A 135,922-nucleotide genomic window follows, 5' to 3' on the forward strand; every position below is an offset into this window, starting at 1 on the left:
GCACACATCTTTTTGACGTGATATTAATTTTGACAACTTTAAAAGTTTTATGAGCTGCACTAACTCAACACTAACAGTCACTTTGGGATCAAGCTCATCCTTCCTCTTGTAAGCTTTTGCATTAGGCATACACGTTTTTTGACTATGCGAACAATGTGGCTTGTTCCCAGTCAATAACGTACACCCCAATTTTGCACTAGTCCTATACGCAATTTTCATCATATAGTCCTATATGAAGATCACAAAACAATTTTCCTCTACTAAAAGGTAGTCTTTGTATGAAACACAACCACAAGGTAAAAGTGTAAAACGACCTAGGGAATCAGGCATGTGAGAGTTGGAGAAAACCACATGATCAAAGACAAACAATGAAGCACATAATGCCCTCATTGCATTAAAGCAAGACCGTACCTTTGAACATTTCATGGGGTCACATCAATCACTAGAGGAAAGAAGGTTCACTCATTCGATCACCGCATGCATATACATGCTGATCATCATATGCCCTACATGGAGGTGAGCCAGTAATCAGAAACTTGAGCTGTCAGGCTCTGATTGGTTGGAATGAGACATTCAAGAATATTGGGGAGCACGAATTTGTATGGAAGATGAATTGTAAGGTTTGGTGAGCTTATTCTTTTTGCCAAGCAGATCTGACTCAGACAATAACTTTGCTTTCTATACCTAAAGAAGGTATTCCCTCTAATATTCTAATTCTAGTCCATGAGCAGCTCAAGCTTACATTGCTTTACTGTTAATATATATACAACAGTGCCTTCATTTACATTACAATTCATGTGTCCATTCTCTGCTTGTTCAGTTTTGAAGCAAAGTTTTCACTATGGATGATGATTATCCTGAGAAGGAAACCGTCATCCCAAAGCAGCTGCCATATTTTTCAGGAATGGCAACTAGTACTGGATCAATCTTTCTCGGTGATCCGGCCGGTCGGGAAATCGGTGGACTAAAATCATCAGTGTCACCAGAGTCTAGCACATCTTCATCAGCAGATGAGGTTTCTGGTAACTCCACTTTGATGAGTAACACATATCAATTTGTACCTGTGAATTTCCTTGAAACGTTTCCTAAAGCTCATGTTTCTGATCAGTCATCTACATCTCCAGCTTCCATGCCTTCAAAGCCATCAAAACTCCCAAATTTAACTCTACTTTTGCAGGAACCAACAACCCTTTTAGATCCATCATCAACCAAAAAGTGTGATGAGTCCATGTTGTCCTCTTTAACCCCTTCATTTCCTATACCTCACCTTGAGCATTGTCAACAAGGGTTTGATCAGTGGCTCAAAATCAGTCAAACTCTAGCAAATAATCCATCTAAAGGCTTCAATGATTACTGGCTACACGCGACGAAAACACAGCCAATGAAAAACAGTGGAAGATCAAGATTTCAGAATCAACAACGGAAGGAGGCATCAGCACCAATCCCATCATCAAAAGGAAAGCTATATAGAGGAGTGAGGCAACGGCATTGGGGAAAATGGGTGGCTGAAATTAGATTACCGAGAAACAGAACAAGGGTTTGGTTGGGGACCTTCGACACAGCTGAGGAGGCTGCAAGCGCTTATGACACTGCTGCTTACATGCTCCGCGGCGAGTATGCTCATTTGAACTTTCCAGATTCAAAACATCAACTCAAGGCCAATGCTTTGGATGGTAGTACACGCACCACAGCTGCCCTGCTTGAAGCCAAGTTACAATTAGCAATATCACAACAGGCAAATAAGAAGTCATCGTCTTCATCGTCACCACCATCACCAAAAAAGAAGAAGCACTTATCAGCCGATGATCGTGATCAGAAGAGCTCAATTAGTAATTTGACTACCCAAAACCCAAATACAAGAAAAGAGTGGCAGTTTGGAACTGATCAGGTAATATTTGAAAACAAGAAGACCCAGGATGTAATATCATCATCAGATTTGGACGCTGTTCAGTTAAGTAGAATGCCCTCGTTGGACATGGACATGATATGGGAAGCTCTTCTGGTATCTGATTAATATTTAACCATACATGATGTGCTTATTTCTCAAAAAGACGATTCATTTATGTTCTTTACTTTCTTTGTGTTTGATTCTGTTGCTCAAAATATTGTCCTTATGGAGGTAACATTTTTCTTTTTTGTTCATATATATATGAACCTTTTAATTTAGTTTCTCATTAAGAACTGTTCTCTTTTGCATTTTGAAGGTCTGCCTATGTTTTTAGGGCTAAAATATAAATCAGAAAGTACAAAATTTGTTCAATAATAATTGAACCAAAACATCATTCTAAATAGTGTAAATGTTGAGATATAAATTTCACATCGGGTAATGAGACATAATTTTACAAGGATTTAGATCACTGCATTCATTGACAATTAGTTTTTTACAAGGGTTTAGATCACTGCATTCATTGACAATTAGTTTTAGACGTGAGTCACATATCAGTTTATCACGTAATTAATTCACCTTATTTGGAAGTTGAATGGTAGAACAAGGATTGTATTAGATGATTAGCAATACTAAGGTTGGACTGGGACAATGGCTGTGTTTGGTACAACTGAGCTTATTAAAAAAGCTGGCTTATACTTATTTTTTAGAATAAGTGGCTGATAAGTAAAGTAGTTGAGTGTTTGGTAAACTGGCTTTTATAAGTGGCTGTGCGTAGTAAAAGTCATGACAATGTGTTTGATAAACTCAATTTGGCTTATACTTTTAATTTGTTAAATGACCAATTTAGACATTTAAGATAATTTTGTATGAATTGTTTGGTAATATAATTTACTCAAGTATATTATTTCCGTATCATTTTTTTTTTGAACTTTCTTAAAAACATTATGATTAGTATGCGACATTTCAAAATAAACATATACGTATTAGACCAGCAAGTACAAGTAATTGCTAACAATTTATAGTCAAGAAATAAAAAAGGCAATGAATAATTTATGATATTAATTCAAAACATCTTCTTGAATATGAATAGATGTATACTATATAATGTAGGATATATAAATATTGAATACATCTATTCAATACATTGACCGAAACAACAATTTTGGTTTATCTTTTACCCTCATAGTAATAATAGAGTGTAATCATTGTGACTATAATCAACGATAGTTACTTGAGGTCTTAGAACATCTTCAATAAAGATGTTAAAAGTTGTTGTCAATTTAAATTTTGGCATCTGACATGGCACATATAGCATTTGCTATTTTGACTAATCTTAATTTCCAATAGAGATTTCTAATTTGAATATTATTTTAATATATACCGTTCATTTCTCTTGTTTTTTTTGATCTTGTATCGTGTTAAATCTATAGTGTGTCATATCCGAACTGTAGCAACATTGTTGCAAATTTATAACCAATATGACACGAGATACAACAACATAAAAAACTACTTCAAAATTGTACCAATCCTGAAGAGAAACCACTGTTCATTTTATATGAACACAAACAAACACATTATGTTCTAAATATTACATTGCGTGGATAACAAAAAGAAACTTCATACGTAATTAAAAATTAAACAACAATTAAAAATATTCAAAAGAAAATTGGAGATAGAAATCTTCAACTGTCACCTTGCAAAATTTTCATTTGCGGTTTGGAATAAGCTTCAAGGAGATGTATCCAAAATTTTCATAGTAGATGTATCCATATCCATAATTTTCATCACAACCTCCATCTTTAAAAAGGAGGGAGAAGTAGCATACCAAGCTTGAAGGACTCTAATTAAGCACCAAAGAGTTAATCAATTCAGCCTTGTACTTCAAAATTTGTACAACTATACCAATACCAAGCCTTGTACTCCAGTCCTATGAAAAAGGGATAAAACTTGTACAGAAGTAACATAGCAAAATACGATAGCAAGTTTACAGAAACATTGAAAAGAAACAGAACAACAAGAAAAACTAAAATGGAAGCAACAAGGAAAACTAAAATAGAACAACAATAGAAATAGAAGCAATGAAGATGAGTAAGGATATCACAATAATTACTTCTTGACAAACTGCAAAGAGAAGTTCTTGTCCATCATTCTGGGTGTCCTTATCAATCTCACAACTGGTTTAAATTATTAGTATGAAGTTTCACTAGCATTAAAGTTCCTATATTGATCCAAATAGTGAAAAAATAAAAGATAATTACATTAACACAATATTAGTCAATGTTGATATTATTATATAATTAAAGTAATGTAAATTTCCAGAAGATATTATCAACTGAGTTTGTATGATTGGTAATGAAAAATTTGTCAATCAATTCAACTATGATGTTTTAATCCAATCAACTGACTTGACTGTTATACAAAATTTTCTCCTGTCTCAAACACAACAAAAAAATCCACATTGATCTTTGAATTGATTAATTGCAGAGAGTCAGAAACATTCTTATCACTTGATCTCCTTGATATCCTCCTCCTTTAACAATATCAATATCAAGACCTTGTTCCTCTGCAATTAAAAAGAAACCAGATCGTAACCTGGGAGCATTAGCCTTAATACTCTCTCAGTTCTCTGTTTAGATTGCAATGAAGAGACACACAGCTCAAGCATTCGTCCTTTTTTATAAATAGTTTAGCATTTTTCAATGGCAACAGATACAAATTTACATCTTTCAATACTTAATCATAATAATCAAAGCTAAACCATAGCAATAGTCCATATGTAAACATCCAAAAAAAAGGAGCATCAAGAAATATAGCAGATGGCGTACCTCTAGAAGATTTAACTGTCATAATCATATACTCTTAAATATAGATGAGCATACCTCTAGAAAATATAATTGTCATGATCACGTACTCTTAGTATGCAAAGGTTCTTTAAATCTCCATCTTACTGCATATGATCACATATCACATACTCTTAGATACAGATTTTTCTAATGCAATGTTGGACAATTGGAATTAATTTATGTTGTAATTCAAAAAATTGAATTAATCCAAGTCCATAATCAAATACAATGCAATTGATATAATAAATGGAATTAATTCTTAAAAAGGTGAGTATCACAATAGTCATACATAAGATTTTAGCGAAGTATATACTTCATGCTTTGCTAAAATCTAATGTATAAGTTCAACCATTGGGTGATTAATCATGATTTTCGCGGTACCCTGGACAGCTGTACATATGGTACGAATGTAAATCTACCTCCATACTTCTGCTGGCTTCAATGCAGAAGCCTAGTGAGACAAGAATTACTCAAATAATTACATACTTACATGACTCAAACTAACTAGCTAGATTACATTACTCAAACTACATATATAGCCCTTGAATCTTGTTCGAAATCAAAGATCAATTTATATTATTGCATGGATCTCTACACACAATAGTTTTAACATCAGCACATAGAATCCAATATCACCAAAAGAGCAACAAATCCTTATATAACACATCTAAACTGAATGTGCAAAAACTAACTAACACCCAAGAATCTAAATTAAATTCATAACAAAAACAATGCCACAATCATTTGAACATAGAGATCAGCTTTAGAACTTACAATTCTGCATTATAAATAGACCACTAACAAGTTTATGTTCTATATGCAGTTAAGAATACAACGATGCCACAACCCTATTCAAGTACCTATCACATTGTCAACTGGGTACCCTGAATCACAACAACTTCCAGGCTCATCACGTGATTCCAGAAAATATTAATCACAACATAACGATCGAGATGCTAAATACCAAGTATGTTGAACTTGCACCTACATAATTCCATCACTTCGTTCACACACACTTACTCTTTATTCAAATTGACCAAGCTTAATGAATTAACAAGGTACAAAATATCACCAATCAGATACTCAATTAGGTGTTGACAAGTATTCATAGAATTGATTGAAAAAGGGAACTAACCAACCAGATAATTTTGGGGTGATTATTGCAGCATCGGTCATTGAGGATGAGCACAAACCCAGAACGAACTGATCTCAAATATTCATCTGATTCAAAAAAAAATTGAAACTGAAATAGATAAAGAACTAACCCTGAAGCAAATTTTCCAACGAACCCTTGCTTCTCTTCGATTAGGAACCAAGAATCGTAATGAGGTAAATGGTGATGCAGCTTCAGATGGAGAAATTGTGCGTTTGTGATGAGAAGCAGCTATGCTTGTAATTGACGACAAGGGTTTTATGGCAAGTGAGTGTAATTTATTTGATGAACTGAGGATAGAAAACGGTATTATCGAAATTTCATTAAACTACAGTAAGTAGCACCACAGTAATCTTCAGCGCTTCTCTTCTAAAAGGAGGGGTGAGGCAGCTTCGGCTTTTAGACGAAAAAAACCGTTGCTTCTGGAAGCCGCATGCAAGACGTTGAGTTACCAAACACAATAATAGACTTAACTTATAATCACCGGAGCCGATAAGCACTACCAAACGCAGCCAATATCAGTATAATGGTCGGCGAACGCTTGTTCCTCTATAACAACAAGAGCAAACCAGACCTCGCCGCAATCATCAACTCGAAAGGACCAAACCTGCATCATATCACCTACCTTAATATTATTCTCACACTTCGCACAAATAGCTTTCCAACCACTGTTGAAGATATAAGAAGTGCTAGAAGGCCACTTCCTTAAATACAAGGTTCTTTCTTCTAGGCATGGTTGTATCACTCGCACCTCTAAACCAGATGCAAGCTTTGCTCGCTCTTGTTCATTGACAACCTCCATGGTTAGTGTAGAATTAGAATCTGAAAACAAATTAGAGTCCAGAAACGTGTACAAATAAAATGTAATTTATTGATAATCGAGCGTGAGGTTACAATCTATGTGAACTCCTCTGATTCTATCTTCGTATGTAACTTGACTCAAGGGTGACGTGCACTTGATCTTGATAATTTGAGTTTGGATTTGATTTGATGAAGAACGAACAATTTGATAGCTTGATGATTCTTCGTGGACTTGAGTTTGAATTTGAATTTGATGAAGAACGAGCGATTTGGTATCTTGATGATTCTTCATGGACTTGAGTTTGGATTTAGATTTGAATTTGATGAAGAACGGGCGATTTTGTAGCTTGATGATTCTTCGTGGACTTGGGAGACTTCGGGATTTCTCGAGAGTGATCTTGCTCAAGTGATTTTCTCTCTTCTTCTCAAGTCTCATTCTCTTCATGTTGGAAGGGGTATTTATAGTGTCAAGGCTTCTATTTTATAGAATATTTTAATGATACTAAAATAATAATTTTTTCTTTAATTGTATAATTAAATTAATATGTATTTTCTGATTAATTTAAAATTAGTTATTCTCATAACTAAATTAAACAGAAAATAATTGATTTAATTATAACCGTTAAAGAATTTCTTAATTTAATCAAATGTCTGATTACCATTTCGAATCGTCAATGACATTCAATTTCCAATTTAAGTCGGAATGACGTAGCTTCGATTACGATCATCTATTTATGTGCTGACACGAGCTTTATTCGGATCCGCACTAACTTTGTTGACTTTTGGGTCACGTGTGCAATTTTGTCGGATTCTTGGTCGATTTAATCATTTAACGAAGATAATTTACTTCATTAAATTTCATGTGTCTACAAATACCCCCACTTCAAGTCGTGCTGCAGACATGTCGTTGTCACGTGCCGAAAGCGCGGCTTGAAGTATGCACTTTGATTTGGAGAATTTACGGAGCTAGTTTCTGAGGCTCCGCAAATTTGGTAGTAATATTTCCATCATAATTTTAATCAGATGAATTTAATTTTAAAAATCTTCCCATCCGAATTCATCATTTAATTTTGAAAGTTTTTGCACTTGACTAGCTCACTTGCACAATCAATCATACTATACTTTAAGTTCACCTCCACTATCTCCTCAATCATAACTCTACTTTCTAGTAGACGCGAAGGCTCTTCATGTCTTCCTGATCTCCTGTCTTCATAAAGGCTCCTTGCCCTTTGCAATCATATTATGGTTCGTATACACCTTTGAAAGCACTGGATACTGCTTGGAAGAAAGTCTATTCCAGGTTTTCACCATCCTATCAAAGACTGCCTCTGCTTCTTCAATGTTATTCAGCTTTCCCCAAGCTTCAATTGCAGCCATGCATTCTTCAACCCTAGGATTTGATGCACAAGCATTCCAAACCCTCCGCACTTCATCAACATGTCCCATCTCTGCATACAGGGGAAACAAAGTTCGGCAAGCCTAGAGGTTCTCCTTTAAATCATCAAAGTTCCCCGGATGAGCACAATCGCCTCAAAGCTGTCCCAATGCGCATGTGGCCGCTAACAAAACTTTGTCTGATGACAAATTACCAGCTGCTAATGCAGTATGGTTACTGAACTCTTCATTACTATAATCATTATGAATAATTTTCTGGTAAACTTTATTTGCCATCTCAAAGCTCTGTCTAGCATGCAAGAGCTCTCCAAAAAATAAAGCAGTACTACCGGTAAATTCTTCAACTTCCTCAACATTTCTGTCAACTTCTCGAATGAAAAGTTCACCTTTAGCAACATCTTTACTTCAGATTGCCATGAACAAGCTCAACAAGTCCTTTTACTGCTACAGCTCGAGTATATCCCTCGGAATCACTAGCTTCAAGTTCATCATTTTTCATTGCAAGTTCCCCGGATGAGCACAATCGCCTCAAAGCTCAAGCTTTTCAGCAACCAGTGCTCCATTTGCAAAAAAGGAATCTGCTTTACAACAACATTTGCAGATTGAAGAAGAAGAAGAAGAAGTACAAAACCAGTGAGACCCTTTAGTTCAATGTGAACAAGGGTGTGAAGAGAACTCTTCACAAGTAAGAAGTGATCTAAGTGATGAAAGCATCCTTCATTTACGATGAAAAATGGACCCTTTTCTTTCCTTCTTTTTCTTTCTTTTTTTGTTTTGGGTGCAGAGAGAGAGTAAAGAAGCCCAGTGAACTCGGCAGAGGCAATATTAATAGCTGGAGCACTAAGAATCTGCAACACACATTTCTGGGTGTTGTGCCATTTGAACGTTTATAGTTTATTAAGCAAAGTGGGAAAATAGCTTTTTGAGAAACTCATCTGCTATAGTGATCGGCTCGTGCTAATTGCGGATTCTTTAGGGAAAGGCATGTAAGAAAACATGCTGTCATGATGTCTTTCTAAAGGCTCGGCTCCATTTCGGCTCAAATCCAGACCGGCTCGGCTCTAGATCGGCTCGGCTCGGCTCGGCTCTAGATCAGCTCGGCTCCTATTCGGGTATGCGATCTTTTTTTGTAGGATATAGACAACAATTTGAGAGTCGCGGTCGATCTAGCCATTTGACTGCTTTCAAAACGCGTTGATTTATGGCGGATTTGAAGAACGTAAACGACCTAATCGCTTGACTGCTCTCATTTCATAGACTTGACAGCATTCAATAAAAGAGTTTTAGGCTTTACACATCATATTCACCACGGTGGCTTTCAAGAGTTTGAAGAACGTAAATGACATAATCGCTTGACTGCTGTCAATTCATAGACTTGACAACACTCAATAAAAGCTTTTTAAGCTTTACGCATCACATTCACCATAGCGGCTTTCAAGAGTTTGAAGAACGTAAACAACCTAATCGCTTGACTGCTCTCAATTCATAGACTTGACAGCACTCAATAAAAGCGTTTTAGGCTTTACGCATCACATTCACCATGACGACTTTCAGGAGTTTCAAGGACGTAAACGATCTAATCGTGTAACTGCTCTTAATTCATAGACTTGACATCACTCAATAAAAGCGTTTTAGGCTTTACACATTACATTCAGCATGACGGCTTTCAGGAGTTTGAAGAACGAGACAATCACTATCCTCGACGATGTTGAAGATGAGCAATATGAAGGCATCACCTTAACTGTATATCCCTCTTTTACTAGGCCATTCGCTTTTAAAGCTACATTATATGACAGCTCAACTCCAGTCTCGCAGTGGACTTACGCAGTGAATCGCCAAGTACCCAGCTTCCAACCACCCAAGTCAGGCAACGAGGAGCTAAGTTCAAACGTTTGTAGCTGGGTGTGATAGCTGACTTGAATGATCAAGATTTTTTTTTTTCAATCAAACCCTTATATTTTTTTTTATTTTGATGTGACTGAACTCAAGGTTGTTATTCTCAAGCTGCCTGCGTATCCTTCTAAAAAATGAATCAAGTCATCACGTAGTTCAAGGATTTTTTGTGTGCCTTGTGCAGTTTAAGCTCATGCAGGCTTGGAGCGTTTTTTTTTGTTTTTTTTTTGTTTTTGTTTTTTGTTTTTGTTTTTGGTCTTGTGCAATTTAGGCTCATGCAGACTTAGAACATACTTTAGCGTTTTCAAGCATGGTACTTCTTCAAGAATTTGCCGTTGATGGGACCGATCCTCAAACCGTCTTCCGCCACAATTTTGTAAGCTCCATTGGTGTATACTTCTCTGACGACGTAAGGAGCATCCTACTTTGACTTGAATTTGGAGCCAGTCTTGTGCGTCATAATGATGGGTCTTCGAACAGTAAGAACTAAGTCATCAACTTGAAATGACCGTGGTCGAACACCTTTGTTGAAGGCGTGTGGCATCCGAACTTGGTAGCATTCAAAGTGTTGTTGTGCATCAAGGCTCTTCTCGTCCAAAGCTTCTAATTCTTGAAGGCGCAACTTGACATTCTCCTCATTTGTGAGACCTTCTTGCAACACGATTTTCAATGACGGAATTTCTTTCTCTAATGGTAACACGGCTTCGACACCATAGATGAGAGAATAAGGTGTAGCATTTGTGGTTGTCTGATACGTCGTTTTATAAGCCCAGAGAGCTTGGCCCAATTTCTCATGCCAATCCCTCTGCTTCTTGCTGATAATTTTCTTCAGAATGTTACAAAGCGTTTTATTGAATGCTTCTACCAAACCATTTGCTAGAGTGTTGTACAGCGAAGAGAAGTGAAGCTTGAAATGGAATTTCTTGCTCAACTTTTCTGTTACGGTATTCGAGAAGTACTTGGTGTTGTCTGTGATGATTCATCGCGGTATACCATAGCGTTGTATAATGCTTCCTGTAATGAAATCAACAACATTTTCTTTCTTTATTTCTTTGAGTGGTATCGCCTCTGTCCACTTTGAGAAGGAATCCGTGGCTGCCAGAATGTACATATGACCAGCCGATGATTTCAGAGTGATGGGTCTGATTGCATCCATTCCTCATACATAGAATGGGTGCGAAGCAATTGTCGGATGCAACGGCTCAGGTGGCTGATGAATGAAGTTGGCATGAAACTGACAAGCTTGGTATTTTTGTGTATACTACATACAATCCTTGACCATGATGGACCAATAATACCCTAGTCGTCTTACTTGAAAATGTAACTTTGGTCTTGACTAATATGCTCCACACACTCCAGAATGAACCTTTTCCATGGCTTTGATCGGTTCATCTTTTCTCAAGCTTCGAAGGAGTACTCCGTCAAATGACCTCCGATATAAAGTTTCTTTGTAGTAGAGGAAGCGCGGTGCTTGCCACTTGATGCTCCACCTTTACTTCGAATCTTCGGGAAGCTTGTTGTGCTCAAGATAGTCGATAAAAGGATGTCTCCAATCTTCAACATCAATGGTGTAAACTGACACTGTATGAGAACTGACACACTTGAATGAAGGCTTTATTGTCACGACCCACCTTTGGCAAATTGAGATGTCCAAAATTCCGTCTCCAGACAATGCCAAAGTCGCCGCCAAGTTTGCCAATGCGTTTGCCATTTTATTTTCTTTATGTGGCACATGTGAGGGGTTGACTGAACCTCTTGACTCTTCTCTTCAACTATCTCGACACTGATATGTTGCACATTGGCTCCCTCCACCCTTCTTCTTCCTGAAATTCTGATTGGCTTGCTTGAAGTGAAACTGAGAGCAGCTTTAGAATAATCAACTCTTGTCCCTTGCTCTCTTAACTTCTTATGTGGCTCATGCACCATATTTGCTGCAGCTTGGTCGTCTTTTTTGCTTGATAAACCAAAGTCATATCAAGCCTTTTCTAACATCTTGTATGGATTAGGATAGAACCCTTCACTTGTTCTTTTCTTAGGCAGTAATCCATGTTCCGTCTTACCTTGAATTGGTTTGACGAACCCCTTTAGTGGCTGTTTTATAGGATTTCAGTTGCTCACCTTTATTAATGGCAATGTTGACTCCTCCCTCAACAATTTCACATCATCCTCTTCTAATTTTCATGGACACTCTTGTGACTTTGTCCCCACAAATGGAGACTCCCCCTCCCTTCGTCTAGACTTTAGAACATAGTGAAGGACCGGAAAGGCATGGCTGGCTTTCCTTTCCGGAGACGATGTCGCCGCTTCAGATGAGACTTTTTTGTGACACTTCATCATGAAGCTCAATGTCTTTGGACTTGACATCATTCTCCCTAACTTTAGCGGCTTTCCCCGTAGAGGGTACTCCAACTGGAAGGACTTCTTTCACTAACTCCTCATCTGTGTTGAATTTAGAATCCACAAAGTATGATTCAGCCTCTGTGAATGGTTTCGTATCTCCTACCATGGTTTTCACACCTCCGCGATAGAACTTGACGCATTGGTGTAAAGTGGATGACACGATGTCATTTTCATGTACCCATGGTCGTCCCAACAACAAGTTGTATGAGATCTTTGCATCGATGACATGAAACAAGGTGTTTGATTTTAACTCTTTGATGTCCATGTCTAGTCTGATCATCCCTATCGCTCTTTGTCCTCCTTGGTTGAAACCTTAGATCATGAGACGACTCCTTGAAAACTCATCAACGTTGATGCCGAGTTGAGACATGGTTGACTTGGGCATGATATTTAATGCTGACCCTCCGTCTATGAGCATGTGATTCAACTTCCGCTCTCGCATGTACCCTGTCACAAAAAGAGGCCGATTATGTGGCTTAGAGCCCAATTAAAGATCATCATCTGTGAAGTGAATGGTATTACAATATGCATCACATGCACCACATTCTTTCATGCTTGTGGAGTGTTTTCATACGTCGATAAGCGACTCCACAAGTGCGTATCTCGTTGATTTTGGCAATTGCATCAAGTCAGATAGGCTAAGTTGGAAATGTAGACTCTCTAATTGTTTCAACACCTCAATTTTCTTTAACACTTAACTTGCACTTATTTCTCTTGATTCAGGCTTTTCATCTTCTTTGGAGCTGACTTCACAACTAGTGGCAATTGAAGTGACATTCGGTTGTTTTGTAGGCAAGTGCTCTATTGACAAGTTCCGGCAAGAAGGCTTCCACAAATATGGAACGACTTTCATCTCAAAACGTCCTCGTCCGTTCTCCTCCCGTCGTGGAGGGGATTTCTTATGAATTGGTCGGGCAACCGGTGAGTTTGACATCATACCTTTATGAGTTCTTCTCCGGGTGACCAATATTCATCCTTCATCATCGGCATTAGGGGCAACTTGGAAGATAGGCGTGGAAGCATGACATTCTTTAACTTCTTTGGTCTTCTTATGTTCGCGTGCCTCCTTTGTGAAATGGAACGGTGCTTCCACTGGGCGAGAAGGGAATGGAACTGGCTCGAACGACCCAAATGTTACGGTAGTGCAATTGACTTCGGCAACGTCGTCAACGTCTAGCTCAATCTTTCCTTGCTTGGCGAGTTTCATTATCAAATCCTTGAGGACAAAGCACTTCTCTATAGGATGACTAATGAGACAATGATATTTGCAATACTTCGGATAGTTAACACGATGCATTTATTCTGAACACTTGCACTCCGGAAAATCTATTATCTTGTTTTCGAGCAGATCCTCTAACATGCCCGCCACATCAGAGTCTGGGAACGGGACGTCTTTCGCTCCATCTCCTTCAACGTGTGTTTATTCCTATCGTAGGTTCGCGAAGGCTCCACCTTATTGAACTCCTTCTTATCCCGCGTAGAGATCTTAACCGGTGCAGTATTGATGACCATTGATTCTCTGAAAGGCTTATTCACAACCTTGTCAAATCTGCTTCCGAAGACTTTATCTTTTTGTTGGTCAACCAGGGACTCATTCTTTTCCTTATGACTTGCTAAACTTAGCCTCAATGTCGTGGGCTTGAGTAGCCAACTCTTCGAAAGAATGAAGCTTGATTCCTTGCAAGATGTATAGCAAATCAAAGTGCATGCCTTGGATGCACATTTCAACGGCTGACACCTCTGATAGTCGGTCATTGTAATCAAGGGTAAGTAAGCGCCATCTATTGATGTAGTCGACCGCGGGTTCATCTTTCCGTTGCTTTGTGCTAGTTAGCTCCATCATGCTCACCGTCCGCTTTGTACTATAGAATCGATTGAGGAACTCGCGCTCCATCTGGTCTCAACTGTCAACATACTCCGGCTCTAGGTCTGTATACCACTCAAGGGAATTTCTCTTCAACGATCGAACATACTGCTTAACAAGGTAATCGCCTTCTGTCCCGACGTTACTGCAAGTCTCCACAAAGTGAGCGACATGTTGCTTTGGGTTCCCTTTATCTTTAAATTGTTGGAACTTTGGTGGCTGATACCCCGGCGGCATCCTTAAGCTGTTGATCCTCTTACTGTAAGGTTTGGGGTAAGTAAGGGAGTCATGAGAAGGACCTCCATATTGAGTCCGGATTTAGTTGGTGATGATGTCCTGCAATTGCTGGAGTGACAAGGAACTAAGCGAGTCGTCATTGTTCTTGGACGCTTCTCCTTTTTCATTTACTTTTCTCCTGCCAGGCGACCCTTTTCATCATAATCTTCCAACTTGCTATAGAGCTCAGCAATTTGCATGTCATTTTGTTCAACCCTTTGGGTGAGCTTTTTAACCATCTACAACAGATTGGAGAGTTGCTCCTCGATTGTGGATGTCCCCGTCACCAAGACATGCGCATTGTCAGAAGAGGACTCATGCACCATAGAATGAAAGTTATCGCCATCTTCTTTGGGACTTCCATGGTATGATGTCGTGCTCGATTTGTCATCAGAGAAAACGTCTTCCAGGATAGGGCCATCGCCATGAACGGATAGAGAAAATTGCTCCTTTGGCTCCTTCTCCTTTGACACTTGCTTTTTCTCACTCTCAGAGGCATGCTCTATTGCTCCCAAGCTCTCCAAGGTGATGACTGGTTGATGAGGCTTACTAGCAAGTGTCATAAATGTCGTGGGTTGAGCTCTAGCCACGCTCCGGGTGACAAGAGCAATCAGTTCACTCTTTGATTTGGAGAATGTTTGTTTGGATTTCTTGACCGGCTCGGCCTCTCCGCTTAACCTCGCGGTTGTGGACTTGGATTTCGTCGATGGAACGGCTTGGTTGTTGTTGGAAGCCATCGCACAAACGAATTTGAAGATTTCTTCGGAGAAGGAGATGAGAGGTCAAAAATGTCCCACTGGGCGTGCCAATTTGTAGAACGAGAATCTGAAAACAAATGAGAGTGCAGACACGTGTACAAATAAAATGTAATTTATTGATAATTAAGCGTGAGGTTACAATTTTTGTGAACTCCTCTGAATTTATCTCCGTATGTAGCTTGGCTTAAGGGTGACGTGCACTTGATCTTGATAATTTGAGTTTGGATTTGATTTGATGAAGAACGAGCAATTTGATAGCTTGATGATTCTTCGTGGACTTGAGTTTGGATTTGAATTTGATGAAGAACGACTGATTTAGTAGCTTGATGATTCTTCGTAGACTTGAGTTTGGATTTGGATTTGATGAATAACGAGCAATTTGGTAACTTGATGATTCTTCGTGGACTTGAGTTTAGATTTGGATTTGATGAAGAATGAGCGATTTGGTAGCTTGATGATTTTTCGTGGACTTGGGAGATTTCGGGATTTCTCGAGAGTGATTTTGCTCAATTGATTTTCTCTCTTCTGCTCAAGTCCTCTTCTCTTCATGTTGGAAGAGGTATTTATAGTGTTAAGGCTTCTATTTTATAGAATATTTTAATAATACTAAAATAATAATTTTTCTTTAATTGTATAATTAAATCAATATGTATTTTCTAATTAATTTAAAATTAGCTATTCTCATAACTAAATTAAACAGAAAATAATTGATTTAATTATAACCGTTAAAGAATTTATTAATTTAATCAAATGTCCGATTACCATTTTGAATCGTCAATGATATTCAATTTCTGATTTAAGTCGGAATGACGTAGCTTCGATTACGATCATTTATTTATGTGCTGACACGAGCTTTATTGGAATCAGCACTAACTTTGTTGATATTTGGACCACGTGTGCAATTTTGTCGGGTTCTTGGTCGATTTAATCATTTAACGAAGATAATTTATTTCATTAAATTTCATGTGTCTACAATTAGCACTTGTCTCAGCGGCATATTCAACCGATCATGATGGTCGCTTATATCGGTGTAAGAAATCTTCTTCTATATTACCAGTTTGGCCTCGGAACCATGCAAAGCTTCAATCTTGTTTCTGAACTCCATAGGCAACTCCGGTGGTGGACCATCAAATGCTAAAGCTCCTGGCTTCGTTACCTTCTTCTTCTTCTTCTTCTTCTCCGCCTCCATCAAATTCATCATATTACCAGCTTCACCTGCATTGTTATAATAAAATTCGTGTCGATCTTTGGTCCTTTGGCGCTTCCTTTTCGTCCTTGCAGACAACTAAAAAGGAGAAGAAGGTTCTTTGCGCTCACTGAAACATTCATCTCGATCTTCACTACATCCGATGAGGAGCCGGCATTAGGACTTTGCTTCCTTTTCATCTGCTGATCATTCCATGCAGAAGGAGTTTCTTCATTCTCGTTATTGCGAAGAACCGGATCTTCTTTTATATCACTGCATGGCTTGGTAAAGAGGAGTTTCATCTTCCAAATCTTCTCCTGGGGAGGATCGATATTCGCCGAACTATCTCCTTCTCTCGTGGATTTTCTACAACACAAATCATGCACAATCCAATTTCTCAAAATTTCAAGTTCTTCCTCCGGCTCTGTTGCAAATTCTTTGGCTTTTGCCTTAAGTTCATCAAAAGACTTACTGTAATCTCTCTTTTTCAAATCTTCAAGGCTGATCCCCATCGATCTTCACCTCTATCTTTGGATTTAAAGTCAGAAAAACCAAGTAGTACTACTCAACACCTCAGATGATAACCAACGATGCTGCTTGAATCGAGGTACTGAGGATCTCTTTTTTAGTTTTATCTTGTGATAGAAGTAATAAAGCTATAGGAAACCAGTCTTTCTCCTCATTCGTTAAGTAGGAGTGACCGTTTACTATGGGAAATTCTACTATGGAGACACTAAATAGTGTTTGTACAAAAATAAATTGACTTCAAAATGTAATAAGGACCACTAGATTTTAGAAATTTGGATTTAAATAGTGAAGATTTTAAGCTACATACAATGAAGTGCTCCACCATAGATAAATCCGTTTACTAAACCTACAATGATTTGGACAACTAAGGATATGAATCTACTATACATCCGATGTATGCTATACATCTTATTTCCAATGGACAATCTGACCTCACTCACAAAATAATATCAACCGTTGGATATGAGATATATAACATGCATCAAAATATACTAAAATTTTCCAATTATGAGACCTTTTGGGTTAAACATTTAATGTTTGAGCTTTTCATCTAGGCCCGCTATATTACAAGTGAACTTAGTTTCAAAGTAGTCTATCAATGCATATAGTTAGTCTATTCTGAATCAACCTAACAAAGTTCCTCAAAAACAAAAAACCCAATTTACTTAAAGTATTGATATATTAAAAACCACAAACGAACATTTGAAAAACAAAATAGAGGAGTGTTAATTTTTTTTTTAAAAATAGAGGACTTGTGCGGCTACCCTCAATTCTTAATAAATGAAACTGTCGAATACAAGTGAGGAAGTAAAGACTTAACCTCTGATTACAAATATTTGAAATAATATCAGAAATCTCTACAAACAAGTATTCAACAAGGCACTAACTAGCAAAGAATGCGATGATAACTACTCTATTTGCTTTAATATAGCTGATATACCGGAAAGACAACTTGACTACTGCGAAACATAATTACCAATTGAACAGCTTTTCCACTACGTTTCCGCCGGAAAGTAGATCCGACGAAGAACCATAATTTATTGTTTGTTTCTAATTCTTTGAGAATGTAAAATAGGCGTCTCAGCATCACCTGACTGGACCGGCCACACTGCCTCATCACCTCAACGACATCAACCGATTAAGCCGAAGGGGGGAGATATGGAATTTCGACTTGAGAAAGATGTTGAGGTCCGGATGTGGGTGAAACTCCAAAGGAAAGTCCCCTTTGAAATGTTCACTTTTCTTCGAGCAATGATCATTATTTAACTAGTCATTGTAAAGTCTTCTTTTCCACCCAACGACATTGCATATGAAATTTCCTCAGATTACTCCTGTTCTTCCGAAGTAACTACTAACTAGACTTTTAAACAATAACGCGGATGAGGGTCAAGTAGCGTATACGAAGTTACTAATCATTTACATGGAAAACTGACAGAAAACCAACATATAAAACAAGTAACTCGGTCTACAAGTACATAAACCGAAAAAAGAAGTCCAAGACTTGTTCAGAGACCTTGAATATTTCACCTTCCATTATTTGCTTGATACTTCCGGTCCATAGAACCAACTCTTGAGGTCTCACAGCATTGTCTTGCTCTGTTCAGACTTCAGACTTCTGCAGCAACCACATAACATGGCAGATAGGTAAGTAAAGTTTCTTTCCCATATCAAGGATTTATAATCTGCTGTTTCGTTTAGATTTTAAGCTCTAGAGGAGAGTTGCGTTCGAGGAACGTCAATTCCCCTAAGAACGACCTCATTGCTTTACAGATGAGATCCTACGATTGATTCATAATAATCTAATTCTCTCATGAAAGACAGAGAACTTGCAAGCCACTGGATATACCAAAGGGAGGGATTTATAAGAGCAGACTACCCAACTCACTGCAGTTATGGACCAGTAAACCTTGAAGACCCTTTCAAATGGCAAGGTGTTATCATGGGGCCTCCAGGTTCTCCTTATGAAGATGGTGTCTTCTATCTTTCCATTGATCTACCTGACAACTATCCAACAAGGCCTCCCATCATCAAATTCTTAACTAAGGTACATATTTACACATTTTCCATTTCACAGTAAAACGTATGTTCTTGATTCTAGAAGAAGTGGAAAAGGGTAATGGATTAACTTTCAGCAAACATCACATGATATCAATGAGATAGAACCCAGGTTGTGAGCCAACAGAATAAGTTTGATTTGTATGATATACTAAAGTTCATAAATTTATATTACTCATAGTTTTAAAAGGTGCAAGGCGTAAGCTAAAAGACCTTAACCTTAGTTGTTTAGGCACCGAGGCGCAAAAGGCGCACACTAAGACGCGGCATTTCAAAACCTGTTTTGAGGCGCGAAAGGCGAAGGTCTCAAAAAAAAATTAGTTCAAGATTTTTTTTAATAGACAATTTTTTTATTTAAAAAGCTTTTTTTTGTTTTACTGAGTCTTTTAGGTTTTGAGATTGAGACTTTAGAAAGACCACCTCTACCAATGTCCTCTGCCAAACCATGTTGGTGTTGGAGATAATGTTGTTGGAGGTGTTGATGTTGGAGGTGATGTTGTTGGAGGTGATGTTGTTGGAGGTGTTGATGATGATGACATTTAGATGATGATTTAAATGGTGATATTTTAATTGATGAAGATGACGATTTTGAAGCTTGAAGCTAATCCAAACATTGTTCTTGTTTTTTTTTTCAAGACTAGTTAGTACTTTAATATATGGATTTATGTTATGCAAGGTGATTTGATTAATTGCATGGTTTTGATAAGTATTTGTTATGAAGAAATAACCGTTTATCATGTTTATTTTGGTTACAAATCATGTTATATGTAAGACTACATATAAGACTAATCAATGCACAAGTATATGAATTCATACATAAGGCTTACGCTTTATGCCTCAAGACTTACGCTTTATACCTCAAGACTTACGCTTTGGTGAGGCTCTTCCGAAAACGCCTTAGCCTTTTAAAACATTGATATTAATGCATTTTATCCACCTTAAAGTTGATCATCCGCAAAAGTTGATAAATTTATATTACTGCATTTTATCCACTTTAAAGTTGATCATCCGCAAATCTAGTGTATGCTATTTGGAAAAAGGAACAAAAACAACATAAAAGCAGAGGTAAAATTTGCAGCTCGACTTTTGGAAGAACACTACTCACTAATTGTCAATAATTGATTGCATCAAAGAAAGCATAGTAGATCTATTACTTTTTCATTTTCATATCAGCATACAAACCCTTCTATAACCAGTCAAGATCTGCTTCTAAGTAGTGTCTCATTCTGCATGGACTACTACACTTGCCCTACTTACGTTCAACAGCCTAACCTTACCATTATAATTATTGCAACCAGTTCCTTCTCTAACAACTAATTTTACGGATCTGATGCTGTCTACGTTGGTCGTATGCAGGTTTATCATCCAAACATTGATAATGATGGCAATATTTACATGGACATTTTAGAAGAAGATCAATGGAACCCAATCCAGAATATTGAGAGCCTTTTGCTCTCCATATGCTCACTTCTTGATGATCCGAATCCAGTGGACCCTCTCAATCCAAGCAGCAATCTCTTCAAGACAAACATACAGGAATTCATCAAAATGGCGAGAGAATGGACTAAGAACTATGCTAGTGATGTGTGCATTTACTCTTTTAATCCCAAAGAATGTGTGTAAATGGCTTCCCTTTCCTTTTATTGACATCTCATCACAGACATGGTCCCTTAGACCATAGATTAGTTAAATCTTAGAGAGCACACTAAATGATATGTTTGCTACTTGAAAGAAAGAAAGGTTTATCAAATGTTTTCTTTCACCTGAATCTGAACTCTAACACAATGAATGAGTCTTATTTTCTAGACTTTTAGATTCAATCACACACTAGTCCAAAAGTAACATGAAATATATGGAAAAATCATCCCATTCATGTCAGGAATCGATATGCTCACCTCCCTCCTAGGCTCTCCACATTAGAGTATGAGCTTCCAATTGCTTCAGAGACCAGCTGTTAAACACTGCACAAACCCTTCTGTCATCAATGTTCTATACATCTAAATTTTCCTCCACAACCTAGGAAGCAAAACAGGTGAAACTTGTTAATTAGCAAATACTAGTAAGATTATTGGCATCAGTACTGTGTCCATGATGAAACTAATTGATCTACATGATGCCTGCTATCAGGTGAACTCAATACTAAGTCAACTAGACCACTAACTATAGTCTTTGTAATTGTTAAACAACTCCTAAGCTGTCATTCTGCTTGTTCCTTGCATGCAATACTTGCATCTACGGCTAGCTGGTTCCTCTAGTTGTCTGAGAAAGCAAACGATTGGGTTGATTTCTTTTCACTTCTTTACTTCAGACAGACAAAAATATATTTCCAGAATGCATACCTTTAAAAGATCAACATATAGGTGCAAAGACTGAGGAAATTAACAGACGCAGTTATCCTACTCTACTGTCCAGAAAAAAGTATTGAGGCGCTTTCCCTTCATTTTCGGAATTGAGGAGAATAGAGAAAACAAAGATTGTGTATGAAATTTACACTTGAGTCTTGAAATCAAATCAAGTAATTTTAATACTTGCAAGTTAGATAGTATGACAATTACTTGAGACCATATTTCATTTTCTCCCTATTCTTCGGCAGACATACAAATGCCTAACAAAATATAAGATGTTAAGAAAAGCACAAAAATCCGTAATCAATTGAAAGAACAACTCACAAACTGAGACATAAGCAAAGCATCTGAAACCCACAATCAGGTGAACTCGTCTGGCACCAAGAGACAACAAACTATGACTAACAGCCTTACACACAATCAGCTCCATGAAATGAATTACTATTCACATCCTAACCTATTGAACCCCTCAGTTACTGAGGATGCATACTCTACACACATTGCACAACAGAACGGCCCCATAACAGAACTGTTTGCAATATCAGAAACAGAGAGAGTGCATAGACTATAATTGACAGGCCCAAATTAAGAAAACGCATTGGGACACATACAACAATATCAATACAAAAAGGTATCAGCCATATTTTTCCTTGAATGGGTTTCAAAGGAACTTAGTAAATTAGCATAAAGATATGAACTTTTTGTAGATAAGAGAAGAAAGGAAACCTCTTTGTGATTGTACTGGTCTACTGAAAACTGGGGGTCTGATAATCCAATCATGCATATGGGTACCATTGCCCACATAGTGGCCCAAATTAAGAAAACGCATTGGGACACATACAACAATATCAATACAAAAAGGTATCAGCCATATTTTTCCTTGAATGGGTTTCAAAGGAACTTAGTAAATTAGCATAAAGATATGAACTTTTTGTAGATAAGAGAAGAAAGGAAACCTCTTTGTGATTGTACTGGTCTACTGAAAACTGGGGGTCTGATAATCCAATCATGCATATGGGTACCATTGCCCACATAGTAACAGTGAACCTGAGTTTGGGTTTGAAGAAGATCCACCAAGGAACAAGAACAACCGAACAAGTTTGGGCATCAATTATCAAAGCCCAGTTCTCCAGAACGTAACATGTTTATAGATATGAAGTTGAATGTAGCGGCCAAATAACCTGGAATAGCTTAGTTGGTTAGAGCGTGTGGCTGTTAACCGCAAGGTCGGAGGTTCGAACCCAACCCTCCTTCTAGCGCAATGTAACTCTTCGAAATGAGTGATTTCTTTTTCAAGCCCTTTTTTATTTTTTATTTTATCACTAATTCTCATTTTTTGGGAGTAGATGGCTACTGCAGGCTCGTTCCATGTTTAGAAGTTATTTGCCGATCATTCCTAGTTTGCTTACTTCATCCCAACTTCCCAAATTAATGTCACAACTCATCAACTGTAGTTTAACCATGGTGAGACTATGCAAAATATAGATTTAAGATTATAATTTCTTCTGGCTTTCATCCTTAACGCCAGATGAACAATGTAGCTAGAAAGGTTTGCAAAATTAGTAAGTTAATTAAGATGGTAAAAAACTACGACTGGATTTTGCACACTCGGGATTACAATTCACACACACTGACCCACATTATATTATGAAAATGTCATAAATAACTCTGTAATTTTTTCTCTTTAAATTGTCCCGAGTGGAACATGTTTGACATTTTCATTGTAAAAAGTGGGTTAGGGTGTACGGATTGTGATTGAAGATGTGCAAATTTAACTATCCTTCAGTCACACAGGGGCGGGCATGTGTTGGAGAAGGCATCATCATTTGGTCCGCGGAGGCCCGCAAGCTCGATGGGCTTTTACCCGGTCTGGCCCGCAAGCTCGATACTCTTTTACCCGGCCCGGCCCGCGAGAAAGCCCAACAAAGCCCGTTTCCATAGTTAGAGGGCTGAGCTTAGTTTATAGGTGTGAAACCCGACCCGGCCCGTTGGCCCGGCCCGTGAAAATAAAAATATTATACATGCATATAATATATTATACATATATCAATTATATATTTTTTGTAATAATTATACATAAAATACTATATATGTTAATAATCCTATATTTAAAATTTTATATTTCTTTATATTATAATTTTATGCTAGATTTAAAAATAAAATTGTAGTCTTATGAAACAACTATATGAAGTAAACTTCTCGGGATTCATCGACACCAGCTGATGTTATCGGTACTAATATTTAGGGATCTTATTAAAGCTTTATCTAATTCGGACCTCGTCTAACCGTCATTATGCCCTAAGGGAAGACCCATTACCACGATGCGAACGTCGAAAACCGTTTGCACATCTAAAATCACCTAATTTTTGTTATGTATCATGCGTGATCGCACTGAGGAAACCGTTTTGGCAAAGCCCCGGTCAATGGGGTTTCAATATGTCAAAACGCTTTTTTTTGTTGATCGTAAGTACGAACGGTCAAACCATGTCCAAAACAAATGAAATTATTACGGGGTCCCTAAATATATATACTGATTACATCTGCTGGTGTCGATCGACCGTATTCCGACCTGGAGTTTTCGATCGCCGAAGTGTTCACTAATATATCATAGCCTTTATATTAGGTTTATAATAAAACCATCGCATTATGAAGCGACTATATGAAGGAAAATTCTTGGAATCGATCGACACCATCTGATGTGATCGGTATATATATTTAGTGACAATTTTAAAATTTCATCCAATTCGGACCTCGTTTAACTGTCAGAATTTCCTATAAATTAAAAACACCACTAATGTGCCCTAAGGGATGACCCATTACTAAGATACGAATGTCGAAAGCTGTTTACATATTTGAAATCACATAATTTTTATCACCAATCGTGCGTGGTCGTAAAAAGGAAACTCATTTGGCAAAGCCCTGGTCAATGAGGTTTTATTATGTCAAAATGCATTTTTTTTGTTGACCGTATGTACGGACGGTCAAACCATGTTCAATGGTTGAAATTTTTACAAGGTCCCTAAATATATATATATATATATATATCGATCACATCTATCGGTGTAGATCGATAATATTTCAAAACTATAATTTATTTGTGACATTTTTTTAGAATGTTTTCTAATAATTCTTATATTGTTTCAAACTTTTAAATAAAAGTATTATGGTTTTTTTTTCGAATACAAGCCCACAAATCCCGGCCTGCAAAAGTCCGTAAGGCCCGTTTTAAGTGGGTAGGCTTGGATCTTATTACTTTTGAAAATACTCGGTCCGGCCCCGTGGGTTTTCCACATATATGCTTTTACCACGTATTAATTTACATAAGTTGGTTAGTATCTATGAAGCACGGACACGCGGCCAAGGGTCCGTATTGCGTGTCCGACACGGACACGGACACGGACACGCTCGGACACGCTTGGACACGCTCGGACACGCGAACTCAATTTGGACACGACTCGGACACGCGAGTGTCCGAATTGGACACGCGAGTATCCAAATTGGACACGCGAGTATCCAAATTGGACACGCGGACACGCACCAACTCATAATAAAATTGAAAGTGCTTATGGTGAGAATCGAACCTTGGTCATCCAAGGCACCCAACAACTCCTCAACCATTCCAACAGATTCAGTTTTTGTTATATTTATGCACACTTTAATATATATTCAAATTTTTAAATTATTTTTTTAATAAATATATATATATTAAAATAATTTTAATTGACGTGTCCACCACGTGTCCGTGTCCAAAAAAAATTTTATATGCCGTGTCTACGTATCGAATCGTGTCCAATACGGACACTCGTGTCCGTGTCCGTGCTACATAGATTAGTATACATGTCTCTATCAGTAGTGGACCCCCTACAAAATTATCCTCAAGTCCCACCACGTCTTCATCCACCTTTTATTCTCAAATACATATATTTATTACTTTTAAATTTAAAGATTGTAATATTGTATTACTAAAAGCAAAAACAAAGTCATAGTTAATTAAAACATTTCTAAACCTAAAAGGATTAGGATCTAGACGATGGTCCAGACCCCCCTCTTCCTAAATAGTCCAAATAAATTTCATTACTTATGTTAATTGTACTTTATTTCACACTAAATTTTATTGATGGAACCCTTTTAGATTAAGAAAATAGCATCTTATTACAAACGCTAATAATAAATTAACTATAAATACTTTCATTTGTAATGTATTATGGCGATTATATCACATTTGGAATGTATATTTCCTCTTTTTTCATCTCTTTGTATTTCCTAAACAAGAATAATGAAATCATCTTTCATTTTTTTCCTATTAAGTTTTGAGAAATTAGAGAAATATTTTGGACCCCCCTACATTCAAATTCTGGTTCCACCCCTGGAGTCACACCTTCCCATTGATCTTTTTTTCCAATTGAAAACAAGAAGTTTTCATCTACATTGAGGTTCTAGGTATGGCTGAAAATACTAAGCATCATGAAAATTTCGGGTTCCTAGAAAAGCCATGTAAGTCAACCTTATAGAAACATTCATTGGGTTGGAGTTTGGATGTGATGGAGGGTTTGGCGGTAAAATAAGAGCAAGGACTACTCAATTGTTGATCGAATCAATAATTTTGAGTACAATTAGTTAAAAAAGTATACACTAAATCATCGACACCATAAAAATTGTGTTAAATTTATGTATAATTTTCTTTTGGAGACTTGACATATTGTAAGAGGGTGTTTTTGCGGTGCGACTAGGCCCAAAATCGATCGAGGAAAGGATCTAAGAACGATTTTGTTGTGATTAATCTGACTTGATAGTAACAACATCAATTCACTTATAGCACCAGCAATTCACTTATAACGGCAAAGTTTTGCTTGACCGTAACAATATCTACTTTCTATGCTTAACAAGAGCAACGAAGCTTACAGAAGGGGCGTGGTGAGGGAGCTGAGTGCTTGTGAATTCAGTAGAGATGAGATTGCATGATTTGAGTGAGAATTAAGGCAACGTGGGTGATGGTTTAGGTATGAGAGATAAGACATGTTCTCTTGCTTGAAGTTACTGGGTTTTCTCTTCTGGGTTGGGATGAGATCAGATGAGTTGGAATGAATCACTGTGGGTTGAATCCTCATCTATCCCCCCTTGAAACAACAACTCCCTCTCTTTTTATAGTAGAGCCGAAGAGGGAAGGGGAACCTCAAGAACCGTTGATTCTTCTTCATCGTGTCAGAGAGTGTATAGGGCAGTGGTGATAGATGAATAGGCTGGTACTGCTTAGGCATGGCTTTTCCCCAAATCCCCTAAATCACGCTCTAAGAAATGGTAAGGGCAGGAAATCGAAGAATCTCTAGAGGATTTGCGCTCCCTAGTTTTTTGGTGTTGCCAGAAATGGCTGAGCACCAGTCTCAACAGCAAAAGGAGAGAACGTGCCTTCTGTTTGAGGAAGAAGCAGCTGTGATGGATTTGGGCCATGGGTTATGTGATGGGTTTTGGGCCGGAAATGGCCTTGGCTTATTGGGTTGAAGACCCCTTTCTCTACTAGCCCAATGTCGAAATTAAAGCTACATAATGCATGAATTTTGGTTTCCAAGCCCAAAATTTGTTTATGTATTTTATTTCGACGATGAGCCTCATAAGTTCCATTACCTTCCATACCACGACTCTCGTGTAAACCCCAAAACGTAGCTTGGGTCTACGAGAATTGCATGACGCGTTTTAATTTATGCTTGGCTTGATATTAAGCTTGGTATGATTTTAAGACCGTCGATTCGGTTATTCGCATGTCGAGCCTTGACTTTGGGCATGTGGGAAAAAAGAGCCATCAACACATATATAAGACAATTTTTTTTCTTCTGAAGTCTCCCTTGAGCTATAACATAAGTAGCCACTCAAGTGGTTAAGTCCGAGCGTGATTGTTGATTCTATATTGGAAATGTGAGTAGTTTATCTTCTATGATTGGAGCTTTTTTATGTACTTAATTAAAGAACTGCTCACTCTAGAGGCGAAAATAAGTGGCTTCGTGTCTCTTTGTGTCTCAAACTCTAAATCCAAGATTACGGGGTATTTAATAAAAGTTGTAAAAATTGATGAGAACTAGGGCTGGGACCAGTACGGTTCGGTTCGGGATTCGACCGATATCGATACCGATACTGATAATTTATTCGGTTTCGGTTTCGGTTCGGGATCGTAAATTTGAAACTTAATACCGAACTGAACCCGTACATATCAATTCGGGATGGGTTCAGTTCGGTAAAATTGTACATTTTTGCATGTATTTTTATCTATTTATAACTATTAGCTACTGTAAATTAACATTCTAAGTCTTTAAAAGTACAATATAGACCTAAAAAACTAAAAACAAAATATTGAAAATGCATATATTTAATATATTTATACATTCAATACGAATTATACATATACCGAACCGTACCGTTTATAAAATTTCGGTATTAGATTCGGTACGGGACGAAGACATTTTACCGATTCGTCCCGACCCTAAACCATTTTTTCGGTACCAACTCCCACCCCCAATGAGAACTATTCAAGACCAAAAGTAAGTTTAAGTAACCGTAAAATATTTTCCATTTTAAACAGATTGAAATAGTCCATATAATATTTACCAAAAATGGTATGCTATCAATTGCCCTACCCAAGGAACAAAATCTCTCCGATATTTCCGATATATCCTCCGATATTTCCCTTTTTCAAAAAAAGATATATCTTAGGGGTAAATATCTTATTTTTGCAAGTATATGTGATATTTCTCCGATAACTTAAAATATCTCAAATATTTCTCCGATTTTTACGATATATCCGATATATCTTCGATATTTTAAAGAAATATTTGAAAATTTTCACTTAAAAAAATTTAACTCAATTTGAGAATGTCTCAGACTCTCCTTGACCTGTATTTTTTGATTAATTAATCACCTCGAGCCTCGAGGGATATAAAAAATAAGACTAGAAGAATAGTCTTTCAATCGGCTAATTTTCAAATTTTCGTAAAAGATATCGAGAAGAGGAGTGAAAGTTCAAGTCTTAACTCTTAAAAGTCAAGCCATATCAGTGACCAGTGCTCTCATTGACCTTGAGAGAATCCAAAATAAAGGGTCACAACATAGTCTCACACTCTCATGACGATCATAAGAGAATATCCAGCATTTTAGTAATAAATGTTCTCCTCGAGGAATATATAAAGAGCAGTAATCTTTATCTCCTTGACGTCCTCTCAAAGGATATCTAGATAAGGAGTGTTCTCCTTGAGCACTATTGGAGAAAGTAAAAAAACATGAGTCATATTGTAGTCTTTGTCTCCTAGAAGTTCCCTCATACCTTCATAGATTGTTAGCAACCTGCGAACCCATCATGAAAGGATGATAATACTGAAATTTGACATGCGTATTTTAGCACAAACGGCTTCCTCTTATGCTTGTGAAAGAAAGTGGAGTACTTTTTCTCTTATTCATACAAAGAAAATGAACCGTCTTGCATATCAGAAGTTGGAAAAACTCGTATACTACTACTATAACACGAAGTTACGACTACGTGATAAACGAGCAAAGGATAATGTGATCAATGAAAACAACTATATCGATCTACTTCATGTTGCTATGAACCACTTTAGAATGACATTGATCCTCTTCATGATTGGATTATGCATGCACCTCGATGATGAAAATGGCAACCCTCCTCCACATGTCGTAGAAAAGGCAACTAATTTTGGAATTGATGTAAACAAGGTATTATCTGATGAAGTTGGAGACCCGGGAGATGATCTGATAATGCTAGTGTGTGGGGCGGTGTAACAACTCCAGATAGTTCAGATAGTGATGATGATGATGGTGGTGGTGGTGGTGGTGGTGGTAATTGTGATGGTAGTGGTGGAAGTCGAAAAGGTGGTGGAGATACAAGATTTGAATATGGACAATGTTATGTAGGTGGATAATTTGAGCAGTTTACTTGTGAAAGTAATTTTGATCATGCTACCCAAGATGAGAATCATGGATCTAGAGCAGGCGGTCATGGTGCGCAACAGAAAATTAGGTGCAGGAGGAGGACAAGATGAGTCATTGATGATCAAAATATTTCATCTAATGTTAGTTCAGTTGCCTTAAGTTTTAATTCTATCAGTTTAGGCACATAGCACAGTGGGATGTTAAACGAATCACATGAAGTCAACTATCAATCTGGTCATCCTATTTACAATTATGGTCAGTTTGGAGACGTTTATAATCAATTATCAAGTTGAGTTCATCCTTATTATCACATTCTCGGAGAAAGTATTAGTAGCTCAAAAGAGATATATGACTATCATGTTAACCATTACAATTCGTACTATATGACTCGTATGTCTTGGGCAAACTATTGTAGTTTTGTTGACCAACGTGCATCTTTTTAAGCATCTAGAGCTTCTTTCTAGTACTAGATAAAATTAATAATTGTATTTGTTTGTATGTAATTCAATAATAAATAAATAAATAATTTCGGAAGAGGAACGATATTTTTTTTCAATATCCCCGATATATCTCCGATATATCCGATATCTCCATTTTTCAAAAAAACGATATATCCCCCGATACCGATATTTTGAACCTTGGCCATACCATCTTGGTCACTTTAAAAATGCATCACCCTATATTAACCACATACTAAATGCTGCTTATCATATGACAAGTAGAAAGTTGGGTGAAGATAAAGAAAATTTTCTTCTTTATAAATAGTATGTAATTTACCAAAAGAAATAAGATAAAATGGAGTAGAAGGAAAGAAATAGGGGGTAGAGAAGTGTGATCAAATGCCTCAATAAATAACATATGAAGCTGGTGTTACGGCACCCATGTCTCACCCCAGCCCCTTGTTTTTGGCCTCTCTCTCATCTTTTCTTGGGTGTTCAAATTCAGATTGTACCGTTTTAATAGGAGAGTCAATACAACACGTATTGCTAATCTCATGACACATCTCACCCAATTGGTCAATTCCATAATTGTTGTTCTTGTTTTACACATCCATATTTGATTGGATTCATTAAATTTTGAATATTTACTTCCCTAATATAATGCAAACATATACCCAAAAATATCCCTCAAATTCTTGGTCTAGCATCACAGGCAGATAGGGGATAGAGTTGTCACTTGAGAGGTTGTGTATGTTTGTATCAGGGTTAGTCACCTTTCTTAAACTGTCACCACCCAAATTAAAAGACCCTTAAAAAAAGATGGGAAATACAAATCTGTGACCTCGATCTCCCCTTGGGTTCCTTATTTATATATTAATCTAAAGCTAGCTTCTCTCATAATTTCATATCATTTTGCATGCTCAAAACCTTCATCTCTCCACCAAATTGTTGGTAAGTTTTTATATAATTTTGTTGGTTATTTATGTGAAAGATACACTCTGGTATATTATTGCTTCCCCCATTTCTTCATCTGGGTTGTTTGCATTCTATATTCCTCAAACATATACTATTCTATATCTTATTAATCACAAGACGAGGATTATAAATTAGAATAGAAAGAGTAAAAATAATGTATAGTGCTGAGGGTAAATTCTTCTGTTTTTTAACTACTGGAAGGAGATGATATAAAATTTGAGAGGTTTCAATGTGAGGTTTTGATTGATGGGCACACTGGCACCTCTCACCTCCAAAAACCCAACACTGGTATTCATATTGATTATTGGTATTGGTATTGGGTATCTATCAAAATCTTGAAAGCCGTGTCAGATATTACAGAAAGGAGAACATGAAAAAGCCTCGGGCTTTGTTGATAGAGAAAGAAGATGCCCATTTTTCATTTGATGTGGAAATACAGAGATACACATCATATATATATATATATTTGGAATGTCAGGCAAGGCAATATAGGGTCTACAGTGATATAGGGTTTGTCAGTCTTCATCTGAGTCTTTATTGCTATTAGGCCTGAAAGGCTTTCTGTTTTTAGCCTGTGTGTTTCAAAGGCCTGAGATGGGTTCTTGCTGTTACATCCTCGATTCCCTGGAGGAATTTAAGGCTATTACAGCTATGTTGTACCTTTTGGTTTGCCTATTGGGTTTGGATTCTTCCTCTCGGAGTCATTTCATAAAAGGCCCCAGGCTTCTTTGTCATTCCGGTTTCTGCAGCAATCTGCAACACTACATGGTGATTTTTATTTTCTGGGTTCGTTGTGTTGTCATTAAAGATTGCTCCTTTACACTTATCCTTTGGAACTTTGTCTCTATCTGCCGTAGTTTTTGGTTTTCCCATCATTTGAGAGACACTCTGCATGATAGTTGTGTTTTTGGCAATGTTCAGGGTGCGCTTTCTTCAGATTTTCTGTATTTTGCATGCAGTTGGTTTCTTCGGCTCACTGCCATTGATGTTCGACTACCCTTTTTGGAACTCACTTGTATTTATGGTTATTTTGCAGTGAAGAACAAGTGAGACAGTGTGGTGTGTTTAACGGTTGAATAGGGAGGAACAGAAGAAACACTTAGATTTGGTGCGACTGTTTTCATAATAGCAGCATCAACATCTAGTGCAAGTAGGAGCCCATTACACATGGAAGCTGCAACCTGTAACTTAATTCCGTACCCAGCACCTCTAGCTACATATGAGGTGGTTGCAGCTAATCCAAAGCTGTTCATGTCAACTTTGGAAATGCTTCACGCTGCAATGGGAACCAAGTTTATGTAAGCTTTATCTTTTGATCCTCTAATTTCCTATTTTGTTACCGATATGTCTAATCTGTAATGTTAAAGATTTCTGATCTTGGAATTAAGAAACTGGGATGATGGATTTCTTTCATTTATTTGCACTTATGGGTTATGTATATGTCATTTATGATGTGTTGCTGGTTCTTCATAAGTTTCCAAGTTTGTGATCTGTTTGATCAAGTTCTCATTGTTTGGATCCCTGTTGATATAAGTGAGTACATGAGTATTTTAGTTTTAGAGGGTTTTCTTTTCTGATACAACATTGTTATCTTTTGAATCTTCTAAGACATAACATAGATTAAAGATCAAAGTTTTACTTAATTTGCACAGGGCAATTATTTTCAGGTGTTAATCATGCATGCATTCTGCAAACTTGGAAACTCAAAGAAGTTTTCCTAATTGCTTACTTATATGGTATTCTTCTACATGAGGAAATTGTTGTCGCATATTTATTTTGGACCGTTACAAAGTTATAATTTCCTTTCACATTTCCTCGAGTTCCTCACCGTTATGTCATTTTCAATTCAATCCAAAGTATTGTCTGTAAAATCTAAGTTTCTTCTTTACAGGTTGGTACTTTAGGATTTGGTTCAATATAGAAAGGTGAACTTTATGTGGCCACAATATAGGACTATCAATATCATTTAATCACAGGGTTTGATACTGTGAATAACTTGGAGATTCTTATAATTGTTTTCTCTTCCTGGTGCATTTATAAGGATTTTTGGATCAGATAACTCCTTGTGTTACTTGATACTGTACTTGTTGGACAACACTCTCACACCTTAGGATATATGCATTAGCTTAGAGCACAAGGATATGATTACTCTACATTTGCAAGGTGATGGTAAGAACGTTTTACCTTAGGGCTTTATCTGTCACAAAGCATCAAATATACAGTTTTGGCACAGCTTAGTAGTATGTTCGAAATTTTGGATTTAATAATTTGGAACAGATTGCTTTCTGCTCTTAAGATTAAGGGAGTAGACCACTAATGTCAATTAATGTGTTCCCCCATATCTCCCGAGGTAGTCGGTGTATTCAAGATTTTAGCTTTAGGCAAGGGTGAATTGAACTGAACTGGTAAGGGGTTGGCTCGCCAGTTGTACTGTTTCTTGTGTCTCGTACCGTTATGTAGTATCTTCTCACTTGAAATTTTGGTCTACCAACTCTTGCATCTAATATTTTATAGGCAGGGAGTGGTTTGTATACAGGTGCTACCATGTATTAACTGGTAGATGTAACTTGTATGGTTATGTACTTGTCTCTTCTTGTGTTTCTGTTCTTCTGTTGAGTTTCTCCTTTTTTAACTGTAGGATCCCTATAATAGGAGGAAAAGAGTTAGACTTGCATCGACTGTTTGTGGAGGTAACTTCCCGTGGTGGTATGGCAAAGGTAAGAAAAACTGTATCTGATTATTCTATCACATGGAAGGCCCAAGGTTGTCTTATGTGGTACTCAATGCATATGTGCATGTTATTTTTGCTGACACTTTCAGTATAGGTAAATGGTGTCATTTCATTCTTAGACTCTTCAATATTTTCCTTATAGATGGTGCACGCAGATATATGTATGCATAGAATAAATATGGCTTGATATCTCTTTGCACTTAATATAGCTATGTTTTGAGTAGTCTGGTAATGAATACAGAGAAAGCCTGTTTTGTGCACGCAAACAATGTCAAGTTTGTGCCGAGTAGTTTCCAAAATCTTAACTTGTACCGTTGTACGTCATACTGTTGTTTTCTGATTACCGGCCGCTCTAGTTGGTGGCTCTGTATGTTTCATAATAAGTTGGATGGGAGAAGGAATGTATTGAATGTTTCTTTTGCTCCTTACTAAAGATGAGTACTTCTTGGCTAATAATGTTCTAATTGAATGGTGTATGCAGATCGTTAGAGATAGAAGATGGAAGGAAGTTACAGCTGTATTCAACTTCCCCTCCACAGCTACAAATGCTTCTTTTGTGCTGCGAAAATATTATAATTCATTGCTTCTCCACTATGAGCAAATTTACTATTTCAAAGCTCAAGCATGGAATCCGCTCGCATCAGGTATGCCCAGAGGAAACTTGTGCTCCTATACTTATCCTGCGTGATTTCATATTTTAAAATACAACCATTTTTTCTTGCAGATATATCACAGAACCCTAACATGACACCTGGTCCAGCTCCACGGGGAGGAACCAAACGAAAATCAACTGAAGCTCAGACACCTTTGCTTCAGCAGCCACAGATCATCCCAGAGATTCCTGGAGGTATTTTTTTCAATCCAAAGGAATATCTTTGTGTTTCTTTTGTGCTTTCACAAAAGTGGTGTTGCAGTGAGGCAATGCAAAATTGGTTGATTTGGCACTTAATTGTTTAGTCTTGCTTAAATCAACATGGGCTCCATCGTAAATCATTCAGCATAATTAGATAGAATTGATATCCAGACAGTAAGTAATAAAATTGCACTGATTTTTGCCCACTTTGGAATTTATCACATTTGAATAGTAGAAATAAACTTGAGATGTTCTATCATTTTACCCGACTTACTACACAACTTGCTAGAAATTTTGATGTGCTTATCAATGCTTCAAAAATTGTTTTTTCTTAATAGTATGACCAAGAGTATGTAAGTCACTCGACTTACAAAAATTGTTGTTTGTTGGTGGATATCTGAAAAACTTATTATTCATTAGACTCTTTTTACTGCTAAGATTCAATGTAAGCAAAAACAAATTATGATTCTTCTCACGCTTTCTTTTAATAAGATCTATATTAATTGACTTACACACTCTTGGTCATGGATGACTGTGAAATGTTTATCAGCATAAGTCTGAGTTTAGTAGTTAGTACGTGTATCAGTTCTTATGTGTAACATCTCTTGTTGCAGCCGGGACACCAGCAATGCCAGACAATGATACTGTGTCAGGGACTATAGATGGGAAATTCGATAGTGGTTATCTTGTTACAGTCACTAAAGGAACACAGACGTTAAGAGGTGTACTGTATCAGATTGCAGAGAACCCAGTAATTCTGCAAGGCCCACCGAATTATAGCTTGGTGGTCAGCACAAACAACAGTGCCTCAGCTGTACCTGTTCCCCATCGTCGTCGCCGGAGGAAGAAATCTGAGATAAAAAGGAGGGATCCTGCTCACCCAAAACCGAACAGAAGTGGGTATAACTTTTTCTTTGCCGAACAGCATGCAAGGTTGAAGCCACTTCATCCGGGGAAGGATAGAGAGATAAGTAGAATGATAGGCGAACTCTGGAACAAATTGAAGGAGTCTGATAAAGGAGTAAGGACTCTGCACATTAACACATATATTTGAATTCATCACAGATAGTTTTTATGGCCAGATTACTTGAGCTGACAATTGCTTCTGTAATATGTAGGTATATCAAGAGAAAGCAGTGAAAGATAAGGAGAGGTACCGATTAGAAATGGAGGAATACCGGGAGACATTGAAGGCAGCTCAAGTCATCAGTGATGCAGTCCCACTACAGCAGAGGTATCCTGAAGCAGATGCTAGTTTGCCAGAATCAGAATCAAAGATTGAAGAAAATGAGCCTGGAGAGTCTCCAGAAACTGCAGATGAAAGTAGTGAGAGTAGTTTTAGCGAATCAGAGAAGTGATCTCCAAGGTAATCAGTGCAAGAATGATGTGGTTGTAGAGGCATCTATAGGAGTCGACTAATTTTTTTTCTGAAGATATATGCTGATGAGGGTTCATCCACCACAGTGGAGAGTATATCTGGTGGTGAAAAGAAGCCTGAGGTAGTATTCTTACAGAGGAATTTAAAAACCATTAGCTAATGAAGAAGGTTAAATGTTTGTTTTATGACAAAAGTAGGATCAGACTTTTCATTGCTTTTACAGTGTTTCTTGAGTATTGTTCTACCCTTTGTTTTTCTTCGTCTTTGAATTATCTTTCTTTTTAGTTGTAAAACTAGCTTGCTTTCTGATGGATTTTGCATAATTAAATATTCCTTGTCTATTAATTTAGTTGATGATTGCTATTTTCTGAACAATAGATCAGTTGATAATTAACAACCATTTCTTTCCATTTTGTTTGGACAACTCTCTCACCTGCTGGCATATATGCAGGTTGATTTTTGTTTTGTTTATGGGTGTGCTTTGTTCTGTTTTATTGCAATGTGTCTGCATTCAGCATTTTGAGGACATCAAGCTCTGGATGTTTATCTCAACTTTGCTGGTTCAACACCTTTTCTTTTGTATAGAAAAATGGTGGTTTTGCTCGATTTACTTCTGGTGCAAAAAATTAACATGGTAGTAGTGTTCTTCAATTTGTTTTAGTGCGAACTTTGGATTATTCTGCCAGTTTTCGAGAGTGTTGAAACAGGGGATTAGAAGCATGGCTGTGAGCCTGTGATTAAGATTTTCATTCTAGGTTTAAGAGTTAAATGTTTGTTATCACTAGAGACGGTTGTTAGCATTGTGGTTTCACTAGTAGAAATGTGAACGAACTTATTAGTCATCTATCCCGTATATTGGTGCTCAGACTAAAACAAGACACAAACTTATAATGAAAACCAACACATCTACATCAACATCCATCAACAATATTAATAATCTGTTACCTTTGATTAATATGGCTGAATGGCCGATGGTGAATTTGTTGACGTTGAGGTAGAGATTTCGGTGTGTACTTATATTTAGTGCTAAAAACTAGCTGACTACAAGGCACTTGCATCCCTTGATTCACACCTTTTCCTACTACTAAGCAATGCTAAGGACTACGTTGACCAAATGGAAACTCCTCTTTTTGTTGATCACAGATGTAAAGGTTCTCTCAAGTAAATCGCCTTCCTTCGAAATTCCAACCTCTTCTTTACTATTAGTGATATTCTCAGGGAATACTAAGGACTCCACTGACCAAATGGAAGCTCTGGCTCTTTTCATTGGTTTTGCCATAAGAAAGATGCTTCTATTTGATCAATGAGTCCTCAGTTTAGCCCTTAGAGATAGTAAGGCCATCTCCAGTAGGAGGGCCAAATTGAGATTTGTTGCCCTTTTGTTAACTTTATGGTCTCCGGCAAGTAAGTTTGAGAGGGCTAAGCAGGTGGAGTCAGGTCCAAAAGGCTAGACGGAGGGCTAAATGTAACCCTGTGGCCAGCCCTGTTGACTTTGCCTTCCGTGGGACCATCAAGAGAGAAAAGAGAAATATATAAAGAGAATAAAACCCACATAATTTGACTCTCACTTATTGGAGACCATAACAATATAGCCCTCATAATTTGAATAAACAATTATATTTTAAGGGTTAAAATTTAGTCTCGGGCCGTTTTAGCCCTCCACTACTGGAGATGGCCTAATACTTTGATCTCCTTGAATCTCTATGAATCGCTCAAATTAGTACCATCCTTTCAAGGACCCCCCACCTATTCTTTACAATTAGCGCTGTGCTGAGGGAACTACTATGGATTCCATTGACCAAATGGAAACTCTTTTTCTTTTAGTTGCTGCACGGCCGGCCCAAGCTTGAGGCAAAAGAGGCGGTCGACTTGGGCCTCATAATTAGAAGGCCTAGTATCAAAAAAAATACGCAAAAAAGAAAAAACTCAATCAGTATCAAAAAGATGGATGATGAGTAGATGATGAGTAACAATCACCTAAGACTCTGAGAGAACTTTGTCTATTTAGGATTAGAAAGAAAAAAGATTGTTTCCAATATTCCTCTATTTAATTAAGGCCCCAATCTTATAGGTTGAAATCCAAAAGCAATATTATCTTCATTCTCTACTGTAATTTCATTATGTTTAGATTATCGATTCTAAATCAGTTTTTTTTTCATATTCATACGAGTTATCGAGGTCCCCAGTGCCAAGTTTTGAGGCCAACATAAATCAGTCTATCTTGTTCTTTATCAATTCAGAATTTTGTTTCAATTTGATTGTTTTTGTTATATTAAGTATTCATATGAATGTAGATGCAAATGCAAATCCAAATGTGGAAGCAGTTTGTGTAGAAGATGTAGTTGAACTAAATGAAGAGTGTTGTACCAAAAACTTGGATAATCTAAAAACAAAACCTATTGAAAGGGTACCACAATTTCACGATTTTGGCAGAAATATTTTTAATCCTAGCCGATGGAAGAACATTGATGCAAATAACCTTAAACCTCTTTTATTTCTGGCCTTGGGCCTCACTTGGTCACAAGACGGCACTGAGTTGCTGCCTCAGCCATGAAAAAGAGGCTTCCATTTGATCAATGAGTCCTCAGTTCATCCCTCAGAGAAAGTGATCATCTGATCTCTCTAAGCCTCACCAAATCTCTGAAACTCACTCACATAGCTGGCTAGCTAAACTTTTACTTTGCATGAACTTGTTCAGAAGATAGCTCATATTTATAAGGCATTGTGCCTTTGTTGTGTTCGGCATGAACGAGGTTCAGCTTAATCTAAACTTGACTCAACTCAGAGACTTGAAAATTAAACGGACCCGTAATTTGAGTGCCTTTTGGTGCTACTTAATTACTGTTTCATGGAAATTGTGTGACAACATGCAAAATACGTTTTTGTTGCTTCCTAAGTGAGTATAACTGTTTTCTTCCCCATCATAATTAGAGTCCTCGAAAATATTCTGAGTGCATCATTATAAACAAATCTGGAGCACCTTCCAAATGAATTAAGATACAACAGAAGAGTATGAATTGTTTGAATGTTTTCTTATGTTCTATTTGGACATCGTGATTCGTGACCGAACGACAGAGGGTTTTTTTTTTGGGTAAGGGGAATGAAACGAATTCATTGGCGACAACGCCATAACGATCACAAGGATCAAGTACATGTCACTCTAAGCTACTTAACTACAAGAGAAAATAGTAGCGCACACAGTGTTTATTAAACAAACTAAGAGTCTGGAAAACGTCAAAAACAAGTAGACGTATCTAAAAAGCAAATACGAACAAAGTACAATAAAACTTCAAGGAACCATAGCTAGCTAGCTAAATGGACACTTGCTCACTTGAGATGTTTCTTCTTTCGTTCAAGGAACCAACAATTCTCATTTGAACACTAACCGAGGGCTGTGCAGAATCCACAAAGTTAATGTGTTTGACATCAACATAAATCTCAAGGGCATGTAGCTCTCTGGATCAGTAGAGTTCAACTATCAAACATATTATCTTAGCAGCAATCAGCATTCTTGATCAAGATTCAAGAAGTTCAGGTTCAAGATTATATGTACTATGTATATTTTTGGTCTTACATGTTGCTACATATAAAAATTATAAGCAAGTAGCATTAGAATTTAGAAATATTACCCAACTGAAAACTATAAAGCTAAAAGACCGTATACTGTGTTAGGGAATTAAGATCCCTCCCAACATGACTTACAGAGTATATCGATAGAAAAATAAACAAATTAGGATCTCTCCCAACATGGTTCACAGAATATATCGATAGAAAAGTAAACAAATCATAAAACAAGCAACAAGAGAACACCGAGATTAACGAGGTTCGGCATAAACCTATACCTACATCCTCTGAGAGACACCATGTTCTTCACTATGAGAAATATAATAGTACAAGCTACATTTGAGCTAAATCTCATAACCCAAAACCTATAACTTATGTACAACTACACTCATAGAATTTCCTAAGAACACACCCTCATTCAAGAGCTATCCTCACCCTTGACATCTCTGCTCTCTTACACAAGAGATATACACTCCCTTGTCGATGACTGCATCCACCTTACCGTGATGGCCATGCCCTGATGACCACATCCACGAACTAAGTCATGACAGCCACACCTTGGTTAACTCCCTGTGTCTCCTATATATAGGCACACCAATTACAATCCAATTGGTCATAGGAAAACCAAAACATTTTCATACTAGAAAAGAACATATTCCTGAAAAGAATAAACTTTGACATAAACCATGTCCAATTATGAAAAGTAACCAAGTACAACTAGGATTTACTTTCCTAATAAATTCTCATCACATCCTAACATACTGCATGTGTACATCTTTTTTGCACTCATCCGCCTTTATTGAACTTCTCAAGTGAAAACACTGTTCTTCAACATATGAAAGATTATTTCCGAAGTGGAATGACATGGTCATATACCCCGTGGAAAGAACATAATATGTACCTTCTCGATACTCATTATAATCCAGCCTTCTCCTGCATCTGATTTAGCATGTGGCTTTCGTCCAGTTTGATGACAGATTTTTTATCCCACAATGCTATGCTTCTAAGGGTTTGTTATAGGAAAACCCATGAAATGGACTTCTATGGGAAACTAGTAACGGAAAAGGGTGAGAACCATACTCGACCAGAGCAAACATTTAAAAATGTGGCTAAGGAGAAAGCTTCCTTGTAGTGTACGGAAATGAGCATAACAGCTTCCCAGCTGTCACTTGTATAATAAACAGTCCTACCTTGTTAGGTACTTCTGTGCACTCCAAGAGACAAAGTTCGCCATCGTCTTTTCTTCGACATAACCTGAAAATGCAGGTTTCATCTGTCAGTCCACTGTTCATCGATGTAGTTCAAGGTAATGACAGAAGCATGAACTTTGCACAATCAACATTTGTAATAAAATTAATTATATGAATACACATCTACTTTCTCCAGCCTTGACACTGAAAAAATTAGGTCCATAAAAAAGATGCAACTAAACAGTAAAAGGTCCATAAATTGTCTTCAAAGCCCATTCTTTCTCCAGCCTTGACTCAAATCCTTTTTTCTTCTTTTTTCAGTGTCATGCTGCATTGCCTAATTTAATTTGCAACTGAAGAAAGATTGACCGTAACCTACAGAGATACACACCTAGGAATAGTTTCCAAAAAAAAAAAACCAACCTGCAGACCAAGCTACTAAACTACATACAAAGGGCAAACACGACATCACTAGATTCAAGGACCTTGCCATCAAAATGCACTGCAGATAAAGTATACCTAGCAGATAATACATATAATTAGATAGGCCATGTAGTTAGTGAGTGGATATATAAAAGCTCTAGTATAAACCTTAGATGATGGGGGCGGCAATGCAGCCTGGCACTTGACCCTTCCAGGCTCCGTCAATTGCCGAATCTCTTGGAGTTGGCTTGCTATATCTTCTAAAAGCTTTTGCTGAACTTTATCCCTTTCTCTGTGCCCGACTGAGAAGTTGAGCCTCTCTCTTCCCTCTTGCACAATCCTCAACCTTTCTCTAAGCCATTCAACTTCATTGTCAAGTTTACATCTTTCATAATCAACTGCAGACATGGAATTTCTTCGCATGACAGAAGGTGATGGCGACGTGTCTGAACTACCTCTGTAAGATTTATTGCCCATTTTCCATCTTTCATAATCAACTGCAGTCATGGAATTTCTCCGCACATCTTTAGGTTCTGTGTCTGAACTACCTCTGTCCACTTTGTTGTCAATTTTCAATCTTTCATAATCAACTGCAGACATGGAATTCCTCCTCATGGAATTTCTCCGCATATTGTAAGGTAAAGCTTTGCCTTGAGCCCCATCCCCTATTGAAAATTCACTACCTGTGTCTGAATTAACTCCGTGCACTTTTCGCTCAATTGCCAACCCTGTCATACTCTTGTGTTTTTCAGAAATATCTAAGGTAGCATTTGCTAATAACTGTTTGCTTTTCTCTGCACTCGTCTCATTATACAAATCAGACTTCTCATCAATAACATGAACATCATGAACACAAGGCTCTGTATAAGACGTTAAGCTAGGTGGATCTTTGCTTCCCTGATCCACATTGCTACCACCTGTATCAACTTCATGTTCGTTAGGAGGAATAATTTTTTCAACCAAATTAAGCCCCTCATCCACAGACACCATTCCTTTCTCTTGAAACTTGTTGCTGATCTCATCCCTACTATCTAACATATGTGAATGGCTATCAATGCTTGGAAGCAGATGCATGTCCACCTGCTTTGAAAAGTCATGTTCGTCCAAATCTGGAACTGGTAGTTCTTTGCCCAAGGCCAGAGTGTGGTTTTGCAAGTCACTTGATGGAGCCCCATAATCTGCAGTACTATTTGCCATTTTCAACTTTGATTTATCACTAATTGTATCGCTTGTCCGCTCTAGCATTAGAAATAGCTCTTCACTTGGAAGCCGTGAAATACGCTGTGATTCTGTGGCAGCAACATCATGCATATCATCAGCAGCTTGATCATATCCAAAAAGTAGTTTCCTGTAGTACTCAACTTCCTTCTCCAAGAAATGTTTTTCCCTTTCTCTCCTGAGTACAATCTCCTTGAGAATGTTCATTTCCTCAGCATCATAAGCTGATTTTTCCTGTATCATCCTCTGGTAGTGCCTTGCCTCCATTTCAATTGATGCCTTCTCCTCTTGCAGACGCAATATCATGGCCATGGCCTCATCTGCCGCTGTAGAAGCAGCACTTCTCTCCTTCTCTAATTCATAATAGAGAGCAGTGCGAGCAGTATGCTCTTCGTCCAGTGCTTGTTCCAGTACTCGAACTGTAGTTTTATCATTATTATCATACACTGGCTTCTCTTGCTCATTGCCACCAAAATTCTCAATAGATGAAACATCATTCTCCATTGATTTGTTTTTTCCAACATGTTCATTCAACTCAAGACGCGAAACTCTTTCTGGCCTACCACTGTCTGTTGGAGCTTCCATCCCATCTAATATTACGTGAGCATCCACATATAAAGAACTATCAGCATAATTTATTCAGGCATTGATAATTATGGGAGTCTGTAAGATTTAACAGATAAACTACAAAACAAATTTCTAAAGTACATGGGACTTTTGCCTAAGCCATGAAGTACCTTGAAAATCATGCAGTCATGCTTCTTATGCACTTGGAAGAAACTGCAACTGTTTGTTATGTGCAATTATGTAACGATCTCTGTACTTAATGCTTGTAGACATGACAATGAGGTTCAATTACTACATGGGTCCTTGTCTGAATATCAAGAAAGGCCAGGAACCACAAATATGCAAGGAGTTCCCAATCTACATGCGCAATCACTTATTTTTCTTATATGGAATTGAAGTCATAAAAGTGCTAGCTTATTTTTCGGATTTCATCTCTTAAAGATTACTTATATGAAGTCTAAACAAGCAATTACATAATTTTAACAGGATTAGACAGTGTAAAAGTGCAGTACAAGAAATAAGAAATATATTAACTAACATTTAAAACCTAAATTAGCCCTAACATGACAGTAGTCAGTTGAAAAAACACCTGCCAAACTCATCTTAAAAAAATTGAAGTACAAGGTAATTCACCTGAACTGGAACGAACTTCAGTAACCTGATTCCCTACTTTACTTCTGCTGGAAGGAGGAGTAGGAATGTCTCTTGCACCGGACTGCATCACATCATATGGTGAAACCGAAAACACCTTTCCATGATCAACAGAACGCTCCTTGCGGCGGCGTTGCATACCATGACCTGGCCTTCTTGAATTGATAGGTGTAACCATGTCTTCAGAATCTGATTGTACCATATCACATGTGGAAACTGAAAACAGCTTCCCAAAATCAACAGAGGCAGCTCCCTTGCGACGGCGCCTAAGACCATGACTTGGCCTTCGAGTACCACCCTTCTTTCCCTTATGATCCAACCATTGCTCCAATTTCATCGCACCAGACTCACAACTCTGCTCATTCCCTGAAAGAGAACCTCTCCCAACCCCATTCAGCACCTTTGCATCCGAATACGAGCTGCAGGACGCATCACCTTCAAACTCAAAGTTCCCATTCTCGTGATCCGGCTTCAACTTTGAATGAAAATGTGGATCATTACTCAACATTACATCAAAAGGGAACTTGCTCCTCAGCTGCAACTGAACTCCGCCGATTTTCTCAGATGGGCCGTCCACTAACTGCTTCTGTAAGCAGTAATTGTTCTTGGGGTTCCCAAACAACCCATCAGAAGGGCATGGAAGACTCGATCCAAATAAATCCAAGAAGTTTGAAGCGAAAAATGCAACAGCAGATGCACAGAGTAGCAGATAAGCTATTGAAAGATCAAGAAATGCACCCACAAGCCCACTAAATGTCCATGAATGTATCATCTGGCATGCCATATTTCATCAACAAATCATTTACCACCCCTCTGTAAAGTCAATTACAATGAAAACATATTACCACAACAATTATCTGAGCAACAAAGATTGTATCTTTTATTTGAATCAAAATAAAGAAATCATTTTTAACACTTCCCATTTCCATATGGGTCAATAAAATGTACAACATATTTGAATCTAAAACTTAGGGAGAGGAAACGGGTGACTCACCAAGTTGAGCTTAGGATGAAATGTTTGATGTTTCTGTTTTTGATGGGTTCGGAGAGATTGAGGAGGAGAAGCAGAAGTGGGTGTCGGGGGGATAGAGGTGAGTGACAGACGGAGAGCTGTGCCGATGACGCGTCTCACTTGTAGGTTCGTCGTTGTTAGGCTTGGGGAAGGTCGTGGAATTCAAAGTTTCAAACACTGCGGGGGAGTTTCGCATTTTACTGCTGGATTTGTAACTGTAGATCCTTCTTAAGTGGTTTTTATTCTGTATTTTTTAAAGTAGGACATAATACGAAAAAAAAAATAGTTCGTAATAAATACCTTTTTTCTTTAAAAAAAGAAGAAGAAATCACCTTGTTTAATACCAGAAAAAAGAAAGTACGAAAATAATGGTCTCGGGCTAATGAATGAAAAGAGGATAATGTTAATCTAGAGGCATCCACATTGCATTGCTCCCAAACTCATTTGATCATTTCTAGGACCCAGGTTTATATATGATCTGACTAGCCCAGTTTGATCTCTAGATGCCGATGGTTTTCCTCTTCTTGTTGGATCAAGACGCGTCATGGTTACAACAATATACTTCTAGATGAAGCATTTATGTCACGCAAAGGTCCCAAAAATCCTAGAAAGTGGTTTCAAGAAAATCTAGTTTGAAGGTGGTTCTAAAGTTATTATCAATAGTGTTTGCGTCACTGAGGAATCCCGGAAAAGGAAAACAATGAAAGACATTCATTGAGTCATCATTTGAAAGTCGGGTCATATATATATATATATATATATATATATATATATATATATATTCCTTCAATTTAATCGATATTGTATCAACTATTTGCCTCCATCATATGTAGCTCAATTTCGATTATTAATTTCCATAACTCTGATTGCAGCTGGGCTCTTTAGTTTTGTAGTGTAAGTTGTAATATTTTTTTCATTATAAGCTATAATAATCCAACATGAGAATCGAAAAACAACAACTCAAACAACTAGAAGAAACTAAACTGTGAATTAGAAAACAACTTCAAAACTAATATTTGAAAAGGTGGACACTATCAAAATAGAAAGCAATTTAAGTTTTGACATTCACATGATCTTCTAGTTTCAATTCGTAGACTTCTCGAAACCAGATCTATTCAGTTAAATAAGACGAGATTTGGAGAATGAATTTTCTGATATTTATTCATCTCATACTGGAAACTCTATATAGATAATACATTGGACTACAACTCTATGTACTATGTACTACCATATACATAATAGGTAAGTACTACCTACATGATGTATATCCGTAAATTATATTATATGACTCACACTGACACTCCCCCTCAAGTGGGCGCATACACATCAACTATGCCAAACTTGCTAAGTGAGTCATAAAACACATTATTAGAAACTCATTTAGTACGTATATTTGCAAGCTGCTCTTCAGTAGGGACAAAATGGAAGCTAATGATCTTTGCATCTAGTTTCTCTTTTATGAAGTGACGATCCACCTCCATGTGTATGATCATGTTGTACTGGATTTTATGATATATCAATTGATGCTTTATTGTCACAATACAATTGCATAGTACTTTTCAACTTAACACTCAAATCACGTAGCAGATTTCTCAGCCACAACAATTCACACACTCCATGAGCCATACCTCTATACTCAGCCTCAACACTCGATCGGGTCACAACTTTTTGCTTGTTACTCTTCCATGTGACCAAATTACCTTCCACAAAGGTAAAATAACTTGATGTCTACCTCATGTCTGTAATATTTCCAGTCCAGTCTGCATATGTAAAACCACTAACCTCAATAATGTTGTTGTGTTTAGAGAACATTATTCCTCTCCCTAGAGCTGACTTCAAGTATCTCAAAATTCTTACATAGCATCCATGTGACTCTCACTTGGATTATGCATGAATTGACTCACTAAACTCACTGCATAAGCAATATCTGGTCTAGTATGGGTCAAATAAATCAAGCGCTTAATTAACCTCTAATAGCGAGCTCGATCAGTTGGTGTCTGGTCTGGATACTTTACTAGAAGATGGTTTTGCTCAATAGCAATAGGTGTGCAATCTAACATACTTGTCTATGTTAACAAATCAAGTATGTACTTCCTCTGACACAAGTAGATCTCGTCTCTCCCCCTTGCTACCTCAATCCTTAAGAAATACTTGAGATCCCCCAACTCCTTCATCTCAAACTCAGAAGACAACTGTCCCTATAGCCGATCCATCTTTACAGTATCATTGTCAGAAATCATTATGTCATCAACATATATAATCAAAGCTAATACATTCCCTTACTGGTGTTTGAGAAACAAAGTATGATATGAATTACTCTGTTTGTAACCAATCGTCCGTATAAATTGTGAGAACCTCTCAAACCAAGCACGAGGTGACTATTTGAGACCAAATAGAGACTTTCTCAATTTGCACACAAAATCACCAGAAGAAGTAGTTACGTACCCTGGAGAAAGACTCATATCACACAGTAAAATGCGATTGTAACCAAATGCGGGGGTGAACCATATGAATTCATGGAATGAATAACCTGCCTTTGCTTAAGGGGATAGCATGTCGCAAAATGGAATGCGCAAAAGAGTGAAAGCCTCTTAAGCTAACTCTCTATGAAGAAATGCATTATTGACATCAAACTATCGGAGTGGCCAATTCAAACTAGCAGCAAATGAAAGGAGAACTCGGATAGTGTTCATCTTTGCAACATGAGCAAAAGTCTCATCATAATTAATACCATATGTCTGAGTAAACCCCTTCGCAACAAGACGTGTTTTATACCTACTTATTGATCCATCCGCATTATGCTTCACAGTGAACACCCCAAAACACCCAACAACCTTCTTGCCATGTGGTGAAGGCACAAGTTTCCAAGTATCATTTTTCTGCAATGCCTCCATCTCTTCCTCCATTACTTTCCTCCGTTTTGGATCCACCAATACATCCTGCACTTTGTTAGGTACTGATACAACATATATTTGATTAACAAAAGATTCATATGACTTTAATAATCTCTTAGTGGAGATATAGTTGGCTACTAGATATTTTGATCTGGCATGTAAACTAGGTCATATCTTTTGGGGGGTTGACCTCTAGTAAACCTATTTGGTAACACATATTGCCCACTATTAGACTCACTACTAGTACAAGTGGATGGATATACCTCAGATGAGTGATCTTCTACACCAGTAAGTTGTTGGTCGGGGGTATTAGTGATGGCGGGAGGGGTAGTTGTTCTCTCAACTATTGGTTCTCCTTCTAGAACCTGGGTGTCTGATGCGTCTACCTCTGGTGGAGCTTCTACCACTGATGTTATCTGATAATCTGAAGTTTCCACCTCAGAATGAGTTTCTGCTACTGCTGGTACCTGATTATCTGAAGTTTCCACCTCATAATGAGTTTCTGCTACTGGAGTCAAAGTATCTCCAACAATGACTCTTTATGATTCCTCCCCCTCGCCATGATACAACTCTTAAAAAAATAAATTCTCCCCTTGAAGGGCTGGATCAGAGGAGGTAAAATAACTCATGTTTTCAAAGAAAATAACATCCATAGTGACATAGTACTTTCTGGTGGGTGGATGATAACACATGTATCCTTTCTGATTGCTTCCATATGCAACAAACACACACTTGATCGCCCGGTGATCCACCTTTGACTTTCTTTGGCTTTTAGGGACATGAAAAAAAGCCACATAACCAAAAACATGGGCAGATATATTGTGAAAAGAGGGAATAGATACATGAGATGCAAGAAACTGAAGAGGGAATTTTTCCTAAAGAACACTAGATGGAAGACGATTGATAAGATGAGCTGAAGCTGTTACAACATCACCCTACAGATAGTTAGACATATGAGCACTAAAAAGAATGGAACGAGCCATGTCAAAGAGATGCCGGTTTTTCTTTTCGGACACTCCATTTTGCTATGGTGTTCGTGAAAATGTGGTTTGGTGAATAATCTCATGATCTTTCAAAAACTGTTGAAAAACATGACTGACATACTCCCCCCCCCCATTATCAGAACGGAGAATCTTAATGGTACTTTTATACTGTGTTTGAACATAAGTGTGAAAAGCTTGAAAAGCAGGAAAAACCTTATTTCTGGTTTGAAGAAGAACAACCCATAACGATCTAGTGCAATCATCAATAAAAGACACATAATACCGCATACCCGTGATTGTAGGCTCTTTGGAAGGTCCCCAAACCTTAGAATGAATTAATTCAAAAGGAGTATGACTCTTAGAAAAGCTCAAAGAATAGGTAGAACGATGACTCTTAACAAGGACACATGTTTCACAACTCAAAGAAGACTCATCCACACCAATAAACAAGGAATGTATGTTTTTTTCATAACATGGAAAAGATAATGTCCCAATTAGCGATGCCACAACCAAATTTCACTTATCTGATTAGAACTTGCAGTTAAGGAAGTGCATGGATGTGCTCTTGGCTTAGCTCCTGCATATGTCGGATCCAAGTGAAACAATCTGCCCCTCAACTCCCCTGACTGAGTATCTCACTGGTGAGATGATCCTGAAAAATCACATATATGAGAAAAAATGTCACAAAACATAGAGATTCAGTATTCAATTGGAAAACAGATAACAAGTGATGTGATAAGTCAGGTACATAGAGAAAATTATGGAGTTCTAAAATAAGAGTGATCGAACTAACCCTCTCCTTAGCACAAGAAAAGTCTCACCATTAGCATTAGTGACTGTAGACACATGAAATTTAATGAAGTAAATCATCTACATTAAATGATTAAATCGACTAAGAACCCAACAAAATTGCACACGTGGCCCAAAAGTCAAACAAAGTTAGAGCGGATCCGAATAAAACTCGTGTAAGCACATAAATAGATGATCGTAATCGAAGATACGTGATTCCGACTTAAATCGAAAATTGAATGTCATTGACGATTCAAAATGGTAATCAGACATTTGATTAAATTAATAAATTTCTTAACGGTTATAATTAAATTAATTATTTTATGCTTAGTTTTGTTATGAGAATAACTCATTTTAAATTAATCAGAAAATACATATTGATTTAATTATAAAATTAAAGAAATATTATTATTTTAGTGTCATTAAAATATTCTATAAAATAGAAGCATTGACACTATAAATATCTATTGCAACATGAAGAGAAGGGACTTGAGAAAAAGAGAGAAAATCACTTGAGCAAGAGAAGAGGTACTAGAGCTCAAGAGAAGGACCCTTCGACTTCAACACAAGAGAGAGCAAGATCAGTCTCGAGAAATCCCGAAGTCTCCAAAGTCCACGAATAATCATCAAGCTACCAAATCGCTCGTTCTTCATTAAATCCAAATCCAAACTCAAGTCCATGAAGAATCATCGAGCTATCAAAATAGCTTGTTCTTCATCAAATCCAAACTCAAATTCTCAAGATCAAGTGCACGTCACCCTTGAGCGAAGTTACATATGAAGATAGAACCCGAGGAGTTCACAAAGATTGTAACCTCACGCTTGATTATCAATAAATTACACTTTATTTGTATACGTGTCTGCATTCTTATTTATTTTCAGATTCTCGTTCTACAAATTGGCACGTCCAGTGGGACATTTTTTGGTCTCTCATCTCATTCTATGAAGAAATCTTCAAATTTGTTGTGCGATGGCTTCCAAGAACAACCAAGCCGTTCCATTGATGAAATCTAAGTCCACAACCGCGAGGTCAAGCGGAGAGGCCGAACCGATCAAGAAATCCAAACAAACATTCTCCAAATGAACTGATTCCCCATGTCACTCGGAGCGTGGCTAGAGCTCAACCCACGACATTTATGGCACTGGCTAGTAAGCCTCGTCAACCAGTCATCACCTTAGAGAGCTTGGGAGCAATAGAGCATGTCTTTCAGAATGGGAAGAAGCAAGTGTCAAAAGAGAAGGAGCCAAATGAGCAATCTCCTCTATCCGTTCATGGTGATGGCCCTATCTTAGAAGACGTTTTCTCTGATGACGAATCAAGCACCGCATCATACCATGGAATTCCCAAAGAAGATGGCGATAACTTTCATTCTATGGCGCATGAGTCGTCTTCTGACAATGCGGAGGTCTTGGTGACGGGGACATCCACAATCGAGGAGCATCGTCCCATTTCACAAAAGAAGTTAAAGAATGTCCGGCTTCCACGCCTATCCTCCAAGTTGCCTCTAATGCTGATGATGAAGGATGTATATTGGTCACCCGGAGAATAACTCGCAAAGGTATGATGTCAAATTCACTGATTGCCCAACCAAGTCCTAAGAAATCACCTCTACGACAAGAGGAAAATGGACGAGGACGTTTTGAGACGAAAGTCGTTCCATATTTTTGATGATTGCTCGATTGCTCGACATCAATATTTAACCCTGAACACATCATAGTAGTATAAAGCAAGAGGGTATCGTTCACAAACCGGGGATCCAGCCAGGGCTTAGGATCACAATACTTACACGAATTCATAAAGGTTTTAAGATTTGATATAGATTTTGGATTGAGTCAATAAAACAGTAAATAAAACCTAAACTAATATATACATGTGATCAACCAACCAACACATAAACAATCACCAAAACAAATCATATAAAGAACAAAGACCATCGAATTCCCTTCTCATTCATGTTCATGCCGTAGGTATCAAGGATCCAAGCTAAGTTCGATCATGCATCAAGTTCCTACTTGGTTCCTAATACATGGATACATTCGAGCTTAACTACTTGTCTTGTTACGAAATCTAACATACCAATTCATCATGCAATTACTTATCACATAGAGAAATCAACATGTTTTAAGTACCTATCCACTGCCGAACTTAGGATCAAAAATCGGTGAAAAATCAAAGAACAATTAATCCACTACTTGTATCATAATCGTACTAACTTTGAATGATTAACATATGCAACATCAACTACTTGTCTCAATTACACATGCAATATAAGAACAAATCGAAAATTGATCAAGAACATGGAACAAGAACTCACGGCATCAAAACAGAAATCCTTGAATGAGAAATCGAAATCTTTATAACATACACAATTCGAAAGAACAACTATCTCATAGACAAGATTAAATTGAACTTTAACAAAACAAAAACAGAAATCATCCAAGAACAAGAAAACATAAAACCGAAATAAGACATGAAGATTATAGAGTTACACTTTGAAATAATCCTACGGGGTTTATTCCAAGCAAACAAAGATACTAGGCTACTTGCTTCGAATCCAAAGGGTGGAAAAGGATGAATTTCGGTTTTAGGATTTCTTGGAGGATGGAAGAGTGTTTCGGCAGAGCTATGGCTTGTATTTGTGTGTAGGCTGATGATGTTGCTGAATGGAGAGGCCGGCCTCTATATATAGAGGTTTAGGAAGCCTTCTTGCCGTGCCATAAGGAGATAGAATCCAATTGGGAAACTGAAATCCTCTTTGTTATGGATTTGATTTATGTACTCCATATCCAACTTGATGTAGGAAACCAAGTCCAATAGGGAGATCATCATTAGGCTGCACGGCAACAATCTTGATCCAACTAGGAGTAGCTAGGCCGGCCTCCTCTTCTCCTTCTTCAACTCGAATATGATTTCCTTGTTCAACTAGGAATGCAACTCGGCAACTCTTCTTTCTTTCCAAATATGATTTGTCTTTCCTGAAAAGAAATCGTCGATTAAGAAATAGGAAAGAATGAAAATAGGAAAGTAGAGTCCTAGTCGAGTAAGGAATCCTAGCTCAATAAGGAGTTCTAACACTTGGCATAATTTCATCATAAAATCATCTAAAATCGAAATAGCTCTACTTAAAACATACATATGACAAATATGAACCTAAAACAACTAAATAAGAAGTAACAAAGCATAAGAATAGGGCATATAAACATTAAGAACGTCACACTCTGTGCTACTATCAACAACCCCACACTTAGACTTTGCTAGTCCCTTAGCAAACACTAAAAAGGGAATCAAAACAGAAAACGAAAATCAAAACAACTAACATTAACAACACAACACTAATGCCTTCAACATTTTGTCTCAGAGATCTTCAAACTCATAGCATCAAGAATAACACTTAATCGGAATAGATAAGATGAATTCAATGGTTAATAAACATGAGATTTCGTTTAACAAGTAAGACATGGCAGAAACAAAGATGAAATTAAGCTCAACATGTTCAAAACAAGTTCAAATTCAACTCACATAGGATATGCACTCCAAATCTTTTCTCTCAAGAACATGGCATATGCTTAAAAGCTTTTCACACACAAGAGTTATGAACATAGTGAAAATCGAAAACCTCATGAAAGATACCAATCATATGCACAAATGAACCCAAACCATAAGCTTACTTATGAAACAAACTCCACAAATCAAGAGCTACTCATTTTAAGAATCATGCGGATCTTTAGAAAAGGGATGGCTAGGCTCGGCATGGACATTATTTTTCAGAGTAAAGGAATCACAAAGGTCATCCTCAAGAATTAGCAGAGCAAAACATCCACCTTATGTCGCCATACTCCATAAAACAAGGGCCAAATATCATCATGTTGGACCCATTCTTCACTTAAAACATTGTGAAAACGAACAAAGGCTAAAATATAACATTATTGAGCCTTCAACAAATACATCACAACTCCAAATTCACAAAAACAACATGTATGCCGAGATCTTCATTCAATCTTTCATTTTTTTTTCTTGCCGTGCATCATGAATCTTTTCTTTTCTTTTCTCACGGTATCAATACATTGTTTTATCTTTTTCATACTCTTTTCACGGCATAACATACATACAATAGCATAACCCCACACTTGAATCAAATCATCACTCCATATTACATCAAGAATCGGCTCTGCCAAGCCTCAAAGACAAGGTAGAGATATAACTATACTAAGCAAGGATATAACATGTTGGTAACGAAAGAAAAGGCTTAACGTAGGCTCAAAGGGGTTAAAACTAAGGTGTCCCAAGCAGGGCTCAAATAGGGATGTACAGCTTTTTGGCTTTAAGTGGTGGAAATCCTAAAAAGATCCAACAATCCTTTTCAAAATCAGAGTATATTATGACATAAAGCTTCGAAAGTTTCACAAAGTAAGTTCTAGCATTCTCTAGTTCATTGCAATTCTATGGCATATGAATTGATCAAAATAGATGTAATGAGGTTATAAAGCCAAGAAACGATAGAATAAACTCTCCAAAGAAAGGCACAAGTATATGGCTCGAATCTCACATAGGTTCCATGAATCAAAACAAGTAAGGAACATGCTCATTCTGTACCTAAGTTTCAAAATCCTCATCTACTACATGTTTGTACAAAATCTACACATCGATTAACCATCAAATAACAATGAAGTTCATTCCAATATCATGCTTATCCATCAACCATAAATTCAAAGATCAACTCATCCTAGACAATCAAAGGCATACCTAGGACTCAAAACAAAAACAACTTACAAAACAACTTAAAATTCGAAAAACAGAACCAAAATGACACTAAAATTCGAAAATCAAAACAACAAAATTGAAACACATAAGCATCAAACAATAGAATACAACGAATGATGTATACCCCACCCCACACTTAAAACTTACATTGCCCTCAATGTACAATATGATAAGCAACTAAAATTAGAAAGAGATAAGGGATAAGAAAATGCAAACACTCGTTGACGGCTCCTTCATTGGCTTAAGTTAGAGTCTATAGCCTAGACTATCTCCAAATCCTCACTTGCTTGCCGTAGGATCAAGGAGAGATGTCTCCTCAATCACATGATTCTCCATATTCTCCAAATAAGGCTTCAAGCGATGTCCATTGACCTGAAATTCGGTGCCTTTCACCATACTCTTTATCATGATAGCACCTGAAGAAAAGATGTTAGTAATAATGAAAGGACCTATCCATCTAGAACGTAATTTACCAGGAAACAACTTAAGTCGAGAATTAAACAAAAGAACTTTCTGCCCAACGACAAAGTGTTTCTTCCTAATCATGCGGTCATGGAATGTCTTAGTCTTCTCCTTGTAAACCATTGCCGAATCATAGGCCTCATTCCTAATCTCTTCAAGCTCATGCAATTGCAACTTCCTATGTAATCCGGCCTCATCAATGTCCATGTTAAAGTTCTTCACTGCCCACCATGCACGATGTTCAAGCTCCACGGGAAGATGGCACGCCTTGCCATAGACTAGTCGAAATGGTGACATGCCTAGGGGAGTCTTGTATGCCGTCCTATAGGCCCAAAGAGCATCATCCAATCGTTGAGACCAATCCTTGCGTGATGGTCCAACAGACTTCTCCAAAATTCGCTTGATCTCACGATTAGATAACTCCACTTGTCCACTTGTTTGGGGGTGATAAGGCGTAGCAACCTTATGCTTGATTCCATACTTCTTCAACAACGCCTCAATGGTACGGTTACAAAAGTGAGATCCTCCATCACTAATGATAACTCTCGGCATACCAAACCTAGAGAAAATGTTAGAACGAAGGAAATCTGCAACAACTCGAGAATCATTAGTCCGGGTGGCCTTTGCTTCCACCCATTTCGAAACATTAACACAAACGAGTATATACAAGAAACCATTTGAGCTAGGAAAAGGTCCCATGAAATCAATACCCCAACAATCAAAAATTTCAACATGTATAATCGGTGTCATAGGCATTTGATCTCTAGATCCTAAGTTTCCCATGCGTTGGCACCTATCACAAGTCATGCAAAAATGATATGCATCTTTAAAAATCGTAGGCCAAAAGAAACCACATTCTAACACCTTAAGAGCAGTCCTACGTGAACCAAAATGTCCTCCACAAGATTCAGAATGGCAAAAAGTAAGTATAGAATGATGTTCATGTTCAGGGACACACCTCCTAATGATTTGATCAACACAATGTTTCCACAAGTATGGTTCATCCCAAACATAATACTTAGCTAATGCCTTGAGTCTATTCTTTTGAGCATGCGATAAAGTATTCGGAAATTGCTTAGAAACAAGATAATTGACAATATCTGCATACCATGGCTCACTTACCTCAACTCGAAAGAGTTGCTCATCCGGAAAGCTCTCTTGGATGGCCAAGGGCTCGGCATCTCTTACCAAACGACTCAAATGATCTGCCACAACATTGTCACTTCCCTTCTTGTCCTTGATCTCGAGATCAAACTCTTGGAGTAGAAGAATCCATCGAATCAATCTCGGTTTGGCATCCTTCTTTGTCATTAAATACTTCAAAGCTGCATGGTCAGTGTAAACAATAACTTTAGATTGAAGTAAGTAAGAACGAAACTTATCTAGAGCAAAGATCACGGCAAGAAGTTCTTTTTCAGTTGTGGTGTAGTTTTGTTGAGCATCATTGAGTGTTCGTGAGGCATAGTAGATGGCGTAGGGCTGCTTGTCCTTCCTTTGCCCTAGCACGGCTCCAACTGCATAGTCGGAGGCATCACACATCAACTCAAATGGTAAGGACCAATCCGGCGGTGCCATGATCGGTGCTGAAGTTAGGAGCTTCTTCAAAGTCTCGAATGCATGCTTGCAATCATCATCAAAGTGGAAGGGAACGTCCTTTTGAAGCAATGAACTCATTGGTCTCGCAATCTTGGAAAAATCCTTGATAAACCTACGATAGAAACCTGCATGTCCAAGAAACGATCGAACATCCCTCACACTTGTGGGGAGGGGTAAGTGACGCACAAGATCTATTTTAGACTTATCAACCTCAATTCCTCTAGATGAAACAATATGACCTAAGACAATGCCTTGCGTGACCATAAAGTGACATTTTTCCCAATTCAAAACCAAGTTAGTTTCTTCACAACGTTTGAGCACAAGTTCAACATTTTCTAAACAAGTTTCGAAATCTTCACCATAGACAGAAAAATCATCCATGAAAACTTCAATTTTAGAACCAATATACTCGGAGAAAATGTGATACATACAACGTTGAAACGTACCTGGGGCGTTGCATAAACCAAAAGGCATGCGACGATAAGCAAACGTACCAAAAGGGCATGTGAACGTAGTTTTCTCTTGATCTTCTTCCGCAACACTTATTTGGTTGTATCCACTATATCCATCAAGGAAACAATAGAAAGAGTGACCAGCTAACCTCTCAAGCATTTGATCAATGAATGGCAATGGCATGTGATCCTTCCTTGTTGTCGCATTGAGCTTCCTATAGTCAATACATACCCTATGTCCGGTCACTGTCCTTTGAGGCACCAATTCGTTGTCCTTGTTCTTCACCACCGTGATGCCTGACTTCTTTGGCACAACTTGAATGGGAGAGATCCACCTACTATCCGAGATGGGGTAGATCACGCCACAATCGTGCAACTTAGTGATTTCATCCTTTACAACTTGCATCATTGGTGGGTGAAGGCGTCTCTGACCGTCCTTAGTTGGTTTGGCACCATCTTCTAGCAATATTCGATGCACACACATGGTAGGGCTGATCCCCTTGATGTCGGCTAAGGTCCATCCTATTGCCGTCTTGTGTCTCTTCAACACTTCAATCAATCTCTCTTCTTGCTCCTCATTTAGTGCAGATGAAATGATCACGGGCAATGTATCCTCTTCTCCTAGAAACGCATACTTCAAGTGGTCCGGAAGAACCTTAAGATCAAGCTTTGGAGCTTGCACCACAGAAGGAAGATTCTTGTTAGTAGTTAAAAGAATTGGACTAGGAGAGACAAAGCTTACCTCACGTGCAACCTCAAGAGAGGTCACGTTCTCAAGAATGAAGGATGGCACGGCATTGTTTGCTTCTAACTCCGAAATGTTAGAACCATCACTTGTAAATCCGGCCCCTTGGGCAATGGTGAGTGCCAACTCGTCACTTGTCAAGGTATCTAAATAGTTATCTGCAAGGGAATCAAGTATGTCAACTGAAAAACAATCACTTAACTCTGAAAGAGGATACCTCATAGCTTCAAAGATGTTGAAGCTAATCACTTCACCATCGAACTCAAAGGTGAGTGATCCACTAAACACATCTATTTTTGTTCTTGCAGTCCTCATGAAGGGGCGGCCTAACAAGATAGGAACCTCCTTGTCATCTGCCTCCGTTGGCTCCATGTCTATGACATAGAAGTCGGCAGGAAAGATCAAGCTCGAAACCTGCACAAGAACATCTTCAACATAGCCCAAATGGACTTTGTTGGAACAATCAGCCAATCGAATCACAACATTATCACGTTTCAAATCACCTAGACCTAGGTTCTCATAGATATAGTGCGGCATTACATTAATAGATGCACCTAAGTCTAACATTATCTTCTCAAATGTCATGTTTCCGATTGTACAAGGGATAGAAAAACTCCCTGGATCCTTAAGCTTTGGTGGTAGCTTCCTTTGGAGTACGGCAGAAACCGTCTCACTCATTGTAACAACCTCCTTCTCTCGAGTCATCCTCTTATTGGTGCACAATTCTTTCAAAAACTTAGCATACTTAGGATTTTGTTGTATGCATTCAATAAGAGGCATGTTCACTTCCACCTTCTTGAAAATGTCGAGCATGGCTTGATCAGAGTCATCCTTCTTTTGCTTTGCAAATCTACTAGGCAAGGGAACACGAGGAAGATCATTAGTTGAAACCAAACCACTAGAGTTAGGATCCTTACCTTTGTTGTGCACGGCATGATCTTCTTTTGGTAGAGGCACGGCATCATTGGCTTTAGAGGAGGCAGGATCCTTCTCTAAGTCTTTGACATTGTAATTCTCGGCCTCTTGTCCTTTAGAAGGCACGGCCTTCTTGTGTTGCTGCATTGGCACATCCAAGGTCCTCCCACTTCGTGTCACCATGGCTTTCACATTCGGATTAGGCTCAGTTTGGCTTGGCAACTTCCCTCCTTCATGGATCTTGCCCATGAAATCGATCACTTGTCCCATCTGCTTCTTAAGCTCGGTTATGTCTTTAGAATGAGCTTGTTGACCTGTAACTAAAGCTTGAGTAGCAGAGTTTAGATTTTGTTGCCCTTGAGCAAGAGACTTCAAAAGTTCATCATAATTAGGTGAAGATACATTATTCGAACCATGAACATTAGAGTTAAAGGGAGCAGAACCTTGAGGTACCTGAGGCCTCACAAACAAACCTGAAGGACAAGGTCCTTGACCTTGAGCATTGGATGGTTGAGCATTGTTGCTCCAACGAAAATTTGGATGATCTCTAAGTCCAGGGTTGTATGTGTTCGAGTATGGATCGTACCTAGGCCTTTGTTGCCCCATAAAGTTCAACTCTTCTTCAGTCATTGCACCATTTGGACAATTGTCAGTCATGTGATCCTTGAAAGAACAAAAGCCGCATGCTTGAGGGTTGATGCTCGAACCATTGAATGCCTTGACTAGCACATCAAGCTTCCTTTCTAAAGTTGCCATCTGATTCCTTGCATCAACATCATACACCCCACGGCTCTTGCTTCCTCTCTTCTCCTTGGAACTAAATTGGCGATTGTTGTCAGCCAAGTCATCAATCAAGGTGTAAGCTTCTTGACCGGTCTTGTTCATGAAGGTGCAGCCACATGCCGAGTCCACCATGCTCTTATTGGTGGTGTCGAGTCCTTCATAGAAGAATTGCACCAAGTCATCCAACGAAATACCATGGTGAGGGCACTTCCTTTGTAGTTCCTGAAATTCCTCCCAAGCCTCATAGAGTGAATCACCATCTTTTTGAGTGAAGTTCTGAATCTCCCTCCTAAGTCTTTTCGTGAGTTGAGCAGGGAAGAATTGCTTCAAGAACCTCCTAGTCATTTCGTCCCATGTAGTGATGATTCCTGCAGGCAAAGAATACAACCAACGTTTAGCATCATCCTTAAGGGTAAATGGGAACAAAAGCAACCTCAAGCCTTCTTGAGAAAGATGATGAATCGATTGGAGCTTGCAAATGTCCAAGAACTCCCTAAGGTGAACATTAGGGTCTTCCATTGAAGAACCAGAGTACTTAGGCAGCTGCCCAAGCAATTGAACAGGAATGGAGAAGTTAGCTTCGTCAGGTGGAGTGAAAGCAATGCATGAGGGTGATTCCGGGGTGGTGGGAATGAATGCATTCTTAAGTGCTTGGAGCACCAACAGGAATTATGTCACGGTCCGCAATTGTGTCTAAGTCTGAATTGAAGACGAAGGGAAAGGACAGATCTTCCTCTTCTTCTGATCTAGGTGAAGAGTTTAAGATTGAATTGCTTGGAGATGCTTCGAAATTTAAAGGTCTACTTATGAAAGAGTTGTTTAAATCTCTAAGTGCTTGAATTCGATCCTTGAGCTCTTGTGTCTTCTTAGAAAATTCGGACATGCATAGTACCTGTTTATATGAAAGGTAACGAGTTAGCATTGAAGGATACATAATGGATACATAAAATTCGCGCCTTCCCTTAGTCATACACACACACACTTATGGGGGAAGGGCACGGCAACTATGTTGTTTACAAAGAGTTAGTTCTTTACGTTTTCACAAGTTCATACAATTCACAAGTTCTTTTTGCCATTTCAATGCTTGAATGATCGATTGATTCTAAGTTGTAAATCAAGGTTGACGTGCGGCCTAAGTATGGATGCCTAGACATAAGATCAAGTCTTTGTTTCAGAAGGCCTTTAGCTCAATCAGAGATAGTGAACATGGTAGGACTCATTTGTTGAACTACGGAGAGCGAACACCCTATCGACTCCATCACCGAGATGTATGTCAGTCAGTAGTTCTCTGAGATCCAATTTTGGTCCCATGCACCAGAGTAATAAGAGAGCGTGCCCCTTACTCAGCTGGACTTAACCTCATGTGTTAGACAAATCTCCAAGTGTTAATAAAAGCCGCCCTCGACCTCATGCAAACTCGAGAGCTAGCATGAAGGGTTAAGGCTAATATTAACAAAAGGGACTTTACCTTTTCCGTTCGATTTACAACCTACAACAATCATTCACTCAAGCACCAAAACAACAACCTAAGTTACATTACTATATGTTACACGAAATAAGAATAAGAATATACAAATGTACAATATAAACAAAGAATTCGTAGTAAAAGTTAGGGATCCATCTCTAATGGATCCCCGGCAACGGCGCCATTTGATGATTGCTCGATTGCTCGACATCAATATTTAACCCTGAACACATCATAGTAGTATAAAGCAAGAGGGTATCGTTCACAAACCGGGGATCCAGCCAGGGCTTAGGATCACAATACTTACACGAATTCATAAAGGTTTTAAGATTTGATATAGATTTTGGATTGAGTCAATAAAACAGTAAATAAAACCTAAACTAATATATACATGTGATCAACCAACCAACACATAAACAATCACCAAAACAAATCATATAAAAGAACAAAGACCATAGAATTCCCTTCTCATTCATGTTCATGCCGTAGGTATCAAGGATCCAAGCTAAGTTCGATCATGCACCAAGTTCCTACTTGGTTCCTAATACATGGATACATTCGAGCTTAACTACTTGTCTTGCTACGAAATCTAACATACCAATTCATCATGCAATTACTTATCACATAGAGAAATCAACATGTTTTAAGTACCTATCCACTGCCGAACTTAGGATCAAAAATCGGTGAAAAATCAAAGAACAATTAATCCACTACTTGTATCATAATCGTACTAACTTTGAATGATTAACATATGCAACATCAACTACTTGTCTCAATTACACATGCAATATAAGAACAAATCGAAAATTGATCAAGAACATGGAACAAGAACTCACGGCATCAAAACAGAAATCCTTGAATGAGAAATCGAAATCTTTATAACATACACAATTCGAAAGAACAACTATCTCATAGACAAGATTAAATTGAACTTTAACAAAACAAAAACAGAAATCATCCAAGAACAAGAAAACATAAAACCGAAATAAGACATGAAGATTATAGAGTTACACTTTGAAATAATCCTACGGGGTTTATTCCAAGCAAACAAAGATACTAGGCTACTTGCTTCGAATCCAAAGGGTGGAAAAGGATGAATTTCGGTTTTAGGATTTCTTGGAGGATGGAAGAGTGTTTCGGCAGAGCTATGGCTTGTATTTGTGTGTAGGCTGATGATGTTGCTGAATGGAGAGGTCGGCCTCTATATATAGAGGTTTAGGAAGCCTTCTTGCCGTGCCATAAGGAGATAGAATCCAATTGGGAAACTGAAATCCTCTTTGTTATGGATTTGATTTATGTACTCCATATCCAACTTGATGTAGGAAACTAAGTCCAATAGGGAGATCATCATTAGGCTGCACGGCAACAATCTTGATCCAACTAGGAGTAGCTAGGCCGGCCTCTTCTTCTCCTTCTTCAACTCGAATATGATTTCCTTGTTCAACTAGGAATGCAACTCGGCAACTCTTCTTTCTTTCCAAATATGATTTGTCTTTCCTGAAAAGAAATCGTCGATTAAGAAATAGGAAAGAATGAAAATAGGAAAGTAGAGTCCTAGTCGAGTAAGGAATCCTAGCTCAATAAGGAGTTCTAACACTTGGCATAATTTCATCATCAAATCATCTAAAATCGAAATAGCTCTACTTAAAACATACATATGACAAATATGAACCTAAAACAACTAAATAAGAAGTAACAAAGCATAAGAATAGGGCATATAAACATTAAGAACGTCACACTCTGTGCTCCTATCAATTTTTAGAAGCCTATTCGCCGGAACTTGTCAATACTTGCCTACAAAACAACCAAAGGTCACTTCAATGGCCACAAGTTGTGAAGTTAGCTCCAAAGAAGACGAAAAGTCTGAATCAAGAGAAATAGGTGCAAGTCAAATGTTAAAGAAAAATGAGGTATTGAAATAATTGGAGAGTCTACCTTTCCAACTTAGCCTCTCTGACTTGATGCAATTGCAAAAATCAACGAGATGCACACTTGTGTGAGTTGCTCATTGACGTAGGAAAACACTCCACAAGCATGAAGGAATGTGGCTTGTGTGATGCATATTGTGATGCCATTCACTTCACATATGATGACCTTCAATTGGGCTCTAAGCCACATAATCGGCCTCCTTTTGTGATAGGGTATATGAGAGAGCGGAAGTTGAATCGCATGCTCATAGACGGAGGGTCAGCACTAAATAATATGCCCAAGTCAACCATGTCTCAACTCGGCATCAACATTGATGAGTTATCAAGGAGTCGTCTCATGATCCAAGGTTTCAACCAAGGAGGACAAAGAGCGATAGGGATGATCAGACTAGACATGGACATCAGAGAGCTAAAATCAAACACCTCGTTCCATGTCATCGATGCGAAGACCTCGTACAACTTGTTGTTGGGACGACCGTGGCGCATACAAACTGTTAGAAAACGCTGGATATGACTTTGGTTCATCAAGCAAAAAGGACGACCAAGCAGCAGCAAAGAGGGCGCATGAGCTCGATGAACCACAAAAGAAGTTAAGAGAGCAAGGGGCAACAATTGATTCTTCTAAAACTGGTCTCGGTTTCACTTCGAGCAAGCCAATCAAAATTTCAAGAATGAGAAGGGCGGAGCGAGCCAATGTGCAACATATCAGTGTCGAGGTTGTTGAAGAGAAGAGTCAAGAGGTTCAGTCAACCCCTCACATTTCGTCGTTCAATCTCAATCGTCTAGTTTCTCGAAGAGCAACATCTGAACGTATTAAAGGATCAATCACAAAGGTGTTGGTTTTTGACCATGTGAACATGACAACAAGTAGAGGTTTAGTCTTCAATCGCATCGGTAGTAAAACCACTCGGCATTCCGTATTCAAAAGGATGTCAAGTTCAGACAAAGATAAGAAAGAGTCAAACTTCATTCCGCGAAAGCCTGCATTGGAAAGGATCCAAGCACCTAAGGAACGACAAATAAGCAAAGAGGAAAACGACTTGTAGTCAAGCAGAGAGCAAAGAAATCTGATGTCTTATCCCGTCACGCATGAAGAGGCATTGTGTGGTGTAAGTGGATTCCACGGATCACCTCAAAGTGAAACAACATAACATCATATTCACTGGCCAAAAAGGAACGGGGGGGGGGGGGGGGGGGAGGAGGGGCAAGCTACTATGGACGAACTTATGGAGATTAACTTGGGAACAGAAGGAGACCCAAGACCTATTTTTGTGAGTGCGGCTTTAAGTTCTGAAAAAGAAAAAGAATATCTTGATCTGTTGCTTGAGTACAAAGATGTCTTTGCTTGGACGTTCAAAGAAATACCCGGCCTGGATCCAAAGGTAGTAGTTCATCGACTTGCTGTCAAACTTGAGGCTCGGCCAACCAAGCAAACACAAAGACGCTTTCGAACAGAACTTATTCCTCAAATTGAAGCAGAAGTTGCTAAGTTGATTGCCGCAGGTTTCATTAGAGAGGTTCAATATCCCAAGTGGATCGCAAACATTGTTCCTGTCAAGAAAAAGAACGGACAAATCCGCGTTTGTGTAGATTTTCGTGACTTAAATGAGACGTGTCCAAAAGATATTTCATACTGCTAATCATAGAGCTCATGGTGGATGCGACAACCTGGCATGAGGCTTTGTCATTCATGGACGGATCATCAGGTTACAATCAAATAAGGATGGCCTTCGAGGATGAGAAACTCACTGCATTTAAAATTCCCAAAGGAATTTATTGTTATAAGGTCATGCCATTCGGGTTAAACAAATGCCGGTGCAACGTACCAACGTGCTACGCAGAAAATTTTCGGTGACATGCTGCACAAGTATGTAGAGTGCTATGTTGAGGATTTGGTTGTTAAAACAAAGAAAAGAAGTGATCACTTGCAAGATCTACGAAGAGTGTTTGACAGGTTACGCAAGTACCAGTTAAAAATGAATCATTTGAAGTGTGCATTCGGTGTCAGTTCTGGAAAATTTCTTGGATTCATTGTGAATAACTGAGGCATCGAGGTAGACCAATCCAAAATTAAAGCCATCCAGGAGATGCCAAAGCCAAGAAATTTGCGCGAGTTGAAAAGCCTCCAAGGACGACTTGCCTTCATTAGACGGTTCATATTGAACCTGGAGGGCCGTTGCCAACCATTCAGTCGACTCATGAATACCTCAACGTGCGTGGGCACGAGTTTTGAAGGACTAAGACACCGTGGTGAATGTGATGTGTAAAGTCTAAAACACTTTTATTGAGTGCGGTCATGTCTATGAATTGAGAGCAGTCAAGCGATTAAGTCGTTTACATTCTTCAAATCCGCCAGAAATCAACGCTTTTCGAAAACAGTCAAATGGCTAGATTGACTGCGACTCTCAAATTATTTTCAAAATCCTATAAAAATATTTTTAAAAAAGGGGTTCAAAATCAGACCATGATACTCCTAAATAAAATTAAAAAAAAATCATTAAAACATGATCGCATACTGTTGAAACAAAAAAAATTAAATATGCAAAGAGAAAGAAAGATGGAATGCATGTAAGCCCACGCCACTGCACAGTCAAGCTTATCAAATAATATAGTTTGATTGTAACTCATATGTGGGGATTCTCCTGATAAGAACAACAATTCTTGTTCCGTGTCTCAAGCCATATCAAATACCCTAGAGTTTCTTTGAAACTCAATGACGTAGCATGCTGAATATATAAAGAGGCAGACCCTTGCCTCCAAGAAAGAAAAAGGGAGAAAACACAAAAGGAGGAATTCAGAATCTAATCACCTATTCATTACCATAGAGGAAGGAATTTAATCCTGAGGTTGTTAATATGGTTGATGGATGCCAAGACATGGCATGCACTGTGCTCTTTTCTCCTTTTGATCTCCTTCGGCTTGAGAGAATTGTAGGAACAACTCAAGCCAAGAGAATGATCACATGGCCACCATTCCCATTACTGGGACTGGTATAAACCCAGCTAGAAGTTTTGGAGCTGCTGTTATCTACAACAAAGACAAACTCTGGGATGACCATTGGATTTTCTGGCTTGAACCTTTCATTGGAGCTGCCATTGCTGCCTTCTACCACCAATTTGTTCTTAGAGCAGGAGCAATTAAGGCCCTAGGGTCTTTCAGGAGCAATGCTTAGTTTCACTAAAGTATGATTTTCCACCCATGCTCATGGTCTCTAATTTTAAGAGAATAATATATAGCTAAAAATTGGAGGATTTCAAGTATGTTCCTCTCATGGCTCAAAACTTGGACAAAACTGGAGGACCATGAAAAATTGTAGATAAACATTGCTTCGTTGGGCAGGGGTGTACTTGTGATCCCACATTTTCTTTCTTTTGCAAGTATGTATGTGTTGCTGTTAATTATTTCTTCTGCATGTGTATCCTTATCTTTAATTTAATTATTGTTTACACTTGTAAGTGCGTGTTGTCATGATTATGGTGATGTCATCAGATAAAGTTAATGAAATGTGGGTTGTATAAAAGTGTCATACTTTGATTGTCATTGTAAGAGGAAGAAGGGAATATAGTTGGAAAAGTTGGAGCATAAGGACTGATTGATGAAGCACAGAGATAGAGAGGGAGAGAATAAAAGTGAAGGGTTCACGTGTGGATGGGAGGAAGGTGATGATGGAGCTAGTCTTAAGGTAAATCATTGAATGCAGTGGACAAAGTCAAGAACGTGCGTGTATTATTTTCTTCTTTTTTGAGAAAGGGAAGGTCCTTCAGAGTTCCGAATCCTTTCTGAAGTTGCCCACCATTCTGAAACGAAAGGACTGACAGAATAGAACCCCATTGTTTTTGGATGTTCAAGAACGTGCGTGTACTAGCAGTTGTCGCTCGTTTATATAAACATGATTTTTTCCGATAAGGGAAAGAAGCATTGTTTCGCTATTGATATCTAATATCATTGAATTTTTCGTACATTGATGCATTTGGTGGTGGTTAAGCTCTATGCAATTAAACAAAGCAAGATATTATATGCTTTTAAGCATAAGACATGTATATGATGGATTCATGACATAAGCAAAAAAAAAAGGGCTTTTTCAAATGTTGATATCTAAGCTAAAGGAGAAAAGTCAAAGCAGTGGGCTCACAATTCAACAAAGAACAAAGCTTTATTATAAAAGAGGAGATGTAAACTTTTTTTTTTGGCATTGTGACCTACCCAATCAATACCAAATCAAATAAATCGACAGAGAGGTGAATAATTTCCCTTCGTGTCAAACTAAATCTTGGAAGTCATAAGGAAATATTACTACAAAATTTGCGGAGCCTCGGAAGTTAGCTCCACAAAATTTTCAAATCAAAGTGCACACTTTAAGCTGCGCTTTCGGCACGTGACGACGACATGTCTACAACACGACTTGAAGTGGGGGCATTTGTAGACACATGAAATTTAATGAAGTAAATCATCTTCATTAAATGATTAAATCGACCAAGAACCCGACAAAATTGCACACGTGGCCCAAAAGTCAAACAAAGTTAGTGCGGATCCGAATAAAACTCGTGTAAGCACATAAATGGATGATCGTAATCGAAGATACGTGATTCCGACTTAACTCGGAAATTGAATGTCATTGACGATTCAAAATGGTAATCGAACATTTGATTAAATTAATAAATTCCTTAACAATTATAATTAAATCAATTATTTTCTGCTTAATTTAGTTATGAGGATAACTAATTTTAAATTAATCAGAAAATACATATTGATTTAATTATACAATTAAAGAAATATTATTATTTTAGTGTCATTAAAATATTCTATAAAATAGAAGCATTGACACTATAAATACCCATTCCAACATGAAGAGAAGGGGACTTGAGAAAAAGAGAGAAAATCACTTGAGTAAGAGAAGAGGTACTAGAGCTCAAGAGAAGGACCCCTACTTCGACTTCAACACAAGAGAGAGAGCAAGATCACTCTCGTGAAATCCCGAAGTCTCCCAAGTCCACGAAGAATAATCAAGCTACCAAATCGCTCGTTCTTCATCAAATCCAAATCTAAACTCAAGTCCACGAAGAATTATCGAGCTATCAAAATCGCTTGTTCTTCATCAAATCCAAATCCAAACTCAAATTCTCAAGATCAAGTGCATGTCACCCTTGAGCCAAGTTACATACGGAGATAGAATCAGAGGAGTTCACAAAGATTATAACCTCACGCTTGATTATCAATAAATTACATTTTATTTGTATACATGTCTAAATTTTTATTTGTTTTCAGATTCTCGTTCTACAGTGACATAGGACACTGATGGAGCAGACAACTCGGTAATAAAGTAAGATTTATCATAAGTCATATGATTTGAGACAACATATTCAATAATCTAAGTATCAGAACCAACAGAGTTAGAAACTTTCAAAGCCATACCAACCTTACTACCAGCTCGAGGTTTTGTAGTTACAAAAATGTTACCGTTTGTACAGTATTGGCCTAAAGCATGTTTGGAGTCGTGCGAGAACTCAACTCTCCAACCATTCTTGCCATCCAAATCTGAAATAGCATTCTGAGCATCTCTTATGTGGACAAAATCAATGAAAGCATAACTAGGTGGTCTCCTTGAAACCATATTATGCTGATCATTCCGAAATTACTGAACTCAATGTCAAGCTCTCGTTCTGAAACCCAAGAATCCAAATTACCAACATACAGATGAGACATTTTAAAAAAATGATATGAACATGACTTAGGTGAACCCTCACTGACGGTGCGCTTGCACTAACCAAAAGGAGAAACTGGGTCAGGCCAAACAACGAAATGGGCTGACAAATGTGGGTTGAAAAACAGTTGACGGACGAAGAGACCCAACGATCTAATCGATCGAGCAATTAGGTGTGACGATAGTGAGATCTGATGACGATGAGGAGTAGAGCGGTTGGAAATTGGTCTGGGTTTGAAGAAGACAGCGGTGCTGATAGGTAAGGACCAATAATAGTGAGATGCAGATGCCGGATCTTGTTGATTTTTGTAGGACAAAACTGAAGAACACTGACGCCATACTGACAACACTGACGCGGGTCTGGATTGACGGCACCGGACTGGGGATGCTAGAGAAGATGCGGCATAAAAACTCAATCTGGTCCTTGTCTCCATGAAGAATCGGACTGATTGGGTGCCCAAATTAGACTTTGGGTGCTTAAAGTGAATCTCGACGATGACTGGTTAGAATCTGACGATGACGACAAGAGAGGAAAAAACCCTAACAATGAGGTTTAATTCCACAAATCAATTGTAGTGGAAAAACAAAAAGACAAAGTTCTTTCAAATCTTTGCTCTGTTACCAAGTCAAATAAGACGAGATTTAGAGAATGAATTTTCTGATATCTATTATTCTCACACTGGAGGCTATATATAGAGAATACATTGTACTACAACTCTATGTACTACGTACTACTATATAGAGAATAAGTAAGTACTAATTATATGATGTACATCCCGAAATTACATTCTATGACTCACATTGACATATTCAAATAGACTTCATGTCTGTCTAAAACTCATTGACTGATCGGTTTAATTACTTGACATCAATATTAACCATGTAAGCATCATAAGTAGTATAAACCAAGAGGGTATCGTTCATAAAGCAGAAATCCACCCAGGGCAAAGAATCACAAACATTTAACAACAAATTCACCAAGAGTTTAAGAGATTTTGGGATATAAGTTTCAGATCAAACAAAAAATATAAAACCTAAACTAATATATACATGTGATCAACCAACCAACACACAATACATCACCAAAACAAATCATATAAAGCTAACAAAAATCAACTTGCATTCTTCCTAAGGTTCATGCCGAAACAAGTCAAAACCAACTAAGGTTGGATCTTGCAAACTAGGCTCCTACCAGGCTACCCATAGCATAGACACTTAGCACATTCAACTATTGCTACCCGCCATTAATTGAAATCTAACATATTTATCATACTACGCAATTCCAAGTCCACGCATATTGAATTCATTAAGTATGTCACCTACTTAACCAACAATCATGCAATTTCAAAAATCACATAGAAAAGATAAACATGTTCATAACACAAGTCTTTAACCCAAGAACCTAAATATCATGCTACTACCCGCATACATAACATATAAGTATCGAAATTATCCAAGAACAAGTTCAGCAGAAAACCAAATATCTAGAACAAAAACCAAAATCAGCATCTTCATATAACTTGAAATCAATAAGCAACTTCATAGACAAAGTCGAAATAAATTAACAAAACAAAATACACAATCATCCAAGAACAGAAACTAAAACATGAAATCAAATCTAGAAGGGTCATGGTTACACTTTATGATGTCCTACTCGGTGTCACAAAAGAGAAAATAAGTCTTCTAGGTGAATGGATCTTCAAGCCGAATCCGCACTTGAAGGCAAAGGACGGTGAAAGTATGATGAAATCGGTTTTAGGATTTTCTGGATTGATGAGTATGAAATTCAGTAGAGCTTTGGCTAGTATATGTGCAAGGTTGATGATGATTGAACAATGAGGCTGTGCCTTTATATATAGGATTCAAAAACATAGCCTTGCCGTCCCAATAAGGAGATAGAATCGGATTGAGAAGCTGAAATCTTCTTTGATATGGACTTTGATTCTTGAACTCTAAATCCAACTTGATGTAGGAAACCAAATCCAAATGGGAGACAACTAAGGGCTGCACGGCAACTCTCCATCTTGGACTAGGAAATGTTAGGCCGGCCTTTCTTCTCTCCTTATCCAACTCAGACATGATCTCCTTGTCCAACTAGGAATACATCACAGCTCCACTACTCCTTGTCCATCTAGGATTTATCTTTCCTGAAAAGAAATCGACAATTAAGGAATAAGAAAGAATGAAAATAGGAAAGTAAAATCCTAGTCGAGTAAGGAATCATAGCTCAATAAAGATTTCTAACACTTCGCACAATTTCATCATCAAAACATCCAAATTCGGCATAGCTCTACCTAACATACGAAATGACAAACATGAACCTAAAACAACTAAATAAGAAGTAACAAAGCATAATAATAGGGCATATATACATTAAGAACGTCACACTTTGTACTCATATCATTGACATACTTTTTTTTAAGACAACCACTTGGTTTATTAAAGAACAAAGGCCATAATAGCCATTGCATACCCCTCCGCTATCATGTTACGGATAGACAAGAGGTCATGAGAGAGCCCATAATTGGTATATAACATAGGTTTATTCATTACTACATAAAGTTTTGATTGAAAAAAGAACATGTCTATTCTATGATTAACAAAGCATAGAAATAGACATGTATACTAAATCTAAATCTTTTCATTGCCCTTAGCAGTAGGGCTAACTAGTGGACCAAAAAATTGCAAATTAGGAGTTATCATTGTTCCTTTTACCTTCTTCGCCTTGGGAGATCTCATGTTCGTAGAACAATCAAAACCCCTTCCCAAACTGTACAAGCTTCTTCCTGTTGACGACCCTTTCTCTTCATCGTATTCACCAATGTCCGGAGTGAATAGACCATCCGCAATGTCACGACCCCAAAATTTCGATCATGAAACTCAAATTTCGAAGTCATGAAAATCATTAAAACAATCTCAATGAATCGAAATTATTTTAAATGCTACAGCGGATCATCTCTGAGTTCAAAATACAACTCAGTCAAACCGATTATTACAAAACTAATGTATAATTCAACATTATAACAAATGGAAATGTATAAATCCTCACATAATCCACACAAATATCCTCACAAGGAAATCAACACAAAGTCCTCACCACAATATGGAAAATAAACGACTTCAAATCTTCAGAGTTGTCATTCGATTTCCACTAATCGACACCTGCGGAATTATCCCATACACTATCGAATAGGTGCACCGGGATTGTAAACACAAACTCGGTAAGCTTTACAACTCGTATGAGTAAAATAACAAATACCACTCGCATATCAATATATACGAAAATCCACAAATCAACAAGTATAAATGCACTCATGACAAATTAGACGGCCCATCTGGTTGTCTAATAATGTGAAAATATATGTACTCATGAGAATTCGGCAACCCCTCTATTTACCCAAATGCATTTATAATACGGGTACTCATGAGCGCTGGTACACCTCTGTTACCTCTCATTTAGTACGCCGCCGACATTGGACAACCATATGTTATCCAATGTCAAAAATATATGGGTACTCATAAGCCGATAACCCATATGTTACCTCATATGCAGTACCCCGGCAGACAGACTAGAGATCTAGCGGTATCGTAACTTTCGTCCGGGCAAAGGCTAGGTTCCGACATGCCAAACACGTTTGAAGACTGGTCCGAAGACATAAACTCGTCCGAAGACAAAAACACGTCCGAAGACATAAAACTTGTCCGAAGACATAAAACACGTCCGAAGACATAAACACATTTGAACAAAACTCAATGTTAAAACCACGTACAATAAGCATCACGTTATATTGTACAATCAAATCAAAATGCTCAATATATATATCTCATCATCAAAATGATCTTATTCACAATGAAATCCTAACAGTATACAATATAGCAAACTATATATATGTATCTATTTACCATTTATACAAATATATATTCCACTATATCATATACATGTCATATTTCGTTCTTTAAAATTCTGCATAAACTTGAATCTTGCAAGGGTAGATTCGTAAATGTGAGATTTTACTCACCTTATAATCTCGAGCGTAATTCCACGATTCCGAAAGTGATTCATTTACTTGAATTATTGATCATGTTGAAAAGATAAGAGAAGAATTTAGAATCGTTACATAAACCTTAAATGCCGAAACAGCAATATTATTTAACTGTTCAGCTATTTCTGGTTTTATGAATTTACTGTTCACGGAGTTACTATTCACGTATTTACTATTCATGTATTACTGTACAAATACATATTAAGTACATATTTCTGTACAAATATATATTAATTTCATATTTCTGTACGCGTATATACTATTTACGTATTTCTATACGTATGAATACTATTCAAAAGTAAATACTGTTTCAGTAAATAATAATTACCGATTTATCATTCTGAAATTACTTTTACATTTACTGAAAGTAAGTTACATTTATATTTACCATATGTAAAATAAATTTACATTTACCGTACGTAAATCACTTTTACATTTACCGCACATAAAAATAAATTTACAAATTTACTGTTTCAGAAACACGTAGCACTCCACTGCCACCCCATTTCTCCTCCTTTCTTCCCCCTCTTCCTCCCCTCGGCCTCACGCCGCCTCCTACCCCCTTCACGCACCCACACGCGCTGCCTAAGGTGGCGGTAACCTCCCTCTCTCCACCTCCTCCGATCTTCCTCCAATCAAGCCAAAATCCAACAACAATCACACACAATCCATCAATTACATCAAACCATACCTTGATTGAAGCTACAAACTCCGATTTAGCACTGGAGAAGCTCGGATCGCCGGCGGTGTTTTATCCCTCGGGATGAACTTGAATCGATGCGATTTGGCACCCAATCTGATGGTAGAGGGTATGAAGGGTGAGGATCGGCGTCGAGGTGCTCTCCTCTGAGCCCTTGCGTCGCCGGAGACGGTGGTTCGAGCGGCGGCGAGTTGCAGGAGCTTGGTATCCTCGGAGGAGCTTCGGTGTAGCGAACCGCGGCTTGTCGCGTCCAGGGGTGGTTGCAGGGATGGGTGGTTAGACTCACGGCGGCTGGTGCGGTGAGATCGCCGGTGAGGCAGTGAGGGAGGGAGAGAGAGAGAGAGAGAGAGCGAACTCGGGGAGAGAGAGAGAGGATGGAGGCGCGGGGTGAGGGTTTCCAGAAATGGAAACCCTAACTCCAATAATTTCCTTTTTATACCCGTTTCCAAAATCAGAAACTACTTTCATCATTAATAACTTTCACGTACGACGTTCGATTAGAACGCGTGACATGTCCACAAACTCGTATTGACGAGCTCTACAACTTTCATGAAGGAAGTTTTCGCAAACGAGCGACGGAATAAAAGTCGATATTCATGTCGCGGAAACGTAATGTTTTCCTAAATAAACGTTCCGATAACATTTATGTTTTTGATTTACCACTTCGCTAAGCAAACAAAAGCCGTTTAAATGAATTTCACTAATTTATAAACTTAAAAACAATCAAATAATAGTTCCGAAAAATCGGGTTATTACACGCAACCTCCAAAACCCCTAGAGCATTGGCATCAAAATAAGCAAAAGATATCCAGTTTCAGTCTTTCCTACTCTCACTAGAAAATTTAATAGACTCCCGAATCGAGACTTTTTTTTTAACTTGTAGACCCAAATCCGATGCCATCGGACACATGGTTTTAATTAAAGAAAAAGGGCAAAAATAAAAGGGCGAAACATAAAAATATGGGCTAGGGCAAGTAAAAGTACGAATGCAAACAACAACACAATGACAACATGCTTGAGCTTAGTATCTACGCAGCAAGAATCCAAGCAGGTCGTTTTTAAGTCACAATGGCAAATCATGGATCCATTTGCCCTTGAACCTCGACTTCCGCCCTCGTAGAAGCCGGTTCAATCAGAGTGACTAGATACCAATTCAATCCTGTAGATAGAAGGGCAGAAAAGGAAAACATATTAACAAACAAGGAGACAACGATCTCAGGGAGACAACGATCTCAGGGAGACAACGATCTCAGGGAGACAACGACCTAGTAGGGACGTGAACCTCCAAGCAAAACGCAATGGCAAAGCTCACAACATCCAACCGGGAGAGGAGGGATTTGTTGGTGCAGGGGTGTGTCGGTGGAGTTTGAGAGAAAACCTTGAGTAGAGTGAAAACCTGAATGACTGTTTTTCCTTTCGTTCTTGTCCCTATCATTGAGTTTCTAATCTTCAAATCTCCAAGTAATATCTTTCATTCTTAGTAGATGTTTGTTCTTCATCTTCTCAAAACAAACACATAAATGGCATAACGTCTAGGTCTAGGCTTTAGCAATGTTTTTCCGCCCATTTCAAACTAAACACACAAACACTTGCTCATCTGAATAGCTTTCTTCTGGGATTCCTTGTGGGACTATCTAGACACAACTCCTGAGATTGAGACTTTGAGATAGAGAAAACAAACAAAAATTGCCAAAAAAGGAAAATGAATTAGGCAACCAAACTCAAATCTTTGCCAAATAAATTTGGACTACACTGTCATGCATCTCATTCACATACCTATAAACCACAACAATCCAAACCCCCCGTAATACCAAATTCAAACTCTGGGCACCATGCACATACCAGTCCACCCAATCCAACAAAACGGTCCCAATTTCATATTTTCATTGACTCTCTCCGTACCCATCATTTTCCTAAATTGATTTACACCATTACTCTAAACCATTTCATTTCACCTAATTTCATTCGGATTAAGAAATCTAGCTCGATTTAACCTCAAATTACAATTCACTGTGAAAAATCAGTTATTTATTAGGAAAATGAATCGTTTTCAATACCTTACGACAAATGCACAAAATTTATAATACAGTATACAATTTTAATCTACTTACGCTACGTACATAATATTTTCATATTGGCGGATCTAGTCTAGATAGCCGAATATTTTTCTTTCGTTCTATCTGGTTGAGAGTTGTTATGCACTAAATTAACAAGTTGTGTAATCATGTTTCAAATTGTCTGCCATGTAGGGGAAGCACTAAACTTGGTGGTGGGTACCATATCTCTTTGGGGTTTGAACGACTTAAATTTTCATAGGACTAGCACTTTATTGTGACTGGATTTCACAGCTACCCGCAAATGAATGGATTAAACTACTGAGAGTTGGGGCAGGAGTAGAGGACCCTAGTTCATTAATCCTATCGATTCAGCTGGTCCATCCCCATATACAACATGTGATCTATGGAAATCTATTGCAGCACGAAGTTATTATTTTTCTTCATGGTCATATGGTGTCCTTCATGCTACTTAAAGAAGGAATAGTAGTGTACATATATATACAGTGCAGAGAATAGTACAGTACTTATATATACACTGAAAAGAGAATAGTGGTGTTATTATAGTTGGCCTTAGATGATATAACATACGGCTTCAATTGTCGGTGATTTGTAGTATAACCGGTTAAGTAGGTTAACAGAGTAATTGTTGTTAATGAGCAATCTATGATCGATGTTGAGTCTCGTAGTTTGATGCTCAAATGAGACCATATGTGCCTAGCTATTTCAGCCAAGTAATGTCACTTCTCTTTTATAAAGTTTGTAATATATGTATTCGAACTATGATTACGATCTTTCGACGTTTTGTTAGTTGCAGTGTATATGTTCCAGTTGTTTAGAGCAATTCATACTCAAGACCACCCCAAATCCACCCAAGGATTTTTTTTTATCTACATAAAAACTGCATTTCAAAACTGATTACAATCACAATACATATCCGATATTAATTAGGTATACTAGAACAATGACAAACAACATGCAATTAAAACTTTACATCATTTTGCATATGTTATGTTGTGACTCCTGATATTTTTTCAGGATGTTTATAATATGAGGTTTAAGATTTATGTCCCCGTCCATTTGTATTATGTGGTTTCATTGACGACAATAGTGTGAGGGCTGCCATTTGAGGCTTCTAGCCCTTCTTAAATTAAAACGCAAAAAATAAAGATTTCATCCTCACTTGGAAAATATATACCTACCATCTTAATCATGCATCAAGGGCCTGATGCTTTAAAGGGCAAGTTAAATCTTCATGTTAACTCTGGTATAATTGGGACGTATATTTACACCGAATTATGATATATTTATTAATAATTACGAAATAATCTCATAATATTATGGTATACTTGCATAGAATTATAGTATGATTGCTATGATGTAATCCTATATATTTAGGATATTTTTATGATATAATTTTCTATAAAACATGGTACAATGAGAACTCGGTGAACAGTTTAAAAGAAAGGAGAAATGGAAATGTTATTGTATATGCAAAGAATCATTACTAAATCGATTCCTGCTGACATGAGAAGGAGATTTTTCACGGGGAGAAGCTTCATTGAGTGCCTTCACCACTTCTGTCTTGTTCAGTTTGCCATCACCATTTTTATCCAGAAACAAAAATACTTCAATCACAGTATCAAAAGTTGCTTCTAGCTGTGGAGAGTCTATCTTTGATGCCTGAAAGAATCCCCAATACATTAACTATGATGGCCAACATGTATTTACTTCCAAAGAAAAGATAAAACGTAAAGTTCATTGTGAATACCGTATGGGGGTCCTTTAATAGATAGATGAGACACAGAAGAACAATGAATTCATTGAATTGTATCCCTTCACTCCCATCCATGTCGCATGAATGAAAAAGATCCTCAATCTCTTCCGCTGTCAGATGGAGCTGCAGTTTCTGTAAGCATTTCTTCAGCTCCTCACGGTCTATAGTTCCATTTGAGTCCTCATCTATGTGAGAAAAGAGAGATAGAATGAGAATCAGCAAACCTTCACAATAACACATGAAACCTTAGTAAAGAGTGAGCAACAAAGTTAAAACTTACCATACAGGTCAAACACGTTTCTTATGTTCTTCAGTTCTTCTCTAAACTGAGGGAACCTCAAAATTATGCTGTCAATTGACCTAAAATTGCTTTGGCCTGAAGAACTTCTTTTAAATTCAACCATTCTCTTTTCAAGCTTTGCATCTAGACTGCTATACTTGTTTGCTGTACCACGACAACAAAGCATTCCTCCTACTTTGTCTGACAAATTCTTCACGGAACAGCAAAGTTGAGATGTGCCTTCACATAAGACACATGGAAAAATAAATTAAGCTGAACAGGATAAGATGAAACCTAGATCCTGCCATATTATCTTACGTTTAATTGTTTCATTAGTTACTAAAAGGATAAACAATTTCTTTCAGAACGACAGAACATAATAGATTCCCAATATCTCTCATTCATGGTAAGAATAAAATGGCAAATATATTTTTTATGACCGAAACAAGCATTTATCAGATCGTCAACTATCATCCGCAAATAATTGATTTTCTCAACTACTTTAATCACCCTCACCATTTATTTCTGTTGAATAAAGGCAAGGGGAGAGCAGTGTTTAATGATGCTGTGTGATACATAACATTAAATCTTCTCAGATTCTCTTCTTTCTGAAATTTAATTTCAGATAACAAAGCTATCCGGCCTTTGAGAATCTAGCAAGTCTGTGGCTGATTAGTGATGTGTGCTGCATCACCCTTGGATACAATTAAGAAAAAAAAATATTTAGGAAGAATAAAGGCAATAGCTGTGCAACTGGTAGAAAGAGGTGGTACTACCCCGTAAACGGTGGTTAATGATGAACATAGGTCAAACACTAGTAATGATCCTGGAAATAATTAATGGAGGAATAGGTGCAGTAAAATTGTTATATACTGTTCAGGCATCTGGATCAAACATAGGGAAAAGTTGGCACAAATACTTTTTAATAATGGGTAAAATGGTAGTTCAAGTTCCAAAGTTGATGTTTCCACACAAATTTGGGCATATGTGATCACAGTGGTTTCCTTGGCATTTTCCTCACAACTGAAGATGTCAATGGACATTGTCACATTGATATGCAGGTGAAATCATCTTCACCAACCCGACTATAGTTACTGCTACTGGCACCAGACCAGAAACTTAAAAGCACAGAGGCACTGCATCATGACCACCAGCTCCCTCTTTCACAGCATCACTTAGATCTCCCACTATGCTATCTCCCACCAGTCATATACTCTGTTGTATGAGTATTACGGTAAGAACTAAGAACTGAATTTCCGCTAACTAAAAAGGACACTTCTTTTTCTAAATACGAAGTAAATTTCAACAGTTTAATCTTTAGTTGGAAGTACAAGTAAGGTATCATCACCTCATTCACATTCAAACAGCCAACACTATTCACCCAACAACCACTCTATGATACAGCTTGAATTCTCAATATTCATCACCCTATAAAGATCTTACTATGCCAACGAACGAATAGATTACTAGAAAAGCTTCCTTGTTAATCAAGCTACATACATGGACTTTATGACTAAATGTTTCCGCATTTCTCATTTTCATCAAAACTGGGGAGGAATAAAACATTATAGTTTCATTGATCTGTTTCCATGACTGCTATCTAACCTTATCAGAACACACGGAAATAAACACAACTAAAACTAACAGAGATGTACAACCTAGTTTGGATTACGGTCACAGAAATACAATTCAACCACACAGTATTGAACCCAGAAAACTTTCTGGCAATACCCAATTTCAATCTCACAAAAAAAATCAAATGGGTTTCTCATATAAAATCATTAACACTGAACAGCTTAAATAAAACAGAGAAATACTCACCCCAAGCCTTCATGCGAGTTTGGGGTGTGAAACTGGAGATAGAGCTAAGTAAAACAAAGGACACAACTCAGAAAAGCAGCAGAGACAGAATGATAAGAATTGGAAGGGAAAGAGATATAAATGGGAACTAGGAAGGAAGATGGTAAAGTGGAGATGCCACTACTATGCTTTGGACAGGGAGGTATTGCTTCCTCGTTTTTTAAATATTTTTGTACGACTTAGACTTCTGTAGTACAAACAGCCTCATGATTCTTGATGCAAGACGCAAGGAATGTTGTGCTTCATTGGTGTGGTGACAAGTCACTTTTGCTTGTTGTTCCCATCTCTGCTACTCTCATCTCCAGCCTCGATTCGGCAATTTCGTCTTCATTAGGATATCCGAATTCCTTGTGTCTGCTGTTTTTGGAATTTTGGGTGAATTCCTTATGGCCTGTTCGGTAACATTTTACAAAATAGTTTTTATAAAATGAAAACGATGAATTGAATTTAGTATTTTTATAAACAAAGAATCCGTTCGGTATAATTTTTAAAGAAACTGTTTACAAGCCCACAAACATCACTGTTTGCCTAGCTCATTCTTGAAGCAGAATTTACATGCATCTTCTTAAGCAAATATATAAAACAGTAGGCGATATGTATGACACGAACACACCAAAAAAGATCAATTTGGATTGAAGATTAAACAAATGAAAGATCTAACTTTATTAGACAAAAGATTTTTTACGCTCTTCCTTAATTTGGGTTATCTTCTTTCTTCCTACTATGTCTGTAAGTAGCCTTTAACCGCTCGTGTTCGACCCGTGTTCAACTCGCTTTTAGCCCGTTTGACTCAAGTTCGTAAAGTTAAATGAGCCGAGTATGAGCTCAATATTAAGCTCGATCTTAAAAATGAGCCGAGCTTAAACAACAAGTATTTGGCTTGTTCGACACGTTTAGCTCGCGAGCTAACTCAAGCTCGTTAAAAGCTCGGCTCGTTGATTTAATAATTTTTATAATATATAAAATATAATTTTTATATGAGAAATAATATTAAAATATGTATTAGTTAGAAAGAACTAAAAAGTTCATTTTTAGCATAATTAGTTAAAGATTTTAAGTACAATAATGAGTTTGATTTGTTATTTTTATTTTATTAAAAAAAAATTTGTGTGATGCTATGACATCAGATTTTGAATTTTATTTTGAATTTCTTAATTTTAAAAGTTTAATTTCATATGATGCAAGCCGCCTCGATTCAAGTTTGAGCTCGTCTAATAAAATGAGCCGGCCCGAACCTAGCTCGAGCTTTTTCAAGTCGAGCTGAGCTTGAACATGAAGGACAAAGATCTAATTTTTGCCCGGCTCGAGCTTGATCGAATAAAAACGATTCAAACATGAACAACCTAATATTCGGCTAAACTCAGCTCATTTACACCCCTACTTTCTATAGACATCTCTCTCCCCCAAATTTTTCATTGTTTTTCACAGCAGGTATCAAAACATGAACAATCACAAATCAATAACCCAAATTAAGATTCATATTTTAAAATATGCAGTCACTAATATTATTTTCATGTTAAATAACCCGCCTAATGACCTAATTTATTTAGACCTCAGGAGCAATTATCTATCTCTCTCTCTCTACTGTGTGGGATTTTTGAATGTTCAATTCATAGCAACAAGCTACATATCGATCTAAGAGATCGAATAACCAAACAGACAAAGTTACAAGACGAGAGAACTGGAACGACACCCATAGGAGAAGAAAGGTTCTGAAGAGAGAGAACTTGATCGAGTCTATCAAACTTCATAGAATATGAGTGAGCAAGAGTTGAGTTCTTCTGTTTTTCGGTGATTATACTCAGAAAACAATGAAAATGTGTTTTTAGAAATTACACTACGAGTTTGATGGTGAAAAAGTGTACCCCACGCGCCGCCACGTGCGGCGGCTCGTGAACAGTGTTTCAGAATGGTAAAATTGTAATTTATTTTTACGTACAGTGAATGTAAAAAAGTGATTTACATACGGTAAATGTAAATTTTATTTTACATACGGTAAATGTAAATTACTTTCAGTAAATGTAAAAAGTAATTTCAGAATAGTAAATCAGTAATTGATATTTACTGAGACAGTATTTACATTGAATAGTATTTATACATAAACAGTATGTACTCGTACAAGAATACGCAATGGATGGATATTTGTACAATAATCCATGAATAGTAAATACGTGAATAGTACACAGTGAACAGTAAATTCGTAAAACCAGAAATTGCTGAACAATAACCGATTATTACTGTTTCGGCATTTAAAGGTTTACGTAACGATTCTAAATTCTTTTCTTATCTTTTCAAAGTGATCTATAAATCAAGGAAATGAATTACCTTCGGAAATTGTGGAATTACGCTCGAGTTAATAAGGTGAGTAAAATCTCACATATTTACGAATCTACCCTTGCGGAGATTCTAGATTTTGCAGAGTTTTAAAGATTGAAATACTACACGTATATGATATAGTGGAATATATATATAATTGTATAAATGGTAAATATGTACATATATATATATAGTTTGCTATATTATATACTATTATTATTTCATTGTGAATATGTTATTTTGATGACGAGATTTATATATCGAGCATGTGATTTGATTAGTACAATATGAGGTGATGATTATTGTATGTGGTTTTAACATGGAGTTTGTTAAAACGTTTTGTCTTCGGACGCGGTTATGAAATATGATATGTATATGATATAGTGGATTATATATATTGTATAAATGGTAAATAGGTACATATATATATAGTTTGTTATATAATATACTGTTATGATTTTATCTTGATTATGTCATTTCGATGACGAGATTTATATGTCGAGCATGTGATTTGATTTGTACAATATGAGGTGATGATTATTGTATGTGGTTTTAACATGGAGTTTGTTAAAACGTGTTCATGTCTTCGGACCAGTCTTCGAACGTGTTTGGCTAGTCGGAAACCTAACATTTGGCCGGGCGAAAGTTACGATACAGTTAGAGCTCTAGTCTGTCTGCCGGAGTACTGCATGTGAGGTAACAGATGAGTTATCGGCTCATGAGTATTCATATTTTTGGATGTTGGGTAGCAGGAGGTTGCCCAATATCAGCGGTGTACTACGTGAGGGGTAACAGATGTGTACCAGCGTTCATTAGTACCCGTATTATAAATGTATTTGGGTAACCAGAAGGGTTGCCCAATTTCTCATGAGCACTTTCATTTCATATATTTTTGGGACAACCAGATGGGCCGTCCATTGACTCATGAGTGCATTTATATTTGTTGATTGTGGATTTTCGTATATATTGATACGCGAGTTATATTTTCGTTTTACTCATACGAGCTATAAAGCTTACCGAGTTTGTGTTTACAATCTCGGTGCACCAATTCAATGGTGTAGGGGATAATTCCGCATGTGTTGATTAGTGGAAATCGAGGGACAACTCTGAAGACTCGAAGCTGTTCATTATCCTGCTTGTGGTGAGGTTTTTATTGTGGATTTGTGGGTGAGAACTTGTGAGTATTTATTTGTGGGTTTTGTGAGAGATTTGTGAGGATTATTACATTTCCATTTTTATGTAATGTTGGATTATAAAATTGGTTTGTAATAATTGGTTTGTTTGAGTTGTATTGTGACTCAGTAATGATCCGCTGTGGCATTTAAAATGATTTCGATTCATTGAGATTATTTTAGTGTTTCACGACTTTGAAATTTTTAGGTTTTATGCTTGACATTTTGGGATCGTTACAATAGGTATCAAAACATGAACAATCACAAATCAGTAACCCAAATTAAGATTCATATTTTAAAATCTGCAGTCACTAATTTTATTTTCATGTTAAATAACCCGCCTAATGACCTAATTTATTTAGACCTCATGAGCAATTATCTATCTCTCTCTCTCTACTGTGTGGGATTTTTGAATGTTCAATTCATAGCAACAAGCTACATATCGATCTAAGAGATCGAATAGCCAAACAGACAAAGTTACAAGACGAGAGAACTGGAACGACACCCATAGGAGAAGAAAGGTTCTGAAGAGAGAGAACTTGATCGAGTCTATCAAACTTCATAGAATATGAGTGACCAAGAGTTGAGTTCTTCTGTTTTTCGGTGATTATACTCAGAAAACAATGAAAATGTGTTTTTAGAAATTACACTGTTATTTAGAGTTGTACTATGAAAACTATTCTCCTTGTTTTCAAAGTTTGCTTCACCGAACGCAAATTACGATTGTTTTTGAATTACAAATACGGAAAACTGTATCGTGAAACATTACCGAACAGCCCTTATTCTCTGATATTTTTTGGTGAGCCAACTATTTCACTTACCAGTTTATGAGTCAAACCAACTCATAATGAAATATCAATGATTACCACATAGTTGAGAACTTCTTTGTTTTACCAATTTTTCGATCTCATATTTACGGTTCAGTTGTTTGTTGTTTAAGAGTATATATATAGGCGTTATTTGTTACGGACATCCACACCGTCCGGATTCGGCCATTTCGGCCACCGGCGACGAGAAATGACGGCCCGACCAACACAACCGCACTCCCCTCCTCCCGGCGCTCTTCTTTGTGCCAGCAGGAACTCCAGCGCCGGCCTACTCCTCCTGGAATCTGCAAATTTCTAGAAATTTCTCAAAATACTTGATTTTTCCAAAAATCTGCAGATTCCGGAAGGAATAGGGCTGGCGCTGGAGCTCCGGTCAACACAGGGAGGAGCGTCGTGAGGAGGGGAGTGCGGTTGTACTAGTCGACGTCGTCATTGCGCGCCGCTGGTGGCCAGAATGGCCGAATCCGGACGGTCCGGAGCTGAGATTTTTTGTATATATATATATATATAATAATCCTCAACTTGATGGCCCTCATAACTGGAGGCTATTGGGGATAGTAATGAGACCTCTGAAACTGCGAAGTGCTTTGGTGGTGCGAAACCTATAGCGGCGGAAAGGCTTTTACCCTCCAAACCAAAAGCGGCGGCTCTATGCCGATGGCGTGGGAATCTTTCCTCAACGAGGTCGGTGTTCTGAATGTGTTTCTCATAGGCCTCGGTTGAGGTTTTCCTCAGCTATGGGTGTTGCACATGTCACGGATCACTGAACCTGTGATTGCGTGGTGGGCTATGCAGCGGGGCTTGGTCTCCAACGCCGAAAGGATGATATGGTCTCATTGGGGCTTTTGGGAGCGACTTTCTCTCTGCTAGGGTTTTTTCCTAGCCGAAAGACTGATCGATATTTGCAAGGGATGGCAGCAGGGGGAAAGGCCAAGAATCCTAGAATTTATTTGTTTTGATTTTTCTTACATGTTTTGAATTGGCTAAAACTATTCAAGGGGTTATTTTACGTTCCATAAGCTTCAAAACCTAATCAGAATTACCTCGATTGATTGCCGGAAAAGGGAGTTCTATCCACGCCTTCAAAACGGGACAACAATACGTTTTCTTTGTTTCTAGGCTCTATACATCTTCAAATACCTCAAATCACCACCACAAATTGATGGAGGATGAACATACAATTCCAACGCAGCAAGAATCACCCAAACAGAGACCGGATGGAAGAGAAATTGCGAAAATACGATAGGTGGATAAGGGGAGCCTCCCCCCCCCCCCCCCCCCCGGGGTGAAGAACTTAAATGGGGGAGGGGATCAATTTTAATTAAGCAAGGATTCGCTGAAATTACCCAATTGCCCTTCTCACAAAAACGCTTGTAACTTCGTTAAAACTCTGTTTAACATGCCGCTTATGCATACACTCTCGTATCGTTATGCTCCACTTAACTATGCTATGAAATTAATTATAACTCAATGAAAATAATTTTCTACTATAAGTGGTTAATTTTGAATGATAACACGAATTTAAATACCAAAGTCCAAAGCTTGAAACTTAAAGGGAACCTATTTTCGGGTCCCGATTTTGCTTATGTTGCCCCTGTTAAGGGCAATGACATGACGTAGATGTTTGTTTATGTGTATTCTATATTGTTTAGTTGTAAACTACGCTTTCTTGCTTAGGTCAATGTTAGATTAGTTGTAGAATAGACATACTTGAATAAGTTGAGCTTCATGTTGAATGAGTAGATCTATGCTATCTCCCCCCCCCATCGCACAACCATCCCGCAGCCCTGAGCCCTGCACGTCCTCCTGCAGCCCCCCATGCACGGTAACACTGCAGCCTCGCCATGGCCGTGCGACCCTGCGGTGCTACTTCATTGTCCTTTGCCGACTATAGTTATTTGATCAAATATCAATGTACTTACTCTTTGGCACACATATGTTTCTCTTGTGATTTCTCTAAGTATCTATGATACTGTTATCACAATTTTTTTTGACCCTTCATATTATAATTTTTCTCTTTTCTTAGAGAATGTTTGCCTTTTCTTTTCAAAGACTAATTATGTTTTACAATTTAATTGTAGATAGCAACCGGCGAGATAGAATTCTTAGCAAATTGTGGAACAACTAACATTTTTGCGGGATAATCAACTTTCTTCACAATTTGTGCCTTACAAATCCTTTGTGACTTGTCTCATTAGGACCGATCAATTGATTTAAGGGCGTGGTAAAGCACAATTCTTGCTACCTAATGGTACCCACATGACAATCGATGATGTACTTTATGCACCAAAGGGGAACCGAATCTTGCATGCTCAGTTTTAAGGATATTCGTGCCAACAATTATCATTTGAACACCAAAGTTATTAATGGAAATGAGTATCTTTGTGTTGCCTCTTGTTGTAGACGTCATCATTGTAACCTAGAGATATTTGAGCATATTAGTAGTGGGTTGTACTTTACCACACTACGTGTAATTGAATCCAATGCAGTTAGCAAGTCTTTCTATGATTCTAATGCTTACAAGCTATGGCATAATCGTCTAGGTCATCTCAGACGTGATGTTATGATTTGTATATTAAAAACGTCACACTGTCATCCATTTTTCAAAGACAACAAGCATGTGAGAATCTCACATGCCATAGATGATGGTGGCACGGCCATAGCACTTGTGTCCAGCCATGGCTCGGCCTCACGGCCTGCCAAGGCTTTCCCACAGTCCTCCAAGGCCGTGATGGAGCCCAAGGAGTTATGCGATACTTTTTCCTTGATCTCTAATGACCATAAATATTTTTGTAAAACTTGTGCATTTGCAAAGATACAGGTAAAGCCTTCCTTTCGAGTTGATAATACATAGAACATTCCATTCTTACAAAGGATCCAAGGTGATATATGTGGACCAAATACATCTAGAGTGCGGACCATTTAGATACTTCATGGTTCTGGTAGATGCATCGACTCGCTGGTCACATGTCCATCTATTGTCACACGCAATGCTTCATTTCTGAAGTTTCACTCAAATAATTAAACTCAGGCACACCACCCTGATCATTGATCGGTTCGATTTCTCAAGATCAATATTAACCATGTAAGCATCGTTAGTAGTATAAAACAAGAGGGTATCGTTCACAAACCGAGGATCCAACCAGGGTAAAGAATCACAAACATTTAACAATGAATTCATAAGAGTTTAAAAGATTTGAGATATATTTCGGATCAAACAGAAAATATACCTAAACTAATATATACATGTGATCAACCAACCAACACATAAGCAATCACCAAACAAATTACATAAGAACAAAGGTAACGAAATCTACTCTCAATCATGTTCATACCGTAAGTATCATAGTTCATCTTAAATTCGATCATGCATCAAGTTCCTACTTGGTTCCTAATACATGGATATTATCGAGCTCAACTACTTGTCTTGCTACGAAATCTAACATACCAATTCATCATGCAATTACGTATCACAAAGAGAAATCAACATGTTTAAAGCATTTATCCAATGTCGAACTTAAGATCATAATCAGTGGAGGTACAAAGGGGACAAACAATTAATCAACTACTTGTAACAAAATTGTTTTTAACTTTGAATGATTAACATATGCGACATCAACTACTTGTATTAATCACACATGCAATATAAGAACACACCGAAAATTAATTAAGAACATAAATTGAAACTCATGGCATAAAACCTAAAATCATTGAATAAAAATCGAAAACCTTAATTCATCATGTCATTCAAAAATTACAAATATCTCATAGACAAGAATAAAAATAACTTTAACAAAACCTAAACATAAATCATCCAAGAACAAGAACATAAAAACTCGAAAACTAAACATAAAGATCATAGAGTTACACTTTATAATTCTCCTCCAAGGTTCCTTACAGAAGTAGCACGAGATCTTCAAGAGTATGATATCCTAGGCTCCCAAGCTTTGGACAGAAAATATGGTGAAGGGTGGTGAATTCGGATTCTATGATGCTTGGTGAATGAAAGTGTTTGGGCAGAGCTTTGGCAAGTCTTGTGAGCAAGGTTGATGATCATTTTATGTGGAAATGAGGTTCTATATATAGAGGAAGAAACCGAAGGGAGGATGGTCACAAAGTCCACAAAGTTGAAACCAAATTGGTTGAGGTTTCCTAGATTCGGCAGATCTGACCTTTGTCCCTTGTTGTGGCCATAACTTTCTCTAGAAAATAGATATTGAGATGATTCCAACTAGAAATTTCTACTAGACTTCCGTGGCTTTTCATCCATATATGATGCATTTTCTCAATCACTTTGAGCTGTACAGGGGAGCCCATCAAAGTTGGATGATCTGCACTGCCAGAATTCTGATTTCTATAAGGATTGCATATCTTTTGCATTAATTGCATATCTTCTTCCTCCTTTAATGCTGATTTCTTTTGCACAAATTTCTTCATTTGAATTAGGGAGGCAGCAAAAGTATTAATTGTTGCAGCCATGTTTGATTTTTCTTACCTCTCCTCATTAAATTTGCTGCATGCATTCTGTGACTTTCTTGCCTCTTCTCATTTAATTTTCTGCATGCCTTCTTTGACTTTCTTGCCTCTTCTCATTTAATTTTCTGCATGCCTTCTTTGACATTCATTGGTGCAGGGATTTATGGAGATTCTGATACATATTTGTGCTCTATATGTAGGAGAAACAAGGTCAGAAGTTTTCCTCATAGCCCTTGGATCAAAAGCAAATCAATGGCTGAGATAATTCCGCCGAGCTCACTGGACCTCCGAGTAATGATTCAATCATATCTCCCTGTAGGAATAAGATATTAATTTGATTCCAAATCCTACAGAAACTAGACTCACACAGCTTTCTATCCATATAAGGTAGGTCTTCTAACACGATCGAAGCTATCCAGGGGAGCCCGTCGAAGTTGGACTACAAATCTTGACGGCATTTTCATTCTTGCATGGATTGAGCTTTTAAGTGTATCTTCTTCTTTTTCCTTGTGGAACTAGGATTGCTTTCCTTCTCCAACATGGATTTGTATTTCCTAATAAGAATAAGTACGTTAGAAACAAAGAAATACGAAAGGATGAATCCTACTCGAATAAGGAATCATATTTCCACAAAGATTCTTAACACTTAGCACGATTTCATCATCAATTCACTCACAATCGATATAAGCTCTACCTAGACAATTATTCATACAAAAGAAACTAAAACATACTAAATAAGAGGTAACAAAGAGTAAGAATATGACATAAACGCATTAAGAACGTCACACTTTGCGCTCATATCAATCATCCAATCAAGTCTATTAGACTGGATAATGCAAGAGAATTCACTTCGAAGACATTTGATTATTATTGCATGTCAGTCGGGATAGATGTTGAGCATCTCGTACCCCACATTCATTCTCAGGATGGATTAGCATAAGCGACAATTCAGCCGTTACATCTTATAGATCGGGCTTTAGTTATGCATTGTAACTTGCCCATAACTGCTTGGGGATATGCAATCTTGTATGCAGATGTACCTATTGGTTTCAGACTCACCGCCAAACAACCCATTAGTGCATACAAGTTGGTAACTGGATATGAGCCTGACATTTTACATTTACACACATTTATGTGCCTATTATGCCTCTACTGCGTAAGAAAATGGGTGCACCAAGACGAATGACAATTTATGTTCGATACAACTCTCCAACGATTATCTACTACATTAATCCTCAGAAAGTAGATCTCTGTACTGCTAGATTTATAGATTGTCACTTCGATAAAACACATTTCCCACATTTCGGAGGAGATAATAACACATATGTTCAAGATAAATGTCAAAGAATTAACGTGGATTATCCCCACTATGTCTCATTGGGATCCCCGCACATCATCATGAGATTGAAGTGTAACGTATTTTGCAGTTACATAAGGTGTTAGATTCGATGCCTGACGCCTTTATTGATATTGCAAAATTGATGAGATCGAGTATACCTACTGCAAACTGTCATGCGAGGTTGGAAGTCTCGATTTTCGGGCAAGATGCCACCGCACCTAGTGGGGGTACGGTGATGGTTTCAGATCCTCCCAAGAAGATGGGCTAGAGTCAAGGCACAAACTGATCCACTTATCATAGACTTGGACAACCCGAGCTTTGAAATTATCTCTAATTATAGCTATGTCCATGAATCAACACTTGATGATCTGATGGACGCTTCAGATTCATTGTTGATATCAGAGAACAAAGAAAGCTCATTGACTGAGTTAAATGCTCAAGAAATCATGGATAGGAATTCCATGCGGATAGATGATGTGTTTTCTTATTCTGTCGCTTGGGAAATCATCGAAGACGACGACATGGAACCGCGCTCTGTTGAAGAATGTCAACGAATAACAGATTGACTGAAATGGAAGGACTCAATCCAGACGAAACTAGACTTTCTGAATAAAATGCAAGTTTTTGGTCCAGTTGTTGAAGTATCGCCGAATGTTAAGCTTGTTGGACATAAATGGGTCTTTTCCGTAAGCTGAATAAGAAAGGCGAAGTCCTGAGGTATAAAGCACGACTCGTTGCTCAATGATTCTCTTAGCGACTTGGTGTAGACTATGAGGAGACATATTCTCCTGTTATGGATATCATTACCTTCCGATATTTGATAAGTCTAGTGGTATCGGAAAAACTAAACATGCAACTATTAGTTGTGGTGACCACATATCTTAATGGGGATCTATATACAGAGATATATATGAAGGTTCTTGATGGACTTCAAGTACCCAAGTCAAGTAAGCCACACAGTGCCTATGTCATTAGGTTACAACGCTCACTTTATGGACTTAAACAATCCGGTAGAATGTGGTATACACGTTTGAGCGAATACTTGATTGGGAAGAGATAAAAGAACGATAAAATGTGCCCTTGCGTGTTTATCAAACGCAATAGTTCTAGTTTTGCTATAGTAACTGTCTATGTCGATGACATGAACATAATTGGATCTCTTAGTGAGATTGGTGAGACGATAAGCTACTTGAAAGCATAATTTGAGATGATAGACATGGGAAAGACTCAGTTTTCTTAGGTTTGGAAATTGAGCATAGAGTTGGTGAAATCCTTGTACACCAGTCTGCATATATCCAAAAGATTTGCAGGCACTTCTGTATGGACAAAGTTATGAACCCTTCTAGTACTCCCATGGTCATAAGAAGTTTGGATACCAAGAAATATCCATTATATCCGAAACATGACGATGAAGAGATACTTGGTCCTAAATACCCATATTTGAGTGCTATAGGAGCTTTGTTTTATCTAGCTTAATGTACTAGTCCAGACATTGCATTCTCAATGAACTTGTTGGCAATGTTTAGTGATGCACCAACTATTCGTCATTCAAGAACATCTTTAGGTACTTGAAATGTTCCATTGACATGGAGTTGTATTATCAGTATTCTGACAAGAAAAGTGTTATTCCGGTAATGATTGATGGTGATGATCGACACAACGTCGCCGCCATGGCCTCCTAGAAAGCTGGACACGGCTCTGCCGCTGCCGCCGCCGGTGCTAATTCTTAGCACTTGAATGAAAATTCCTCCTTCCCTACAACTGCTAGTGATGAGTTGGTAAGATTCTCTGATGGTGGATAACTTTCGGATCCACACAAAGGACATTCTCAAACCGGTTATGTTTTTACCATTGGGAATATGGCAGATTCTTGGAGATCAACTAAGCAAACCCTTGTTGCTACTTCCTCGAATCATTCTGAGATTATTGCATTGCATGAAGCAATCAAAGAGTGCATTTGGCTTCGAGCAATTATTACTCATATTCAAGATGCTAGTGGATTAAGTTATACTACAGTTGAACCTACATGTCTTTATGAAGATAATGCTGCTTGCATTGAGCAGATGAAGTTAGGTTACATTAAGGGTGACAATACAAAGCATATTTTGCCAAATTTCTTGTATAATCAACAACAACAAGAGATGTTGAATATCCAAGTTAATCAAATTCGTTCTAAGGATAATATGACAGATTTGTTCAATAAGTCTCTACCTAAATCTACATTTGTGAAGCATGTGAGACGCATTGGCTAGCGTCATCTATCAAAGCTCCAAGATTGAATTAATGATCAAGGGGAGAGGTTTTGTAGACATCAGAGGGAGTCTACATCACATGCATTGTCCACTTGTAGTTAGTGCATTGGACACTTTTTCTCCTTCATCCAAAACTTTTAATTTTACCCAAGAGTTTTTTGTTTTACTTAGCAAGATTTTTATAGAGGTAACATTATTGTACTATATCACATTAGGATCACGATACAAGGGGGAGTGTTGTATGAGGATTATCTCTGTAATCTCCTTGGTGTATGTTGTCCTATTTAGTATAGCCTAGCTAGTTAAGGAATGTTATCTTATTTCTGATTCATCATAATCTTTGTTGTAATGCCTATATATAAGGTCATATGTCTAACAATAAAATTACAGTTATTCTCTCGAATTCATTCTACTGCTTCATAAATAGCATTTTAAGATTTGTAAAAGTAAAATGGATGTTTATTAAATGAGGAGATCTAAATACATTTTTTGGACGTATAAATATAAGCTCCATTTCTACTATATGGTAGAGATGTAAAAAAAAGTTCCTTAGATAAGCAAGGATGTATATCCAGATGAGATAATAGTTAAATTTTTTTTATAAATGAGGATGCTATAGCAGATAACTTACAAAAATACAACATCACCCGTGATAAAAAGACATCGTCACTTCCTGTGCTCATGACTGTCGTATTATTTATGAGAGATAGATAATCACACAATAGAACAACACTGGAGGCTGGGGCTAATTCGGTAGATCGTTGATTCGACAAATTAATTATCACTTAGTCTTCATCTTTTAAAGGGAAGTAGCAGTGGGTCACATTAAGCTTTGAATGTACGAACAGTTTGCTGACGGGAGCTGATGAGTACAGCTTGATGTTATAAAGACCTCCCCCAAGATTCACCCGAGGCCTGAAATCGGTGCCCATTCTTCCTTCAACCATGTTTTTATAGAATGGAATCAGCATTTGAGCACATCACCTATAAATATATAAATAAATTCTTATTTTAGACGTTGTCATCTATATCAAAATAAATGAATATGTAGATAATATAGTAGAGAGAGAGAGAGAGAGAGAGAGAGAGAGAACCTTAAGTTCAGTACATCGTATCTAAGAAGTAGAAACACCGTGTTCAGGTTTGGTCATGGGAAAACTCCGTAAGGAGTCCATTGCTAAATCCTCAATAAAAGTGAAGAGAAAATTTGGTAAATCATTGATTCGATATGTTACTCTTGACTCAATTATGGGAATAAGCAAAAGGTACAGGGATTTCTGTTTGCATCTTATGTGAATCGACAACTCAATGACGTTGTGTCTTGCTTCCTTCATTTCTCTATAAGGTATCTAAATTAGTTGGTATTGGAGGAAAAAAAGTTTGAGCAATTTAAAAACAAACTAATATTGGCATGGACCTAGTTAATTTTGTACTAGAAGAAACAGGCTAGACTAGAAATGAGATACTTAAAAAGCTCTCTACTCGATCAACCCAAGCAACAGAGGGACAAAATGCCAGATAACAAAAATTTAGTTTTTCTTCAGACATAAAGTATTGTTTTGTACAAGCCGTAAGACGTGTGAATAATGAATATGTGAGTATGTAGCTTTAGGTCCTTATTTATAGTATTCTCTTGAACATATGTTAGCTGTCATGTTACGTAGGCGTTGTCTATATTCTTTGAACAAAACAAAATTTTCCAAAGCAATTTCATCCATATATGTATACTGTAAATTTGTAATTACTTACCCGAAACATATTCCATAAAAAAACAATTTCAATAATAAATTTTAGCTTATGATTCAATGAATTATAATGATATAATCATTCAAAATCATAATCCATGAATTTACTTAAATAGCATATATATTACTATAACAACATAGATTTATCGATTACAAATACAATCCGCGAAAAAGGCAAAAGAACAAAACTCAGGCCACCAACCTCTCGTTTCGAGTTCAACTTAATATATACAAAGAATATCATTTTCAAAAGAAAAACAAATATTACTTTGTTTTGAAAGATGGTGGCAAGCCTTATATTAATCTTTTGTGATTTAAGAATAACATTATTTTGGATAGCCTCTCGCGAACTTTGGCAAAATGAAACCATCCAAAACGAACTAACTAGATGAAAACCCTAAGATGAGAAATAAACTAGAACCAGAAACCTATTAGTAAAATTGACTTCTTAATGTCATAATCGCCGGAATCGCCGTATGCATGCGGGATCACTCCAGATGAAGTTTGTTAACACCTCCCATAAACGGGGTGATTCCTGGTCAAATCTCCTCTGATTCCGGTCGCTGGACCTGTGACTTGCAACCCGGTAACACCGGGTACCATGCCAGGTAGCGAGGCAGCTACATCTCCGATCTGAACCTCGTCATTGACGCCGCCCAAGACAACTCGCTTGAACAATAAATGCATCTTGTCTTGATCCACATTCTCATATTGAAGGAAAGACCAAGCGCTTCTCTCAATGCGTCTATAAAAGGCCACATAGATCATCTAAAAATGGTAACGTATTCTTAAGTCCTCAATATTTGACTTGACACGTGTTGTATGCAGGTCTCACTGAGCTGACACATCAGAATACAAGGCTACGAGAAGTTGGGTCTCCGGATTTAGCTCCTCTGACAAAGTTTCATCAATAGAGCAAGAAGCACCAACATGTATCATATCTAAATGATCGTACACCAACTTCTTCGAACCAAAAGACCTTTTTATAGCCCTCTTAGGTCCAGAGCTAGATCCACTCGAGCCCTCGATCTTCAGAGCTAGATCCCTCGCCTAAGGGGAGGAGGTTTTGTGCGGCAGTTATCTTTTCATTTACTTTTTTTTATGATCTTGTATATTGATTGATTTAGAAGCAAATATTACTTGTTTCGGATATGTTGGTACCCCATAAAATCAACTCTAACAACTTTCTCATATATTTCTTTTCGTATAAAAAAACAGAGAGAATATTTCTCACATTTTTTTTTTGAAGGAAAAAGTCGATCAATAACTCAATATTAACCATTATCAAGATAACATGCCCCTATCAGCTGATAGAAAAAGCTACCGCTTCTCATATATTGATTATTGTATATTTAGGGAAAAACAAGTTTATATAACTCCAACAATTCCCTACAACTATCCTTAAAATAGGGAATGTGATAAAAGAGTAATCGAAATTTCCTAAATTTACAACATTATCTAGATTTTAAGAAATATGGAGATTTAAAACCCAAAATAGTACCTAGACTTTTAAAATGCAGATCTCCTCTGTTTTGACGTTAAACTCTTCGTTAGCAGCTATATGAAAGTAGGGTACATGTCAGTTTTTAATTGACTATGGTCAGCTAGTTGTGACCAGCCCTTGTCTAGTATGTTTCTTTTATATTTATTACCCAAAATGATACTAAAACTATTATTTTGTTACCAAATGTGGTACATACTTTACACCTAAAATAGTTTTGTCCCTTGGGTTTCAAATTTAATTAGTATATCCTCCAACTCATATATGATCGACAATTTTGTCTATTCCGTCAAATTAATCTGTTATCTCATTAACGTACCAAACATTTGACATTAAAATGACTCATATGTTCCCATTAGAAATCAATTTTATTTTTTCTTATTTTTCCCATGTTATTTTTCTCTAACACTTTTATTCATACTTTTTCTTTCTCGAGGTTGGCACTACGTGGATTTTGTTTATGAAGCACTATTGAAAGGTTTGACATTTTATTTTTTGATAGCATTTTTTATACGTCATGTGATATATATGCACATGTTTTATGAGAATTATCTCCATAATTTTCTAGTGTATCTTGTCCTAATTAGTATAGGTTAATATAGATAATGAAGAATATAAAGTACTTAATGTAATGCCTATATAAATGTATCTTTATCATTAAATAAATATTAATGTTTCTCCCTATTTTGATGTGTATTACATTCCTCTGTAACACGTTATCAACACGTAGTTCTAGCTCTGTGCTTGATAGCCAAGAACCCTAATTTCTGGAAAAAAAAAATTCTACTGCCATGAAAATAGTTCAACAGAAGAAGATGAAAATTCATTTTGCCGTGAAAAAAAATTCGACAAAAGATGACTGGAAAATAAAATTCCTTCTGTCATGAAAAAAAAATTCAATAAAAGAAGACAAAAAAACTCAAAAATCGGTTTGAACCTAGAGCACCCAGAAATTTTCTTTTGGGCACACTCGTCCCCTCCGATCTCTTCTGGTGACAATTCCAAACTAGTAAGTTGCAGCTACAACCCTTGTCCCGCCGACGTCGACATCTCATCAACGTCGCCGCCGCATGCACAAAAGCCCAGATGGCAGCAGAACCCATCGTCGAGATCTTTATCGACTCAGAATAATGGACCGTCAGTTGCACTTGATCGGCGCCGTGTCTCTTTCTTCCAATTGACAAGAACCCAGCGGCCTTGTGGCATCGAGGGCAATCTGGCAAGTACAGTCTTCGACGCCATTGCATTCGTTTGAAGATCCTCCGATGCAGCTCCACGTTGCAAACCTTTCGCCTCCCCACCCGCGACCCAAATTTGCATATCTGACCCGGATCCTTGGATCAACCCGACACAATTTGAGTGGATTTGTTACCTCTCAGTAGACTAGTAAAAGTTAATAGTAAGTTTTTGATATTTACTGACTGTAAAGTCTATTTACTATTTTAAAATATTTTGATGGTAAATTAGTAAATTGAATATATATGGTGAATATATCTAATCATATCTGAATTTTTTTTTTCCATCATATTATTCGCGTGACGATAAAAATTGTAATGGTGAGAGTCACTTCGCCACAAATTCGTGGAAATGTGGATTCAAGCGTGATCGTGAAATTAATCAAGAGCAACATTTATACGTTGTTTATTTGGCAAACAACCAAGTATGTTTTAATTAGTGTTGTTGCTTTCATGCAATTTAAATTCTTCTGAATTTTTTCTTTCATCAGAGACTTTCAACATCTCTTTTCTTTTCAACCTAATTCTTTCACTTCTCGGGTGGTATACAGGGATATGATTAGCTTGGTACCGAGTTTTAGGAGCGGCTGGGAGTGCCACTATTACCATCCGTAACCGTTGTGTGTAGCTACATGTTTGGAAAAAAACGGGACAAACATCGTTTGCGACAGAAATTGTCACTTATACCATTGTGACGGAATTTGTCACGGTTTAGTGAATTGAGTTACCACACTTTGAGACTTGACATACAATTCAGTACTTGGAAATTGTATCGGATTTTGATACTAATGAATCTTCCCTTTTGTTGACCGCAACATGCACCTGAAATTTGGCATTTTCATGTTGGATGTGTTTATGCACCTGGTCCGGATTCATTTCTTTTGATGCAAAATATGTGGTCAAAATATGTAAGAGCGAGATATGAGAATTTCTTAAAACAAGACACTCATTATATGGAAGAACATGAGAATATCTTCTCACTATTACACGGATTACAAAAGAAATTATACATTAGGGTTATAAAATGAAGGGAATGAAGCATAAAGCTTCGGTTAATACTCTGAATGACTATATATTCATTTATTCCCAAGTGTTCTATGACTAATGTTACGTAGTCGGTGCATTTTTAATTCCTTTATGGTCAAAATCTCAATCCAATTGTTGGCATTATTCTCAAATTCTCATGTAATTCAAGAAAACTAATATATGAATATTTTGATGCAAATATGGTTCAATACATTACATGTATATGATATGCAATGTATCGTCATGTGCACTCTACATTCCACCGGTTCAAAATATGGTGATGTTTTTCACGAACTTCGAATTGAACTAGCACTCGAAAGATTAGGGGGAGTGGCAAGCTATAACAGGTTTTCATTTTCACGGCCTTGACCTCGGTTGAGAAGTTCCGTCCACGGCCTCGTTTTACCCATAATGGCACCAAAAAGTAGCCGAGCACTTTACTCGGCCCCTAAGGCCCCCTGTGATGCCCCCTGCCAGCCTTCTGCGGCCCCCCTACAGGCACCCCGCAGACCCCACGGCCCCCCGCACTGCCTCCTCACGAAATTCTAGCATTTTGGCTCTATTTCTTTGACGTCAGCAACCCTTTTTGGGTATGCCTCAACAACACCGACCCTTGTATTTGGATCCATGATGTATATGCATGATATTTGCATGTCAAAATCACTCGTGAATGATGTTTGAGAGTCTAAAACTCAGGGTCAGCCCTAGGGTTAGGCCTAGCAGACGGCCGCCTAGAGCCCCCAACCCAGGTAAGCTCCCGAAAAAAAAATAACCCGTGTAATAATAATATTATTTATATATAAAGTTAATTAAGGTAAAGTAGAGAGTTTTACGTTTTCTAAATTTTCCTTCGCGGTTGCGATTTTGTGAGTTCTAGTTAATTTTTGTCAGTTTCATACAGTCATACTTTGATTTGTTATTTCGTTGGCTATATCTATAATTATTTTTATCTTATTGTAATTGTTCGTCATTTGCTCCTCCATGAAAGATCAATTTTTTTTAGTATCTAGCATATTTGGTTGGGCAATAGAGAAAAAACAATTTTCAATTCAACTATTGAATTAAACTATTCAACTTGATTTATTCCCTAACAGTCATGTTAGGGGGCTCCTTTGTAGTGTTTTTCTTTTTTGTTAAAAAAAACTATTGAATTCAACTTGTAGGTAAGTTTTTTCTATAAATTTTTATTTGCAAACTCTTTTCAATTGGCAAACTATGTTGCGTTCGTAGAAAAATAATAATTTGTGACTACATTAAAGGTAAGGAGCCCCATATTTGCGCTCCATCTATAGCCCTGAAAATCTCAGGGCCGGCCTGCTAAAACCCTTAAGTAACGTTAAGCGGTCATTCGGGCTATATCAATACACTTGCCGAGGTTTATATTGGTGATGTTTATATGCTTGACCTAAGACTACTTGTCTCTATATTCTTGTTTATGAATATGTTATAGAGATATTGAGTGCATAGCTAAAATAAAGCTATTAATGTATTTTGTTTTAATCCATTGTGACTACGATGACTAGATCATCACATAGAATCATGAGTGATTTAAATGCTCAAGTTTAATAGTCCTATGACATTATGATTCAAGTCACATGCTTTTATGCATCAAGAGAAAATTAAACCTTGTCATAGTCGTTGTCTATGTTGTTGAATTAACAACGGAACCATGAAATTGGTGAGATGATAAGCTACTTGAAGGCAATACTTATGCCAACGTATATCACCTAAAAACTCATTGTGAAAGAGTTCTTATGTATCGCTACTAATGACCGACCGCATCTCAAGAGTTATAATAGTGTGAATTGTGTTATTTCACGATACTATGATTTAGAATAATGAATCGATGACACATATAGGCTATTCTTTTAAGCAAAGAAGTTATATGGATCAATAAAATTCCTTATCTGGCCAAAGAAGGTGATAGCCCTGTAATGTAATGGAGATATAATATATGCGTTAGCAAGTGCATAAGCCCACTATATGATCCTTCATTGACTATGCTCAATCTCCAAGCATATTCTTTAGCAAAGTTTAGTAGTAGCACTCTCCTACACTAAAGAAAATGAGATATAAGATGGAAGCCTAGATTGGCTTATCATGATTCACTTTGAAGATAAAATATATTGTGGTGATATAAATATCATGGTTAAACTCAAACCATAACACTTAGATATTATAGAGCACCCAAAATAATGACAAAAGTTGAGAAAGCCTAAAATTTCAGGATTTATAGATTGCGGACTTGTCATCGTGAGAACCGGTTCACCTACTTTTAGGTGGGCTATTGAAGTACTACTTATGGCCACTGATTTTTAACATCCAAGACTACCTACTCAAAACATTTGAGCCCATTTGGACACCTGGAACATGGTAAACTGCTCGACACAAGTGGTCACTGAACTTAGGTGAGTATTCCGGCCGGTTATGTGCCTTTCCGACCAGTTCCGGCAGTGAGGCCGGTGGCATTAGATTCATATCACCCATGTTTACTTGCTCCTAAAATTTCGTAGTATTTGGGTTTCGAAAAGTCAGTGAACCATTCAGGTAAGTGTAAAACATGTTTCCAACAATAAACCAACGATTCGAACCATAAGCTATGGCTTGTAGCATGTTTTGTCTTACGATATCCATCTGTACCACCATCATTGACGTTATTGTTGTAACGGTACGCATGTTAGTGTTTCAAGTCTAACGATATGAATGGTTGTTAACGAATTATGTTAACAGTTTATTGTCCACATATTTTATATGTCAAATTGCGCCTCCTCAAGCGCATAATGATGTGTTATTTGATGTTGAATATTGTCTTTGACTAAGACATGAGCATCCACCTATGCCCGCTTATATAATGACCTTAACAAGTGATCTTGTTTAGTCACTTTTTTTATGAGCTAGTCTCTCCATTGTTAAAAGGAGAGAAGATCAAGTTTGTTCAAGTTAAACGACTTGGTTTTGTCGTAGTTTGTCCCACTATGCCTCATCATGTTCCTACCAAGTCCCATAAATTAAAGTGATGAGATCGGATATACATGCTACAACTATGCTTGTAAGGATTGATGTCCGACAAATGGACATGTAGTCACTCATTGTTGGTGACGTGGTGACTCCATAAATGTTAGATGGTGTCACTAGGTTGTGGCTCTCACATGTAGTCTATTAGACTGGATAAACCATTAGAATTCACTTCGAAGACTTTTAATTACTATTTCATGGGATAGATGTTGAACATCCCACACCCTATGTTCATTCTATGGAATGGATGCATAATCGACAAATAAGCGGTTACAACTTATATCTTGGGCTCTCGTTACGCATAAGTAATTTACCCATAGCTGCCTGGGAATATGTAATATTGTATGCACCTGTACTTAGAATACTAGGATCTTGAGAATACTAGGTCTTGAAAGTGATAACCGTTATTGATGATGTTATTCATCGGTTGGTTAAAAGAAATAAGAATATTAAACTAATGCCTAAAAGTATTACATGAATCAGTCGAAGTTATGAGAATATGTGTTTTTGCCATATGAGCGACGATAAGTCTTAAGAGATGAAACTCTCCATATTCAAGTACAATATGTGTATGCATGTACTTGTTGTAATATATTTGACTCGACATCTCATTCGGTTTAAACTTGTAAGACCAAGATGATGGCTGAGTGCCCCCACACATATGTTAGTGCTTGATCATAGCACGTTATGATGCTAAATCCTATATCCCAACACAAAGATACTTTAATGAAGCGAGTTAGAATCTACCCAAATACGTAGGTCAACTTCCACGAGACCTATAGGGCAGCTCACTCGTTTGATAGAGATGAAATTAGTACCAGTGAAAAGATCTATGTGTCTACTTTCCAAGAACACCGACCATTTGATCATATATATTATATTGAGTGAGTTATAGCTGTTTAAGTAAATTAGGACAATTTTGTCCGAAAACTACATATTCACATGTGATCAACTCGAATCTGAGTCAACTTTGACGGAGCTTTGTGATCAGCTCAGAACGAACTAGGTTGTGAGCCATATATCCCTAGAAGGTATGGGTGTCTACTTTCCAAAACATTTAACAGTTCATTTATACCTATTGTATCGAAGAAGTTATGACTGTTTAAGTGCGTAAAGGTCATACCACATTTGAATCTGATTTTCATTGCAAACTTTTGTTTTGAATTATCATGTAATTCTCTTTCTTTTGATCCATGTACGGATATGTGTACATGTCTGATTTAAGAATGTTTAGCGAGATTTGATATTTAAGTCATTGACCCATTACTACTTTTGAAGATTGTGAAGAGTAATTGTATACGCTATTTATCTAAACTCCGAGATTGAGTTACCGATCAGGGGGAGTTGTTTTGCAGACTTCATGGGGAGTTTATACCACATGTTATCTTCAACTGTAGTTGGTACATTGTGCTTTTTTTTTTCCTTCGACCAAGCTTTTTAAGTTTACCCAAGAGATTTTTGTTTTATTTGGCAAGATTTTTACCGAGACAACAATATTGCATTATGACACATTAGGATCGCAATACAAGAGAGAGTGTTGTAGGAGAATTATCCTCTAATCTTCTGGTGTATCTTGTCATAATTAGTATATGTTAGTCTAGATAAAAAATGATATATAATCACTTATTCTACGAGATACTCAATGTAATGATTATATAAAGGTCTCTTTATCAATGAATAAATATTGATGTTTCTCCATATTTTGATGTGTATTACATTTCTCTATAACAACACACATATAAGTTTGACATTTTGTGTTGATGACATCTTTATAATTTGTATTTGATGCACTACAAATAGATCAAGGAAAACAAATACAAAAAAAAAAAGCAAAAGAATTAGAAAAGAAAATAAATTGATTTAAAGTGGGGTATTTCAATCATTTCAAAAAATTAATGAAATTTTTTAACGGTCGACTAATGGGAATGAGTAAGATTATCGGCAAATGTAAATTTAAGGATATACTAAATTAATTTGAAAGTCGAATGACAAAACTGTTTTTAAGTGTAAAATAAAAGAGTGTCACAAGTATTTAATTCTAGTTTCTACATAAATTACCAGGTTGAAATCAAAATAGGTTTTGTACCTGATTTCATTTCATCATGACTCCTCAGCTTTGAGACTAATAAAAGTTACTAATAATAGCTATGGATGACATCATGACACAACAAAAAATTGAGCTTGGTGGTACCTCTTGGTAATGGTATGAATGTAAAAATCTATGTTGCACCGACACGGCAAAGAGTGGAGTGTCGGCGTGTCCGATACGCCCCGACACGCCGATACGACACGCCTTTTTCCTACCACGGACACGGAAAACTGTGCTCATCTGATCTCCGATCTCATCAGCGACAACAGTTGAGCCTCCCGACGTCTTCTGCTACCACACCATGGCTCCTGGTTCTTCTTCTTCTAGCCCGCCACAACACAAGAGAAGCTCCACAAAGTCGCCGGAGCTCGGGAAATCGGCGACGGGTCCCCACTGCCTCAAAACTCGGACTTGCCGGAATCGAGTTGATGTCGAATCTGCGAGTATAATTAGAGAGAGGGGAGAGAGGCGGTTGCGGTGGTGGTGGTCTCGTAGCGAGGCGTCGCTGGAAAGCAACGGTGTAGCCTGGAGAAGGTCGCGTTGTGTTACTCTGTTTTGTAACATAAGAGAGAGAGAGAGAGAGAGAGAGAGAGAGAGAGAGAGAGAGAGAGAGAGAGAGAGAGAGAGAGAGAGGTGAGGTGATGGTGTGTGGGTTAGGTGTAGGATTTTTGGGTCTTTATAGGTTGATCCAATGGCTGAGATAAGAGGAAGGAAATGGATGGATGAGATTTAAAATTGGAAATAAGAATTTCTGAAAAGTACTTTTAAACATTTCTAAAAAACAAAAACTTCTAAAGTTTGTAGAAAATAAACCGTGTCAGAAAATTATTCCGTGAATATCCTAAGCTCGTAGTGACGTGTAGTGTAATAAAAATATTAAACTACAAATTCAGGGGCTCACAACGACTGAACGACGCCTCTACCTGATAACGGTGACCTCACCTCTGTTAACGGCTCTATTTGGGTTTTTGTAATTGGTGAGAGGATTAAGTATATATAGGGGTTAATAGCTATCTCAAGTTGTTAAGTATTAATAGGCTAATTAAAGCTAACTTAAGTTGTTGGGCAAATTTGGTTTTGATTGTTTTGTTTTGAGAGCTTGATACTTGCATTTTTATTGTATGGAATAATATTGGTTCTATTGTACAATTGGATGGTGTGGTGTTGAGATACTAAGAGTCTTGAAACGAGAATGTGTTTTATTGGCTATATGCACTTTTGTTACTTGACTATTTAATGTTATTTCTTAAAATGATTGTGTAATAAATAAATTTTGCAACTTTAAAATGATATTTTTAATTTATTTTAGGTATATAAAAATATATAATTATTATTAATTTACTGTATGAGAACCGTATCGGATGATAGGTTTTTGAAATCCACCGTGTCATGATGTCCGTGCAACATAGGTAAAAAGGATACCCAGGCTACATTTAATCTGCTTACAAATATACAGAACACTGATAGGTACGTGTTACAAAGGATATGCGTTGTTTAGATTAACTAGCCAATGAGTACAAAAGGTCATACGAGGTGGGGATTTCAAGCTTTAAACAATTTAGGTCTTCCCTCATCCAATATTACTCATCATCCATTCTACTTCTTGCCTCATGTTGCCCTCTAAGGGCATCGATTCCCCATTGCCAAAGAAGGGCCTTTGCCTTTTCTTCATAGTCAGTGTACTCATACCCATGGGAGAACCAGGGCTTCCAGTTGATGTCAAGCAGCTATCAACAGAGCAATTGCTGATGCGAGCCAGTACATTTGGGACGCTTTTATTCTCTATTGCTGCAGCAAGTTCAGACAAGGATGGCATTTTTATGGTATCAAGTGGGGCCATCCCTCGACAGTCACTGGAAACCTTAATAGCAAGTTCAGAGAGTTCTTCCTTAGCAGCTTCAAGCCCAGCAGCAGTTGCAGCCTGGTCATTCAGAGCCTTACAAGCTTTCTCAAGGATGGACTGTAGGTACTTTCCCTGTGCTTCAATTCGAAGTTGAAGGCGACGCTGCACCTGCGTACAAGTTAGAATGTAGCCATAAGAACTTGCTGCTTTCAATTATCACTTTTTGTGTGTGTGTGTGTGTGTGGGTGGGGGGGGGGAGCTAGAATAAACAGGAGAAAAACTAGAGAACAAAGAGTATTTTAGGTGAAGATTTCAAAAATATATCAGCATATAGGTCAATTGGTCAAATGACCGAGAGATTTTCTTGCTGAAACTTTGAAATGTTTCCTCACTCAAAGTAGTACAGAAAACTGATAGAGTAACAAACTTACAAACTCTTTGTGACAATGCAAAAACTCATGAACTTCAAATTACTAGTTAGAGAAGACAAACCTCCAGCTGCTCATGCAGTCTTCTTTGCACTTCCATTTGTACACGCAATGCCTCAGTAACTTGGTAGCCACTGTTTAAAGAACCACAATTATATGGAAATTTAAAAGAAAACAAAAATAGATGAGCATCAGGCGTAATAGGGAAAAGATCACAAACTCAGTCAGATCTTGGGCGATCACCCTTGATGAGGTTGCTGAAGACCCAGTGTCCTGACACTCAGCAATGCAAGAAGCTGCAATCCCAACTACACATTGTTTACATAACTAATAAATATTTCAACAGCCACATTTCCCACTAAAATCATCTCTTACACCAATTACACATCACTACTTAAGCAATGATATCATAGAATTTATATTGCTGTCATACATCCAAATAAACATATTATTCTGACCACCAGATGCCAGAGATTTGAACTTGCTTCTTCATTGGTTCCCCACCAAGATGTACTATCTTCTAGTATAAACATAATATCTAATGATTACACAACAATCTCATAAGCCTATTTAAATGAAGTCATCTATCTCCCACTTACAGTAATTGATTTAGAAGTTTCAAGCCTTAACAATACATAAACCAAAATACCAAGATGCAAGATGCCAAGAGACAGCACAAAAAAGTTAACAAAACGAAGGCAGCCAGCTAGAGACAGTTCTTTATGATGTCATTATACAGCTCAGTGTGTAAATGAAAAATGAAAGGGTCAAGATGAAAACGGGATACTTATGTTGGGTGGTTCAAGTAGTATTTTTGATTTTGCCCCTCCGTTTTAAGATCATCAAAGTCACATGGAAAATGTACAACAGTTAACAATATAGTGAGCAAGTAATTCATTATTTCAAAGTGCACAAGGCCAGTACCATCCTTTGAGTTTTCAGTTGATTCTTTGAACGATTGCTTTCCCAGTCGATATTTCTGCAAGCATAGAATAAGGTAAAGGATACAAATTTAGTTATACAAACTTGAAATGTAAAATTAGGGCAAGAAACTATTAATGTAACTAAAAAGAGATAGGTAAATAGTTGCTGCACTACAGAAATAATCTAGCTTAAAGTTTCTTAAATCTTTTATATTTTAAAGACCAGTCCCTTTCCTCCCAACTCACTTGAATATATGGCATCTAATTTATGATGAAATAAATAATTGGAAAGAGAAACAGACCTGAAGGTGTGATTTCAAGTGATATAGAGTAAGGCCTTTTACTCCCATTGTTCTCATAATGGTCTTGGGTGTCGCTTCTGCAATTTATGCATAATCAGAGTCACCAGACAAAACTTCAGAGCCAAGAATATTAATGCAATCTATCCTAGTATGCACTGCTGACTAATTACTGATGATCATTAAATGGGAAATACAGATTTGTGCACTACCAAACTGAGAAACAAGAACGTATGACTAAATATAGATGCAGTCAGACATCAAAATTACAACCACAGTTGTGCCACCTTTTTACCTCAGTCATATGAGATATTGGTATATAGGCTAATAGTCAGGAAAAGCCTTACTAAGTCTTAACAAAGAAACTATCTTGCTCCTTCCTAATCTTAATTGGTTTGTTTTCCCTGAAGCCCATGTTAAGTTTCTAAGTGTGTGTCTGCTGCTAGATAATAAGAGGAACAAGATCACATGAGAAGAGAATCACCATGAAAGCTTGAGATATTCTGGGTTAGAGTGACATGTATCTATGAATGTTATTAAAAGTCCAATAAAATCCACATACTTTTTTGTATTGAAATTTCCTCCCCCATTCAGGCAGGCAAGTTTTCATTATCTTTGCTCATATATCATTAAAACCCCCCATTTTACACATGCGTTGTGACTTGTAATCATGACTACATTGATAATGATACATGCATAGCTCAGTCAGTTGCAACAGTATGATTGCAGCTAATCAGCTACAACCCCCAACTAACAAAACAAAGATAAAGACCACACCATACTCCCATAAATCACCCTAATTCAGCAGTAAATTCCAACAGAATTAAAATTACAAGACAAAAACAACCAGATTTCACCTCAATAAACATTCACAACAACAGAATTGGTATTTCATTTTTTGTTAAAGATAAACGCGATCCAGCTTTGCTGTCATTTTTAAAGGTCCATTAACTAAATCCAATAAACATTCACAACAACAAACAAAACCCAAAAACAGTGAGACACATTAATACGCAGCAGCACTCTCTTGTCACAATTAATAGAACCAAATCACCCAATTAAAAAGGACAAAAACCCAATACACTCCAAGTCTCCAACACAATAAACAACAACAACAACAACAAAAACCCAAGAACCCCATAAACGCAGCACATTCAATTCAACACCAACATTACAAGAAGTTGAGACTATAAAAAACCAGACTTTACAAGCAAGTATGTAAGAAGAACACAATACTCACTGTCAGGGCCACCAAGCTGAGTGACAGCATCCACAAACCTCTCATGGAGCTCGGCCGTCCACCTCAGCCGGGGCTTCGGATCCGTAGTCAGAACCAAGCAAGCATCCCCAGGCAGGTTAGTACCATCCAACGATCCAATGAACTCTCCATGCCCACAAACACCCCCATCCAACGACAGAGAATGCATAGCAGAGTACATTCTCACTCAAGCTTCCCTGAAACCAAAAACCCACATAAAGTTTCTTCAAAAACTGATGAAAAACTCGAGTTTCAAACGCTGGAGGACATGTTGAAGCCAAATGGGTACCTGGGAATCGGGGCTCCAAGAACCCCGAGAGTTGCAGAAGTTAAAAAGGAGGAGGAGATTTGAGTGTGGAAGAGAAAGAATAACAAGATGAGAGTAGAAGCAAAAGGCATGGGAGATGAGCTCAGCCTTTTTAAGCTTAAGAGAGACAGCGATGTCTTGTTGTGTCTCTCTCTGCTTTCTTTGTGTATTTGTTTTTTGTTTGGTTTCTTTTCTTTTGCTCTGTTCTCCTCTGTTTCTCTGAAACGGCTAACCATCATTCTCAAAAAACAAAAACCGGCTAATCATAGATGGCAAGCATGTGAAAGCTAGTTGTGTACCTTTTTACTGTAGTTTTATTTCTAAAATCTTGATTAGAGAACGTAAACTTGGTTTAACCGTTTAAGTGTTTAACGTTTTATGGATCGTTATTACTGGAGAGCCGATGAAGTGAACGGAAATCGACTTTGAGGATAGGGAAATTAGCTAAGAAGTTACCGCAATTGACTTTGAGTTTTCAAGACTCAAATTGAATTGATATTTGGTTTTAGAAATTGAAAAATGGAAACTATGAATAAACTTACGATTCATGCTAGTTTACCAATGAGTAACGGCTTAACGGGTTGCAGACATTTACTTGTGAACTAATTGCACATGAGACTAGAAATGCATGTGAACGTTTGCATTGTAACAGACAATGCTGTTATATCTTTCCTAGTTATTACCAACTTCTAACAAATTTCACATGGAAATCTCAATAGATAGATTGTTCATTTGAGGAATTTGTAAACTTGTAATTCGCACACCTAAAACTTTAGTACTTGAACTACTCATGATTTACATGAAGTAATTAGATTACATGAATTACAGATCCTAGAGAAGATTTGCCCTAAAAACAACAGTCAACGCCTAGCCACCCACTCTCGTTGGTATCAGGCCCTTCACACCAAAACCTATCAATCGTTTCTCTCTGATTTGTTTACTTTTTGTCCAAACTCGTTTTTCTTGAGTGGTTAAGGTTCAGTTGGATTACTTTCTATTATTAGGCAAGGGATTAGAATTGTCACAAGGACTAGGACCCCTGCCCTTTTCTCCATGTCACTTTTGTATCCAACAATTATTGACTGGAAAATTAGGGAGAGCCTTGCACACATATCTGGGTCAACACCAAGCTAGCAACATGACCTTTCAGACAAAAATGTGTTCCAATTTTTCAATAATGGTGGGGTTTCCCACTTTGCATATTCCACAACAGCAACTGGGAAGGGACATTGATAGAACAGTCTAGTAAGACCTTACAATATAAAGGTTTTTTGCAATTTCATTGTTGAGAGGCGAAAAAAAAAACTAGAGAAAGAGACTATTCATACCCTATTGCAAAGACAAGTAATGTGACTAATAAACTAGGCAAGTGGCCTGCTGCGGGTCTTTGTACTATGATAATTGTTCGGGCTAAAAGTTACTACTTTGTATCCATTGACCTCCTTAATGACAATTAAATATTCAGAGTTCCAAACAAAAAAAGAATATATAAGAGCTGAGCTAAGCTGGGCTATTTACACTATTCCAGAGAGTATTCCCCAACAGACATTGATTATCTGATTCATTAGAAAAATAGTTGAGCCTTAAAAAAAACATTTACATTTTCAATTTAATTCAATTGTAATATAGCATCTCTTAAGAGCCGTCTAATCAGCTTGTTGTGTGCCCGTAAAACATAGCAACATAAATAAATTATCAAGTCAGAATAGAAAATAAGTTTCACAAAGAAAGGTTTCATAATATAGTTTCATTGATTAAGCTTTCATAATATCTAATGTTCATATTTTCACTAAGAAACTGTTTTGCCCCTTTGTATCCAACACAATTACACTAAAAGATTATGTGTTAAAAAATCAAAACGGAAAGTCTTGAAAAAACAAAATAGAACAGTTATTTATCATTGCAAAATTTTTCATCTTTACACAATAACACGTGCGATATATAGTTTGGATAACTATATATTCAAGTTAACTCGGATCATGTATTCATGTATAAGTTTGGCAAAACAATTTATCTTCGACTATGCATGTTTGAATGAAGATTTGCAAGGCTCTAGGACAAACATATAATCTATTTGGATCATATCACAGTACTGTCATCAAGTTACCAATCAAGAGTACGAATTGTAAACTAACAACCCAGCAACAACTCTAGTAGAAATGGAATAGAAAATGGCAAAAAGAAAACTGCACTACATGATATAAATCATAATCAAACAAAAAGAAATCCAATCTCTACTTGATTATAAGCTCAATTATATCTATACCCACATAGGCACACACATATACAAATATTAAAACTATAAGATCCGCCTCAATCCGCCTCACCTAAACGGAACAGAATTCTTGTGCTTGCAGGGGATTGCAACTGAATCAATGAAATGCCAAGTCTAAAATCAGAGAATAGTCTGCGTACTTAAGAGCCAAGAAAAGAAAAATAAAATAAAAATGAATCATCGTTTAACAGATGGAAGAAAAATGACTTTAGTTGCAGAGACATTACAGAAAATACAATAAATTACCATTTGAACAACCACTTTGATGATGCCTAACTCATGGAATGATATGCACTTTGAAGTAGATTTTTTACAAAAGTTTGACGAAACAAACAATATCACTCTTATCATTCATATAACCATCATATATAAAATCTAAAGAAAAAAAAACAATTGGCAAACTATTGTCAAATAGGCATTGTTAGATCTTGGTGCCATAGCAGTACTATAAACAGTATACTATAGCTATAACCTTGTTTTACAATACTCCAAATCTTTAAAAATTAGAAAAGCACATATTGAACTTAATATACAAATATGAATCTGCCCTGCTGTAGGGAAAAAGACAATAAGTGAGTAGTGCCCACTTTGATGTTCCAAAAAATACGAGTTGGTTCCACTTTTCCCAAATGAAAGTCCAACTTCAGTTCCACCCGAATATCAAAATCCCTACATATTTATTTGAAATAAAAACACCAAACCCAAATTTGCAAATCAAAAGCCAAAAATAAAAACAAACAAATTAGAAGCAAACTCAGAACCCAATCCGCGAACGACCCAACATCATTTAGCTGAAGAACACCAATCCTCCTCCACTCTCCACAACCCTCTCTAACCTTTTTTTTGTTAGGAATGTCGTCGCCCTGTCTATAAAAAGAAAGAGAAAACTCAATCGATTGCACCCGAAAATTCAAACCGAAGTAAAACAAAGAATAAAGAGACATAAACCTTTCAAAATCACAAATTCTGAAACATACTGATCTCGCAACTTCAAGAACTCTTTCGCCAAATCAAAAACAACTAACATCAAATTGTAAATAGATGAGACCTCGGAGGCAATCGAAGCAAGCAACCTAACCGGCTTCGTCTGCAGAGGAGAAAGAAAACAAATGAACGAAGGAAGACCGAATGGATTTGAGATTTTTGGATGGTGAATGAAACCGAGAATGATCGAGTGAACCAAATATTAGGGGGGATAAAAACCGGGCGGCGAGGGGAGGCCACATGTGTCAACCTCACACGCTATGGAAATTAGGTAAATAGATAGAACATTAGGGTCATTCCCAACTAAGTCTTAGCAACAGTAACCTCACCCACCGACCTTCAGCGTGGTGAGTATGTAGGTAAACACTGATCTCACTCTCAAATAGAGATAAACAGACATAGGAAAGGAGGCCCGATAAGTGACACTAAAATCTTAACGTGAAGGAAGAAGAAAGTGTCAACTGCCAACCCAAATTGGTTTTGGGTTACAACATAACTCGCCCCAGGTATGTTACTGTTCACTTCCATGTACTTTTGCGCCACTGTTTAAAATGTCAGTGGCTTATAATATATAGTAAATTAGCTTTAAGTTGTCTTTTACTTGTTATATAAGGAGATGTTAGTGTTATTCCCTTTCAAGTTAGGAGGGACAAGCCAGATAATAAATTAATTAAATACAATGTCATATAATTCATCAACGACTCAATTATCAATGTACTTGAGGCATGAATGTGATGGATGCATGCCACCCATATTTCTCAATACTGTAACTTGATATTTTGAACAAGGAATGATTTACCATTCATTCATGCAATTCCCTAGCTGGCTTTTGAAATATTTACTGGACATTGATTCTTGTAGGAGACAAACACAGTAATTATATATGCAGGAATTGGATTGCACACTAATTAATTTGAAAAATATAAGTAAAATAAATTTAGGGTTTTCTTGACAATTCAATTCAGACAACTTGGAATTTTCACCGTCAACATTAGGAGAGGTGATATACTACATTGTTACATATCTACAGCTAACAAGTAATAGAAATTTAAAAAGCTGATCGACTAATTAAACTAAACTAAGCAGGTCCTATTATTACTTTATTGGATCAAATTTCGAACTCAATTAGTTCTCTCCAATTTAATCTGATATCTTTCAAGAGAAGAATTTGAAACCCTTGGCTTGAAGTATGATATTCCTCAATGCACCAATAGGAGCTAAAACCATCAGTAACACTCCGAGTATAATGCAGAACCAATTTACAAACCAGGATAGACTAAACCTCTTAGGTTTGTTGAGGATGAGCCACATGATGCAAGGAATAAAGTATGTTGTTGGAGCAAAAGCAAATCCTCCAAAGAAACTGAGAAGCCCGCCGAAGAAAGGGAACACGATTCCGATGAGCATGGTAAATGCAACAATTAACATTCGTGTTACAGCGCGAAGAAAATAAGATGGTTTGAACTTCATCTGTTTCACCAGACCTGCTTCTATTGCGTCGAACGCTGGCATTGCATAGACCTGATAACTTCCAATAACATGAATAAGAACAAAGGCATTAGCAATGACAATGAGCCATTTAGGTTTCTCCAATGATAACAGGATGTTATCCTGAACAGTGTTTCCGAACACCCAATAACCGATGAAAGCAACTGGGAAATAGCACAAAGCCACAACTATGTAAGCAAGTATCACACCCTTCCACATTGGTTTTTTGGAAGGCTTTTCAGGTGTAGATGGAATGGATGCTTGAATCTCCAAAACCACATTATGACCAGCGAAAGCAAACGCTACATCTCCCAAAGCACTAAAGAAGTTGAACACATTCCCAGTGGTGGTTGAAGCCCTGGGGCCATACTGCACCGCTGGTTGAACCCCTTTGTGTAGTGAAGCTCCACAAGCAATTGTAGAGTAGCTCAAGGACATGACAGCTGCAACAAGAGAAATACCAGCAATGGAATTCAAGCTGGGGAACTGAGAGAGGCCTAAGTGGATTGAGGCAAAGCCAATGATGAAGTAGGTGGTTTTGGTTGGTTTTCCAAGGGACAAACTATCATAAATCTTCTGCATTGATTTGCCACCGGTGATCATATAGACAATGCACGTACCGATTTGCACCATTAGTTGTTGGGGAACCACAATCCAAAGCCCTAGCTTCTCTCCAAAGGCATGCTGACCTAACTCATGGTACCTATCGAACCTCTTCCCTTGTACCGACTCATGCATCTCTACCATCTGCCATAAGGTGTATAGGGTGATAATGAATGAAAGGACCATCACAGTGATTCCAGGTCCCCATCCGAGTTGAGACATGGCATAAGGAAGACCAAGCACACCAGCACCAACCATGGCGGTGACATTGTGAACAGCCGAGTACCACCAGGTTGCATTCCTGTTACTTGTGATTGGAAGCCAATCGTTCAGAATCTTCTCCTCCTGATCGGTACCTTTTTCTTCAAGATCCATCTCTCGCTTCAATGAGTTAAAAAATACGAGTTTTCGGACACAAGACGTACAAGTTCTCTTGCTTTGATTATATATAAGACATATATAAGAAGTACGTACGTTGCCGAATTAATATGTAATTAGTAGGACATGGAGTACAACTAGGATACTAATTTTCCTCCCGATATGACTTTGAAGTTTTTTTCCGAAATTGGCATGGATACTAAGTTGGACACCCTATGATTTTGAGCTTGTTTCCTTATTCAACTTGGATCGTTAGGCTTCTGTAGCTGTAATTAAGGATGGCCCTCAGTTGGTTTTCCTTCGTTTATTAATTACTTGATATTATTTCAATGGTTGTGATATACGAGTGATGACTATCCAGGCAGAGGTTCCAGAAAAAATATGGTCCGGTCTGTGCTTCATACGTACCTTCTTTCACCGGCTTCCTCTTATTCTTTTTCATTTTTCTTCTGGACAAGCACGGATGAAATCATAAAATTACTTGATTCTGATCTAGCTTTACATACATTACTATTTTTATCCAATAACAAAATATACTGAATGTACAGTCATTCATTTACAATAAATTTGCTTCTCCTAGTATGATATTTTGATTATTGTTACCTTGCCAATGGTAAAGATAATTTTTTTTCAGGTGGGTGATCTATGTGTCACTGAGAATGAGAAACTCTCAAGAGAGGTGGAGAGCTTTGCTAGGGCTTCCTCCAGCAAATTTGGACAGGTGTCACTGAAAATGAGAAACTCTCAAGAGAGGTGGAGAGCTTTGCTAGGGCTTCCATCGGCAAATTTGGATAGACTGGATCAGATGCTCTCTCTGGCCACCGTGAAGACATCAACGTTTGTTTTTTACGCATACGGGTACAAAATATGAACCGCTTCACTGTATATAGTAATGACCATTTATTAAAAACTAGGTAATGTGCGCGCGCGTTACTGCAAGATTTGTTGGTTGATTAATTTAGTTGTAGTTGTGTTCAGTAATTAGGTTGTTGTGAACTTGTGAAAAATAAAAATCACAAATGCTAAATCTTGACGTGAACTTCAATTACATATCGACATGTCTACTTCTTATTGTTGCAGAGTTATGTATGTATATTAGTATATTGAAGTGAAGCTGTCATAGAAGCAATATATATAAAAACAATAGTCTTACTACAACACTATATCCCTAACTACGCCTAAATCAATCTCACTCCCCTACTTTTTACACCCATTAGTTTTCATCAAGATCTGAAGAGGTCACATTATGCATCAAAGCATTTAGAGACCAAGACGAAGAATTATAGAGAAAGAGGAAGTGAAAGCAAGAAAAGCTTGATTACATAAAGAAACAAAAAATTGAAACTCTAATTACTGCTATTAAAATTCGTGCTTGATTTTAATTCATTGGAATCAGTGCTGTGTCAGTATTAATCACAGGTTCACAACAAAGTTTAGCCTTCTTTTATAAATCATAAGTGTCTTCGTGATTAGATCATTTAGATGTAATACTGCAAGGCTCGGTCATTTTGTTTTGCTCATACATTTACGGATTCGTCTATGGTGCAGCGCTGCATACTATACATACCGAATCGGACGGTAGATAGAGTGTGTCTTAAAATGCACGTGGGGTCCGTGGAGTGTATAAATGGTGAATTAGAGATATGTATGGTATGTAGCGCTGCACCATAGAATTTCTCATACATTTACATGACAAACACAGATTTAATTAACTAACAAAAACTACCTCTACTGATAGAGTGAATACGATGATTCAATTGAGAGAGAGAGGACAAATTCGGCAATACACTGTTCATAATATGAATAGTGCAAGCCAAATTAATATATAGTAAATGATAATATTGCCAGTACAACGCATGGTGGTTTGGAGACTTCTTGGCGGCAGCGATGGGCATCTTCTCAACATACCAAATCTTGGTGGCGGACTGGATTTCAAGGCGGAGACGGCGGATGGGGACTCTTTCCGAGTGGTAGGCTAGGGATTTGGTTACTAGGCGAGGCCGTGACGGCGTACAATGACGATGGGCCGCCAATCTACGGCGACATGACGGTAGATTTTTATGTTGGGCCTCTGATTGGCTCTCAGCTTCATGATCTTTGGGCCTGGGTCTTGTATTGGGCTTGGGTTTCCAGCCCAGATGAGGTATCTATTTTACTTGCTTTATTTATTTATGTGTTTTGCTATCTGGGGCTTCATCTATTTGATCCCATATCACCCTTGTGGTGCATTTTTATCCATATGTGGATCATTTTACTGGCTTCGTCCAAAACTAGAGGACTCGGTTCCTCATACCGATGTCATTTTACTACTATTATCGGAAAGTTGGTCACTCATTACCAAAACAAACCCATAACTATCATTGTACATTTTCATGTGCTATTGTGTGTCTTGATGCTTAAAGTGCAGTTTAATACTTATCGTTTGGATTATGGGTGCTTAGGCATGAGTTTATTACCCCTCCCCCCCCCCCCAATTTTCTTTGATACTGGTTCTTGGTTAGTGTGTTTAAGATGGAATATGATTTTCTTGACTATTGCATGGTCTTTCACATTGAGAAGAAGTATGTTGATTCTATTAACAATGCAGTGGTGAATGAGGATTTTGAAAATTTATCAAATCGTAGAGTTAAATTTAGTTAGTTTATACTTGTGTATTTTATTTGAGGGGTAAGACTCATTATTGTTTGAGATTTTTTATTATAATATTCTTATTTATTTAATTAACAAACTCAAGTCCCCCATACTCCAGTTCCTGGATCCGCCACTGAGAATGCCCCAGCTTTAATGGCAAAAATGGCATCCTTTTTTTTTTACAGGAACTTTCTTTCTAATTTCTACCCATCCGGTTCATTCATACAATGGCAATAGAACAATTATTTTATAACTCAGGTATATAGTGAAGTCAGATTCTTTATTCATAGAATTCTGATAGTTGAGCTGGTGATGCACTTGTTAGAGAAAACAGTGATATATTGCGTATATAATTTAATAACCTGAATTATAAATAATTATAAAGCAGAAGTTAAACATGTAACTCTAAAACGAACAACACGAAAAGAAATTCAACCAAAATACCGAACGATTGGTGATGGAATAACTAGTTGAGACGTGTGTGATACCACACTGTCCTTAAGACGTTTACGCCTCCTCTACCGGTGCAAGGATGCTCTGCGCTTGTCTCCCAGGATATAACGACTAAACAATTCTAGGAAGTTGCACTACTAACTAGAACCTTTAACGAACTCGAAAGGTACCTCTTTCTATCACCAGAGAACAGCTAAGAACTTTGAGAGTGGGAGAGCAGATGTGTTTCGAATGGATGATTTACAAAGAAATGATGGTGGCTATTTATACAGTGAGGATTTGCAATCAGCAATGAATAAGATGGTTGTTATAGAAATCAAAAGATCATAACATATATGAGTTATGAGTTACATATGTTACAAGCACTGATTTCAATCTTTTATAATTCTCCATAACACAGTTGTTACAAAAGAAGAATCTGAACAGTCAAGAGAATTTGAAACATCCAAAACGAATTTTCGGAAATGCAAAAAGAATCTGCGTTCCGACCCTCAATTCGGTGTTGCATTCATGTCCGCAGGTCGCACGGGTTTCCCTTGTGACCTGAGATTTGCACCCCCCATGCGCGTGCGCGAGAGAGTATAAAGGGGCTTACACACTTTACAATTCATACACAATGGATTCTATATAAAGTCATTTCAACACTTCTCTTTTCCAATGTGGGACAACCACATTTCACTCATTTTAAGTAGCCATCTTTGAGTGACAATTTTTTATTCACCCACAAACCAAATTACACAAACAAACATATGATCTTGTAGCCCTCATTATGGAGAACTCAAATCTATGTTCATCTTTGATTAATTATAAGTTTAACTTAATTTAATTAATCAAATAAAATTTAGTTTTAAATGATTTATTAACCATTTTTCTAACCGCACCATGTATAGTTTTAATACCCAGATTTAGCAAGAAAAAAAGTAAGCTAACTTCATATTCAGATTCAGCTACTTTCTTGGATTTGAAGAAGTCACTATATATACCAGCCTTCTATGAAGTATTATGTGTTGGCACACTCAAATAGAATTTCGTATTTTTGAAGTCATCCAAAAGTGGATTGTATCCGCCTTTAGTTCTTGTCCTTGAGGACAACCCAAATTCTTCCATGAATGAAGATGTATCAAGCTACAACATAAGCAAGTTTGATTAGCCAAAAGTGCAGAGTATTTGACATTCCAAACTAATATCTGAACTAGCCCTATATTTACTGATTCTACCATATCTCTCTTTTTATTTGTTCACATTTATGGACAATGAAAATTGAAACATAAGATCTCAGGACCTAGTGTCACAATCCCGAAATTTTGAGTGATAAACTCAAAATTTGAAGCCATGAAAAACTCTAAAACAATCTCAAATAAATTGAAATCATCTCATAGTCATAGTGTATCGTAACTGAGTTCATAGTACATCTCAGTCGATTTGATTATTACAAAACCAGTTATAATTCAAACATTATATTAAATGGAAATGTAAAATCCTCTCAATCCTCATCACAAAATAGAAATAATGAAACTTCGAAATCTCCAGAGTAGCCCTCTAATTCTGCAAATCCACACCTGCATAACTATCCCCTACACCATCGAATAGGTGCACCGGGATTGTAAACACAAACTCGGTAAGCTTTGCAGCTCGTATGAGTAAATCAACAGTATAACACGCATAATATACAAGAGAAAATACTGAAAACATTTAATTATAAATGCACTCATAAGTCACAGGACGGCTCATCTGAATGCCCAATAATATCTGAAAAATATAAGTGCTTATGAGACATTGGGCAACCCATATGTTTACCCAAATTACATTTATAATATGGGTACTCATGAGACATAGGTACTCATCTGTTACCCCTCATGCAGTATGCCATCAGACATTGGGCAACCCATATGTTACCCAATATCACAAAAATATGAGTACTCATGAGACCCAGGTAACCCATCTGTTACCCCTCATGTAGTACACCGAAAGACAGACTAGAGCTCTAACTAAATCGTAACTGTCACCAAGCCACGGCTAGGTTCTGATACTGCCAACACGTCTGAAGACAGAAAACGTTTTAACATGACTCAAAGTTAAAACCATGTACAATACAATCCTCACATGTATTGTACAAAACCAAGCGTCTCAAGCTCAATAAAATAAATATTGGTGCTATAAATAAACTCAATTGAAAATATGAATATGATAGTATATAATATAGCAACTCATATATATGTATCGTACTAGATCATATACATATCATAGTTCAGTCTTTTAAATAAAGTGTAATTGTGAATCACCGCCAAGGGTAAACTCGTCATAGTGAGATTTACTCACCTTATTTTCTTGAGTGTAATTCCACAATACCGATAGCGAATCCTTCACTTGTTTTGTCGATGACCTAGTTGTATAATAAAGTGCTTAGAAATATTACGTAAAACCTCAAATGCCGAATCAGTACTATTGTTTACTGTTCAACAATTTACAGTTTTTACATAATTACTGTTCATGTACATATTGTTTTACATATTATTGTACACCAATGTACTATTTCATTGTAATTACTGTTTCAGTAAATACTAATTACCGATTTACTATTTAGAAAAGTACTTTTATAATTACTGTACGTAAATTACTTTTACATTATTACTGTACAGAAAGTACTTTTTACATTTAATGTACATAATTACTTTTTACAATTACTGTACAGAAATTACTTTTTACAAAATTTACTGTTCGGAATCACTGTTCACGCACGTGGGGTTCACGCGCCACCTCCGGCGACCGCGCATAGCGCTCACACGCCACTCACAGCATCAGCGCGTGGCTTGCCGACCACTGCCCAAAACTCTCTCATTTCTTCTCCTCCTCCCTTCCATGGCCTAATGCCGTCTCCCTGCACCTCCACAACCACCCACGCGCCGCCACAGATGGCGACATGCGCCACTCCAACTACTCCGCCCAAAATTTCACAAAATCACAAACACTCAACATGAAAGATGAAGAACATGCAGAGCTGATCACAACCATACCTTCGTTGCAACCCAGATCGCCGGGGATTGGCCCGAAAGTTTCGGAATTCCCAAGCTCACCTCTGACGCTAAAACCTTTGATTTGAGCTCCAATTTCGTGCTACAGTCCACCCAAGGGTCGATTTGCAAAGATATATGGCTTCAATCACCGACGGTGAAGTTTTTCAGAAATCACTGCTTGTCGGCGAGGGAGAACGCGTCTCGCCTGGGGGTTGGAGAAATCGAGCTTGCGGCGGACTTGGAACCGGCGGTGAGAGCCATGCCAGCCGGAGGCGCGAGATCGGCGAAGGATTTTTTTTTGAGATGGGGGTCGAGGTCGAGGTCGAGGTCGAGAGAGAGAGAGAGAGAGAGAGAGAGAGAGATAAATTTCTGTTTTTGGAAACTAGGGTTTCCAAAAATCTCCTTTATACAATTTTCAAAATCGGAAACCAACTTCCGTCGTTAATAACTTTTGCATACGACGTCTGATTAAGGTGCGTGACGTGTCCACAAAATCGCATCGACGACCTCTACAACTTTTGTGAAGGAAGTTTTCAGAGACGAACGACGGAGTAAAAGTCGACTCCCGTGTCGCGGAAACGTAACGTTTTTAACTTGTAATTTCCGAAGTCGGTTTTTGTTTCGTTTGACATCGACGAAAAAACGAAAAATGCGATTTATTCAATTCTCATGTTAAATGACTTACAAGAATGTTTACAACGCAAACCCAAAAAATCGGGGTATTACACCTAGTGTGCATTTAGACAACAAATAAGTCGTACCGTAAAGGGGAAAACCTGATTACTCCGAAAATCCCTCTAAAAAACATTATGTTTAACAAGTCACTAGAAACTGTAATGTATCTAAGGTCACTAAAAACAAATAGAACTTAACTCACTATAATTGTCCGCCTCTTCTTTCCTTCTTTCGATGAATCATCTTTTTGCAGCTTCTTCCATCCAGAACAGTAATCATCAATATCAGCCTCCCCCTGCAAACAAAACCAAAACCAAAACCATACAACCCTTCACTTCGACAAAGTTGCTTTTAAGACTTCAATAATTTAAGTAATAGTCATTACAAATTAACAATTTTGAGGAGCAGATCAAAATACTGAATTGACGTTAGCACAGCTTCGAAATGAATCTTAGACTACAACAGCCCGCCAGTCTAGAATAATAGACTACAACAGCCTGCCTTTCCGACATTCTTTCGATTAAATATTTATAAATTATTCTAAAACAAAATTAGAATAACAAATTAATCTGCTTAAACAATGATTATGCATCTTTATCATAATAGCAATGCAAATTAAACAAATTAATTTATACTAGTACAGAATGCATCAACATAACACCCAAGATTATGTTGTCATACTTCCAGTGATGCACATACTTGGTAAATTACACAGAGGAAATAAATTAAATAAATAAAGCATAAAACACCTTCGTTGAAGAGAAATTAAAAGAGAAGGGGGTATTATTATGTAGAAGAGAAATTAAAAGAGAAGTCATACGGTCATACCTTCGTTGAAACCAATGGAGCTCTTTCACCAAGTATTTTCACGTCAGGTAGGTAACTAAAGTCTGAAGCAATCAAAGACATCTTTGGTAGGGCTCCATGTAACACTTCAAGTAGTTTCTGGATGTTCAAAAACAAGACTATTGCATGATTTAATTTGTTAAAAGAACAATATATATATATAGGGTTAGAGAGCGGACGTCCGCAGTGCACTAAAAGTGCGGACGTTGCAGCTTTTAGCGACTGGCAACGCAAAACGACGGCGCAGAAGGTGCCGACCGTGCTCCTCCCTCCCAGCGCTACTGTCTGTGCTGGCCGGAGCTCCAATCCATTGCCTGCCCACAGTTGTCGAAATCTGTAAATTTTCAAAAATTTCAAGTTTATGGAAAATTTACAGATTCTAGCCACCGTGAGCCGACAATGAAGCTCTGACCGACACATACATGAGCATCAAGAGGGAGAGCACAGATGACATTATCTGCATTATCGTTGTGCATCGCCGGTCACTAGAGTCGTGAACGTCCGCATTTGCAAAAGTCTGCTCTCGATTCTCTGTTTATATATACATATATTAAAACAAATAAACAAAGACATTCTTTACCGAGCAACCACTTGGTAGCCAACTTCTTCGAGGTTTTGGGAAAACGTTTGACCAGACACTATTTGCTTTAAATAATGCACTGCTTTGAGAATCTCGTTCTTTATCGAAGTCAATGATCTTGATGCATTTCCTAATGATTGAGTCTTGCAATGGCTTGTACACTTCAGATAGTGTTTCCCTATCAATTATCAACAACAAAAATTTAATCAGAGAAATCAACATAATTATCACACAGTTTTCAACAGAAGCTCGGTGGAACAATAAAGTCGATCCAGGTTGAGGTTCTCCTTAACTTATTTCACAATAAATATAGGTTTAAATAAGTTACGTCATCTCTAACCCTAACACGTAAATAAATTTGTCGCACATTCATGTTTTTCCCACCTAATGCCCACCTCTTAATAAGAAACCACATGTCAATTCCTAATCTACAATCTAACTAAGATTAACTATTTTATATTTTACTTTAATTTTTTTATTTCCTCTAATTCTGATTAAACAATTAACTCAAATCAAATTAGAATGTAGTAATATCCAAATTAAATCAATCTCCCTATCTAAGACTCCTCGTATTCTCTAGATATGTATCCCATATAAACTTTTGAATTTTTTTATCTAGTTCAATGATTAGTTATGCACCATATGCTTTTATATAAGTGCAATGTTCTTTTGTGATATCCCTTAGTACATGACACGACAAGCATCCACATTCTCATTATATTAGTAACATTAGTTAAGCTTTTGCTCTCATCGTTCACAAAAAATTCTTCCACATCGAGTTTTTCATATTAATTAGAAGAATGAAATTATTGTTTAAAAGAAAAAGAGAGAATAGATTGAATAGTTATTATCATATTAATTAGAAGAATAAAATTAATTGTTTAATTAAAATTAAAAGAAATAAAAACTAAAATATAAAATAATTAACCTTAGTTAGATTGTAGATTAGACATGTGACATCTTATTAGGAGATGAGCATGAGGTGGACATAACATGGGTGGTGACGAATTTGCTCCACCCCAACACAATATGAGTGAGATAGATATGGCAAGCCGCGATCAGCAGCACACTTTGACCATAACTTATTACTTAAACTGAATTTTTTTCAAAACAATAAAAAGAGGAAAAGAAATGGGGGAAAAAAAGGTGATTCAGTCCAAAATTAGACCGAAATCAGTGATAGCAAGACCAACTAGCATCCAATATGACCTAATCAAAACAGTTTCAACAAAAGGTTGATGCCCCTTGGTTTATCATAGAGAAGATGATATCAATTGGAATTGGAGAAAGAAAATGATGGTGGACAAAATGAAAACTGTAATTGTAACGGGTTTAAACCTTAAAGGACACTTGATGCCTTTTTCTATCTACCATCCCAGAAGATCGATTAATATAGCTGGAAATTAAATTCAATACTTTTACAAGTTCGCACCAACCAAATAGCGATACTCATGGGAACATAGTCCATAGTCCTTTACAAAATAGTTAGTTTGACTAATTGATCGATCTGATATAAATTTATTTTCCCAAGTATTCCACAATTTCATATGCAAATACAGCATCGATCGACAATAAGCTGCAATATTGCATTTTATGGATAGAGCATCGACAATGTTGCTTACCCATCTTGGTTCTCCACCCAAACTTCCTTCCATGGTGAAACTTGATTTTCAGAATATATGAGATCATGTGGAAGATTATCAAGTACCTGAAAGGATAAGAGACGAATTTTACCCTTAGAACACATGGAAAATATATGAATAGTGTTAAAAATAAAGGCAAAAATCTGGATAGTCCCTAAGGTTTGCAACCTTGATCTATTTAGTCTTTCAACTTCAGTTGTGATCTATAAAGTCCTTAAATTTTCAAAACTTAACCTAAACAGTCTAAACCGTTAATTCTCCATTAACTCTCCGTTATTTTTTAACCAAAGTACTGATATACCCTTTTTTTACTTACACTCTTAAAACTCAACTAGGGGTAAAATGGTCAAATTATAGTTGATTTAAACAATTAACAGAAAAGACTATTTAGATAAGAAAATGTAAGTTAAGAGACTAAACAGATTATAACAAAAATTAAAGGATTAAACGAATACTGACCTAGGACCCTAGGGACTAAATGAATGTTTTCTCTAAAAATAACAACCTTTTTTGCCTATTGATACTATTCACAATTTATATAATTAATAGAAAGAAAAACAGACAAGACAAAAATTTGTTGCCATCATTACATATCAGCAGCTATTTGTGAAGGCAGTTAAAAATGGACCTATTAAAGAATAGAATGGAACTTAATCCAATGTGACTCTTATAGTTAAGATAATTTATATTTGTTCTGCATATTGTTGCAATAACTAATTTTCCTAACTAATTTTCCTAAGCAATGTTCCGCACAGTGTCGTGAAGCATAAACTTAAGGTTGTTGATCCAAGGTTTTTATGCAGGCAAGTATAATTCTTAAGTTAAGAGATGATCATTGTTATATTCGATCATGGATGGGTTATAAATATTTCTTCAAAACCTATCTTATCACAATTACTTTGGAGTGCAGATGACCCATTGCTTAGGAAGATTAGTCACTGCAAGTTTGAATTCAGAAAAGCTTAAATTTAACTTCCAACTCCAAAATCAAATGGTGAGATGGAGAGGCTCAGATCTTATATTATGTTATGCAAGGACTAGAGCTCCTGATCTGGGAATGCTTACTCTCAATAGACATTTTCTCATTTACTACATCCAAGTTGATCCAACAAAGATGGTAAGAAAAGTAAACTTTGATACATAACTCATTAATCCTAGTAACCAGTAGTCATTAGTATATAGACATAATATTATCAATTAAAGGATAGAATATACATCGAGCATTATTACCCAGCATGGCTCTTGCTGCACATCCCCTATCAAATAAATAAAATCGTAAGAAAACAAGACAATGTCACCAACTGCACTGTGAAATAAATACAAGGAGTTCAACCACCTAGAAATGGAAAAGTACTGAGCTGGGATAATCAAACCCAAATATTAGGCACTTCATGTGAAATGCTAGAGTACTTTATAATTCTGTATTGAGGCAAGGTTTAATTATGCAAGTTTCATCCAGATTTTCTTGCTGTTGCATAAATGTCATAGACAAATCTTATCGAGAAGATAAGTCAACTTTCTAGTAAGCTAGAGCAGTTCTGTATAGGTGTGGTTATATGCCTGTTAGTACTCAAATTTGGGCCTGAGGAGGAACTTTACATCTTGTCCTAGAGATATCACAGTTGCAGAAGGATTCTCATCTGGAAATCCAGGCTTATGAGTGTTAATAATAAGGTTGATACATGATACATCCCTAAGTACACATAAATCTTCAATAAAGATTTGAGTATATTACAAGAAAATATCATATATGAATACAACAAATAGTTTTATACTAGATAAAACATTGATAATATATAAACGGTTAAGATTTCATACCCCATCCCGTTTGTCAGTAGCATCACGACACTCGACTCGGAACTTTGATAAGTGACTATGAACTTCTCTAACAGTTTCTCTTTGTAGCTCAGCCGGTGAGGGACTGATTTCAACTGAGCAATAGTTTGAATGATTGTAATTGTTGTCAGCAGAAATACTCACATACACACAATATGTTCATATCTTGATGAAGACAAGTCACATACACAGACTGAAATGATTAGTCAAGTAGATCCTAAAGCACATTTGCAGAACAAATCAACACAACCAATTTCCAAATGCAATCATCAACATAACTTTACATGCTATCAACACTCAACAGTGAGCACAATTGTGTTAATTATTCATACCTCCGTTGATGAAATAAAATAAAAATAAAGATAGTTAAGCTGATTTAGGTCCACATTCAGCGATCCTATTTAAACAAGAGAGTAAAGTAGCTGCTATGTTTTGGCATTTTATTTAAGGGCATGCATATAAAAGGAGATGGCAGTGAATTGAATACTTAAAAGGTAATATGTAGGTGAGAGAGATGTCATGCGGTTTGTGTTCAAGGATATAATATTGCTCTACCTGATTAGGTGTTTGGTTCTTTATCTACGCACTTCTTTACATTTTGTGAAATCTAGGTTCAAAATTGTTTACACTTGCATGTTAATAACCATATTTGCCAACTTTTAGCAAGATAAGAGAGTTTTCTAGAGGTAAGTTCAATCTTAAGTACTGCGTGTTGGTTTGTTGTTTAAATTAATATATTTTGTATCAAGTATCTTTTGTATTAAGCTCATATTATGACATAACTCTATCAGGTTTAGGAAGTTTGTCTAGCAATATAAATACATGATTTGCCACCAGTTTTGTATATAGAGAGAGAGAGAAAGAAAAAAAGCCACAACTTTGGGGTTAGAAAGAAATAGCCATAGTTTAGGGTTATGTAGAAGTTGTTCTTCTACTTTGTGTTTTCTCTTTGGTGAGTGTATCTGGGTACTATTAAGATATTGAGTTTGAGTGATAAATACCTTGTAATCTCCTTTTGATATTAGTGGAATCTCCTCATTCTTTCTGCCCGTGGATGTAACCTTTTGATTTTGAAATGAACCACGTAAATCTTTCTTTTTCTGTCTATTTATATTTTCTCAATTTTCTGGTACTTCATACTTGTTACACTTCCACGCAACAAGTAGTATCAGAGCTGGTCTCTGTGATCCTGGATTCAATTATGAAGTCTACTTCTTCGGTGATATTTGAGATTGATAAATTTAACGGGAGGAATTATTTAAACCTTTGGTGTTTGAAGATATGAGACTTATTAGTTCAACAAGGGTTATTGAATGCGCTAAAAGGAGTGAATGTTTTGCCAACTACCTTGTTAGATGAAGAAAAAGAAGACATATTAGAATGAGCACATAGTGCAATTTTGTTATGTCTAGCGGATGAGGTTCTACGCGAAGTTGTTGATGAGACGACTACACTTGGATTGTGGCTAAAGCTGGAGAAGTTATATATGACCAAATCTCTTACCAGTCGATTATATTTGAAGCAGCGACTATACACTCTTCACATGTCTGAAGGTACACTTGTTCAAAACCATATTGATGCGTTTAATAAGCTTAATTTAATTTGAGGAATATGGATGTGAAAATTGAAGATGAAGATTAGGCTTTGATACTGCTATGCTCTTTGCCTCATTCTTTTGAGAATTTTGTTGACACCATGCTATATGGAAGAGAGGCTATCTCTTTAGAAGATGTCAAAGTAGCTTTAAGTTCTACATGTTGAAGAAAAAAAAGTGTCAGAGAACTTGAATGATAATCAAGAGTTTAATTTGGCAGTTCGAGGTAGAGAAGAAAAAAAATTCAAGGATTAAGTCTCGAAAGGGTAAATGCAACTATTGTCACAAAGAAGGTCATTGGAAACCTGAATGACCTAAACTAAAAGAGAGAGGTAAGTCTTCTGAAAATTTTGGTGATGATGTGAATTATGTGGATGATGAGTCTACTTTTGATTTTGCCTTATTTGCTGGTGATTATTCCATTGATGGTTAGTTACTTGATTCGGCTTGCTTGCATCATATGTGCTTCAATCGAGATTGGTTTGACACTTATCGTCTTATTGATGGAAGATTTGTCTACATGGGAGATGATTTTCTAATGAAGTTATGGATATTGGATTAGTCCGAATTAAGATGCATGATGGAATTATCAGGACTTTGATTAAGGTTAGACATGTCCGAGATATGAAGAATAATTTGATTTCTTTGGGTACTCTTGACTCACAAGGCTATAAGTTTTCGTCTAAATATGGAGTTTTAAGAGTTAGTAAGGGTTTTGTTGTTGTGGTTAGGGAAAAGTTGATTTGTCCTAAGCACTACGTACTTCAAGGTAGCACAGTTGTTGGTGTTACATGAGTTGCCTCTTCACCAAGTGCATATTTAGATGTTGGTACAAGTGTATTTATATAGGGCCAGTTTGATCAGTTCTGTGGAGATTGGATAGTGAAACACTGCACTATTTTGAAGACACCACGTATGAGAATCGTAAAACATGTTTGTGGATCCATCTTAGGGAAAGTGTTTTATATGCTTTTTAATTTGAATAAGTCTACAAGATTCGGTGCTAACTCTGAAAATTCCTGTTATTTGGTTAATTGGTCTCCATCAACTACATTTTGTTTGAAGACTTCAATTAAGGTATGGTTTGGTACTCATGCTGATTATTCTGATATTAGTTGTTATTTTGGTGTTCATGTGAGTGATGGTGAACTTGAGTTGATGACAAATTTTGGATTCCATGGATTTGTATTTGGAGTGAATAATTAGGGTTTGTGGTGTGTTCGGTCTAAGTCACCTAAATTTGTGAACAGCCAAGTTATGAACTTTGAAGAGTATGTCATGCTATTTGAAGAAATGTCTATTGATGTACGTTATGACCATGGTGTTACTAAGTAGGTAGAGCTTGTTCAAGCTTTTTAAGGCTACACTTTTATTCAGTCTGGTCATGAGGTGTTTGTTTTTGTTGGTGATATTGAAGAGAAGCAAATTTGGCTCTACAATGTTGCTTTGTGTGAAGAAAGTCAATCTCTTCATTGGGATCATCTGGCTTTGATCAAGCTTGTTCCTGTTTGCGAGTTCAAGCTTGGCTTGAGCTTGATTACTATATGTAATTACTACTCTTCAGGGTTTGATGGAGGAAACTTTGTGAGAAGATTTTTACTTTGGAGACTTTGATTAATTTAAGCCAAGGTGGAGATTGTTGGTTTGTTATTTAAATTAATAAACCCATCAATTATCTTTTATTTTATTTTTGTCTGAATATGCATTTAATTAAGGCAAACAAATAAACAACAACTACTCTTAAGCATACTCCAACTCAAAACAAAAAGAGACTAGAGACAAGAAAATATGACCCCAATCAGAAAAGTATTAGTCAACCACTAAAAGAAATTCCCCAAACAAAAATTACTAATTTCTTCTCATACTAAAAAGAAAACCTATAGCAATGGAAAATCGCTCCATCCTTTTCAGAGCTACTATTCGAACCCTTTTCTAGGGTTTGAGAAGGCGGTAACACTTTCCTTTTGGTAGGGCGGTGCTCGTGCGGTTCTAGGAGACGCTCATCCTCAGGTAGAACGTTGTTCGTGGTGTGCGGTTGTGGTGTGCACGCGGCACTCGTGTGATTCTAGGCGGTGCTCGTCCTCTAGTGGATCACAGTTTCGTGGTGCGGGGATGTGGTGTGTGGGCAGCACGGCAACAGAAGTGGCGATGTCCAAGAAGTGCAGAGGTAGAGCAGTTTTGTTTCAACCGAATTTGAGGATTGTTGGTGGCATTGGGGTTTCTCTAATGTTATATTAGCTTGGTGCTTCACGGCTAGGATGCGGCGGCGGCTGTTGTCTATTCTTCCAGTGACAATCATGGCCCTCTGGTCCGGCCGGCCACCAAACTGAAGCGGCGGCAGTTGTCTCCCTGAGAATCATTTGCATATCGGTACTGGTTGGGGGTGAGATGGGAGATTGGGTCTATGGGCTCTCCCTCTTTTGGGTCACGTTTGTGTCACCTGGAAAGGGGGCTTTGGGTGTTTTTTTTCCTCTTTCCTCTCTTATGGGACTGGTATGTAGGTACTTTTAAGGGAGTAATTCCTTGGAAACAAGGGAGGACCTCTATATGTATGTAGTAGGGTTTCACTCGTTCTCTTGGTTTGAAAGGTACACCTTGGATCGCAGGCCTGATGATCAAGTTGCGAGTCCTACCTCATGTATGTATTTGTAGGTTATTGCTTTCTTTAGCTTTTTTAGTTTCATCGAACGGGTTATTGGTTTTATTTCAACTTTTAGTTTTTAGTAGTTGTAGCAATAAAGAGTTTGTTCTAGTATATTGTATTGGAGCTTGCTCCTGCTTGACCTAGAAATACTTGGTTGTTATTAGCTTGAAGCCAAATAAAGCAATTCATTCAGCTTAAAAAATGAACAACAACTACAACTGGAAGAAGAAAAACAACTGACGAAAACTGAAAACAAGAGAACCAACAACTTTCACACCCACACATCAAACACCAAACTCAGGAGGACCACGCAGCCCATCACTCCTTAAAATGTCAACAAGAGAGGAAGGGGGCCTGCCGGTCCAATCAAAAGAGCACTTCCTCCAATTAGCAAACTGAGCAACCACATCCGCAACACTATTTGCAAACCTAGGAATCCAATTCCACACAACTGAGTCAAAAGCCTGGAGCAATTGATTACACTTGGGGATAGAAACGAAAATTCTCCAATTGTAAGGAATACAGCTGTCTCTCAAAGCCTTGATAATGGATTGAGAGTCACTCTCCACAATGATACTTTTCAAATTTAGATGAGACGCCAACTCAAGGCCCTTAATCACCGCATCAGCTTTAGTTTCAATAGTTGAGTTATGCATACCATTTAAACAAGCCCCAACCACAGAGCACCTCGAATGATTTCGGATAATAACACATATCCCACTCTTCCTAGAAAGACTGTCCCTAGAGCCATCAACATTCACTTTGGAGACCCCAATAGGGGGAGTCCACCTAACAGATTCCAAGGGAGGGGAGGGAGGTTATCAATTATCTTTTGTATTTAGCACATATTATGACCTAACCCTATGAGGTTTAGGGAGTTTGTCTAGCAATATAAATACATATTTTGCCACCAGTTTTGTAGAGAGAGAGATAGAGAGAGAGAAGCCATAACTTTGGGGTTAGAAAGAAATAGCCATAGTTTAGGGTTATGTAGAAGTTGTTCTCCTACTTGGTGTTTTCTTTTTTATGAGTGTATTTGGGTGTTATTGAGATATTGAGTTTGAGTAATAAACACCTTGTAATCTCTTTTTGATATTAGTAGAATTTTCTTATTGTTTCTGCCTGTGGATGTAACCATTTGATTTTAGGATGAACCACGTAAACCTTTGTTTTTCTGTCTATTTATATTTTCTCAAGTTTCTGGTACTTAATACTTATTACGCTTATGCACAACACTACGAACTAATCATCTGATTAACTTAATAATTTCAAGAGCCTTCTAGTGTTTGGACACTTTAATCCAAATAGAGAAAAAGTGAGGCTCACCAGAAAAACGCACTTCTTTCAAAAACAAAAGGCACTCGATAGTACACAATTCAGGCTAATAGAAAAACCCAACTACATTGAATCAGTACCTCACATTTGTGTTCAACATGAAATTCTAAAATACTAACAAGCTCTATCATCTGACAATTTAGTTCAGCCAAAAGCACAGATAAAATAGGTGTGTAACAAAATACAATTATATCCTAAGTAGCACGGACACGGACACGAGTGTCCGTATTGGACACGATATGATATGTAGACACGACATATAGAAATATTTTGGACATGGACACGTGGTGGACACGTTAATTAAATATTATTTTTAATATATATATTTATTAAAAAATTAATTTATAAATTTGAAAGTATGTAGATGTATATATATGTCAAAGTGTGAATTAAAATGAAGAAATAATAATTTGTTGGAATGGCTAAGGACTTGATCAGTACCTTGGATAACCAAGGTTCGAATCCCACTACAAGCATTCTTATTTTTATCACGAGTTTCTCTCTTTATATATATTAAAGTGTGCATAAATATAACAAAAACTGAATCTGTTAGAATTGTTGAGAAGTTATTGGGTGCCTTGGATGACCAAGGTCTGGATCTCACCATAAGCACTTTCACTTTTATCATGAGTTGGTGCGTGTCCGCGTGTCCGGGCCGTGTCCGATTCAAATACTCGCGTGTCTATTACGTATTGCAACGTATCCGACCTGTGTTCAAAGTCAGTTCGCGTGTCCGAACGTGTCCGTGTCCGTGTCGGATACGCGACACACGACCCAAATGGCGTGTCCGTGCTTCATAGATTATATCTAAAAGCTCCAAGAACGTGCAATTTACAACATACGCCGCACTAGACAATATATTTGCTAGTCTGATATAATGTCAACAACATGCCTATATTAAAAGTTGTTCAGTGATATAGCTTCTATGAAGAATTATTCAAGTTAAAGTACAGTCAAGGACATACATGTAAGTCATATTGTTGTAAACTCTTGTAGGAGCATTCAACAATATGTAATCCATGATTCCATTTGCACAAGTTCATAATCCACCACCAATTTCATATATTTGAGTGAACATTATAATGGGTTTAGCCTACTTGTATCAAGCACATCAATGTATATGTAACAGGTGGAACAAAACAATTAAAGACATAAGCAAAAAAAAATAAACCACATAGAACCATACACAAAGATTCTTAAAATTGTATACAACAGTGTGTCCTTCCCTTTAACATTCTATACTACAGGTAGTAGTATTAACAATCAAACAATAAATAATAAGATCTAAAATCTAGCATGTCGAAACATTATGGGGGAAAATAAACTCCATAGTGCAAATTTTTTATGGTGAAAACCCACAAAGTCCGGTTAGGCCTTGTCATCCCTTAGCTCCATATTATTGTGTCATCCCTTGGAGTCTACCAAGACGAGTTTAAGTTTAAGGATATTAACAAGGACCATAATGCTTCCTCAAATGGTGAGAGGGTTTTCAAAGTACTTCACCTCCGCATAAGCTTCTTTCAGCGCACCCTCTAGGTAAAGCTTTACTCGATGACCATTAACCTTGAAGGTAGATACATCCCTCAAGTTCTTCAATGTGACCGCACAATAACTAAATACTTCGACAAACTCAAAAGGCCCAATCCATATTGATCTTAGCTTCCCGGGAAACAAACTTAGTTTGGAGTTAAAAAGAAGTACAAGTTTCCTAATCTCCAAGTGTTTGGTCATGATCATTTGGTCATAGAATGTCTTAATCTTTTCTTTGTAAATCTTTGCATTCTCATAGGCATCCATCCGAAGCTCATTTAGCTCACAAAGCTCTAATTTTCGCTCCTCACCACCAGTGGCGGAGCCAGAAATTGAAATCTACTAGTGCACAAAAAAATCGTGGTACTACGGAATTAACGTTTTATATATAGTGTTATTTCAAAAATACTTTAAACATAAGCTATTTGAGCAAATTGCAACTATACATGTTTAGTAAATATGAGTAAAAATATCATGTATTTTATCTTCATTTGTAAAAAAAATGAGGCTTATCTCAAATTTTAAATAAAAAATAAATAGGTATAAGTAAACAATTACAAGAAGAATAAGTTTTATATAAAACCCACAAAAAATTAAAAAAAACAATGCAAATGCCGCCTAAAATATTCGAACAAGAGACCAAGATTTTGCAATTAAGCTGTCTAATGACTAGTCCGCTATGGTAAATAGGAAGCATTGATTATCTAAGACTGCAATCACTACATGTTGCCTATAACTTTACTGGTGCACGTGAGCCACTAGGCACCTAGTATCTCCGCCCCTGCTTACCACACATTCCTATGTCAAAATTTAGGGTTTTCAATGCCCAATAAGCCTTATGCTCCAATTCAACGGCAAATGACAAACTTTCACATACACAAGGCGGTAGGGAGACATTCTAATAGGTGTTTTGAATGCGGTTCGGTGAGCCCATAGAGCATCATCAAGCTTTATTGCCTAATCTTTTCTAGTGGTAGACACAATATTTTCAAGGATGCTTCTTATCTCTCAATTAGATATTTCAACTTGGCCACTTGTTTGGGGTGGTATGGTGTGGCGACTTTGTGCTTAACCTCATACTTGTTCAATAAGACAGCAAATGACTTGTTTACAAAATGAGTATATCGATCACTAATTATGGCTTAGGTGTGCCAAATCTTGTGAAAATGTGCTTCTTAAGGAACTTGAGTACAATCTTGTGGTCATTTGTCTTGGTGGCCACGGCCTCAACTCATTTGTTTACATAATCAACTCCCACAAGAATGTAGAAATAGTCCTATAAACTTGGGAAAGGTCCCATGAAGTCAATGCCTCATACATCAAATATCTCCACTTCAAGAAATATAGTTCAATGGCATTTGGTCTCTTGAGGAAATATTACATACCCTTTCACAACGATCACATGAGCTTACATAGACATGAGCATCTTTAAATAATGAAGGCCACAAAAACCCACAATTAAGTAATTTTTTGGCCGTTTTCTTTTCTCTATGGTGACCGCCACATGCTTGATCATGGCAAAAAGATAAGACACTTTGTATCTCTTCTTCCGGTATGCACCTCATCACCAATTGATCATTGCATTGCTTGAATAAGTATGGATCATCCCAAAAGTAGTGTCTTGCTTCTTTAATGAGTCTCCTCCTTGCTTGGAAATCAAAGGTCTAGGAAAACAATTTCCTCCACTTGCCAAGAAGTTAACCAAATGTGCAAACCAAGGTAGCTTATTCTCAACAATGGAAAACAACCTCTCATTCAGAAATGATTCATTCAAAGACACCCCATTATTTCACTTTAATGAATAAGTCGAGAGAGATGATCCGCTACCAAGTTAACCTTGTCGGGCTTGTCGACAATTTCAATGTCAAACTCTTGAAGAATTAAGATTCAAGAACTTGTTGGTTGCATCATGTAAGATAATTATATGTGATTATGTGTGAAGCTACCTATTCCCAAGTATATGAGGTCAAGTTTTAGTAAGAGAAAATGAAGAATATCATACCTAAGGGATTGAGGGAAACTCAACCCTAACTAGATTTCAGCAAAATAAAAACTACAAAAAGATGCATTTTAACTTTTTACGAATTCACAACCTTAGCCATTTGGAAGCTAAGAGTCATAGAGATGATATTAACAAGTGGTAGTGAATTAGCTTAGTTGATTTTAGAATTAAGATAAGCAAACTAATTCTTACACAAAAACAACAAAGAACTGTAAATGTAGAGATATAATCAAAAGAGGAGTAAAGACTTAGGCATTGCACCTAGTTTTACTCGTGCACAAATGTAACTCAAGATTGATGCATAAACTTGTTTGACAAACTTCCCCTAGTGCTATGGTGAAGCTATCAAGAAGCCAACTAATCATGCAATTTAACAAAGTCTTTTGGAGCAAGTTAAATCACACAACCTTAGTCCCAATTATATTACCTTATAATACAAGTAGACTATGTACCACAAGTCTAACACCCCCTTAGAGTAATTAAACTCATGGCACAAGCATTAAGTTCAAAGTAAAAAGTCCAAGCAACTTAATATTTCCCGTAAGAAACACTAAGCCACTACCTAAAGGCTACTCATGCTCACGGATTCAAGAAGTTGTCAAGTTTAAGTTCTGATTCATTAATTACCTAAACATGTTTCTATGTGACAAAACTAGTTAAAACATTTAGTAAGCATTAAAGTTTATAGGCCTATAGATTCAAACATGTGTCAACACCAATTAAGAATAAATTATATTAATTGCACATGAGTTTGGCTAGTGCTGAGCCTAGTCTTAAATCTAACTACTCACAAGTCATAACCCATTAAATATAATAAACCCTTGAAAATGAAATACATCAAAGGAGAAGTAGAGTAAAGAGAGAAGAAATTACCAAGGGTTTGATACCAATGATACCAAACCGTACATCTAAAGGCTTAACTACCCACAAAAATGTAATAAGAAAGAAAGTGCTTCTAAGTATGGTATTAATGAGTTCTAACAAAAGAAGAACTCCAAGAACATTATACTATATCAACACAATCTAGGAACAAAGAACAATGGTTGAAAATGATTGTGAGTAAAGGATGAAGAGAATGAAATTGGTATCGCTTTGGTAAAACCCCCCACACTATCACAACTCTTTACTCTAACCCATATCTATGAAACACGTTTGTGATTGATCAAATGTGTAAATGATCTATGGTTTTTGGTGAGTACACAAAACACTTTACATTTCTCTCTACACAACTTGATATCTATGACCTAGGCCTAAAAAAACTATGTTAAAACTATGGAAAATATGAAGTTTTAATGGAGTTTGAGTGTGTTAAAAGAGACAACCCATTTTTAGGGAGAGTGAGGGCTATTTAAAGGCCCTATGGTTGTAAATGAATGGTGGAGATGTAATAGAATGAATTGCTAAATGTGGTGGACAAAAGTAGAAGCATAAATAATTGATCTTGTTCTTGAGATGGTTCCCTTCACTTGTCTTCTTCTAATCTGAATTTAAATTTAAATTTAATCCGCAATTCATGAGTCACTAATACTCCATTGACTTGTTGACTTCAACCACCACTATATTCCGGTAACCATCTTGCCATCGCCGGACTTTGACCGACATTGACCGGTTAATTTTGTCCTTTTGTGAATTATGTACATTTGCTTCATTGGCTTAAAACCTTCACTCGAATTTGGAATTTGTGCTATCATCACCATATTGATGTGTCTCCGATCCTTTGCACATTTTTCTAACATGATTAGAAAATGTAATAAGAAGTAGATAAATACACAACAAGATGTAGCAAAAAGAATAAGAATATGGTAATAATTACTAAATTTATATTGACCTAACAAACCCTAGACGACGAAGGCTGGACCACCGCCTTGAGCAAACTTGAATTTTTTCTTGCCATCGGATCCATGCTGATTGGACCCATGTGCCGATCAAACTTGAATTTTTCCTCCCATCTATCAAAAGCAATAGAAGGGTAGGTACAAAGATTATGGGGAAATTGATCAGACTCCCCGCAACTCTCACCACATATTTGATGAAAGAGTGGAGAAGATATTCCCCTTTCAATCATTAGAGTGTCAACATCCCAGATAGGAATATGACCAGTATATAATGATTTTTAAGGAGATTAGTAAGTCAACAGAGCGAATAAGTCCGCTAAGACACACCACATATTTGATGAAAGAGAAAAGAAGATATTCCCCTTTCAGAAAAGTCAAAGGTTGACTTTCCATTGACCAAGTCTTTCATGTTGACTAAGAGTTGACTAAGTTGATTGACTTTGACCAATACTCGACTAGTTCTCAGATGACTCGAAAACAATCCAACTAGTTCTCGGATGACTCGAAAACAATCCAACTAGTTCTCGGATGACTCGAAAACAATCCAACTATAATTATCGAATGATAATAAACATACTTTAGACTTAAGCACACTCCAAATCGTATCAACAATATTATTATTTTACTGACACATTTCTAAGTTAAACGAGTTCTCAATTCCCGAGCCGGGTGAGAATGGACTAACATTTGTCATAACTAAACATTCCATTAATTGTCGTCATTTTAAATAAATTAGGTTTCACTAAGTTACCTTAAGTAAAAATCAAACCGTTAAAAATTATTTAGTAAATAGTAAAAAGGTAGTTGTCTAACACCGTAAAAGTCAAGCCAAACAGTAAAGTAGTAATTTGGAAACAGTGAAACTGTAACTTCTTCCAGGGGCAGAATAGTAATTTCACATTTCAGTAAAAAAATGTAAGTAAATTAGTAAAAACCCATTTTCACCCTTATCTCTCCAATCACAATCCGACCTCCAAAACCATCTCTGATCACCTCTATTACAACAAGCAAACTAAA

The 135,922-nt window shown here is 37.2% G+C and overlaps 9 protein-coding genes and 2 non-coding genes across 13 annotated transcripts; 5 read left to right on the forward strand and 6 right to left on the reverse strand.

The window, feature by feature from the left end:
- Positions 1–841: 841 nt before the first annotated feature.
- On the forward strand, positions 842–2,083 carry LOC126791138 (ethylene-responsive transcription factor ERF062). The gene has a single exon (XM_050517544.1). The coding sequence runs from the start codon at positions 842–844 to the stop codon at positions 2,012–2,014; it is 1,173 nt and encodes a 390-aa protein (XP_050373501.1). The 3' UTR covers positions 2,015–2,083.
- A 16,206-nt stretch (positions 2,084–18,289) lies between these two features.
- Positions 18,290–20,825, forward strand: LOC126791409 (ubiquitin-conjugating enzyme E2 11-like). Its single transcript, XM_050517858.1, has 3 exons — positions 18,290–18,629; positions 18,807–19,029; positions 20,397–20,825. Exons 1-3 carry the CDS (start codon positions 18,619–18,621, stop codon positions 20,661–20,663), a joined length of 501 nt encoding a protein of 166 aa, XP_050373815.1. The 5' UTR covers positions 18,290–18,618; the 3' UTR covers positions 20,664–20,825.
- Positions 20,826–22,565: 1,740 nt separating this feature from the next.
- On the forward strand, positions 22,566–22,644 carry TRNAN-GUU (transfer RNA asparagine (anticodon GUU)). The gene has a single exon. It is a non-coding gene; the product is annotated as a tRNA-Asn (tRNA).
- An 8,607-nt stretch (positions 22,645–31,251) lies between these two features.
- LOC126791453 (high mobility group B protein 15) lies at positions 31,252–35,987 on the forward strand. Its single transcript, XM_050517905.1, has 7 exons — positions 31,252–31,500; positions 31,769–32,030; positions 33,371–33,449; positions 33,945–34,107; positions 34,188–34,310; positions 34,931–35,337; positions 35,435–35,987. The coding sequence occupies exons 2-7, from the start codon at positions 31,900–31,902 to the stop codon at positions 35,672–35,674; spliced, it is 1,143 nt and encodes a 380-aa protein (XP_050373862.1). The 5' UTR covers positions 31,252–31,500; positions 31,769–31,899; the 3' UTR covers positions 35,675–35,987.
- Positions 35,988–39,675: 3,688 nt separating this feature from the next.
- Positions 39,676–44,403, reverse strand: LOC126791112 (uncharacterized). 2 transcript variants are annotated; one of them, XR_007671790.1, is made up of 5 exons: positions 44,302–44,403; positions 43,290–44,120; positions 41,040–42,679; positions 40,160–40,512; positions 39,676–39,837 (listed from the first exon to the last, which is right to left on the reverse strand). XR_007671790.1 is itself a non-coding variant. In XM_050517517.1 (4 exons), exons 2-4 carry the CDS (start codon positions 44,089–44,091, stop codon positions 40,453–40,455), a joined length of 2,502 nt encoding a protein of 833 aa, XP_050373474.1. In that variant the 5' UTR covers positions 44,092–44,120; positions 44,302–44,403; the 3' UTR covers positions 39,676–40,452. The 2 variants fall into 2 exon arrangements, 1 of the variants encoding a protein (XP_050373474.1); XM_050517517.1 differs by having other exon boundaries at positions 39,676–40,512.
- Positions 44,404–46,952: 2,549 nt separating this feature from the next.
- Positions 46,953–67,704, reverse strand: LOC126792216 (uncharacterized). Its single transcript, XM_050518680.1, has 5 exons — positions 67,506–67,704; positions 55,151–56,716; positions 54,039–54,649; positions 47,404–47,680; positions 46,953–47,275 (listed from the first exon to the last, which is right to left on the reverse strand). Exons 1-5 carry the CDS (start codon positions 67,702–67,704, stop codon positions 46,953–46,955), a joined length of 2,976 nt encoding a protein of 991 aa, XP_050374637.1.
- Positions 58,891–58,997, forward strand: LOC126793016 (small nucleolar RNA R71). The gene has a single exon (XR_007672002.1). It is a non-coding gene; the product is annotated as a small nucleolar RNA R71 (small nucleolar RNA).
- An 8,369-nt stretch (positions 67,705–76,073) lies between the features above and the next one.
- On the reverse strand, positions 76,074–76,883 carry LOC126792217 (probable calcium-binding protein CML22). Its single transcript, XM_050518682.1, has 3 exons — positions 76,649–76,883; positions 76,363–76,553; positions 76,074–76,274 (listed from the first exon to the last, which is right to left on the reverse strand). The coding sequence occupies exons 1-3, from the start codon at positions 76,833–76,835 to the stop codon at positions 76,074–76,076; spliced, it is 579 nt and encodes a 192-aa protein (XP_050374639.1). The 5' UTR covers positions 76,836–76,883.
- A 26,024-nt stretch (positions 76,884–102,907) lies between these two features.
- Positions 102,908–106,694, reverse strand: LOC126790343 (protein PHR1-LIKE 2). Of its 2 annotated transcripts, none has more exons than XM_050516544.1 (7): positions 106,542–106,694; positions 106,235–106,449; positions 104,998–105,074; positions 104,697–104,751; positions 103,993–104,068; positions 103,837–103,906; positions 102,908–103,512 (listed from the first exon to the last, which is right to left on the reverse strand). In XM_050516544.1, exons 2-7 carry the CDS (start codon positions 106,431–106,433, stop codon positions 103,072–103,074), a joined length of 918 nt encoding a protein of 305 aa, XP_050372501.1. In that variant the 5' UTR covers positions 106,434–106,449; positions 106,542–106,694; the 3' UTR covers positions 102,908–103,071. The 2 variants fall into 2 exon arrangements, with proteins under 2 accessions (XP_050372501.1, XP_050372500.1); XM_050516543.1 differs by having other exon boundaries at positions 103,993–104,080.
- Positions 106,695–110,973: 4,279 nt separating this feature from the next.
- Positions 110,974–117,753, reverse strand: LOC126791191 (lysine histidine transporter 1-like). The gene is made up of 2 exons (XM_050517605.1): positions 117,721–117,753; positions 110,974–112,254 (listed from the first exon to the last, which is right to left on the reverse strand). Exon 2 carries the CDS (start codon positions 112,165–112,167, stop codon positions 110,974–110,976), a length of 1,194 nt encoding a protein of 397 aa, XP_050373562.1. The 5' UTR covers positions 112,168–112,254; positions 117,721–117,753.
- Positions 116,358–130,616, reverse strand: LOC126792218 (uncharacterized). The gene is given in 9 exon segments (XM_050518683.1): positions 116,358–116,496; positions 119,263–119,355; positions 119,889–120,005; positions 120,487–120,664; positions 122,109–122,194; positions 123,345–123,385; positions 123,948–123,959; positions 123,962–124,066; positions 130,505–130,616. Coding segments are annotated over 9 exon segments (879 nt in total). The 3' UTR covers positions 116,358–116,361.
- Between the last annotated feature and the right edge of the window lie 5,306 nt (positions 130,617–135,922).

The sequence above is a fragment of the Argentina anserina genome, chromosome 4, assembly GCF_933775445.1.
Source record: "Argentina anserina chromosome 4, drPotAnse1.1, whole genome shotgun sequence".
NCBI lineage: Eukaryota > Viridiplantae > Streptophyta > Magnoliopsida > Rosales > Rosaceae > Argentina > Argentina anserina.

Coding starts and splice junctions, on each gene's coding strand:
- LOC126791138 (XM_050517544.1), top strand. CDS start 842: ATGGATGATGATTATCCTGAGAAGGAAACCGTCATCCCAAAGCAGCTG.
- LOC126791409 (XM_050517858.1), top strand. Junction 19,030..20,396: donor TCATCAAATTCTTAACTAAG/GTACATATTTAC, acceptor GGTCGTATGCAG/GTTTATCATCCAAACATTGA.
- LOC126791453 (XM_050517905.1), top strand. CDS start 31,900: ATGGAAGCTGCAACCTGTAACTTAATTCCGTACCCAGCACCTCTAGCT. Junction 34,311..34,930: donor CATCCCAGAGATTCCTGGAG/GTATTTTTTTCA, acceptor CTCTTGTTGCAG/CCGGGACACCAGCAATGCCA. Junction 35,338..35,434: donor TGAAGGAGTCTGATAAAGGA/GTAAGGACTCTG, acceptor TGTAATATGTAG/GTATATCAAGAGAAAGCAGT.
- LOC126791112 (XM_050517517.1), bottom strand. CDS start 44,091: ATGGCATGCCAGATGATACATTCATGGACATTTAGTGGGCTTGTGGGT. Junction 42,680..43,289: donor TGAAGTTCGTTCCAGTTCAG/GTGAATTACCTT, acceptor ACGTAATATTAG/ATGGGATGGAAGCTCCAACA. Junction 40,513..41,039: donor TGCCGCCCCCATCATCTAAG/GTTTATACTAGA, acceptor CTGCATTTTCAG/GTTATGTCGAAGAAAAGACG.
- LOC126792216 (XM_050518680.1), bottom strand. CDS start 67,704: ATGGTTTCAAGGAGACCACCTAGTTATGCTTTCATTGATTTTGTCCAC. Junction 56,717..67,505: donor TCGAGCTGGTAGTAAGGTTG/GTATGGCTTTGA, acceptor GAATATTGCTAG/AAGATGGTGCCAAACCAACT. Junction 47,681..54,038: donor CATCTCTCCTTGATCCTACG/GCAAGCAAGTGA, acceptor TCAGATAATCAG/GTACCAGCAGTAGCAGAAAC.
- LOC126792217 (XM_050518682.1), bottom strand. CDS start 76,835: ATGCTTTGTTGTCGTGGTACAGCAAACAAGTATAGCAGTCTAGATGCA. Junction 76,554..76,648: donor AAACGTGTTTGACCTGTATG/GTAAGTTTTAAC, acceptor TTTCTCACATAG/ATGAGGACTCAAATGGAACT. Junction 76,275..76,362: donor TATTAAAGGACCCCCATACG/GTATTCACAATG, acceptor GGATTCTTTCAG/GCATCAAAGATAGACTCTCC.
- LOC126790343 (XM_050516543.1), bottom strand. CDS start 106,433: ATGTACTCTGCTATGCATTCTCTGTCGTTGGATGGGGGTGTTTGTGGG. Junction 104,752..104,997: donor ACTTGAAATCACACCTTCAG/GTCTGTTTCTCT, acceptor CTATGCTTGCAG/AAATATCGACTGGGAAAGCA. Junction 103,513..103,836: donor GACTGCATGAGCAGCTGGAG/GTTTGTCTTCTC, acceptor ACTTGTACGCAG/GTGCAGCGTCGCCTTCAACT.
- LOC126791191 (XM_050517605.1), bottom strand. CDS start 112,167: ATGGTTGGTGCTGGTGTGCTTGGTCTTCCTTATGCCATGTCTCAACTC.